At 33.9% G+C, this 143349-nt stretch overlaps 9 protein-coding genes and 1 long non-coding RNA gene across 18 annotated transcripts; 6 read left to right on the top strand and 4 right to left on the bottom strand.

The window, feature by feature from the left end:
• Positions 1–452: 452 nt before the first annotated feature.
• Positions 453–26506, bottom strand: LOC126830873 (uncharacterized). Its single transcript, XM_050561332.2, has 15 exons — positions 26187–26506; positions 21710–21838; positions 14462–14641; positions 12095–12247; positions 10647–11773; positions 6615–10360; positions 6413–6484; positions 6039–6244; positions 5577–5671; positions 4734–4917; positions 4528–4570; positions 3088–3203; positions 2706–2798; positions 2430–2465; positions 453–1750 (listed from the first exon to the last, which is right to left on the bottom strand). The coding sequence occupies exons 1-15, from the start codon at positions 26337–26339 to the stop codon at positions 1235–1237; spliced, it is 6849 nt and encodes a 2282-aa protein (XP_050417289.1). The 5' UTR covers positions 26340–26506; the 3' UTR covers positions 453–1234.
• Positions 26507–27356: 850 nt separating this feature from the next.
• On the top strand, positions 27357–36254 carry LOC126830875 (ras-related protein Rab-30). Of its 3 annotated transcripts, none has more exons than XM_050561337.2 (5): positions 27357–27648; positions 28742–28843; positions 29296–29379; positions 29724–29907; positions 30251–36254. In XM_050561337.2, exons 2-5 carry the CDS (start codon positions 28757–28759, stop codon positions 30496–30498), a joined length of 603 nt encoding a protein of 200 aa, XP_050417294.1. In that variant the 5' UTR covers positions 27357–27648; positions 28742–28756; the 3' UTR covers positions 30499–36254. The 3 variants fall into 3 exon arrangements, with proteins under 3 accessions (XP_050417294.1, XP_050417295.1, XP_050417296.1); XM_050561338.2 differs by having other exon boundaries at positions 27357–27671; XM_050561339.2 differs by having other exon boundaries at positions 27379–27416.
• Positions 36255–36923: 669 nt separating this feature from the next.
• On the bottom strand, positions 36924–68992 carry LOC126830874 (uncharacterized). Of its 4 annotated transcripts, none has more exons than XM_050561334.2 (3): positions 68865–68992; positions 45275–45392; positions 36924–41369 (listed from the first exon to the last, which is right to left on the bottom strand). In XM_050561334.2, exons 2-3 carry the CDS (start codon positions 45321–45323, stop codon positions 38965–38967), a joined length of 2454 nt encoding a protein of 817 aa, XP_050417291.1. In that variant the 5' UTR covers positions 45324–45392; positions 68865–68992; the 3' UTR covers positions 36924–38964. The 4 variants fall into 4 exon arrangements, with proteins under 4 accessions (XP_050417291.1, XP_050417290.1, XP_050417292.1 ...); XM_050561333.2 differs by lacking the exon at positions 68865–68992 and adding an exon at positions 59679–60074; XM_050561335.2 differs by lacking the exon at positions 68865–68992 and adding an exon at positions 55332–55616.
• A 9509-nt stretch (positions 68993–78501) lies between these two features.
• LOC126830017 (uncharacterized) lies at positions 78502–80452 on the bottom strand. Of its 2 annotated transcripts, XM_056103037.1 has the most exons (4): positions 80342–80452; positions 79952–80227; positions 79605–79784; positions 78502–79467 (listed from the first exon to the last, which is right to left on the bottom strand). In XM_056103037.1, the coding sequence occupies exons 2-4, from the start codon at positions 80093–80095 to the stop codon at positions 78964–78966; spliced, it is 828 nt and encodes a 275-aa protein (XP_055959012.1). In that variant the 5' UTR covers positions 80096–80227; positions 80342–80452; the 3' UTR covers positions 78502–78963. The 2 variants fall into 2 exon arrangements, with proteins under 2 accessions (XP_055959012.1, XP_055959013.1); XM_056103038.1 differs by lacking the exon at positions 80342–80452 and having other exon boundaries at positions 79605–80089.
• Positions 80453–82402: 1950 nt separating this feature from the next.
• Positions 82403–99282, top strand: LOC126830005 (Bardet-Biedl syndrome 7 protein homolog). Of its 2 annotated transcripts, none has more exons than XM_050560197.2 (19): positions 82403–82599; positions 83627–83686; positions 84311–84373; positions 84680–84855; positions 85072–85258; positions 85509–85581; positions 86319–86385; positions 86535–86584; positions 89075–89205; positions 89893–89977; positions 92361–92460; positions 93695–93887; positions 94208–94282; positions 94909–95111; positions 95832–95996; positions 96415–96524; positions 96695–96798; positions 97180–97303; positions 97869–99282. In XM_050560197.2, exons 1-19 carry the CDS (start codon positions 82561–82563, stop codon positions 98003–98005), a joined length of 2142 nt encoding a protein of 713 aa, XP_050416154.1. In that variant the 5' UTR covers positions 82403–82560; the 3' UTR covers positions 98006–99282. The 2 variants fall into 2 exon arrangements, with proteins under 2 accessions (XP_050416154.1, XP_050416155.1); XM_050560198.2 differs by lacking the exon at positions 92361–92460 and adding an exon at positions 90684–90783.
• Positions 99283–100494: 1212 nt separating this feature from the next.
• LOC126831175 (microsomal glutathione S-transferase 2) lies at positions 100495–104045 on the top strand. Its single transcript, XM_050561883.2, has 5 exons — positions 100495–100665; positions 101002–101101; positions 101703–101773; positions 102994–103075; positions 103491–104045. Exons 1-5 carry the CDS (start codon positions 100596–100598, stop codon positions 103642–103644), a joined length of 477 nt encoding a protein of 158 aa, XP_050417840.1. The 5' UTR covers positions 100495–100595; the 3' UTR covers positions 103645–104045.
• A 67-nt stretch (positions 104046–104112) lies between these two features.
• LOC126831176 (uncharacterized) lies at positions 104113–106492 on the top strand. The gene is made up of 3 exons (XR_007684161.2): positions 104113–104294; positions 105673–105772; positions 106422–106492. It is a non-coding gene; the product is annotated as an uncharacterized LOC126831176 (long non-coding RNA).
• A 5946-nt stretch (positions 106493–112438) lies between these two features.
• LOC126831177 (proton-coupled zinc antiporter SLC30A9, mitochondrial) lies at positions 112439–127450 on the top strand. 2 transcript variants are annotated; one of them, XM_050561884.2, is made up of 18 exons: positions 112439–112529; positions 113148–113281; positions 115473–115709; positions 117480–117579; positions 117870–117962; positions 118145–118227; positions 118564–118715; positions 119115–119167; positions 119701–119803; positions 120484–120539; positions 120822–120957; positions 121318–121357; positions 121626–121697; positions 122201–122411; positions 122854–122916; positions 123776–123902; positions 124637–124750; positions 125507–127450. In XM_050561884.2, the coding sequence occupies exons 2-18, from the start codon at positions 113164–113166 to the stop codon at positions 125549–125551; spliced, it is 1803 nt and encodes a 600-aa protein (XP_050417841.1). In that variant the 5' UTR covers positions 112439–112529; positions 113148–113163; the 3' UTR covers positions 125552–127450. The 2 variants fall into 2 exon arrangements, with proteins under 2 accessions (XP_050417841.1, XP_050417842.1); XM_050561885.2 differs by lacking the exon at positions 112439–112529 and adding an exon at positions 112782–112855.
• Positions 127451–130493: 3043 nt separating this feature from the next.
• On the top strand, positions 130494–134729 carry LOC126831179 (uncharacterized). The gene is made up of 4 exons (XM_050561887.2): positions 130494–130870; positions 131895–132070; positions 133103–133362; positions 134506–134729. The coding sequence occupies exons 1-4, from the start codon at positions 130516–130518 to the stop codon at positions 134672–134674; spliced, it is 960 nt and encodes a 319-aa protein (XP_050417844.2). The 5' UTR covers positions 130494–130515; the 3' UTR covers positions 134675–134729.
• Positions 134730–136164: 1435 nt separating this feature from the next.
• On the bottom strand, positions 136165–143113 carry LOC126831178 (probable serine/threonine-protein kinase clkA). The gene is made up of 6 exons (XM_050561886.2): positions 141250–143113; positions 139613–139636; positions 138524–138547; positions 137967–138133; positions 136668–136918; positions 136165–136482 (listed from the first exon to the last, which is right to left on the bottom strand). Exons 1-6 carry the CDS (start codon positions 143111–143113, stop codon positions 136305–136307), a joined length of 2508 nt encoding a protein of 835 aa, XP_050417843.2. The 3' UTR covers positions 136165–136304.
• Between the last annotated feature and the right edge of the window lie 236 nt (positions 143114–143349).

The raw sequence follows: 143349 nt of genomic DNA, 5'->3' as shown, positions 1-143349 counted from the left end.
AATATCTTAGAAGCTGAGGTAAGATAACAGATTTCAGGTTAAAAATAGACACTTTTACCGCAAATTCAAGCTTTGTAAATCTCCCCATCATGATGAAAATCAATAAATGATCTTGTTCATTCTTAGTGCAGACAAGATCGTATCGAGACTAACATGATACAATTTTATTTCACTAATTTGTCTGTAGCAAGTGGGAAGAAACCAGAGGACCCTTGAGACTGGGCAGGTGACCTTACTCCATGTAACATACCAGCTTGGTACCGAAACCATGCCAATTGATTAAATGTCAGCCCTTATGATGTAAAGTGCATGTGTTAAATCATGTGACAACCAAACCACTGTCAAGCTGACCAGACATTTAATTGCTCTCAACTGTGAATTGTAACTGATGCAAATAAAGTTGTTGGGATTCAGAAAACACAATACTAAAAGTAAAAGATGAAACTGGGTGCTATTTTTCAAATTTTATTTTTATTCAGTAATACTGAATTATCATCTAACATTTCAGTTAAATTTTCCAAGCAGATGTCATAATACAGTTTTGAACACAGGTAGAATAATATGAAATGCATTCATTATGCAATATAACAATCTTTAACAGAAATATTCAACTTTACAGCACTTCTTTCAAAACAGCGTAAAATAAATACCCTTTAATTCAAAATGGATGAGATGAAACTATCTCTGTATCAAAATTGTACAAAAATGAAATTTTATTAAAATTATTGCCACTACTATCCTTGACAAATTGAAATGAAATGCTAACTCATAAAATCTGATGTACAACGCTGATACAATCACATAAATAAAATTAAATTATTTTACATAATAATAATAGTAATTCTGTATTTACATGACATTCACACTCACTCACTTCTTGTTTATATCTACATAACTTAATGAACTTAATAATAAAAAATATACAATTCAACAAAAGGTCACTTTTTCTTAAATTTAATTACACAATATTATTTTATAATAGTGTAAGTATATACAGTACCTATATACACACTGACCGATTAAAATACAATTACAAGACGTAAATATATACATTCAAGCTTTAATTTACTCTGGTAAGTTGTCACCTTTAAAATTCTCACATATTTTGACTAGATCTTTTAATTACTTCACAAACAAAAAATAATACACTGATTTGTATTAAAATTTGAAAATACAGTCTTTTACTCCGGTCAGATTTAATATTATCAGTATCTTTTCAGGACTACTGGAATAATCAAGATGTCATTTCTGATGACTCTTTCTGATCATCAACTGATTTCATATCAGTATCTTCTGAAGACTCCATTTTAACAGGTTCGGTCTCAAGCATTGGTTCAGTTTTGATTTCTGCTTCCTCAGATTTGGCTTCTGCTTCCTCAGTTTTGACTTCTGCCTCCTCAGTTTTGACTTCTGCCTCCTCAGTTTTGACTTCTGCCTCCTCAGTTTTCAATCCTATTGTTGCAACAGCGGGTTCTTCTGGCATAGATGTGACGTCTGAATTTTCAGTGATAGGATCACCATTATTGCTGACAGTGGCCGACGATGTGTTGTGGATGGGTGATTTAGGCATTACCATGGGTTCCGATTTGATGATAAGATGAGTGATGGGAGCAGGATTGGTTGTAGGTATATATGTGGAGACTGAGGATTGAACATTACCATACACTTTGTTACCACTGTGCTGTCTATTAAAGAATGGATTCGTTTCTGGAGATTCAGTTGGAGTTGGAGTTGGTTCCAATACAGATTCCTGTAATAGAAAATCATTGATATAAATATTTTAGCTTTGCAAAGACTGGTTAATTCAGTGCTAGTAACTGTTGCATCATGAAATGAAGTTTAATGTCCTACTGTTCTGCTCCGACCTGTTGCATCTTGCAAAATGTCTAAAATTCATATACAATTAATATACATAGTTGTGACTATATATATAACTACATGTATATAGAGGGTTAATGAAGACAGGATACACCATGGCCATGCAGCATACTATGGGGGGAATTTGTCTGGACAGTGCTGCTCCGGCCTAGTCATATTTCAAGGGGCACTGTTATGTGCTCATCAACAAGTAAATCGGACCTCAATGTTTTCGTCCCATCCCAATGACTCAATCCTGTTCCTTGCAAGGACCTCGATCTGGCACCACTGACAAGGGGAATTCATGACAGTTATGTTTGAAAATCCCAGGAATTTTCTCTGCCAACATCGCGATCGAACCCAGCCAGCACTGTACCCACTGAGCCACAGTGACTCCCTGCTCAAAATATATGCGGAAGGGACAACTGCCGATTCCCCAAACTAAACACCTATCATTTAAGAAAAATGGGTTGAATTTTTGAGACTGAAGTATTGACACAGTGCATAGTTCAATATCTGACATTCTTAAATATCAGCCCAAAGAAATTAAAAATATTAATCCTTGTACTTACATCTCTAGCATCTTCAAAACATACCGGATGATAATACTGTAATAAATAAAATAAAAATATATTACAATCAATACAACACATTTAGTCTTTAGAATAACCTTTTAAGAAATCAGAATAGTCACACAAATTGAAATTTTGTTTGATACTTTCTTGTAAATAGACACAAGATTTTAAATGGACTTCTTGTCCTTTTTACCACTAATATAAACTCTGTATTCAATATGAAATTTTCTATTTTTAATTATTAGACGAACGGGATTAGCTTAGTTTATTTACCTTTCCATTAACCAATAAGGCATCACGTAAATGCCAGTCTTCCAATTCTTCATGCCAGAACTGTTCAAACTGATCACCACAAGTACAGCATACCTTAAATAAACAGATCATGATAATTAGAATTAGAATATATCTAACTATTTACCAAATAACAATCGGTGCCAAATCTTTTAAATTCAAAGATGTTATTTAGACAACCGAGTCAAGATCAATGTTTTATTCAAATCATCAAAGTGCATTTTCTGAATATTGGTAGAAATTGATTGCCATTATTTTTTGAGTGAAACATATCATAAACATCTCACAAAGGCCATACAATACATATTAATCATTATCTTTCGACAATCTATCTCTAGTAATATGAAATACAATAAACACTTACATTATCTGCATCTTGTTTTGCTGGAGGTTCATTAACAACATCAGCATTTTCAGGAATTCTGTAACTCAGAGCATTATCATTGGGATTCATCATATTCTCAAATACAGTGGAGCGAGCTGAAAAAACAATAACAGTTTATTATTATATTATTAAAAGAAAATATTTATATAGTAATTTGTCCATGATGTCTGTTTACAATCTATGTGAGCAGGATAATATCAACTAGTATGAATGTGATTTAACAAAATGAAATGGGGTTTAACGTTTTACTTTCTGCAGCAAGTCAGCGCTGTATTCACTGAGCCTATGATGGCACCCTGTTCAAAATATGTGGGGGAGGGATCATTTACCAAACTTATCCCTCAAACTAAACACACCTCTGGTTGCAAAATGACAGAATATTTGACAGAAAAATCTAATGAAATGAAATGAATGGGGTTTAACATCGTACTATTCTAATGGAGCTAATAAAGACAACAATACGCTATACAGTGTGCTATGAGGGAAATTTTGCCCGGACAGTGGTGCCAAGGCCTACTCTTATATCAAATTCTAACTGCCAAAGGATCTTTACGGGACCTGGGTTGTTGTTTTTTGTTCCATCTGGACGACTAAAAGAAAGATAGGTTGCCAGGCAACGAAACATATAAATTTCACAAAGATCGGATGTTAACTTTTGGCATTAGAGCGTTCACAAGGTTCAACAAAGAGAAACAAGGGCCATAACTCTAGACATAATAAACAGAAATTGCTGAAATTCAATAAGCTTCTTCGTTTCACTTATTTAAAAAATGCATATAAATTTCAGAAAGATCGGATGATAACTTTTGGCGTTAAAGCGTTCACAAGGTTAAACAAAGTGAAACAAGGGCCATAACTCTATTGCTGAAATTCAATAGGCCTCTTCGTTTCCTTAATTTAAATATTTCATATAAATTTCACAAAGATCGGATGTTAACTTTTGGCATTAGAGCGTTCACAAGGTTCAACAAAGAGAAACAAGGGCCATAACTCTAGACATTATAAACGGAAATTATTGAAATTAAATAGGCTTCTTCGTTTCACTAATTTAAATAATGCATATAAATTTCAGATAGATAGGATGATAACTTTTGGGGTTAGAGCGTTCACAAGGTTAAACAAAGTGAAACAAGGGCCATAACTCTAGAAGTAATAAATGGAAATTGCTGAAATTAAATAGGTTTCTTCATCTCACTAATGTAAACAACATATATCAATTTTAAAACAATTGGATGATAACTTTTGGCGTTAGAGCGTTCACAAGAAATTGTGGACGATGGACGGACGGACGAGGGCAACGGCAATATACGACCATATTTCCATGTGGGCGTATAAAAATCTATTGGATTATAACCAGAACGTTTTAAAATTAATGTCAGTAAGTTAGATATTAACTTGTAGAATAAAAATTAAACTTACATTTCTCTTCAGATTCTTCAATTAGTTCAAACAAAATCCAATCCTGTAAAATAAGCAAGATAAAAGAGATTATACTATGAAAATAAACTTTATCTAATGTCCTTTTAAAATTCAACATATTAAGCAACAATCTGAGTCAATAAAATGTCTTCTATTTGTACATATCATTTCTGTAAACTTTACATATATAAAATATAATTACTCACATTAATTTCATAATGCCACTGTCGATTCTTAGCCATGTTAAATTCATCCTTTCCTCGTTTATTCTGACGGAAATGCCAATCAAGATGTTCACGATATCTATCTGTATCATCCATAACAAATCTCGTACCACAAGTTGAACACTGGATACCACTATATAACCTCTGTATAGCACCTTTATAATATCTGTAACATAACAAAAAATTGTTTACATATATTTAATCAACAAAAATATAATAAATCAAGCAAGCTGAGGAAAGAGTCTCTAATAGAAGACACTCATGAAAGAATGATTTACCCTATTTCTACAAGGGTGTCAAATTTGAACTACATGTAGTACAGCCTTACAATGATATGATTTAATTAATAATAAAATGTCTGGAAATAGTTCATTGGATAATTTATATCGGTCAGGTTTTATTTTGAAAATATAAGGTGGGGCATAATCCATAAGCTTGCAGTGAATAATTTATATTTTCTTGACTCAATCTGTTAATCAATGACTGCTGCTGTATCCGAATATTAAATTAAATATGATGGGCTTTAAAATAAGATAAAATTACATGTAGGTACAGTTTAGATCCAACATATTGATTGAATACTATTAATGATGTGAAAAAACATGGCAAAACGCTAGTGATTTCTTGTTGTTTTAATCTGTCTTAATTCTATACAATTTTTTTCACTGGCTGAAGCAAAATGGTAATTACAACTGATAATAAATCTTACACAATCTAATTTGAATAGAATTGATGTTATTGGACAGTTAAATCACAGCGAAAATCTCTAAAAGTAGTAATGCTCTTTGAAATAACACATAAATCATTTTAGTTACAAGTACTTACTTTTTAAGACTTTTTGTGTTAAGGTCTGTTAAATCAGGAACTGGTTCTATATTTTCTTTCACTTCTTTAACTTCTTCTGGTTCCAACTTGAATGCCTATTAAAATATATTTTATTATAATAATCTAGGTCGTAATTATTATCAGATGTTATTTTTGTTCTGTCCATTTAAAGGCAAGATGTTCTGAGTGTAACAACAGCATGATTACATAACTATTTTCATGGCTTAAAAATCAAAGCCTTGATCTAATCCCAATCTGTACACTAGGGGTATTGATAGTATTTGCTTTTGCTTAAATAATTACCTGTGAGCTAGGTGCAGTATTGTTCTTATTGTAATAATCACCTGTAAGCTAGATGCAGTATTTTTCTTAATGTAATAATTACATAGGAACTAGGTGTAGTATTGTTTTCAACGTAATAATTACCCGTGATTTGTGGTAACAGTATGAATTAATAATTACCTGTGAACTAGGTGTGGTAATAGTAATTGTTTTGGTATTCATCACAGTGCTTGTAACAGGTGTAGAAGTAGCCGTTGGAGTCGGATTAGTTGTAGATGTTGTCTTATTCTGTTCAGATGTTGGCACAATTCCAGCAGCAACTAGTTTGCTAAACAATGAACTGATGTCCATAGTACCTGATGAAGTTTGACTTGGCTGGGAAGCATCTGAAATAAACATTATTCATTTTAGTTTTCCACACTCAATGAAGTTATGGGAGAACGAAATCGTGTAACAGAGAAATTCGAGAACCTGAACCTGTGCCCTGCCCCTTCTCAAACAAGTCGGGTACAATATTTAGACACTTCGCTAACACAGGAAATTTGAATACTTACTTGGCATGAGCATTGAGAGAACATTAACCACACTAGATGCTGGTTGTGTTACTGGTGGATTCCCTGGCATACCTACAATACATAAATGAGAAAAATAAGATAAGATACGTTAAATAATGACCAACAATATGAAAATGAAGTTATTGAATAAAACAATCTGAAAAAGATATTATAATTTATTATAAAGAGCTCATATATTTACCTCCAAATGGTTGTTGATTAAAGCCTGTGTTCATTGGTTGCATAACATTTCCTACTGGCATCTGGTTCATACCCATTGAACCTGGATTCTGCATGGGATTCATGAACATTCCCGGTCCCATTGGCATTGGTTGAGTCTGAACAGGACCCATCATTTGTTGAGGACCTGGCTGGAACATTCCTGGTCCACCCTGAGGACCAGGACCCATCATTCTCTGTCCAGGGCCAATCATTTGACCAGGAGGCATCATCTGACCAGGACCCATTTGACCTGGGGGTACCATCTGTCCCGGTCCCATCGGTCCTGGTCCCATCTGACCTGGAACCATTTGTCCTGGAGGACCAACCGGTCTGGGGCCCATAGGACCAGGAGGGCCACCAGGTACCATTTGTTGAGGTCCGGCAAAACGACCATCTGGATTGGGACTGTTTCGATCAGAATCAGGAGGTATTGGGTAAGTGTAATTTAGAGACAACCTGGTCTGGCTTAATAAAACTTCTTCAAAACCATCTGGCATAACATCTAATATCTTCAGCTGAGGTACAGGCCCTTCCAAACAGCATGTATGAATACAATCATTTACAGTAATTTCTTTAGGTATACCATCAAATTTTATCTCATGCCATTTTCCATTTATAATAAGCTCATGGCCAGGTCCACCAAGTGCAATGAAACAAGGACGGACTCCAATTCTTATTTTTGAAGGGAAGTCAACTTTGACCTCATATCTTTTATCATCTATACATACTATCCTAGGTGGTCCATCAAAACGCACCATACGTGGTTCACCATTTATAATCAATACCGGAACTCTGCGGTCCAATTTTAAATCACATGGTTGACCATCTACTAAAATCTGTCTTGGTTGAGGTTCAAATCGTAAATCATGTGGTATTCCATCAACAAGTATTTCTCTCGGTGGACCTCCAAAACTGCCTTTCTCTAATCGATCAATCAAGATCATCATATCACTGCCATCAATTTGTATCCCATAATCTTTGCCATTCAAACTAATCTTCTTTGGAGGAGAGTCAACACGAACTTCCTGGCGAGTTCCATCTATCCATAATTCCTTTTTACGACCCAGATAAAAAACATTTATAACTTCACCGCTTGGAAGTTTAACCTCCTTGGGAGGTTCACCAAAATTATACACCAGCTGGTCATCAACTGTTATACCCTTTAGTTTAGGGTCAGCATAGTAATAATGAGTATTTTTACTCATAGTGATCATCTTTGGTTCCGAACCCTTAAATAATTCAAATGGTTGATTATTAACAATGATTTCTTCTTTTTCACGCTTTCGATAAGCACCACATGTGGACCATCTTGGATCAAGTACTGCTGGGAAAGATTTGGTTCGAGGTTCTGGTGCTTCTCTACGACCCATTCTGTCATTTTCCATTTCATGCCTGTCTTTTATTCTTCTGTCTCTTCTATCCATATCCGGTCTGCCATCACCTCCGCGATCCATATGGTCAAAATTATTCCCTCTTCTGTCCATTCCTCTTCTATCTAAATCTTCACGATCAATGTCTCTATTGCCACCACGTCTATCACGAGCATCTCTAACACCTCTTCTACTACGATCACCTCTCCGATGTTCTCGCTCTGAAATCCTATTATCACTATCTCTGTCTATCATACCTCTTCTATCATTTTCACGATCCAATGGTCTTCTTTCATAATTGCGATCATTGACCCTTCTTTCATGATCTCTATCCATCATTCGGCGATCTTCTGAATCTGGTCTATTAAGCCTTCCAAAACCATCAGCTGGTCCATGGTGAGGTGGTCCTTGATGTCGATTTTGTGGCTCTTCATGTGGTCCATGATGAGGTCCTTCATGAGGATGCCCATGGTGCGGTGGTCCATCATGTGGTCCAAGGTGAGGTGGTCTGTCATGAGGTCCATGGTAAGGTGGTCCTTCACGAGGAGGTCCATGGTGTGGGGGCCCTTCACGAGGAGGTCCATGGTGTGGGGGCCCTTCACGAGGAGGTCCATGGTGTGGGGGACCTTCACGTGGAGATCCTCGATGTGGTGGCCCTTGAATGTGAGGCCCTTCACGTGGCAGTCCTTGGTGAGGGGATCCTTGATGAGGAGACTCTTCAATATGTCGACCTTCCTGTGGAGTTTCAAGTCTTTCCGCTATGTCCATTACATTCTTTGAAGGTTCTAGTTCTAGACTCAGCAGTGGAACGGGACCACATGGCTTCATTGGCAGATCATTTCTAGAATCATATTCTCCATGTGGGGATCGTCTATCAAAGTCCATGGAATGTGGATGATTTGGTCTTTCTTCAGGTGGATATCTGTCATGTTGGTTTACATATTCTGGACCATTCTGTGGATACCTTGGATGCCGGTCTTTTGAATCTCGCATTCTATCCATCTGTTCAAGTGGACTTCTTGCTCTATCCACTCTATCCTGAACAGGATCTCTTTCTCTTTCCATTCTGTCTCGTGGGTCCATTGGTATATTTCTTCTTTCCGGCAAATGTGCATCCCTCGGTCTGTCCATCATATTATGATTATGCCTCCTATCATCCAAATCAGTTTTTTCAAACTGATGTTCTCTCGGTTTGTCCATTCTACCAGAGAAGGATGGTTCTCTCATTATGTCATGTCTTTCTTGGTCATTTTGATCTCCAGGGTGATCTATCATGTCAATAGGATTAGAGTCTCGTCTATCTTTATGCGAAACATTCACTCGTTCATTAGCAAAAATTGGAGGGAAGGGGGGAGGTTTCATCTCAGGTGGAGCACCACTTCTTAGATCCTGATCAAGGGCATGTGGGGGAGAAGTGAAACTCTCTGACTGATGTGGACTACTTTTCCTTTTATCAACTTCAGGTTGATAAATCTGTGGAGGGGACATCCAAGATCCTTCATTCATTCTAAGGTCAAATTCAGTATCAAATGGATTATTTTGGGGCAAGTTACATTTCTCAATGTTTTTGTCCTGGCGTTCATCTTTATCACTTTGGGCAATATCTGGTATTTGAGCTATAAGGGGTTCCTTAAATATCTTAGGTGTTGAAGGAGCAGGATTTGGATCAACTAAATCGGGATCTTCTATTACTATACAATCATCATCATCATCTTCCTCCATATTAGTTTCCCTAGACTTCACTAGTTGGTCTATAACAATTGGCTGTGCTGTTGAGACATTTACTTCCGGTTGCACTTTATTTTCCAAACCTTTGTCAAGTTTTTCATGAGTTCGAGATTCCAGTTTGGATGCTTGAGGTTTTGATGTACACTCTGGCGAAACGGTCATCAATACTTCAAAAACATTTTTACGGGCAGGTTCATCCCGTTTCTGATTTTCTTCTTCGTTGTAAACCTTACTTTTCTGCTGTTGCATGCGTTGAGCATCATAGAGAATGGAAAGTTGTCGGAGAACATCTTGATGTTGTTGGTGAGTTATCGCTCCAGCTTTAAGTTGCTGTTCAGCTACTTTAAGAATAACTTCCTGATTATCTAATGTCAGTGCATCCGGTATTTGTGCCGACATGTCAACTGAAACTTGATGTCTAGCAGCAGGTGGTGGATGGGAAGGACGTCTTCTAAGATCTACATCATGGCCAGATTCTATTTCGTGAGATCGTCTGCGATCAATTTCTTGTTGGTAATTCTCTGGGTGATTTTCTTTAAACTTTGCCCATCCTTTCTGACCTGGACTTTTGAATGGGATTCCTATTGGTGCAGTTCTATAATCTATGTCTTCTGATCCAAATAAATCACTGAAAAATACAATAAAATTAATAAATCATAATGAATTTGGTACTAGTAAAAATTGTTTCTAAATTTAAAAAGGGGAAATATAATAACATTCAAAATTGAATTTTCACCACTTTATTCAAAAAATGTAATTTTTTCATGGAAAATAAGTGGGTCCATAGTGTAGAATGGTGTAGAGCAAGAGCTACCTGCCACAATTTGAACAAATTAATACAGAGCATGTTTTTGCCACCATTAAAGAAACTAAATATATGGCATCCGATAGACAACATGGTTTCTGTGTCATACCTTATATCTTTCTTGGAATCGGTATTGCCAGCACTAATGTCTAATCTGCGTTTTTTAACATCTGGGAAACCGTCTGGTTCGGCACCAGCTTCTATTTTGGGTGACATTCTTTTTCTCTCGTCATCCATTTTTATCAACGATTCCGTTTGTCGTTTCTCAGATTTATTCCACAATTCAGAAGATTTTAAGTTATTTGGATTCCTTTCTTGATCACCTCTAGGTGACAATTTACGTGCAGGTGATCGCGACCTTCTGCTTGATCTTTCACTGGAATCTCTTTTATTGCTTCTTCTACTACTGCTACTTGTGCTAGAACGACCCTTTTGGTCCTCTCTGCGATTTGAACGAGGACTATATCGTGATCGGTCATCCATCCCATGATCCCTTCTGTCAGCCGATCGTCTATCACTATTACGCGACCTATCTGATTCTCTACTACTACCTCTATCACGATCTTTGCTACTTCTATCATCAATACTGCGAATGTCACTACTTCGGTTATCACTTTTAGACACCGGTTTAGTTTCAGTTTTATTTTTATCTATCTTTGGCTTTTCTTTTACCACTTCAAGACTGAATTTGTCTTTTAATTCACTTTTCTTTTTAGGTGGGGTTTCGACTTTATTGCTCTTTATACTATTGATTTTTTTAGGTGATTCAACTTTTTGAGGAAGAACCTTCTTTGGACCATTATGTTTAATTTTATTTGAAATATTTGCATTGGATGTCTTTTTGGTTGGAATGTTTGTATCTTTTTTAATATGTGTCTGAGCAGGTGGATTCAGTGGTCCATTAAATCTGCCGGAAGTAGTTGGATATGTTTGTATGTGTGGTTGTTCCACTGAGTATCCTGGATTATACGTTTGATTATGAATGTGTTGACCCTTTGACATGGTGACTTCTGGTATAAATGGTGTGATGATAGGTGGAGCAGTCTGAACTGGAATGTTTGTTGGTTCAGCTTTTGAAGCAGTCAAGATGGCAGAAACAACATCAGACTCTGGAGCAGGTTTTCTGGGATCACGAGAACGCCTTGGATCTCTAGCAGCCACTCGAGGATCTTTAGGTTTAGTAACTGGCACCACCGAAGCAGTGGCTGGTGCAGTATTACTTTTCTTCATTTCAAGCTAAAAATTGAAAAATAATTACAAAATTTACTATTGGTATTAGAACTTTTCACATATTTTAACGACTTGCTTTAATATCTTTTTTTTTCATAATTTATAAAGGGAAAAGTATAGTTTAGAGGTAAATCTTAGATTTGGGAGGAAATAATCTAAAATTCTAGAATAATGGTACCTGTTTCCTCTGTTGTTCTAATTTAGCTGTTGTTTCTGCTAATTCTAATTCCAACTTAAGTTTCTGTAATTCTTGTTGTTTATAAAGGGAAAAGTATAGTTTAGAGGTAAATCTTAGATTTGGGAGGAAATAATCTAAAATAATGGTACCTGTTTCCTCTGTTGTTCTAATTTAGCTGTTGTTTCTGCTAATTCTAATTCCAACTTAAGTTTCTGTAATTCTTGTTGTTTTTCAAAAAGCTGTTGTCTCATTAAAGCCTCTGCACTTGTTGGTGGACTAGCAGCTGGAGTAGGTTTCTTCTCCTATAATAATAGTCAATATATATGTGATTAAATACATGCATGGATTACAGAGGTTAAGTGAAAATCTTGTTTTTGTACAAATTTCATTTAAAGGCTCAATACCACTCTTGTTGTAACTGAATAATGTGTCCCAATCTGTATTCTGGTCAACAAATTGTACTATTTTACAATATTCCAATTAATTAATGATACAAATTTCAGCTTAACACACCTTATTTAAAAATTTAGAAAAATTCAACATATGGTTTGAAACGTCTAACGTAAACCTTTTCAAATGAAACTTCGATTTAAAAATATTTCCGAACCCTCTGGATAAGTAAAATAGGATGTAATGGATAATTTACACAACAGGTAGGACACTTAAACATCTAGTACTTAGATAGAGATATTATTTATTTTCTGGAGCTTTCAAGCCAGCAAGAGTGTTATTGTCCCTTTAAGACAATTTAGAAGCAACCATTCATATTTATGAGCCAATCACAAACACAAATCTTTACAAACTCGGCAAGGACTGGACTTATCCAAAAGCATTTTCAATTTAGTCAAAAGACAAATTTGTTGCTGTCAACCGCCTCGTTCAATTTAAATTGTCTGGTTGTCTGTCATTCATGAGTGGGGCTGCAGTATTCCAGCTTTCAGGGTAATGAACTTTCATACAGTATGCGGTCATTTTGGGACTAAAAAATGGTACAATTTTTGCATAGGGGTATTTAGCAGTGAGGGAGCTACATTGGCTAATTGAAGGCCTGACAAGAACAGCTGTCTAGTTGTTCGGATGGTCAAAAAACTGAGGTCCTGTGTACACATTGATGTGCACGTAAAAAGATCTCTTAGCAGTTGGAATTTGAGAAGGCTGTAGCGCTGTTGTCTGGGCAGTTTCCCTCATAGCACACTGTATGGTGTATGCCCGTCCTTATTAGCCCAGTCAGAGCAGAACAGTAGGACAACAAACCCCATTTTATTTCTTTTGCAGTGAGAAGGTAAGAGAGAGAGAGAGAGAGAGAGAGAGAGAGAGGAAGGTAGGAGAGAGAGAGAGAGGTAGGAGAGAGAGAGAGAGAGAGAGAGAGAGGTAGGAGAGAGAGAGAGGAAGGTAAGAGAGAGAGAGAGGTAGGAGAGAGAGAGAGAGAGAGAGGTAGGAGAGAGAGAGAGAGGAAGGTAGGAGAGATAGAGCGAGCGAGCGAGAGAGAGAGAGAGAGAGAGAGGTAGGAGAGAGAGAGAGAGAGAGGAAGGTAGGAGAGAGAGAGTTTAACCTTCACTCCACGCAAACTAGGTCTTTTTGGGACTAAAATAGGGTTCAATTTTATTATTTGGGTTGTGCGCAGGTCTTTAGCAGTGGGACGAAACCAAAGAACCCTGAGAAACACACCGGGTTGGATAGGCCACCCTACTCCTTGTCACATACAAGCAAGGAATCGAAACCACACGACTTGACTTAATGACGGAGCTTATGATTCAATGCGCACATGTTAACCATTCGGCCACCCAACTCCCGACGAGAAGGACAGGTAAAAGAAACCCTTGCTGAAGACTGAAGACTTGGGTGGAGTTGGTGGAATGAGAATTTTCTCTCAACAGTCACTTTTACAAACCCATTTTTTTAAAATTAAGTACTTTTTCCTTGTACTGTAAAGTGAAATGAAATGGGGTTCAACGTCCTACTGTTCTGTTGCAGCTAGGCTAATGAAGACCTTGTACTGTATTAAAGTGTACAAGGACAAATCTCATTTTTAGCCCATCAAAAAAAAGAAAAATACACATACACAAACTTCCAATTTCTGCTCCGATGGGGTCAACCCTCTACAAGCAAAATCCCAGGATAAACGCACCTAAAGGTTCTTGTTCAAGTTATTGATTTGCTTTAAGCACAAACTTTAGAAAATTATGGAATATAAATACACTTAGGCAGGGCCGGATTAAGACCACTAGAGACACTAAGCACTTTAAAGACTTTTTTGCCCCCATATATATGTAATTAAAAATATAAACAATAATAAACCATAAACAACCGTCAAATTTGTAGTTCAAGTTTTCTGAGGTTTTATATCATACATAGCATTATTAATTGTGACAAAAACTGACAAAAACAATGAAAATGTTTGAAGCAAACATTCTGTGGTGTCCCCATTCCCATGATGCCCTAACCATGTGCTTATTTTGCTTAATGGATAATCCAGCCCTGTATGTAGAGATACCCTACCATTACAAAATAATTACCTGTACTAAAAATTTAGGATTTACATGAATGCTTCCTTGTTCTGGTGGAGTAGCTGTGATGGGCCATGCTGGGTCAGTCGTATTAACCCGGACATCAATGGCATATAATTTCTTATTGGGTATAACATTGGTCCAAGTTTGTCTGAGTTTAAACATTGCTTGTCTTGTTTTTTCATCAACCTAATTAAAAGACAAACTGTTCAGGTAAAAAAAGCTTTGGGAAAAGGCCATATAATGATTAATTCAAATTATTCAAGAAAGTGTATTTTCGAAAGGTTATTCCAAGATAGTTCCTTTTCTTGAACGGTACCGATAAAAAGTTTCTCACTTCAGGTATTTTGCAAAAAGTTTACAGGGTTAACAGTCTTGACACCATTACCACTATTTTGTTCAATCTTCTTTTTTTTGTAAGCAACAGGTAAATAGTGTTTAAGTGTTATATGTTGGGTAATGGACTATATATATATATATATATATATATATCAATAAACTAGGAATGTAGTAGAGTTCAATACTTTACTCAGGTCATTTTGAGATAAACTAAGGTTCATTTTATTAACTTGGACTGGGTTTTCAATGGGTCGAGGAATTTGGTTTGGACAATATACTCTCACTCTTTTTTCTTGAAATGTCGAAATAGTTTTGACTTTCATGCCAATGTGTGCCTGGGTTGCCCCTAGCAGTTGACACATCTGCACCAACCCCGGAGAGCAAGAACTGATAACCAGCTTTCAAAATTCAGATCCTTCACAAGTCAAGCTGTGACACCAACCTTGGATACTGAAATATATTAAGCTCAGTGTCTTTGGCTTGGCTACAAGCCAAATCAGGAATACAGGTCAATCCAGATCCTTCCCAGATCAAGCTGGACACCAACCTTGGATACTGAAACATATTATGCTTAGTGTCTTGGGCTTGGCTACCAGCCAAATCAGGAATACAGGTCAATCCAGATCCTTCACAGGTCAAGCTGGACACCAACCTTAGATACTGAAACATATTATGCTCAGTGTCTTGGGCATGGCTACCAGCCGAATCAGGAATACGGGCCATTGTCATCCATTCCCACAGCTTCCTACTTGTCAGTAAGAATACAGCAACAGTGACCAGTGGATATCAGATTCATTTTGCAAACAAATGACTCCATACCGAGTAATTCCTTTTGTCCGACAATTCGATCTTTAATTTTTCGGGGCATTGTGCACCAAAATTGTGGACAGGACTTCCCCTTATTTCATTTTTTACTACATGGGCTTAAACACAAACACACATATTCCACACAAGCAGCTTTGTCATCCAGGCCACCATATAAAGCCTGCCTCAGATTTTCAATAGGATTTTGTTTCAAACAAATTCAAATGATTTGGGAGTAGGGAGAACTTTGCTATAGATATTGAACTGCAAGAAAAAAATTACTTAACTAATGGGGAATATACATACGTCATGTGATTTCCTATGCCAAAATGTCACCCCACCAGAAATTATCTAATTTCTATCAAACTCATTTAGATAATGGTGCGATTATGTGGTCATGGTGGTGAAAGCGTATCTACCAACACATCCATTATTACACAACTGTGGTCATGTTTCACATTACCCACATCTCATTTTTCTAGCATGACAACAATTGTCCACATTGCCAGAGCTACACAGGGATGTCTACAGCTGCAGAACAGTGTTCTGTCCAGATTTAAACCCAATTAACTCACAAGCTGCAAACAAGTCTTGATCAAGTACTCGTAGGTAGAAGACTGACAACTCTCCAAGGGGTTATCATTCAAACGGTGAATGAAATCTGGCATGAGGTTATCAGTTTGAAATAAATAATTTCTACACTATGGGTTTTGATAGGATTTGAATATGGTAGTCATTTCCAATAAAAGTATTGCAATTTTGTTATAAATGGGAAGCAGAGTCACCTACTTTTACTTGAAAAATACTGAAAAACATCCATGGGAGCTCACAACAAAAATGTAAGTGTAGCACAAACAGGCAGACAATTGGCATGTTTTCTGTTCAAGTGGTGTAGCACCCGTAGGGATTGTTTTGTATGTGTTGATCAACTAGCTAGCGGTTTGGACAACATTCAGGGACTGATTAAATGGCTGATAATCCAAGAATTTAGTTAGGCTTTGATATTTATGATAATTGGACAGAGTAACAACAAATACAAGCCGGAAAATGGATCCTCCCTCAGCTATGCTAGTTGCCGTGACAGTCCACTCACATGACGAACAAGTCCAGATTTTTACAGCCTTGGAGAGTTCGGTTCCTTGTTATTAAAATGAGACATTATCAGTGACAATATAACCACAAAATGTTCAAGAGTGCAACTTAACACTAACAAATGTCCTAATCTTTTGATTAAATGTGAAATTTTTTTACACTTTTTTTTTTACATCATTAAAGATACATTATGTAAGATTTAGATAAAGAGCTGGTAGTTCAGAAATAAATAATGCATATTGTCAAAATTTCAGTTAAATTACTTATGCGATTATCAAGTACCAATGATACAATAATAATAAAATGTCTGATTAATTTAACTTTAAATTATTAAATGCTACAGATGTTCGAATCCTTCTGTGAATAAATGTATAATTAATAATTTATATGACATTTAAAGCCAAATAGAGACCTACAATAGGCAGATTTAGCTCTTACATAATGCATCCTTATATTCATCAAAAACCACCATTCCCATATTATTATGAATGTAAAGCATTAGTAATGTTCAGGACTTGCAATAAAAATATGGTATGTAAAGGAAAGCTGATCAAGTGGGATTTTAGTTGGCCTAAATATAAAAACTAATGGCGGTCTTAGTGGGAATACAAGGTTTCAAACAAGACGAGAAAGCGTTTGCAAATTAAATATTATCCTACTCTTTCGCTTGCACTGTCAGGTGATGCATCGCTTCCAAGGGGTTTCCGACATAAATCCACTCCATATGTATTTAAAACCAGTTTTGGGAAGCAGAAAAGCACTTATTTATTCAAACCACTTTCCCCAAGTCTTTCTCGGTAATGCTTTAAAACAGATTCAATCCTTATTTACATCCCACATAAATATAATTCATTATTGCATTTCAGTGGCATCATTTTTTCCCAGACATGGAGGAAACTAGATCCTTTTGGGATTAAACTAATGGTTCAATTTTATTTCAATAATTCACTTGGGCATAGGGGTCTTTAGAAGCAGTAGGAAACAGGAGAAAAACCCTGAGGTTGAACAAGCGATCCTACTTCTTGTCACATACAAGAAGGGAATTGAACGATGCCAGTTGACTCCATGTTTGACAATTCGGCCACCCACCCTATGGAGCAATAGATGGATGGACATGGGAACCACGCCACTTGACTCCATGAGACCGTATTATCTAAAGAAAAAGAGTTTGACAAATAGGTCACCCATACCTCACCCTTCGGAGTAACGGATAGATAATGGACATTGGGGAATAATATCCAATCCCAAAAGCTATACTTGGCAGAGTATGCAATATTCTAGTCTTCTGATAGGAAGTTGCTCTAGTTAATCTACTTGTGGATTTAATCAGCCATACTACAACTTCAATTAAATCAAGGTCTATGGCAACCAAGCAAAGGATGTCACTAAGTGTTAAAATTTACAATAAAGCATTGTACAACAATTTATAATTTTAAAATTGGAGGTTTGATCAAAGATCAGATGTTGCTGTCATCGCTATTGTTTCAGGGTTTTAGTTTACTCCACCACAAAGTCATTTCACAGCATCTTCAACATAGGCCGCATGTTGTTCGTAAAGCACAAATACAGCTCAACCAATAAGATTGGTATTGTTTCTTGTTGGTATCTTCTTCAGCACCATTTAACAGTAATCCCACTCAACAAAAGATCACACGTAATTGATGAACAGCTGTTCTGATATTAGCACTTTAAGAGTTAATGATTTATTTTCATAAGTGTTAACACAAATCTATTTTAAATATTCTCAATTTATCACACATAAATGGAGTCAAATCACAGCTGTTAATCACATCCTTTATGACAACACCATTTTAAGGTCCATTTCAATTAACACAATACACAAAGGAAAGTCTATAAAGCATGTAAACTTTACATATATGCATCTTCAAATTCAACAGTATTCTTCTTTCTCTTCATCACTGTTTTTATTACTAAAGGGGATGGTCTTGACAAGTCATTTCAAAACAGGTACGAAGGCTTGAAGTGAATTACAACTTTTGAAATAACTGGACTATGCAAGTGATACATTATTTGAAGGATACAGGCTATTTGTCTAATCACAATGATGCAAGTAGATTAGTAACTGTCTTGATGATGGTCAAAATATACTGATAAAGAACAAGGAGTTGCCATGCAAGAGATGGACAGAGAACAAGCTAAACAAGCGATTTACGTACGTAATATTAGATGTTACTGTCCAACATACGTCAATATCAAAAGAAACCAAGATCTTTTGGATGTTTCATCAAAATCGGATAAAAATTGTGACCTCTAGAGTGTCCACAACTTTGGTATTACTTTTATACAATTTGCATACAAGGAGTAACCATTTTGTCAGGTAGTTTTGGTCCGATTTTCACGAATTTCAAACTCAACCGTCATTAGGATGTAATGGCCATATATATGTCAGATAAATATTGTGACCTCTAGGGTGTCCACAGGCTAAAGACATGATTTTTCATACAACCAAGGCCCACAATCCAGAAAGTTACGGTCCGATATGCCGGATTATTGAGAGGAACCAAGATCTGTGGGATATAAACATAAATTTTAAGTTTCAATTTAAATTCGGATTAGTGCTACTATTACTATTGCGATTCAGGTGCTACTATTACTATTGCGATTCAGGTGCTACTATACAATTTGTATCACAATTCATTACCAGGTCAATATTTACCAAGAAAACAACATGATAAATGAATAATTGATATTTTTACTCCTATGTCAAGAAATAAAACTTTTATTTCACGATATTGATCAAAGTTAGGATCAAAACAATTTAAGAGTGTGTGTGTACCTACCTATGGATAGTGTGTGACATGGATAATTAAGAGCGACATGTTACATGCAGTTGCCAGGCAACAAAACATACGCCCACAGCAGCTAAGTTGTCCGGGCAGTCAACAAGGGTTGTCACATATTCTCTTTTTTTGTAAGTAATGGAAACATTTACAACACACTAAAATCTGATTAACCACCTTTACAGCATCCACAAGATTTATCTAAGTGATCAAAGGCCATAATTCGGGAGTAATTATCGTAACACTGTATAAATTTAAAGTCAATCCACATGATTTTTTAGTGATTAAGGGCCTAACTCTGGCAGTAATTATCGGAAATCGTTGAAAATGAATAGGATTCTTCGTCTCGCGATCTTAAACATTGTATATAAATTTTAAGTTTATCGGATATTAACTTTAGCCCAGAGAGCATTCACAAACAATTGTGGATACCAGACCAACTGACGGACAAACAGGTCGACGACAATATTTCAATGTGGACGTATAAAAATAAGTGAATGCATGGACTATTTCTATTTTTCATTTTCTCTTATCTAGTAACATTCAATTATTTTTTGGAATTCTCAGATATCCTCTCAGAGTCTCATGTAACAACTTTTCATCTTCTAAAGGAATTATCCATGAGCAGAAATTCGGCCATGTATCTGTTATTTTCTTTACTTCAGTCAGTTATACAGAAGGAAAACTCTTGTTTTCCATTTCTTTGCGTCACTTCTGTTTCTTCAGATCTTAGTTACGCATCTACGCATCTTTAGAGGATTCACAAGCTAAAAACATGGGTTTTTTTCGTACAATCAGGGTTATAACCCCAAAAGTTACAGTCTGATATGCGCAAAAATCAAAAGTAAGCCAGATTTTGGGGATATAAACATATTTAAAGTTTCATCAAAATCGGATACAAATTGTAACCTCTAGAGGCTCCACAACCTTGGTATTGCATACTTTTACACTATTTACTTACAGGGAACGACCATTTTGTGGACAATCACATTATGGTTTAACTACTATAACGGTGATATATTTGAACAATTATTAAAATCGGATAAAAATTGTGACCTGTATAGGTTTCACAAACTAAAAACGTGATAAAAATATGGGCATATGTGTGTTGGGATAGGCTACTTCTGCTTGGAGAAGAATACTGAAATGTCAAACTCTTACGAACTATGTGTGCATCCACATCCAAAGCGTAGCAGTGACCAACGACGGTATAATATGTGCATCAATCAGTATGTTAAGGGCTAACATTCACGTAGGATTTTCTAATGTTACCAATCATTTCACCGTGCATAATTATTAGTAGTGCACCATATTCCAGATAAAGTTCCAGTACAATGAGAAGACCCGTCTGTTGATTGATAAGTTCATTGACATTATTAAATTGCTTATAAATCCCTCATCTCAGGCAATTTAAAGAAGTGTGTGTGGGAGTCTGTTGGCCAAGCAATTAAGTTGGAACTAAGTGTTACTACATTAACAGTGAAAATTGGTATAGGATGTACCAATTATCAGTATGTCTGTGCACTTTACAAAACCTATAAAATAATAAACTCTTGATTTCCTTTCACTGCGCGCAAAAGACACCGACTGAGTGGTACACTATAATCCAACCTGAAGTAGTGTGTCCAATTTCCAAACAAGAAGATTGATTGCAGAAGGAAAAAACAAACCATTTCCATCTCCAAACCAGTACTTCTAAGCTTCATCAAAAAACAATATTTCTACAAATTTATATAAATTTTCAAAATAACTTTCCGAAAATACACTTATTTTTTCTATAAATTACAAATAAAAATACCATAAAAACCAGACTAAAACGAACATTAAAATGAACGCTTCACATCATGTGGCAATATTTGGGGAATATTTACTGATCCTTAAACTTGAAATACACTTTCATTTTTAGTGAAGGGATCCTCTGAGAATGGTACCTGAATACCGGTGTTAGATAGGTAATGGTAAAATTAAATTAAATCTGAGAAGACCTTTAATGATACGTGAAGTATATTTTTTTTTATATCTTATTTTATTTTTATCATTACCTAAAAGACACCCAATATACCATCCATTTGTTCACTCATGTACCCAACACACCATTTAATACAAAATAAAAACCTTGATTTTATATCGTTAAATGTACAATACATTAATAAATCAATCAATATTATTTCTTTCAAATTTAACATCTTTTCAGAGATTTTATAAACACAAGTTTGAGTACCTTTTCAAAAGTCTCACAAAACATTTTGACAAGTTTTGGAGGGAACATAGTTCTATATGTGGAAGTCTGCAAATTCTTTATTATGGAGTCAACTAGGTAGAGTACAGGCAATTTTAAAGATGGCTTCACCTGAAGTGTAAGGAATATATTATTGAATTTAACATTTCAAATTTATAAAATATTACTAATTTACATCACCCAACAATTTTTTCATTCAGTTTCTCTGCTTGTCGGCGCCATTCAATTCAAAACACTGTTTCATCATCACCAGCCTTCACTGAAAAACACCATTTAACTGCATACGGACTTTAACACAAAATGTTCATTTCCATTAAATCATAACATCTTGGCAAATGTTCCATACAATCTGTAGCTAAAATGCAAATCTGTTATATTCCCCCCAATCCCTCGTTCAAAACACCCTTTAACAAACTCAGACCCTGTGGCACCATTCTTATAAAAGGTCACTGCCAATCCAGTCTTTCAAAGTAAACTTGTTATCTGGAAGAAGTTCCATTAATGTTATTTAAGCATGAATATACATTTAACTAGTTTTCTTTGATAAACTGGAGGCAATGGCCTTAAAGCTTCCCCATCATAAAGCTAATATGGTAATCACAAATTCTACATATCAAGGGTGTACATGTACCTAGTATCAGAATCAGGAAACTGTATCAACAATATTTCTCAAGTTATCGGTTATTACACTATAAATCAACAAATCACGATACTAAGCATTGGAAATAAAATTAACATTTTACAAAAATACTGATAAATCGATAAATGATACAGTTCCCTCTCTTGTGATACCCACCCTAAAATATGTAAATATATTTTATCCATTTCTGCACATTCACTGCATCATTCAATTTGTTCAAATAGCATCAGAGTCAATTACGAAAAATTATCATATTTCGGCATCCATTCGGGCTTGGATGCAATGTCAAGACATTTGACAAGATTTTGACCGCTGAGCTCCTATTTCATCCATTCAGCACAAATTGTTTATAAGGTTCAAATAAAACAAAAAACACAGTTTCAATATCATTTATTTTTCACAGAATAAATGCACACAAGCCAACCCAAATTAATCTCATTAAAATTTAATAGTGATCATGTGGCCTTTGGAAAATTCCAACATTAAATAGGATGTACTGAACTAATCAGGGTATTACTTGTGTGCATTTAACAGAGCATCATGGATTTTCATGTTGGCATTTTAGAGCATAGAGTAGGGATGGGCAATATCTGCTATTTTTGTCTTTCCGGGATGACAAATAGATATACAAATCACTGCTCATTAACAGTTGATGGTTTCCACTTCCTGTTTACGGGTGTATTTCGTAGGGGGATGAATTTTGAGTTGTTGATAAAGGTTCATCGTACGGTATTCTCTCCTTTAGCCGTTTGCAAACAAAATTGACAGAGAATAAGTCTTCTGCTGTTCAGCGAGTACCCGAAATACAACCAAACATCGCTTGTAATATTTCTCTTTGGAACAAGTTGGTGCTGATTGAATCGAAACTGACATAATGTCACCAGGATCTTGACCTGTTTCTTGAACAATTTTTTTTGTTCATGTTAAGAAGTCATTGCATTTTCTGAAGAGCAACTACATGTAAAGCTTTACCGGTTATTGGATCACATATTACTAGTTTTCAAATCAGCTGGTAATTTCGAATAACAAAGTTTACTTTTGTGAACATGTACTCCTCAGAAAAGAAATTTGCATTTTATATATAGTAAGTTGCAGATTCGTAATTTCAAATCTGTGATAATTTACGAAGATGATATTATTGACGATAGTGTCGCTATCTCTTTTTTTTTTACATAATATATTCATTACTAGAATTTTCATACCAGTTACAAACTTACAACCAAAATATAGAAATATTGCCCATCCCTAATAGAGAGTAAGGTATTTGACCCAATATAGAAGGAAAATTTAGAAGTAAATGAGCTACATATAGAAAGATCCTTCATGTAACACTGCATCTAGTTTTATATTAAACTGTGTGAATTGGGTATTCAACATACAGACACAGTCAGCATATTTTACATCAGATATGATACTGTGGAAGATAACTGAATGATTCATGATAGTTAATCGTAAATGTGTGGCAATTATTGTATAGTTTCTGCAGTCAGGTATAGTTTTGAATGTCGATTCATTTTTAAACTCTTACCAGAGGGTCGGTTAAATGAGATAGTAGCCTAGGCGTATGTTGAATATAAGTACTGTTGTGTTTTAGCATTATATGGCTGGCCGGAGAATATTTTTGTGATTTTCAAACTGTTATGAATTTATTCCATTTCATAAAGTGGGAACAAGCTTCAACAGAGTAGAGAGACTTGTTTGCTTCTCATCTGTATTTGCTTGCAGTACTGGGAGGTTTTACAAATATTTTGTTTTAAAGTAAATATGTATAATGTCCAAGCGTTTCAAGGAAATAATCCTTTACTTTGGAACTATGCATAAAATAATTTCGATCTGATAAAAATCATATCTTACTCGTTTCATTACATATTTGCTGGTGAGTGAGGTGAATGTTCTGATGGCTGCGCACAAACATTTTGAGTATATAACTGTCTGTAATGGTACAAATGGTTGTATGTTGTGGTAAAATATAGAAAAATAAGCAAATCTTGAGTAGATTAGTTACTATAAAAGTTTGGAATATATTATCGGATATAAATGTTACTCTTCCAGGCAGAGCATAGAAATGCCAATTATACAAAGTTAATTACAATGCAGTGTCTTCTCTAAATTAGACTGGCATTTTCTCAGCTATAAATATATGTCTTTGATATTCAGAGCGATATAGATTTTTGGAGTAAACATAACACGTATAGGGGACAATTGGACATTCGCTGACAAATAGGAGCCAATGTATATGTTAACAGCCAATACAAAAACAATGTATGCTTTACAATATGGAACATCTTAGATTATGCAAATTCTGTTCTGCGATATGAACTTCAATTTAGAAGCAAGGGTATTTATAACTAGTAAGTTACAAATTTTGGTAAATGGGTACGCACATATGCCATTATGATTGTTATTTCGAGCAGTAAACCCAATAGCCATTCTAAATAATTACACCCTACACTCTGGTAAAATGGTCTGTCTTTTACTCCAAGGGATAGCCACCATTTATATGGATCATAATAGATGCTTCTTCACAAAATGAAATTTTGTTTTGACACCCACCTCCGCTTTACACGATTACATTACAGTGGGAATGAGGATATTATGCAAAGTATGTTGAAGATTACTTCCCACTTCCAAAACAAATGCTTAGAAGACTCATAATATCTAATACCATACCCAAATACAGTTAACATAGACAAAGTTCATCTCAATGTAAGGTGGACATTAGTTCTAAATATTTCTGAACAAGAATCTTTGTTAAAGCCTGTCTCATAAAGAGAAATGCGTACACACCATTCGAAATATGACCATTACTGTTGGCTAGTTACTAAGTGTCAGCACTGTGACTGAGACTTTTACCGTTATGGCTTCGCACCTGTTCAGCCAAATAAGTTGGACAATATTTTCAAATGTCACAGATATGCAGATGGGGTGTTAGTTGGGACTATTACTATAAAGTTTCAGGGTCCAGGACCATTGTCATGGCTTTCCACACCACCCATTAAGCCAAAGAAAGTTGAAGCCCATTCTCAAAAGTCACAGATTGCCAATTGACAAAGCGGAGGTGTAATGTTGCAGGGGTACCGATGCGTTTGAAGCCAAATATGTAGAACAATAATCACATGTCTGCACAGATGGGTTTCAGGACCTTAAAACAAAGATCTAGTTCAAAAATATCAAGAAATCTGAACAATGTGTATACATGGCATCGTACTGCTATACGATAAAACAACAAATAGTCAAAAAAAATTTAATTAAGTATTCTTAATAAGCGTTCAGGTTCATAAAGAATTTTTATTAATGTTACAAAAGGTTCCATCTTTTTTGGTTATGTTTGCCACCTTACATGCAGAAATGTACTTTTGTAGGTAGAAATATGCAATACACAAATGAGACATACAGTAAAAAGTTTTTTATTTCACATGATACTGAAAATATGAAATTATTAGGAAAGAAAACATTTTTAACATTGCCATTGGATCTCTTCAATAAAATAAATATTGCAATACCGCCGTAACTTAGATTATAACCCGTATTCAATATTAGTAATATTTTCTGTATGTAAAAATAGCTTTTTACGTATGGGTCTATAAAAAAAACCTGCTCGATAAAGTACATGATAAAAGCAATGCGTCATACCGTTACTTTACTGGGGATAGTCACGTGGCCAGAGATACGATAATCAACAAGACGGCACACTACAAAAGACGCCATATTGCATTTCTCATGAAAATGGAGTATGATGAAGCTAGCATATTGTGAACTTATGAAGGCATAATTTATCTAATAGAATGATGAAAATTAAAACAAAATCTAAACAAAAACCTTCTGGATGTGGTCTTCGATAACATCGATAATAAGAGCCGCATGCTGTTCGTGGTCGTCGGCTAACATCGTCAACATGTTGATCAACGGTTTGCTGTTTTGGGATAGGTCTTTCAGGGACGACCTGTACGCCTCTGCTACTTCTGATTCCATCGCTAAGATATTCTTCTTTCGGTGACAATATTAATATTTACCAAGCCATGGATAAAACTAAAATGTTTTTTTGTTCCAAAGGTAAAACTACTGCAGCAATATTGTCCGCCGTCCTGGGCAGTATTCGAAGTGCCTCCGTCCACCTCTCCGGGTGTTGAGCTTCTAGATGACCTACTTTAACGTGATTCGCTGAAAGCAGAAAATGATCCTCTTTTCAACCAATAGCAATGAAATCCGTATAATCTCGAATGTCCGGACGCTTTTGGAATGAACAAAGATAATGATATCAATCCCAGGTCCAGTGACAGTGTGCAAAACACGTTGATAATATCCGCCCGAAAATATATTAAGTCATATTACGATTTTCAGGAATTACCTGCACCAAACTCTGCTCTTTTGAATTATAATAATGACATCAATAAAATTAAATCCAAATACCGATAATTTATTTGTCCTACTATTATTCTTTTGTTTATTTATATTTTAGTTTTTTGTTGTTGTTGTTTATCTAAGGTAAAGGAGACTCATCAATATTCAGGATTGACTGTGGTATATAGTTCGTTGGCAATCTTTTGCTTTTATATTGTTAGTTATACGTGTAGTGGGTCACGGCCGTGCCTAAGTGGGTAAGACGCTGGCTGCTAGCCTGGAGGTCAGGTGTTTGTAATAATAATTATTGATCCCTGCATTGGCGGGGAAAGTTCATCCAGATTTTCCGGCGTGGTTCCCCCTTGTCAGTGATGCAGAACGGAGGATCTGACAAGACAGACCCTGTGTCTAAGTCGTTCGGATTGTACGAAAAACCGAGGTCCTACACATTGGCGTACACGTAAAAGATCCCTTAACAGTTGGAATTCGATATACGAGTAGGCTGTAGTGCCGCTGTCCGGGCAAACATTCCCTCATAGCACACTTAGTAGACCCGATTTTATTTCATTTCTTACATACATGTAGCTAACTGCCCTTATAATGCAAGAGACAAAATAATCGAGACTACGAGACACTCTCGGTAATGACGTCATGTTTTGACTGATTTTCAGCAACATCCGGTACAAGCTGTTTTCTATCACGTCGTTGGTAATTTCGTGTATTTTTACACATAACTTAACAAGTGGCTCAATTAGTAATATGAATTCATTTACAATCTGATGATCTGGGATTATCACTATAAATGAAGCGTTTTTGACTTAATATTTTATTGTTGAACGCGATAGCTTGACTTGGATATTTTTGTTAATAACTGTTAATAACTTAATCCATAGATAGATAGTGTGAGACGTTAGTGAGCGCAAACTTTGGAGTCGAAGAGGCAAGTGCTGCTGTTCAAAAAATGTAATTTTGACAGTGTAAATAATATAATGTGATTTGAATTCTTTTTGCCGATATAAATACAAATTGTTTAACACTTTTTTAAATTGATTTTCTTGTCAAATTAGATATGCCATACATGATACACATGTACCCCAGTAGTTGTTCTTGCACAATGTATGTAGGATAACAAGAAAGACTGATAACAGTGTTTACTTTAATTCTTGTGAATCAGTTGTAGGCCCGAATCATTCTTGAAGTGTGTATGGTGTATCATGCAGCATTTATTTTTTTATAACCTGTTTATGAGCTAAGAATAACACGACTCCAAGAGTATATTTTCTTAATGGTGACAAAAACCAGGACGCAGATCAAACATTTTGTGAGAACAACAATTTAACAGGAACAGGCCTTGACATTTAATATAGTTTGAACTTTGACACATGCCCTATAATGTAAATGTTAAATACTTGACATAAAGTTCTCAGCATGTTGTCCAAAATGTTAATCAAGATAAAGATTATGGTTTCTTTACTAATTCACTAAGCAAACTTACTGAATATCTATATACCGTACATGTTATATTTTATTAAAATTAAAGGAACTAAAATTAACTGTAGAATTAGTTTTGATATATTGTTTTAATACTGATTGACAGGTTTCTCAAATCAAGATAAAAAAAGGTCAGCAAATACCTTTTACTACAGCACATGTTTAAAAACTAAAGCCTTAATGCACTATAAGGCTAATAGTCATTTTCCTTATATACTATAAGGCTAATAATAGTCATTTTCGTTATTATATAGATTTAACAAAAATAAATTAATTCAAAAGTTAAATATATATACCATCTTGATAGAAAATGTTATTATTCATGAGTAGCTGACTAAATGTAATGTTCTGGGGACTTTGACTTTATTAAGGAATATTCAATTTTAATGATGTTTGGTACATGTATACTGTACCCTGGAAGAATTAATTAGAGAAATATGAATTAATTATATTGTTTTCAGAGGTTTACATGGTACAAGCTTACATAGATTTATGAATATGAAAAGTTTGACTTGAAATTGATGATAAATCTTATTTTACAGAAAAGAGGCTAATTGATGGAAGACTATAAATATTTGTTTAAAGTTGTACTTATTGGAAATGCTGGTGTTGGTAAAACATGTTTAGTAAGAAGATTTACAGAGGTAGGTTCTAGTTTGTGAAAATCCCAGTTAATGCCAAAATAAAGTCAAAAGTATGCTTTCATAACAGAGTATTGTAGCTAATTACTTTAATAAAATGATTGTGGCTTTATTTTTTTATTGTGTATTATAAGCCTGCACATTCTTTTTACACCATGAAAGAGTAGGACGTTAAACCCCATATATTCATTTACACCATGAAAGAGGCTGGCCATATTGTCTGTTCGTGTATTAAATACTTAAGCGCAATATACTTAGCCTAATTTAATTTATAGTGCTCTGATTAATTGGAACTATTGTTATTTTAACACAATGTTATTAATTAAAATCCAATTAATTACATACCAGTTTATCTTTTATCTAGATATACTTGACACTTAAACAGTAATCAATTCTTGTAATTCATATACTTATTTATATAAGACAATTAATGAAAATTATTAAATACATTTTAGGGATTATTTCCTCCTGGTCAAGGAGCAACAATTGGTGTTGATTTCATGATTAAAACAGTTGATGTCGATGGAGAAAAAGTAAAGGTATTATATTTTAGTTTTATATATCCGATGATTGCAGTAAACAATGGAGAAATGTGTTTGACGTCCACTCAAGAGAAATGGGTTTAAGCTGCTCTTGACACAAACTATGTCCTTGGTTGAATCAATTACTATGAACATTCATTAATGATAGGTAGAAAAGGCATAATTTTGTCTTATTTAATCCCAAAACTATAAGCCAATAATTTGGATAGTTCACATCTTTTATTCTTGTTCTTTCTTCAAGACAATCCCATTTAAATCCAGGTGTTGATGAGACGTTAATTCAGTCTGTTCTAATTTCATTTCATAAAAGCTATGTTTTGTTATAATATTTTGTATTATAGCTTCAGATATGGGATACAGCAGGTCAAGAAAGATTCCGTTCTATAACCCAAGCCTATTACAGATCAGCAAATGCTTTAATTCTAGTCTATGATGTATGTTGCCAAAATTCCTTTGATAGTCTTCCACAGTGGTTGAATGAAATAGAATTATACGCCGGAAGCAAAGTTCTTACATTTTTAGTTGGTTAGTAGAATATATTGAATCTTTAGGGAACATCGTAAAATATCAACACTTGTGTCCAAATGAAGAACTGGGTGGGTGGGTTGAACAAAACTGTGGATAGAAAAGTACTGTAATGGCACACGGATAGGCAGTTGGGTTGGTGGGTAGAGATCTATCCGTGATTATTTGTTTGAATGCAGTATTGAAATTTTGCAACTGTCCCTTATGATACAAATAAAATTACTACACAATGTTGGTGCCATTTGTAATCAACATAGAAAACATATATTACATTAATGTATGCTTTTAGACCCATTTTCGTCTGTTTTAAGGTTACTTATGTAATATTTTAAAATATTTTTAGGTAACAAGGTAGATAAAATGTCTAAAGAAATTCCAACTCAAATTGGTCAGCAATTTGCTCAGAGATATGATATGGCATTCATAGAAACATCAGCTAAGGAGTGTGAAAATGTTGAAAGACTCTTTATGGATATTGCAAGAGGATTGACAAAAAGAGCCAGGGATCTGAATCTGCAGCCAGAAGAAAATAATGAATTCCCATCGGGAGGTTCGACCCCTATATCTACGTTTAGTTGTTGTAAGATCTGATTGTTACTTTACAATTGTACAACAAGATTATTATCGATAATATATTTATATACAAATATCGCCTAAGATCAAATGGGTTACAGTATGCTTAGAAAATGTTGTAAGTTTTTCATTCCAATGATGACACGCTTTGAATTTAACCAGTCACTGATGACTTACATTCAAGGAGCAAATTAAGAAGGAAATATTATGGAACTATACTATAAATAGTTATAATTACTATGAATTTCAAAATTATCCCCTGAAAGATATCTGAAACCCATGTTTGATCAAATACGATACATGTACATATATAAAGAAAAGATCAAAATATATAATGAACAATTCTGCATTTACACATTGCTTCCAGATTGAAAAAAATACCGGTAATTATCTATTCTGCATGTTTTGGAATATTATATATTTTGTCTACTTTAATTTGGGAAATCATTAAATTTCTTTTCTATGTTCTAAATAGAATCTTCGGATCACAATTTGACTTTTAGAAATTAAAGTAATAACAAATAAACAATTTTTGAAAATGACTTAAAACTATCATATATCTGATTTCTTTTGGTCGTTCATTTCATTAAAGTTTTTCACTGCAACAACACACAACATAACAACTTTAATATCTTGGGACCTCTTTTATTTTTAATCTGAAACATCTATTGGCTATAATATCTGAGATATTAGTCTTAATGGAGAAGTCCCAGATTTCTCAGGTTATCCTTTCATACAGGTATATTTAATTATGCGCACAATTATCATTTCTTAATTTCTCCAATAAAATTATTGAGCTGTTTGGATATAATTGCTGGATTTGCCTAACAGGGTAATGTAACTTATTTAATTAGGGTATTTCAGAGTTCAGTTCTATGTCTTGATAATCATGACAATCACTTTCTGCAACAACTTCTGCATATATATAAATATGGTTATCCAGACACACATATAATGTATTCGGATGAAGGTTTCCAAGAGGCTTTCACTCAAAATTGAAATTTTATAAAGTAAAATACAACTTGGACAAGATTTTAATTTTTTTTTAACAATTCAAGAGGTCCTAACCTTTTAAATTGATTGTTGTGCCTTGGTTTCGCCAGGTACAGAATTTGATGAGTTGACAACGAAGATGTTTGTTTATATATTGAGATAGATAACATGTAGATAAGTAGTATATGAAAGTATCCAACTTGTGTTCGAGATTTGGTATCACATACCACATTTTTTGAGTCCATCAGTAAATTGAGATGTAACACCAAAGAATAATCTCATATATGTAAAGCAAATATTTATTGTATTTTGTTTATGAATTCCAATTTGTGATGAATTATTTTTATTACTGAGATTAAATCTTAAAAAAATATAGAACAAATATCCATAGAATAGATAGAATTATACTAGAATATAGATGTCCATTTTCCATGACCCACGATCACTCGTCATTGTGACGTTGAACATCTGAGAACCCAAACTTTGATTTATATAGTTATACAATAATAGTGTATAATCAAGAGATTCTGGTATTTTTTACACACTGAAATTAGTGAGTGATGGCATTATGCATTTGCTTTATGAACTCAAATATTACTCCAAAAGTGAATGACAAGCAAACAGCATTTGAATCCCAAATTTCCAGAATCAGCATTGTTAACAGTGATGCTGGGTAAAGTAAAGAGAATGACAAATATTATATTATATTTAATAGTCCACTGATTTATGTATGGTATACCAGTTATTTTATATCACATTTAATCAAACTACTACCAGTGGAAAATATATACAGTTTTAAAATTCTTCACTCAATTTATATGTTTATTGGCATTTAACACATATTAGCTAAGGTGCTAATTACTACTATCTATTGCCATGGTTATAATGAAATTTTAAATGTATACAGTTAGATGTATTAAGGCTGGGGCTACATATATCATAATGATTGCATCCTTAGGAATATTAAATGTCTGGAATAAAAAAAACTACGTTACTCCTGGATAATCAAGCCATTTTATAACTGACAGATTAACAAAGGTCTGAATGAATCTATTTTACAATTCATGCCTTGTGACTTACTTATTGACCACTCTCACTTAAGCTAAAGTCTCACTAGTGATTGACAGTTTTCAAATTTTAATGGTTCACGATTGTCTGTAAAAAGTAACATTTTAGTGTTTGAGTCTGTAAAATGAATCTAAGTAAGAGACAAGTATGATAGGATTTGTAAGTTTTACTTATCGTTGAGACCAGTCTGCTTTACAGAGTATAATCTTAGATTATATTTTAATGTTGAGCAGTAGGTATATATGTTTCTTTATTTGATTCATTGATAATCATTACAATGAAAGCTATAATTCCTTCGGATGGGACACAAAATTGAGATCCACATTTGCATGCAGGTAAAAGAACCCTTGATGGCTGGAATTCGAAGAAGACTAGTCTTTGCCCCTCACATTGGATAAGTAAACATAGAAATGATCAGAGTACGGTAATGTGTTGATAAGATGTTAAATTCTACTCGATTCCATTTTAAAAAAGCCCACCGATTTAGAATGCTTTCCTTGTATATCCAGCCTTAATACATAATTTTATTATATTGTTTATTGCATAATAATGATGTCACAACAATAAAATCAAAAGTCAATGTTATTATAATAAGTACAGATCTTTATTTCATTGTTAAAATACATTATATTTGTTTGTAAAATATATACGATGTATATTTATAATTATATGTAAAAATATATTTTCTTTTTTTTTATTATATGATATAGATCTATCTGAATGTAGTGCTCTTTTGTTTCCATGTTGTAAACATGCATGTAGTATTATTTTCTTCTTTTTCATGTTAAATTTTATTTTTGGTCCCAAATTCATAGTGACTTAAATTTATATAATTTTTTATGATAAATGTTTTGATGAGCAATTTCTTTAATTATAAATATAATTAAAAGGCTTTTCTAAATATGCCATTTATAAATATGATTAAAAGGCTTTTCTAAATATGCCATTTATAAATAATAAGGATTTCAAGCTTCAAATACATGTCTATGACAGTCTGTAGACTTAATAAATGATTTTTGAAAAAAAAATGACTTGAAAGTTGACAATGATATGAGACATGTAAATTTTCCTAGCCTACTTTTGTCTGAAAATTTATCACAAGCTGCCCAAGTTTTTATAGATGTTTATAATGATAAGAAATTGTTTGTCATTTCATTAATCAATGTTTACACATATATATGTCTATTTTTGTTGTTGTTTTTTCTTGTTTGCTTTTTTTTTTCTTTCTGGACATCGCTCATCTAGGCAAGTGCAATTTAAATATTACATTTATATGCTCACATCCTACTTTACTTCCATATATAAATATATAATATAAGGTATGTTATATTGTTTCAGTATTATTATTTGTTAAGCCTTTTGAGTTTTTTGTCTTTATATCTTAGAAGCAGAAATATGTATATGTAATTTAGTCAATCCTGAAATGAAACTGGTCAGCAGTTACTTTCATGTCACAGTTATGACAGTGGAAAAAAAACCAAAGTCCCAAAATAGTCTTCCATTAGGTTAATATATAGGTTAAGTGGAATTTAGTAGATTAGATCATTTTATATGTATGTCGATATCTAAGGTCATTCATTAAACATGCATTATGCAAGAGTTAAATCTGCCTATTGCAGGTCTTTCTTTATCCCTTAAAGGTTATATAAGTTATTAATTAGACATTAATTAACTTACCAAACCCATAATCAACTATCGATGCCATCAGATAGTCTAGATTTTCAATAGATTTAAATATGATTTCTGGTTTATATTTAACGTAAAAATGAATAATGAAGACTTTGTTTATTATCGTAACAACGGTAACAATGACAGTGGAGGCTATCCAAGATAACTTGGCTCAGAGTGAAGTAATTTGACTGAAATTTTCAACATATTCCTTTTTCATTATCTATTTTTTAACTGAGAACTGTCAGCTCTTTATCTAGTCTTACATAATGCTCCTTTAAGGTTTTCTCTCAACAAATTCCAAAACACAAATTTTGGTATTATTTTCTAGAACCTTACTCAGTTAAGCTAGAATGCGAGGAAATAGATAATACAAATTATTAAACCCCACAAAAAATAATGAAAAAGATAAAAGATTTTCTGACTGACTGACCCTATTTTGAGGGGTCAAGTAACCGTAAACACAGGTATTTTTTTCCTGGGCCTTATAGGGAATGTGATGGACAGTATTTGTCATAGATACAGCATGAAAGATGAATGAACTGACTGTATTGTAACCCGAAAAATTCATATGTGCAAGATACAGTTTTTTTTGCTAGGTAATGTTTGTTTATATTGAAACAAGCTAATAGCTTTTAAAAAATGAGTCATATGTCTTTTATTGAACTTTAGGGTGGGCAAATTCATAGTGACCACTGAGCTCTTGCTGAAGTATCATCACATTCTGATATCACTAGGAATTATAAATAAACACTGTGTAGCACTCTCTGTCTCTAAGTTATTTTTCAAATTATTTTACATAGATATTGAGATATTGAAATTTGTCAGGACTGCATACCTTAAAAAGTATCAAAATAAGGAGAGATAAATATGTTGTCAGGAGAGGTATATGCTTAAGAATTTTTGTACCTGTTATAGTTAAATAACTAGAGAATCGTCATTGAATGTCATTTCCATATAAACAATTGTGCTAGTCTGATCTGACAGTATTACTTGTGGTATCTATCATGGATGTTTTTTTCTCAACTATTTTTATATATTTACAGCATTTATAAAATATATAAATATCATGTAAGATGTGTTTTACATAAAGGGGGTTTAGAACTGATGAATCATAGAACCTAGTAAATAAGCTCTAAAGAAAAGTCTCTGGGAATATTTGCAGTGTTGCTGTAGTGGCTATCATCACTCTAAAATGTGAGCTACAAGTCCCTACCCAGTGAAGCCAAAATCTTTACAAGGCTCCTGGACATGTACAATAATTTGCAGAGTGATTTGAATTGGGTGTTGATGTCCAGGGGACCATTTCGCAGAGCACACAAAAAAGTCAATAGCATTGTATAGTAAAATAAATAATGTTTGTGTACGTAATTCTTATAGACCCCCATACACTAGAGATCATTTTCATTTATAACAGCTTCATTAGATTTTATATTAAAGAGGACTTTTTGAGAAATACTGCCCATCTATTATTTTATATTTTATTATATGTATATGCAGGACAACAATTCTGATGAATTTAAAGTTGCATTATGTAAGAGCTAAACCTCTCTTTTTTCTGGCTTCAAATGTTGTATAAATTATTTTTTAGACATTTATTCACATAAGTCCATAATCAACTCTCTTGACTATTGGATGGCTAAGATATAAATTGAATTAGAAAATGTCTTCCATATCTTCATAAAAATGGAAAATCAAGAGGTTTACTATAGTAGCAATGGTACTCGACAATCAGGACTTTTTATGCTATTTCTTGTCAAAACTTCAAACATTCATAACTTTGCTCAGAATAAATTAATTTGAGTAAAATTTCAATATATTCCTTATCTATACTTGAACTTTCATAGCAAGAACAGCTAACTTTTTTTTATCTAAATATTACATAATGCATCTTTAATAATATTTTGGCTCCTAATTTATACCTTTTTTGCCCCTCACACTTTTTTTTTAAAATTTTCTTTATACATAAATTTGTGCATGCTTTGTTTTTTGTTATATTATGAAATATGTAAAGTGAGAATATTAAATATAATGTTATAGCTTTATGTAATATGAGTGTATGTTTTTTCTATAAAGATGATATTAATCAAGGAACAGTCATTTGAAAGAATAAGCTCCCTGGCATTCCTGAACATTTCAACTAAAATATTCATATATAGAAACAATGGAGAGAGATAGGCCTGGTTCTCTCTTGTCAAGAGTGGGGCTAACACGGAAACTGTGCATAGTCTTCCGTATGATACGAGAAATCCTTGTACACCCAAAAGCATGTAAAAAAATGTGTGGAATTTAATGAAGAGTTGGTAAAAATATCTCTATCTCTCATTGCATATGTAACCAACTATCCATTGACATAACAAATGACCACAGTATTGTGTTGACTTACAGAGACATATCCATAGAACACTTGGCCAGTGAACATGCTCTGGTGACAAAAGCTGAGACTCATTCTGTGGAATAATAAATAAATTAGATAGAAAATCTGTACATTAGGAACTGTCACATTATGGAAATGATGACAATATTTTATTGTACATGTCTGACAAAAAAAAATTGTCTATGAGACTTCAAAAGAGGGAGAATCCTGTGGTTTTGTCAATAAAGGAGCCAAGAGAAGAATGGTCCCATGAATTAGTAGATCATATATATATATATAACCTGGACTGAGAAGTATATTACAGATATATTTTATCTATGACACACTATGACAGATACAACAAATAAACAACCATTTTATTATACAAATTGAAAGAACTTATCTTATATACATATAAATTCTGAAAATAAAATGTGACTTCACATAAATAATGATTAACTTTCTTGGGATTAGATCAGGCTACCATTGATCATACATTGAGGACCACATTACATAGTCCTTACAAATTTCCTTCTTTTGAACATTTCTATTAATCTCCTCTACTGCCATCAAAATGTTGTTTTTTATATAATCACCAAAAATGGTACTTTGTATACTTAGGGGGAAAAGAGTGAAACTTTGCCAAAAGAGGATATCGTTAATCATAATCCATGTGAAATAAGTCAAATTATACACACACATACTTTATTATTAGTCTGTTATTTTCAAATGTTTGCCATTATGTGGTGTATTTGATAATAGTGATAGTAGTCTATCACAAAGCATAAAATATAATTTTACTCTAATCTTTGGTGAATGTCTAAGGTCCACAATTATAATTCCCACAGGAAGCTTTTATTCCATAATCTTTGGATTTCTAATGTAAATGTATGTACAAGTGTAGATAATTCATTTGGCAAGATAAGGTATATATATATATATAATATGTATATAAAGTTGGAGTATAAGATGATATGAGTATTAAAATATCTTTAAATAACATTATACAAAACACTGAGTAGCATGTTTTACCCAAATCCACCATAGCTATCACTACTGATCTAAATGAATTCTCAACAAATGTTTTTATTTAACTATTCCTGATTCCTGAGTTTTGGGACCGAAAAAAAAATAAATGTCCCAAAACACTACCTCTATACAATTCCCAACCTAATAAAGCTACATGTATGTCTATTAAAGTCACATAGCCTTCTTTTCTTATAGAAAATATCTAACTTATTTTAACTTTCCTAGATATATTTTACCCTTGTAGATTATTTAGTGATTAGCATGCAAGTAGACCACAACACCAGATGATTATCCAGTCCTAGAATGGGGAAATAACCTTTCCTACTGTCTGGGTTAACCCTCTACTAACATGATGTCCAAGGAAAAATTCAGAATATGCCGGAAATGAGCAGAATTTATTGAGGTATACATATTGGTATCAATAATAAGCCTAATTAGAAGCTAAGATGGATTTGGGTAGAATTACATGATAATCACAATAACAACACCAAAGTGTCCAAGGTACATTGATTTTAACTATTTAATATATACATAATTTTCTTTTTTTAATAAATGATAAACTGTAGATCACCTTATAAAAACCTCATTTCAACTGTCACTGACTATCAATTAGGCATAAACAGTCCATTCATTGCCATAAAACATACAAGCAATAGGCACAGTTCCATTCATTGTCATAAAACATACAAGCAATAGGCACATTCTATATCACTAAGCATGATACATACATGTAGTTTATGTCAAGACACTCGTTCTATGTCACTTCTTTTTTTCTCTTTTTTTTTATGAGGTCAATTGCAAAACAGCCAATAAACAAACAAAACCACACCATAATTTATTGTATTAATATTGCCTTCATTTTCACCCATTAGCACTTAAAGCGCCTCAAACCACCCTAACTGGGGCTCTTTAGGCCCGCCCGTCACATGAACAGCTGTGGTGCCCAAGAACTAGCAAATGGTTCTATAATATGGAACGCTGTTCACACATCTCGGTGGTTTGAGGGGTCTAAGGAACAACAGTTTTGGATTGTGTCCTGGTATTAATATATCACTTTTGTTTACTTTTCTTCAAAGAACTTGGGTTCATATACCAAATGTGACCGGGTTAATAATGAATTATCCTCAACAGACACAATCAGTTTAGTACATATTCTTGTTTTGTGGGGAAAAGTTTCATTGCCATTCCTTCATATATCACCCAAACTAACGGTCAGAGAATGACCATTATTCAGACGCTTCATAAAACTACTGAAGAATAAAAAAAACACTATGCAGAGAAAAATGTTTTTTGTAGAATGCAGCAGACACAATCTGCTGGAATATTCTATGACATAATTGTCGTGAATACAGTATATGAAACTTTAATGTTTAATTATCACTTAAACCTGTTTGAGCTTGTGAAATATCCAGTGTAGAAGTTGACCCTTGATCATCATCATCAACAAAAATAGGATTTAGAGCCCCTATACTTGTAAAATGGCCGTCTGGTACTAAATTTTCTGTTGATGGATCTCCAAGTGTATCTGATTGCGAGAAATTGGAAGAGGCAGACGGAGCATGCTTTTTCTTCTTTGATGTACCATTTGGAGTGACGTAACCTGTCACCCCAACAACAATGCCATCGCTTAAAGGCTGCATTCTGACATGAACATCATTCAAATTTATATGGTTGCCATTGTTTACTTGGTGTCCATTTTCTTTATTCACTGGTTGACTATATCTTTCTGGATATGAATGTGTATTGGTGGTGTTTTCATTAGTGTATGTCGTTTTAGGTCTGGGTATTCTAGTCAGAGTAAAGTCTTCCAGTTTTAAATTGACATGTGGCATATCTAGCAAATCAAACGACTGTGCATATTTTCTCCGATAACATTCTTTTATGCAGACAGTTATTCCGATCACAAGTAATACTCCACAAATACAGCATGCGACAATAATAACGATAATATCAATTTTATCAATACCATGTCCTGGTAAATCTAGACTATTTATGTCCGAATCTTGTAATGCCACTTCCAACACTGACTGAGCTGTAAATGTAACAACTTTATTTTCTATAAATGTAGGGACAACAAGATTTTCGCTTGCCACGACTGTCTTGAGAGAACGGTCCATTTCTGGACACGAAACATTTTTGAAAGTTACATAGATTTTAATAGATCCACATGATATATCGTGAGGTTTGATTCGATCATTTGATATGTCCAGTTTTTCAACCAGTGTTTCTCTTAATCCTTCAATAAATTCAGCTAAATACAAAGTGTTATTAGTTACAAGCTGACAATCTCCAGCAAATGTGAACAAGAATCGACAATCTTTGAAAACATTTTTCATGTCTGCTTCTGTTGTTTTTGTCATCACCGGTGTTATAATTTCACTGGAGATGGTAGATTGCATCTGTGTTGAAGATATGAAGTTGAAAGATTCTGTAGAGTGGTGGTGGTCTATTGTAGTGTGTTCTTCTCTTGTAGTGGGCTGAACAATTCGAGAAAATGATGAGCTCAAATTCAGAGTTATCCCCCTTGATGTGCTTTGAAGGGAACTGACTTCAATGGAAGACTGACTAAGATAAGCTTTAGAAGGCAAGATTTTCACAGTTGATGTTTCTGGAAGCTGCGAACTACTACTACTACTAATTAATTCCTGAGTAGTTGTTGGCATTTTGGTTGTTAATTGTGAGCTAACTGTTGATTGTCGTTTGGCATAAACACTTGGTAAAACAGGAGTATGCCACATTATTGTTGAGGTTGCGTCTGAAGGATTTGGATAATATAAAGAAGACGTAGAGTCAATAGTCGCAACTGTGGGTGAACTTTTGTAATAATTTGATAATGGAGTTATCGTTGGAGAGGAATGTAGTGAAGAATATATGAATTTAGTTTCGTATCTGGAAGACATTGGCGATACAGGGTGTCTATTGGATGATATTCCACGAAAAGTGTCAGCGCTATCCACATCATAAAATATTTCAAAACTATTAGAGAATTCGGAAAACATTGGCTGAGTGTAGGCTACAGTCGGATATAAATCCTCGTGCCATTCACTCGGTTCTATGTCAACTGAACTAAATGAATTACTTACATGTGAAAATGTCGGTTTGACATCAGTGTGTGTAAAAACATGAGAATTATCCAAGACATAATCCCTGCTAGATTGTGTTGTACGTGTTAAAATATGTTGAACGTCGCTAGATGATAAAATACTATTTACTTTTGGTGTAGCATTTATTCTCATTGTATCACTATACCCTGTACTCGCATCTTCGATCAACACAGACCGATCGTCTGCTGATTTTGAAGGCTTAAATTGATCAATTGTTAAACTAGACTGCAACATATAATCTTGTATTGTTTCGTACCGAGAGTGACTATAATCCGTTCGCGGGTTTTCTAAAATTCCGCTACGTGTTTCGAGTGTTGCACTATTCTTCGACTGTTTATACAAATGATTTGCACTGACTGTTGACTGCGGATACCCATCACTTCTGATAAAGCTTTCAGCTGACTTTTTGTCCTCAGTTATCTCTTTGTAAGCAGACGACATTGTTGGCATCACCAAAGGGAGATAATCCATGGAGCTCTGTCTTCCGGCCATGAAATTGTATGAAGTGGTTGTCAAGGAGGAAGCTAATCTATGAACTAATGTAGGATTAGGACTGCTTCTTTGCTCCGGTGTGTTAAGCTGAGCACTACTGAAGAACAGAGGCTGTCGTTCAACATTGTTAGGGGATATAGAACTGTCTGTAGCAACACTACTTTCACCATTACAGTTACCTGAAAAAAAAGATGAAAAAAAATCTATTATATAAAAATGCAGAAGCAATCATCATATACATCAATAAATGTCAAAATGCTGCAATCATTCAGACAAGATATTGATTATTTAAAATGTCAACTATGCAATAAAACTACAACATCCTGTTATTTCCTCATCACTTAATTTGTGATTTCATAAAAAACATAAGCAACTGGCAACATCCATTTTATCCTTCTCTTTTATCATTTGTTAACACATTCAAAGAGTTGTAGTGGATATTATGTACAGTGGGGTGGTTGGGGGGGGGGGCAGATATAGAGGAAGCAAATCATCAAGGCAGTTACCAAGTTGGATCACATCATGACACTTCTACCAAAGAGCGCTTGTAGACAGATTTTATTTAAGACACATTGAAAGTTCTAGTGTATTTTATGGTACAGAAAAACAGTATTAAAAACAATGGTTTTCAGGCATTTAGTAATTGGATAGTTCAATTAACTATAACTTGTACTTATTGAAGAAAAAATTACTAATTTGTTGGCCGACGGTTTTAAGCAAATGCAATACTCTTAGAAATGTCGCCCAAATAAATTAGCATATATTCTTCCACTGGTATAGCATATATATAGTATTTAAAACCCTAGTCTGTAGTTTTTGAAGGTTCAGTTGAAGAGGAGAGAATAACATCTCTATAGACAAAGCCTAATAACAATCACTGTAAATATGGTAAATCTAATTTCCGCTCTCAATCGTTTTGGTTTAAAATACTGCCTAGAGGCATTAAACACTTTACTCAGCAAACTTTCACATTGATTTCAAGTCAAAAACACAACAAATTCTATTATCACATGTACAATGTCTTGAATTGTAAATAAGCTAGGTGAATAAAACTGTTGGCAAAAAGAAGGGGAGGAAATTATCTTATTCTCCGTAAGAAATTAATTAAAGGAAAGGGAGGAAATGGGATGACTGACATTTTTATGACAAGATATAAAATTTTCCCAGTCAAAATCATTTAAGACCATCTAAATCTATGTCGATTACAGCTCTTTAATAATATACAAGTCTCGGATATCTAACATAAGTAATAGCACCCTTGATACCATTTAGACTGTTGACGTATTTACTAAATTTGTCTAGGTTATGTTTGTGTGTAATAAACTTGTCTGGGTTAATCGTCAACAAATTGATTTCTTAAAGGAGTTGTCTCAGACATATTCCAGAAAAACAAGCCAACTGTGAGGCTGATGTCCCCCGCCGAAATCCCAAAATAAATAGATGACACATATTAATTAATCGCACATTTATTTGTTTCAAAAGCATCGAGCAATCAAACTATACACTAAGTTTAATCACTCTCTATTAGATAGAATCAAGATTAACTTGTCCCAAAGCATCGACCAATGAAATTGATTAGCTCTGCTTAGCTTTAGCTCGAAATGTTAATCATTGAACTCAGTCAAGACATTCACCTAATGAACACCTACATCAAGTTAAGTTTAAACATTCTACCTCAATTAAAAGGGTGTTTTCCGGTATTTAGTGTGTTTTCCGGTATTTAGTGTTTTTCGGTATTCAGTATAACATGGTGTTTTCCGGTATATAGTATAACCCTCCAATGTCTTGACCAATCAAATTGCTTATCGCTTCTTAGCCTAAGCAGAAAATTAGAAGGAGATGGACGGATGGGCGGACAGACAGACAGACAGACAGACGAACCCATTATAATAGTCCCCTGCTTTCTTCGAAAGGCGGGGGACAATAAAACTAATTAATTCTATGTGCAAGATCTAATCAACAGAAACTCCTGTGCATCGATCCAAAGCATTGAAAATCTTTCAGAGAAATACAAATGGTCAGTTCCATTGGTAACACATTTCCAAACTAACAACACCAGTAAATGGTGTTCAGATAACCAGATTGATAGGCATGACATTTTACATATCAGTTATTTATCTAAGTTACAAAATCCTGTCTAGATATTTTTGTGATAATTTCCAAATTGCTCAATAGGCTATTTCATCCTACTGGGTGTCCGAAATACATAATTAACCTACTTTTCGGAAGAAAATGGGGTTTGACCTCCAACTATTCTGCACCAACTGGGCTAATGATGACGGGCATACGACATACAGTATGCTATGAGGGAAATGTTGCTTGGACATCAGCACTACAGACTGTCTACAGCCTACTCTTACTTAGAATTCCAACTGTCAAGTGTTCTTTTACGTGCACACCAATGTGTGTACACGGGATTTATCTTTTTGTACTATCCGAACAACTAGACACTGTTTCTAGTCATGCACTGAGGAACTTTATCGGCCAACACCTGGAGCGAACCCAAATCTCCTGGTTAGCGAGCCTGTGTTTTATTCTCTGATCTGTGAATTGATAATATTAACCTTGGTGTTCTAATCCATAAACTTTAATCCACAGTTTCTAAATATGGAACATATCACCAAAGGTCATTCTGTTCAAATTTCGGGTCATGGAAAGAAGGAGAATAATTCTAATGCGTTTATTGATTTCATTGCTATGGTAAATGAAGGTTGAATTCTACTTGATAAACATAATTGATTACATGATGCATGGATTGGTGATTAATTTGAAAATTGATTAATTTTGGGGAAAACAAATTATTCTAAGAATAGATTGTCATTAAGTGAATGTGAAATTTTAAAGGAATATGGAACACAGCAGCTAATAACAACTTCCCCCTTTTGCCTTAATTCTATCTATCTAGTGAAGGGAGTAGAGGCTCCTACATAATCCTTTAAATTTCTTCTTCTCCTTTGAAAGCTGTTTAGATTTCACAAGGGTGTATCTTTAAAGATAAAACCCCACGAAATTATTTATTGGGTAGTTATTTCCAATGAAATTATGGCAATTTTGGTATATGGAAAGTTGAGACACCCAATCTTACAAGAAAAATACTAGATTCGCTGAAAAACACCCATGTGGCACGCACAAGACAAAAATGTGAGGGTGTCCTCGAGTGGCGTAAGGAGCGCTTCCTATGAGCTGATCTAACGGCAAACGGTTGTGAGAACATTGAGAGAATTAAACGTCCAGTAAACGGCGGAAAAAGAATGTGACAGAGGATTATCCAGGAATTTAGTTAGGTTTCGATATTCACGGTAAATGGACAGAGATTAATGACAAATACAAGCTAAAAATGAATTTCTCCCTCAATCAAGTCACATGATAAACAAAGCTGATAAGAATGGATTCTCATGGCATGGGCTAGTTTTTTCCTATTGAGCGGGATTTGAAGCAAACTTTTGATAGATAAACTACTTTGAATATGTTTTTAGTCCGTCTATATCATAAAATCACACACTTTATATACAGGAAGGCATCTTTAAACCAAATGTTTATAATCATAAAATGACATTTTGGTATTTTAAGACTGGAAATAAAATGTATATGAATACCGGTACCTTAATATTTACATGTAGCAATTTGTGCTCTACTGTCCCTGCTCTCCATACAATATACTAACTAATATGGATTGGTATCACGTCATTCAATATTTAATTATCTATATGACATTGCCTTTTTTTTAAATTGGGTTATGCCGTTACGATTTGGAAACCAATACAGTTGCCTTCTGAAGCCAATAGACCATCCTAATTCTAATCAGAAATTCTACCCCCTTTATTTATATTCCTAGGGGCATCTTACAATTGAATCTATTGATTGTCCATATAAAAAATAGCACCACATAAATTCTGAAAACTTCATCCTTTTGAATTAAAGGAATTTCATTAACTTATTTCAAGTTACTGTCACAGTCATAAAGTCGGAGAAACTTGTCCTCTTCGAAGGTCACTGAATAATCAATAGTTTCTCTCTTCAATTCAGTGGCCATGGAGTTTTTAAGCCAGTGAAAGAAGACATTCCATTAAGAAATCCAACTAACCTATAATAAACAACCATATTATTGCAAAAATGCAATTTCTAGAAACCATTTTGTTGGAAATGAATGGCTGACTTTCCGTGACGTCTGCTCCTGGTTATGTCAAATTCTCATCAATAGTCTGAAAAACAGCAAGAGAAAAATAGTAAATAACACATTAGAATTGCGACAGAATTTCTTAATTTTAAAAGAATTTTTTTAAGACCCTGTTTCAGAGGTTCATTAATTTTCAAAGATTTCAATAAATGGGACCATTCCTGAGTATTTTTTCAATTTGGTGCTAGGAGCACATGATTAATCTAAATGATTATAAGTTGCTCTTCATAACTCTGAGTTTATCCGATAAACATGAAGGAACCAATTAAGACAAAGATCTAAATATTTTGGCCATTTTTTACAATTCAGATTCGATATTATCAATAGTTTGAATAAAAATGGATTTTTGATATTAAGATTTTGTAGGGCTCAAAAGACGTCATCCAGAATACATATAACCATTGCTTCGAAAACATATCCAACCTACAATTACCAAATACATTACATCTTTTAAAATACTTCCAAGGAAACAATTTTAACAATCTTCAAATCTTAATGTTGCCAACATCATGAATGGTCAAATGTTGGAATCAGAGTCTATAATTAGATTTTTCCCAGTCATTACAAATATCAAACTTTCACATAAAGGAATTGTAGAGGACTGAGCAGTATCAGGGATTTCATACAGAATAAGCATATACTGATTTGTGCATGACACCCACAATTACTATAATAATATTGATAGTATTTTAACTAAATTCAAAATATGACCCAATCCTGGAATATTTCATGCGTAGTAATAGATTTAACATTTTATGAGACACCTAAATCTTTCTTGTCAGTTTAATAATTTGAACTTTTAATAGTTTTTTTTTTGCCATCTTTAAAGTCCAAATATAGAATACCACATAGAAGCTTGAATACCTCTGAGAATAGATCAATTTTTTAGTCTATCATCACATCACTAACCAGAGGCAAACTCAGCTGGTGAGCCTGTGTGCTATCAAATAGAATTCTTAATTGAACTACCAACCTATATGACATTGAACATATAAGGGCTGACGATTCTTATAAATAGAGTGACTGACATTCATGTTAGAGAAGACGAAAATTGAAAAAATCCTCTGAGATATTTTCTTGACATATCAGTCTATTGTTAAAAATGAAATGAGTTGAAATGGGCTTTATTGTTTTAATAATTTGGCACCAACAGGGGTAATGAAGACAGGCCTTTACCATGTAGTTTGCTATCAGGGAAATTTTGCCCAGGCTATGAATTCCAAGTACCAACAATTCTTTTCCGTGCACGCTAACAAGTACATTGGTAGAATTTGATTTTTCAAATGGCTGGAAGCTCTTATCTAGTCAAGCCTCCGGAACCCTAGTTTAGCTAACTACAGTATGCTGACAGCCCCCCTCCCTCCAAAAGGATGAGTTCTATTCTGAAGAGGGTGGAGGAGGACAATAACTCAGCCAATAATCATGTCAGGAATGTCCAATAAATAGCAAGTATGTGTTCATTTGTTTACGAATTGTCCCCAGAACCCTGTTATACTATGTTGGTTTTTCTTCTGAACAAAGGAGACCAATTACTTGGCCAATGATCATGTCACGCAAATTCTTAACCATTTTATGTGGAAAATAATAAAAAGATCAACCTCTGCTTTACGGAAGATTTTGCACATCATGGGCTTCTAATATCTTAGTAAATTATATAAAAAAAAATTGAAAAGATTTGACAAAAGATTAACTTTTTTAAAATAAATTTTCCAAAAGTTGCATTAAAACTTGCCTGTAAAAGGATTAGATATGTTAATTAAGGTCCATCACATTTTTAAGTGGTTATATAAATATATCTGAATTCAACTTATAGCAGAAAAACAATAGTTCATCTAAATAACGTTTCTCTTTTTGTTAAAAAAAAAAACATTAAAAAAAGCCAACTTGTAAATAGATCCAATTGACACAGCATCATCTTCAGTATACATAAAACATGGCTGACTAAAAGTCAAACAACGAGACAGTTTTTGACAAGAGGTAAATAAAACATCACTTTTTTCACCAAACCAATAAGAGAAAATAATAGCTATTACAGATTAAACTAAATAAAGTATCAGTAACATACTATTGTTTTAATGTCACCAATCAAAGATATCTAAGTTATGAAATTTCTTTTATTAGGGATTGAGATTAAACACTGCTTATAAGAATCCATGTCGGGGGGGGGGGGGTATTGTGTAAAAATAGTCTCTGGATCTCTAAAAGTTGCATTGAGCAATTTCAAGAAAAATCATTGAACACAATTATTCTTATTCGACTGGGTACCAAGTATCGTTACTGGCCTTTTATGAGTATGCTGCTGGCAGGCGTTTTCTTTTATGAATTATAAAACCAGCGCACAAAAACTCATATATCACTGAATGAATGAAATGGAATTGAACATCCTACTTTACTGGAACCAACTGGGCAAACAAAGACAGGCAGGAAGCATAACATGGCAGATACAATAGTTATTTTGTTGCTTGTAAATTGTTAAATTAAAGTACTCATAAAGTTTGTTGAAACAACTCCCAACTAATCAATGTCATCCAAGACAAATACTACTCTTTCATTATATAACAACAAATGTGTTAGGTTTAAAAACAGCCAATGTTTACATATTTGTGTTTCACCATCAAAGAAAAGCTCTTAGTACAACAATTGACAATATCGATACAAGGTCAACTAATCAAAGAATTCAATACAAAAGTCTTTGACACCTTAATGCGCTACTCTTAACACCGTCTACTTTTCAGAAGTTTCAATTCTGGTCATAGCATTCCTCCTAGTCCACAAAAAACGAAAGTATTAACATTTAGATTTACCCCTAATCCTATTCGCTGGATTGTCAGCATTTTATAGGATTTTCTTGTTGTGTTTTTTCGTTAAGAGAATCAATACAAGATAAAACAACATAACAGTTTCTGTAGAAATTCTTTCAATTATTCAAGGTATGCTTGGTATTTGTTATTTGTGAGAAAAAACTCAGGTGATTGTACGTAAAAAGGTAAGATTTTAAGAAACCAACTGGTAACTTTATTCAAAGCAGCAGTCTCAATTATGGTAAAGCAATTGATCGATAGATGAATAATTTTCAATTTCCATAAATTCTTTCAATTACCCAGAGCATATATGGCGGTACTTGTAAGTAAAAATTAACTTATTTCTATGATAAAGCTGCAGATGGCTACATAAATAATTTTTGAGTTGATCATTCAATTATACGATTTGATCAGATTAGATCTTTGGAAAATTTCCGATCACGCTGTTAATAAACCCAATATATCGTGAAATTCGTTAAAGATGAATGGCCGAGTAGAATCATCTGAATACATTTTATATTATTTCTAATCCATGGGGAGAACTCTGCCTTATTTCTATAAAGTTGACTTAAAGATACATTATGAGACATTTAAAGAAAGTACTGACAGTTCTTACTATAATAGTTCAGAAATAGTTAATGAAAAATGAATATATTGAAAATTTCAGTCAAATTACTTTATTCTGAGTGAAGTTTTGACAATTGTCTCCAAGAATTACCGATAACTTGCAGACGGAAACTCTGCCCCCAGTTCATATTCTCGATTGTCAAGTACGATTACCATAATTATAAATGAAGTTTCAATTGTCAGGTATTTTATGCATTACTGGAAAATTTGGACTTGACTGACCATATTAGTGTTTAACACAGATATGGCAGGCATTGTCTAATCCACTCAATATCTTAGCTATCCGATGGTCTAGAGAATTGATTATTTATCATGTGAATAAATGTCTAAATAATAATTTATATAACATTTGAAGCCAGAAAAATTCCCCGGCAATCGACAAATTTAACTCTCACAGGTAACTGTTAAGTAGTGTTAAGAGATTTTGTATGTACAGCTTTGCAATATTTATGTACCTGTTGCCAAATTCTAAAAAGAAACGATAATTGTACGTCTGTGTTACAAATCTACTTCCAGACATCAGAATGAACAAAAGAACACTATTAATACAATGTTAATCTGTAAACAAAGAAAGATTCTCGTTTTTTTTGTTGGTACATTAATAGAGTTAATACCATGTTGATTTGTAAACAAATGAAGATTTTTTTTCTTTTTTGGTACATTAATAGAGTTTGTGGGTACTAACATCAAGTGGAGATAAAGTAGACATAAGCCGTATTAGCTAATACACTATACAGTTTGTGGTTACTTGCTTGGTATTTAGATAAACGGTTCAACTTTGATGTCTTAAGTACACTGGACCGCCAGAATAGGCAAACATCAAAGACCTGGGGGTCAACCATGTTTGTATTTTTAGACAGTTTAGTAAAATTTTAAAATTCAACATTCTTTACACTTTTGTTTTATTGGGAAATTTTGAGGGGTTTTATTATTATTGGTACAATTTTCAAAAATTTCACATCTAAAACAATGGCCATTGTCAACCTTTGGTTTAATATTAAATTTTAAGACATTAAATAGAATACTAGGCCTACTGCTGAGAGATGTACAATTTCATAATGAAAATACTGAATTTTTTATGGATAGTGCAATGAAATGGAGAGAGAGAGAAATGGGGTTTAATGTCCACTCGACACAAACTAGGTCATTTTGGGACTAACATATTGTTTAATTTTATTTCAATAATTCGCTTGCGCATAGGGGTCTTTAGCAGTGGGAGGAAACTGGAGGACTCGGAGAAAACCCACGAGGTTGGACAGGCGACCCTACTCCTTGTCACGTACAACCGGGGATTCGAAACCACGCCAGTTGACTCAATGACAGGTCTTATGATATAGTGTGCACATGCTAACCATTCGGCCATCCACCCCCCCCCCCACTGACAAAGGACATTTTCCGTAAATGTGCATCATAATATACAGTAACATGTTTTTTTTTGTACCAACCAACCAAAAAACAAGGCACAAAACACATATTCTTGTCAGTCCTGCAGGTGTCGCCCGCATCAAGTCCATGATGGGATTCGAACCCACCATCTTCAGGTTGTCTGTTCACGACTCTTATTTTCATCAATAATAGGAGATTTAAATACCATTATATATCTATAGTAATAATACTAAAAAGAAAAATTATTTTACAAGAAGTTCTGTGATATATCATGTCTTAATATTCCATTGAAAACAAATATCATAATAAAAGGCCTTTTTTTCTCTATGTAAAAATAATTTTTACTTACCATCAAACTTTTAAATCCATAGCTTATGAAACCAGTAATGCTATAGTGTTTTTTAAATTAATCTAACAATTCAAATAATTGGTATTGATCTGCTTGACAAAAGTTAGAAAAAAAACCCAGAAACAATAAACAATATTTTTACCTTTAAATGATAAAAATTCAATTACATCATCTAGTGTTTGTAGACTTTTTTTAAAAGCTCTTCTAATGTTTTTTAAGTCACCAAATAAACATATTTTACATCCATTTAATAGCCGTAAACAAAATTGTTAAATTAAGAAGCGCGAGAAAGCCTTTTTTCCTCTATGAGATTTTTCATGTTGCCATACAAATCCTAAACTTGTCGTATTGACACTGCGTGACAGTAGTCCAATGTTCACTAACACATCACACATGTTCCGGTAAATAATCGAGCTGATATTGTGCGTGTTACGACCCTCAATTTAAACATGTCTACCCCCACTGTATACAGTCGCATTCGCTCGTTAAAATTCACTTTTGCTTCTGCCGAAGGACTCTCATCGGTAAAGCTTTGATATTTAGATGGTATTAAGGATTTTCTACTAACAGTCTTTCACACTATAAAGAGGATTGGGCTGAATTATTCCAAAGGTAATTCAATAACTACACACTGTACTGAAGTCAGAAAACAAGATATGAACCCAGTCAAAGTTTCTCACATCAAAACAAAGAAGAAAAAAACCCCCAAAACAACTGATATGTTTATAAGGAACAAATGAATGAATTAGTTTAGAATTTCTACTGATATTTATTCTAAAGCATCTTTTATTTATTAATGAAAGATTCAGCATTAACAAATCCCCCTGTGTATCAAATGAGCTCTCACAGAATACAAAGTGTACATTAACAATGGTGTTAAAATGCTAGTCTGAGAGGCGAATGGGAGAAGATGAGCACCTCAATGACTATAATTTTAATTGAAACTCAAGTCTTATTTAGCTGTCTTCAAGTTTAATTCCTCCCAAATCAATATTTTGTCTTCAACCATTCTTTTGAAGAAATTACACGTTGAATCTGTCTCGTTGAAGAATGGGTCACATTGTTCTGACATTAGCCTCTAAACAACAAGCTTGTGTCTGCTTTTCTTTAAATTGAGAAACCTATTTGCATAATTAGCAATGGTGACAAGAAATGGTGAAACTTGTTCAATTAATAGGGATGAAAAAAACTTGTATATTTTATGTTAATCATGACACTAGATATTTGTCTTCAAACACTTGAATTAAAAGTCAGTGTTTTAGAAATACATAGCAATTCTTTTAAAAATTTCATGTAAATATTACTCCTTGTTATACACACACTCACATTCTGTTATTCTATTCCCCCATAGCTAGATCAGAGTTTTTAACATTTGCTTAGTTAATATGGGATGATTAGTAATAAAGTTTTTGCCCTTGTCATGTAATACCTTGTTAAGGCTGTACAGGCCAGCGTTTTCAAGTTTTGTTAAGTTTATATAGGATGATTATATATAGTGATAAAGTTTTGGCCCTTGCCATTTAAAGCTTGTGCAGGCTCTACAGTTCAGAGTTTTCAACATCTGTTTAAGTACTATGGGACAATTTGTAAAAGAGTTTAGGCCCTTATCATGTAAACCTTGTGCAGGGTCTACAGGTTTGGGATTAAGAGTTTTCAAGTTTCGTTTATAGGACGATTAGTTATAAAGTTTTTGCCTGTCATGAAAACCTTGTGCATGCTCCTCAGAGGCCAAAGATGATAAAATGACAATTGATGGAATTCAAAGTAAACCATCATTCCAGTTAAAGTAACATCCTACTTTTCTGCACAGATTGAGCTAATGAAGACAGTCATACATAATGCAGTGTGCTATGAGAGAAATTTTGCCCGTACAGTGGCGCTACAGGCTCCTCTTATATCGAATTCCAATTGTTAAAGATTATTTTATGGGTATGCCAATGTGTACACGGGGGCTCAGTTTTTCGTCCCATCTGAACGGCTAGGCAGCTGTCCTTGTCAAGTCCTCTGTCCTGCACCCCTGACAAAGGAAAACCACGCTTGAAATTCCAGAGGAAGTTTCTCTCGGCCAACACCGGGATTGAACACAGGACCTTCAGGTTAGCAAGCCAATGTCTTATTCACTTAGCCACCTCGGTCCCAAATTCTGATTAGATTGGAGCAAGCAGTTCACACTGATCTGATAAAAATGTCTAATTCATGCTTTTTTTTTCCACTTGGAAGAAATACCTTACTTGTAGACATGCAAAACAAAGCCACAGTTAATGTTTAAATTTCATTTGTGAACATTAGATTAAATAAATATCATTTTTTCCCTCATTTTATATATGTTTCATTCAATTTTTTCTCGATTAAATGAATGAATGAATGAAGAAATGGGGTATAACATCCTGCTTTTCTACACCAACCGGGCTAATGATAACTGTCATACAACGTGCAGTATGCTATGACGGCAACTGAATTCCGACCTTCAAGGGTTCTTTTATGTGAATGCCAACGTATACACAGGACCTTGGTTTCTCATCACATCTGAATGTCTAGCCACTGTTCTTGCCAGAGGAACATTAGGAACAATCTTGGGACCTCCAGGTTAGTGAGCCAGCGCCTTACTCACTAGACCAACGCAGCTCCAAATTTCTTCCAGAAATAAGTTCTTATCTTTCTTCTGGAAGACACTGCACCATCTGCATATTCAATAATAACTATGTGAAACAATGATTTAATCTTTAATAAACTTTAAGAGAGAGAGAGAGAAATGGGGTGTAACGTCCACTTGGCACAAACTGGGTAAATTCGGGACTAACATATGGTTCAATTTTATTTCGATAAGTCGCTTACACATAGTGGTCTTTAGCATTGGGAACAAACCGGAGGACCCAGTTGACTCAATGACAGACCTTAAGATACAACATGCACACGCTAACCATTCGGCCATCCAACCCCCCTAATAAACTTTAAAGTCTATTTACTAAAATGTTGGCATATAAAAATGAATGATAATTGAAAATGATGAGGAGTACATGAAAGCTATTTACATGCAAGTACGTCACATTGAATCTGTAGATAATTCTCCACACCAGATCGACTGCAAATAGTTCCTAGCACCATTATCAATTTAGCTTGTTTTGTTGGTTATAGTGTCATGTCATTAAATCAATTATCTGTTTGATAATGATCACCATAGGATGCTAATATTCCTTAATGGCTGCCTAAGGGGACACATTAAAGTGATAATCACATCAACATCGGTAAACGATTTAAAAACATCTCAATTGTTCAGAATTGAAGACTACTCTCATAGTCCCGATTGTAGCTTTTTAAATATTTCCAATTAGCTATAATTAAAGACATATGTAATTTACTTCCTAAAACACCTGATACCACTTCTCATTTGACATAATTTCTCCCATATTTTTAACTAATTTTTCTTCAGATCTACCAAGACTAGGCCCCGAGTTCACAAAGCATTCTCAGACTTAAGTTAAGAATTTACTCAAAATTGTTCCCCTTATTTTATCCAAAATATAGCCCATTATAAAACTTTGTTGTTTTAATGTATCAAAATCATCAATAAGATACTATGTGCAAAGTTTTGTGTTTCTGGATCAAAGATATTTCTCATAAACAGTGATTGAAAGTTGAGTAAATTCTTAACTTAAGTCTGAGAATGCTTTGTGAACTCGGGGCCATATTCCTGTAGCAATGGTTACAATGGTTACAATCAACTGGTAATTTCTCTGCTACTGCTGCTCATATTGAAATGAACTATACATATCCAAAATAACTCATGACTTAATGAAAACAAAGATTCTATAATTTCTATCTTATTGCAGCAATGGTTAAGTATATGATAGTGCTTGTTAACATAGCTTCGCGAACATGGGATCAAATCAGTATGCTTATTTTCTATAACCATCTGATACAACTTAACATTTATTTGTGATGAGTAGGCAGCAAGGGCACTGAACTCTTAACTAGAATCTCCCATGTTACAGATTCTCATCATGGGCTGATGACCAATTTACACTTGTCTGGGGTAGTGCCTATAGCATTGACAAAGAAATAGTTGCCTGCTGCCTAGTTCTATGGATGGGGTAAAAAAACTGTGGTTCACCTATGTACACACTGGAGTGGATGTGAAAGAACTCTTGAGAGTTTGAATTCAATGAAAAGGAGATGGGAATGCTGCTGTCTGGTCATAATTCATCCCTCTAACTATTATGTTATTCTCATATTTAACAAAGTATGGTTTTGGGTCATTTGACTATTTCATTGTTCGTGGGATTTCCACGGAACAAATTCCCTATGACTATGATAAAATTTGCTGCTCAGCAATCATCATGTCACCAGAAATTTAAAAAAAGGTGAATTTAAAGGCAATAAGTCTTGAAAAAGATGCCAATACATCAGGACTTCAATTAAATAGCTGACAGATTCTTGAAACTTTGAAGAAAATAGTCGCAGTAATCAATCAAACCAGTGATGCTTTGATAACACCTCTCAGGATATTTCTTTGATCGTTTTCTCCGCAAACAAATAGAAAATCAAGATAAAAGCTACTACATCTCTTAAGAGAATAAATTCTGTCAACAAGAGTGTAATTTAATAGAAACTTCAGTTCTCTAATCTAAATTCGTTTTCACTCAAATTCAGTCAAATTATCTTCTGAAAATATCTGAAATGATTACTAAATGTATAAAGAAATCTATTTTAAAGGTGCAGGTAATTTAAAATGTATCCACACACAAGAGCAATATCAGTATTCATTACATCCATTTCTATGTAGTTGAACACAAAAATATACCTTTTTGTTTGGAATCCATATTCGTATCTGTTCTGTACAAATGAAGATCCTCACAATAAACTGATGGTCGAGTAACAGACGTCTGCTTCTAAATCTGTTTCTCAATGAAAGATTACAGACACAAAATAATGACCATATAGGACTTCAAGTTTCCATCAGTTGTGTAGGCTACTTTTCTCAACTCTTGGACTTATCCTCCCTGTTTATAGCTAGCCTTTCATACTAGCTTTTAGATTTGTTTCCTTTTTCAAAGTAATTATTGTTCTTTAAGAGTAGCTGGAGGATTTCCTGTATTATGCACGTAAAACTTCCTGTATTGTGGTATATAAAAGACATCCAGCAAATGAAAATGGCCACTTAAATAACGACGTCTGATCTTTTTCCTGTCGCCATCTCTAAAGATATACTATAAATTTACATGGGCATGGTCGCAATCAAAGCAAGTATCGTAATACAGACAACAAGCAGTGGTTTACTTCATTACCATTTCTGGTGATAGTATCATTACAATTTTACCTATCAACTTGTCCCTGTCTGGCAAATTTGGGCTCGACTGGCTAAATATAATCTTTGTCATAGCAAATCACAAAAATCAAAAAAAAAAAATTCCTACTAAAATCAATGAAAATTAGTTAAATCACAAAGTGAATCAATTGAAAATATAAATTTTTTTACAGCAATCTAAAAGAGTTGCCATCATTTTTTCACCCAAAATTTTAGATTTATGCAAATAACTATCCTCGTTTTTAAATATTAGACTGATACTAAAATAACATCTTTTAACCGCCATATATATCTCACAAAAGATTTCGTCATTCAAATTATAAGTAGAAGTTTTAATGTGAAACTACCTACAAATTATAATGATTCTCAGAAACTGTTAAAAGAATTTGTAACCCCTCATATTACCATAAATTACAAGAGTCAAGACCACTCCTTCATGGTGACAGGACTTTGGTCAAAAGGTTAAATTCAGTGTCATCAGCTAAAGAAAACATCAAATAACCCACTCAAACATAGTCACACATATTAAGTTCTTAATATAATTTACTTATCTTCAACTGACTTTTAATTAGAGCCAATTAACAAGTACAATAACAACAACTCTCTTACATTTTCATTAATTCCACTGAGTACAGCCACAGCCTACACATTTTATATTCATGGCAAACCCAACATGACGGGAATCAATAGTACATGCAAAATAAAATTATCTTTTACACATTATAATAATCCTGGATGATATTAAACTTTTAAAGGCATACATACATCCCTCCAAAAGAGGAAATGAAATGAAATGGGGTTTATCGTCCTACTGTTCTGCTCTGACTGTACAAATGAAGACGGGAATATGCCATACAGTGTGCTATGAGGGAAATTTAGCCCGGGTAGTGGCACTACGGCCTGCTCTTATATCGAAATCCAACTGCCAAGGGATCTTTTTACGTGCATGCCAATGTATACACCGGCCCTCATTTTTTGTCCCATCCGAATGACTAAACACCTGTCCTTGTCAGGCCCTCCATCCTACACCACTGACAAGGGGAAACCACGTTGAAAATCCCGATGAACTATCTCGGCCAATACAGGGATCGAACATGCGACCTCCAGACTAGCGAGCCAGCGTCTTACCCACCTAGTTACAGAGGCTCCCTATCCAAATAGGAATTTTTCAAGACATTTTAGGACAACAAAAGCACCAAATTCTTATAATCTTAATTTGAAGATATAATAAAATTCAAGACTAGGACAAATTAACTCCTTACTAGAAGTACAGCCAATGCATGGAGGAATCCTTGTACAGTGCAGGCAAGATCGGGTCTCAGTGATACAGTTGGGGACCCAAAGAATATAATATAACTAAATGATGGGTAATATTACCCAAGAAATGAACTTGACAAGACTGGATTAGAAGAAGAGATATTTTATTCCACAGGTAGATAAAGGGCTTGCACCAGAAATGCGTCCTGAAATACAAATACTCTTCTTGTCGAGTCTGTTGCTTAAGGTATTTTTCCTGTGCTTTAAATTTATATAGATTAGTGAAATTTGCCAGTTATAATTTGAAAAAAGAGTAGTCTGTAGTGCCGATGTTCAGATAAAATGTCCCACATAGCACTGTAAACAGTATGATATTTGACAGAGATCATGTACAGTAACATTTAAATTGTAGGAACTATGGCACTAAATAGTCCCTAAATCAACCTTTCACAATTATGATACGTTTACAAGCGGTGTGGTGAGTGGTCTAACACATGCAACTTTAAATCAAGTGGCATGGTTTCAATCTCAAGGAGCAGTGTCACTTGCCCAACCTCATGTGGTTTCCTTCCACTGCTAAAGACCCATGAATAATTTGCATTAAGTGGATGTTAAACCCCATCTCTCTCTCTCTCTCTCTCTCTCCCACAATTTACCTAAGATACACTAAATACCGGAAAACACCGGAAAAACCTAACCCTAAACCTAACCCTAGCCTGGTCCTCTGGAAAACACTGGAAAAACCTAACCCTAACCCCCCGCACACAGAGGACCAGGCTCCGGGTTACCTATTTAGGGTGTTTTCCGGTATTTAGTGTATTTACCGGTATTTAGTGTTTTTCCTGTGTTTTCCAGCATTCAGTATAACATGGTGTTTTCCGGGAGTGTTTGCCGGTGTTGTCTGGTATATAGTATTGCCGGTGTTGTCTGGTATATAGTATTGCCGAGAAAAATGAATTGAAAATTTCATTTGAATTACTTTTTTCTGAGCCAAGTTATCACGGTTTGTAGTTTTGACAAGATTGCTTGTTAATTATTGAAACCAAGGTAGAGGTATATTCAAGGCTTAGTCTCGCTTCTCCATTATTAAATTAAATCATTAAATGGCTGAACCGTTCTAACCTATAGTTAAAATCTCCTGCATCTGATGGCATCGAGAGTTTATTATGGTCTGGTCATGTCAATAAATGTCTAATTAATAATTCATATAATAACTATATAAGGCATAAAGAAAGACCAGCAATAGGCAAATTTAGCTCTTGAATTCTTTAACTACAGTTGAGAAAGCTAGACACTGCTTTAAATTTGAGACCAACTTTACAGGACTGGAAGCGGTCTCCTGATCATTACGTGAAAAGAGATAAATAACATCCAGACAAATCTTGATTAATGAGCTTAGAAATAATGGAGGGACTTATAACTGCTTATATCATTTATGTAATGATTTATTAGACAATAACATTATAGACAGCAGTGATTAATGTTACACTGACATGCAAGTCATGGATACTTTTGGTGGGGGAGGGGGGGATTTTCTATAGGTAACGCTGACATTCTCCAAAGATAGGATTGATTATATAATGGTAATGATAAACACAAATGGTTTTATGCAAGACTATTACTGTATAAAACAGAGGTAATTCTTATACTCATCCAATTCAATGGTTACGTACTGTGATTTCACTATAACACTGTTATTGGGGTTCACTGATATAACCCATGTTATAGCAGGGCCGGATTAAAACCTAAAGAGGCCCTTAATACTTAAAAGCTTTTGGTGCCCTCATATATATGTAATTCAAAATATAAACTATAATAAACCATAAACAACCACCAAGCACATGATTAGAGTTTTTCAGGGATTTTATAAACATCATCATTAATTGCGACAAACAAAATAACAGTATGAAGAGACAAAAACAATGAAAAACTAATTGAAAGTTCTTAACTAATTTTTAAATTAAATATTTAAAATTTTGCATCTAACCATGCAGACATTCTGTGGTGCCCCCATTCCCATTATACCCTAAGCATATACTTATTTTGCTTAATGGTTAAACCAGCACTTTGTTAAAGCTAGCCTCCTACAAGCAATGCCAAATCCCACCTAACAGCAATCGGCGTAATAGTGCAGCCTCAGTATAATTTAGTTTTCAATTTGATTTCAAATACAGAGTCTGGTTGGGCACATAATTATAATTAACAGCAAAACAAGTCACATCATTCACATAAATCTTAAAATTCAAAAATATGTACAAAGACAATTGTTATTATGTTCCTGATATTAAAAATACCTCTGTGAAGAATAGTGTGGCTTGTATGAAAAAAAAAAAATATTTGATTGATTTGTCTAAGACACATAAAGTTGGCAGTGTGAAATCAAATCTAAACTTTAAATAACCAAAACTTAAATCAGAAATGATCAAATTGAATAATTTCAGGACCAAAATCTTTTTAAATAAAAATGTCTTTGATCGTCTATGATCTTATATTAAGAGTCAATATTTAACCGGAATTCCGGCATATTAGGACTTCAGTTATTAATATTATATGATACAAGATTGTGAAAATTGATTATCAACTTACCAACACCTGAGACCAATCATAACAAATTATCACACAAACAGAAGATTCGAAAAAATCCTATATTCACGATTCATATTTCACTTCTGCTCCAATAATCCTGTTTACTATAGCGTAAAGTAAATTACCGTAAATCAAGTGTATAAAATCACTCGGACTAGATACCAGATGAACAAAATTAGCAGATAACACATAGAATGTATTGACTCAAAGTAGACGATCCAACTCTACGCTCTCTTCCAACAAACATCACTTACTGACAGGGGACTGGAATTGGGACCATCTCGACAACGTTTGCAGAACAAATCCAAATATTTGTCTGCTAGTCCTCGGTGGTTAGTTATGCAATTTTCTTAAAACAGGGTCAAATCTTCTGTAAATACTCCAACAGATTTGAAGATTTGTCCTTCTTTAACTTTCCAAGTTTGGATTTGATTTTTGAAATTGCTGATGGCACATTTAAATGAGGGACTAAATCCTTCGTTCCGTGACACAGATGACAATTAGAGATGATCTTGTTAGCGTTGTGTAAAGAACCGTGTTCTACTTATTTTGCTTTGTGGGTTTCTTTGTTTTAAAGAAGGGGATAAGATGAGTGGTACAGTGCTTTAACATGCAGTTTAAAAGGCATTTATTGACAGACCAGACGGCCTGTATTTGCTCATGATATTAGTATTTTGACATAGTTGGTGGAGATGACCCATTGCACTTTACAATTCTAAACAAAAATACACCAACCAGTCGATTTTAACAAAATCAAAATCACCTATTCAATGAAAGATAGGTTGCCAGGCATTCCACAAATATGGTAAAACTTAAATGGAAGTTATTATCAGAAATTCAATAAGATTCCTTGATACACAAACAGAGCTGATGATAACACTTTTGTTAGAGCATTTAGAAGTTTATACAAAGTAATCATTGGCATTAACTCTGGAAGTTTTTATCAGGTATTCAATAGGCTTCCTCACTGCACTAACAGCTTATATCAGATTATAAATGTAGTCTGCAGACTATTCACAAGAAATCAAAGTAAATTGTTGACCGTCGAATTAAGTGAAGAAACAACTAAAAATTCACTTTGTTAAGAATTTTAGATTTGTTTATGGCCTAAGCTTTCGAACACAAAATCAGTTATACATAGGCCCCCTAAGCTTATTTAAGCATTGGCTCTATCTGTAAATCTTAAATTTAAAATGTGGACAGATATCCATCCACTGAGCAAACAAATAAATACATTTAAGTGGTTAATTAGTCATTTCAAGTAAGCAAGCAATTTCTAAAAATACATTACTAAAGTGATTAACAGAGAGAAAATACATTACCATAAAACTGAATATCCAACCTAAACATAATTTTATAAAGCATAATTGTTTTTGAAAATTTTCAGTTCCATCTACTGAAAACAGATCTATGAAATGCTATGAAATGCTTCTACCTTTTTACCAAATCTATTCATTGAAAACAGAACTATATTGGTTCAAGAAGCTTCATTCTTGATTATCACAGACTGTCAGCAGAGTACGGGCAAACCAACTCACTTGATAATTTGAAGTGTAGTCACATTTCATTTCATCGCATATTTATCACCTTCATGGAGGTCAATACTTGGAATCTCATACTTGGAATAAATTTCAGTCTTGCCTCAAACATCAGTTAATATAACCACACAAAGTATTACAATATCTCAGACGATGCACCAAGAATGCGTCTGCCAGATCTAAGACCAATATCAAACAAAGTACAAAATGAAATTAAACATGTTGTATAACCATAAAGCAATCAAAAGAAAAACCACGACAAATTACACAGTTGGCATATCAGTGTATTATAATCTAGTTACCCTACAGACAATTAATGTTCCCATACTAATACATTTCAAGTTCCAAACACATAAAAAGAGATTATTGCATTAATAAATACGACTCCTGGCAAATTATTTAGATTGGCAAAAAAAAATATCATTTATTCAGTGTCATAGTAAACTTTACACTGCACACTTTGGATAAACTGTACTTTATCTTGGGAATAAGACCAGTTTTTAAGAAAATCTGATCATTCTTATGGAAGTGATAAGCACTGTACCATAAATAAGCATCTTTTTAAAACAAAGCTTCAAAATATAGGATATTCTCAAACAATTAATCTTAGCATTGGCCTTAGTTTGTAGGGTAAGAAGATATTCCTTATGATCTATTAATCAATATCTACAGCACCAGTACTTTATTTACAGGGTTCACAAAATAAGTAGAACTCCTCTTAGTATAAATCTTTTGAGCCCAATATACTTAAACATGCATTATGTGAGATTTAGATAAAGAGTTGGCCTTTCTTGCTATAACAATTCAAATATAGATGAATATATCGAATATTTTATTCATATTACTTTATTCTGAGCAAAGTTATGAGTGCTTGAAGATGTAGCATAGATTGTTTATTATCATAGCAACAGTACTTGACAATCAAGTCTAAGTCTTAATTATCCATTTTATCATTAAATTATTAAATCTTGTGGGTGTCCGATGATCTAGAGAGTTGAAAATAGCTTTTCATGTGAATAAACGTCTAAATAATAGTTCAAGTAACTTTTGGAGCCAAAATAAAGACTTGCAATAGGCAGATTTAGTTCTAACATAATGCATAAAGAAATTATTTTATTTAAAACATCGGCAATACTATATACCGGAAAACACTGGAAAACACCAGAAAACAACCGGAAAACACCATTTTATACTGAATACCGGAAAACACCGGAAAAACATTAAATACCGGAAAACACTGGAAAACACCTGAAAACAACCGGAAAACAATGGAAAAACACTAAATACCGGAAAACACACTAAATACCGGAAAATACCCTAAATGGGTAACCCGGACTGGCACCCTAAATAGGTAACTGGGAGCCTGGTCCTCTGTGTACCTGGGTTAGGTTTAAGAATTTAAGTGTGTAAAGCACTATCTCACTAACCAGGAGGTCCGGGATTCAATCCTGGTGTTGTCCAAGAAAACTCCCCCGGATTTTCCAGTATGGTTTCCCCTTGTCAGTTGAGCAGGACTAAGGGCCAGGCAGGAACAGTGTCTAGTCATTTGGATGTCTGGGCAGAATTTCCCATATAGCACATTTTAAACCCCATTTCAGTCACTCATTCTGTAAGTGAAAGTCACACCTCTGGGATTGTCCGTCTTGCTAAACTGGACAATAAACATATTATTTTTAAAAAAGAAAAAGTCTGATGCTAAAAATAACATCCTCGAACACCATGTTAGAATCAGAACAAAACCTTGTAAAAATGGCTGGATGCTAATCCGCTATCAGTGTTGTGTTATTTTCAGAACAAACTGTTATAGGGTCAGTTGTTGATATAGTCCAGGTAAAAATAGTAAAAACAATTCATTGTCCCATCATCCCTGCCCAGCTTAAAGTCCTATGGTGTCATGATCCCACTCATTAAATGTTATTTAAAGAAGACAAGAGTCAATAAATTAACTATTAGCTAAAACATTCTCACACTGTTTGTTAAATACACTTTAAATCCTACGTTTTATTCCCACGAGTCAATTAAATATATTCATACCATTTTTTATTTCACCAGTCAAATTTGTAACATGGATGGGAAATCTTTCTTTGTTCTTTTCGTTGAATAAGCAGATTATTTTCCCTCATAATGTGGATCTTAACTGTGCAATAACTAAACATTTTCAATGTTATTGCACACTTATGCTGGTTTATGCCAGTTTTAGTAGAAATCATATAGAGAAGTGGGGTGGGTTTTCTTTGCAATAACAATGAGCATGTTGAGCAGGTGTACATGTTACAGGTCATTCGTTGACATGTATAACATCTATAGGCTTAAGGCCTCTGTGGTTAAACCTGTTAACTCATGAAAGCTGTGTTATAAATATAACATATCAAAATGTATATTTAATAAAATTTACAGATTTATTGTCTTAAATTCCAGATGTTACAAATGTGTATTAACTGAACAAAATCCTCAAAGTTGAAGTGGTGTCAGATATTCTAGAAATATTAAGCATATATTGCCTAGTGCACCCATCACTATTTAAATAGTGCAATAGTTTGTAGTTGATTTTATACATTTACTAAAACTAATAATACAAATGTTCACAATTATCTTTACCCCAATATTAACTCTTCAGCAAACTTTGTGAAAACTCTTTCTAAACACCTGATACCACTTCCCATATGAAGATATCTCATCATCTAACAAAATTTGTTGTACTTTTGTATAGTGCATGAAATATTTTTTCCTCTTTACTTACTGGGACAGGACACCATAAATAAAAGTGGCTTGAAGTATGAAAATCAATTGCCAGAATGAGATGATATAACCTCTTTGTCAGAAATTTTCAAATCAAAATATGGTGGTTAGTGACTTTTTTAAGGAATTTCATTTCTCAATTGCATGAGTGACACTTACCACTATAACTCTGGTAATTACAGAGTGGAACTTTTGGGGACCAAATCTACATGTACAGGACACAGAATAAAGAATTGAAACTGTCTTTCACCCTGAAGACTGAACTCACCAGTTTTAATCACTACATGATGGGCTTTTCCTTTAATAAAGAACCCTAAACAAATTTCAACAATATTCCTCTCATATATGGCAACTTTTAACCCTGCTCTTAATATAGACTAGAAAGCATGATAAAATGATATTTCTATGATCATTAGACCTTTCTGTTCAGACATAAAAGATAATTTACGATACCACGCAAAATTTATTCTTTGGACAATAATTAATGGATTTTACTTGCAAAATCATTAATCACATAATTCTGGTACAGAAACGTCAAGTTAAACTATAATCATCCCAGCCTTTGGGTATAGTTTGTTAAACTGATGTAAAAATATCAGGATAATTACAAGGACCATGCACATACATGTTAACAACATTGATCTTTATTACACGCAAAAAAACAAAATGACACAGAGATTTTATTCCCTTGGAAGTCTTGATCAAAATACAGTAATCTTCATGAATTCAATATATGTATGTTTAAAGATTGAGAGTGAGAGTGAGAGATTAAAGTAGCTAAGTCTCTAAATCAATATCATCCAAAGTCTTACACGTTGAAAACACGAATTATTTGTCAATTTAAATCAACATTGATGTTGTGATCTTACCGGGAAAAGGTAGGCTTCTGATATCCAATATTTAAGACAAAATAAACATTTTAGCATTGGTACACGAATCGTGTACCATAGTGCGTTTCAGCGTCATTTGTAATAAGTGACCAGAAAGAACAAGGCTAGACATATTGCACAACTCATGTCAAACAGTGACGCCATATCTTATCTGGAGAGCATGTGCAATAGACTGGAATAACCAGACGCTAGAAATTGCCATTCGGTTGAGACTCATGCCGTATTTCGCTGGACATAACTGATTTGAAATTAGAGTAAAAACAGAAACAATTGAATCATGAATGTAAATCAGTTTATATACAATAGGATTACATTATTATATCCGTTGCGACTCATTTGGTCAATTTCTAGGTACCAAATTTAGCGATTTAGCTCCTTTAAGTAATATATAGATACCGCACAAGGGCATGAGAGTGTTATATGTATCTAATATATTACGCAATGTCTTGCTCTAGACCTTTAAACAACTTAAAATACACTATCCTGCATGTATCACACATCTACAATATCTTGCCAATACATTATTTGAAATAAGGATACCCACAACATCAAAAGATGACAGCACATTTGTATTTTGAGTAGTGGAAAATTGTTACAAAATAATTTAATCCACTACCTTGTGAACAAAACTTTCAACCACAATTGACAAACAATTCTGTTTTAAAGACAAACAGTAACCTATCCCTATCACAATCATTATGTTCTACTAATCCAAGGGGTACCATCAAATTATCTTAAAACATTTTTATTTTTGGGTGAATAAAATTATCTTATTGTTTTAACAAAAATAGCTGCTTTATATAAAAAAAATTCTGCTTTATAAAAATGCAAAATATAATTACTAGAATTTGCATTCAAATACCAGGTTTAGATGTCAGTTAATAGAATTCTCATCATTATTGATACAACAAATGACAGTTTATTTCATATAAATCATTAAAAACTGTTCTAAAATACCAGTTACAGTGGTCAGACAAAATAAAAGTATAATTCTAAAATCAAACTTTTGGAAATAATTCATAACAATCCTGAAAAAATATAAATTCACAAAAACATGATAGTCTAATGAATAAAAAGTCAACAACAACAATATTACCATTCATATAAAGAAATCATAATATATTTGTCCAAATTTCATCAATTAACGCTCAAACAAACCAGCAATTAATATCATTCTATCCAAATTATAATACTTGAACTGAACTGTAAGAATATATTCTTAATTACAAAAAGTTGCTAACCTCACGTAGGAATCAACCAACAACTGAATAGGATTCAACTTTGTGATTCAATATTTTATCTGATTCATTAAACAAAATAATCATCCATACTGGCTTCAAGTACTAATCTGAAATATATGACTGGTCACCTTTTATTAACCTGAAGAACATAACAAAGAGAATCTGCCATCTTTTGTTCTGGATAATTCGACCCACCTGAAATGCTGTCAATCATTCAACCATGGTGGACAGTTGGAATAAGACAACAGAAATCAATAAGAGTAATGAACATTTATCATTCATAATTCTAATGTCATTTGCTGCCATCATGAAACTCATCTATTTCTGGCGTCTGTTTCATAAGATAAGAGTTTAGACACGTAACTTATACGACTTGTATATTGTATTTCATATGACGCAGTTGTAGACATTATCACTTTATCACAGAAGATAAAAAATTAATTAAAACTATCAATAAATTAATATTTTGAACCATCGTAAAAATTATGTAATCCCCACACATATGAGAAGTGGTAACGGGTGTTCTAAAACAAACAAGCTTAATATGCATCTCTATTTATGAGTCATTGAAGCAATGGTTTCAATTCCCAAAACAACCCTGCAAAAAAAAAAACCCAAAACTTGTAAATATTATTCTAAGTAACAAAGATCTAGAATATTTCTAGATAACATAAATACCTTTAAGTTCACCAAACTTTTGCTTCCAAAGTAGTTGCAATTACACGAGAAATGTCTCTGTTGAAGCTAACATTGTATTTTGTAATTTGAACATGTTGTTTCTCACATTCCAGCCTCTATCACTATGTAGGCGACTTAATTTGTCAGACTATTCCTGTAAGAAACTATGATAGGCATGCAAATACCACTTACGATGTGTAAGTTAAACTGTCAACTATAATTATAAAGATAAGTGGTGATTGAAGTTGATTTGTCATGCGGAGACAAAATCAATAGTGACTAATAAACTCAATGAAATGAGGCATAAATTCTGGTAGACTTCTAGCACTAAAAGGCAACATTTTCTAGACTAACTGGACAACTACTGTTTATACCCATGTTTACTGTAATAATAATGGGGTAAATTTGTTTAGCATAAATTTCCATTTATACTGAAAGCTGTGGTTTTAGTATTCTGACAATAGCAAAGCAATGAATATAGGTCTCTTGGGAACATTTGTAACATTGGATGAGAAAAGATATTTTAGTCTTTAAGTCTTTAATTAGAGTGAAAAACCCACAGTTAACTTTAAGTTCAAATCAATTATAAGATAGTCACCCCGAGCATGGAAATACGCCCACAGAGCATCTTTGTCTCGCAAAAAAGATAGCCATAAACAGCAGCTTATCCAAATATAAAGCTTGGTTGTTCAACAAATGTGATAAGGATCCTTTACACTTTTAAGAAATCTAATCTATTTCTTGTTCACAGGCTTGGACAAAATCCATTAAAAATTAGTCTCTATCGCATTCACAAGCAACTCTGGAACAGAAGGTTACAGAGCGTTAAATTAAAAAAAAAATTTTTCTTTTGTACAGACTCTCTCATTCAAAGGCAAAAACAATGACTCCTTAATGCACTTGATACAAATAGTGTATGATATGAGCGCTGGTCAGATTTGTAATCATGGATGAGACCATACTAAACATAGGCTGCCTGTCTGCAGTTAGCTCCATTTGTGAACAGACACTAAGCGAGTTGACCAACATTTTATGTCCTAAATCAATGATTTTAGTCGAAAACACTAAGTATACTTCAATAATTTTGTTAAGTATTTATTCGGCTTCCATTGAACGTAATTGAGAAGTTTATTTAACCTTTGTGTGTATGACAGGTGTGAAACAGAGTAGAACAGCATTACAAAACAGTACACTAATTATTGGATATGGCGACCATTTAGGGCAGAGATCTATTCTCGAAGTATGAAGTAGATGGGATGAGACCCGTTTCCAAAAATAGAAATAGAACTAGCTGGTTGTAATTTTCCTAGGACGGTAACGATGATGTCATGTCAGCTTTGAACAACTTTTTTAGGGTGGCTGAAGAAAATTTCTTCCTGCCTCTGTCTGACATCCAGCCCTTTCAACGTATGTATACCTCGAAGGGGACTATCTAGCAAAATAAATGGAAACCATCGCCTTTGTAGAGGTCTTTCACATATAGACTTAGAACTTTTCAGCCAACTCTCATGTACTTTTTTCTTAGCTGTTTTCTAGCTGGCTACAATTCTTTAGGAGGTCCGTAAAGTGGCCTAAGGAGTCCCATATGTGCTTTCATACATTAGTAAAAGACTGCAATTATAATTAGATGCCTTATATGTAGTCCTCATGATGGTTCAATGAGTATGACACCAACTTATAAACCAGATGTCCAGGTGTTGATTGAGAAAGTTCCTCAGGATTTCCCTGCCTGGTTTTCCTTTACCAGGAACCATGTCTAGCCTGGCTAGGGACAACAAACTGAGGTCCTGTGTAAATGTTGGCATACACGTATAAAAACCCATGCCAAATGGAATTCAACAATTTATCATCAAATTTAAAGTCATTATCTTGACATTCCTCACTATTAATAAACTTCAAATGGTACCAATGCCACTCCATACAAATGGATCAGAAATCTTTTTTAAGAACACTTTCATTTGATACTAATTATGACATATATGACTGTTCCTGATAATGCCTGTAGTACCTGTAGAAAATTAGATACAGGCTTGATATAAATAAAATCAATGTAAAAAAAAAATTAATTTTTCAAATCATAGAAAATGTCATTTACAATACCTTTTTTCTCTATTCTCTACAGGTTCGGATACAGATCTCCAAGATATCTTCTGAATTCTTATTAATCCATTCTTCTTACTTGTTCACCCAAGCAGACACACAAAATATCTAATTTGTATCTGGTCACATGTAACTATATCCTTCATCTCATGCTTCTTATCTTCTCTATTGTTCTCTGCACAATGATAAATTTACATTTCTTATTGGTAAAGAGATAAGACAACTCATTAGTTAATCAAATTCCCCATCCCACTGGACACACTTAAATTATTTAATTGCTATGACGAACAATTCAGATAAACCTACCTAGCTGAGGCCAGTACTTGTTTTTGTATTTGTAATATACACTGCAGGATCACTGCCCAACAAAATCCAGACACTACAAACATGGACGTAGCTGAGATAGACTGGATACACATTCTTAGAGAAGACAATATAATCTTGAGAAAGAGAAAAAACCCAGACCTTTTTCTCAGATAAAACATTCGATAAAATGGTTAATGTGACAAAGTTTGAGAATTTAATTTGAAATTAATCTGTCTGAATCTGGAAATGGCATCCTAGGAGAATTGATATGTAGACATAATATATCTAAAATGATATCAAAAAACTTAGAAAAAAAAATACTTGATGCATGGCATTATTATATAACCATAATCTTTTGTATTCAACTGATTACATCTTTCAAAAAACAAATTGTGAAAACTTGACGTCTTAAAATTAATGGTAGTATATGGTATTGGATATTGCCAGCTTCCAGCTGAAGATAATATCATTTGGTAGCTAAAAGACTGATTCTTACAGCCGAAAAACATATTGTGAAATATTTTTGAATATCGTGTAAATTGTATAATGTGCATTTTATTTGTCCAAAAAAAAATTCAGAAATGAATAAAAACCATGGGAATTTACAACTGTTTTTTTTATCTTATTTAAAACTGGAAATAAATTGAATATGTTATTGGTGTGATTCTTCTGGAAGGTCTGCTCTGCTAACCAACAATAATTGAATAATACACAAAACATTGTAGTAATTACTGATTTTAATAGAAGCAACAAAATGTATGTTTAAACAATAAGTTTCTTGTTTTTATCAAGACTGTTTACTGTCTACAGTAGCCACATTGACAATTAAAGAATGAAAAATTTGCAGAAATAACAAAATCGTTCATTAAAATATTGTGATATACAGACTTACATGAGCAATCGTTATCCATTTTGAAAATGTCAATCGAGTTATCTCACTTGTGTTTAAAATGGGTATTTATCACCACGAATCTTCCAATTTGAATTTCTGACTGCAGAAGAATTATTTTTTTACCAAAGATATGGCTTCCAATATGTTTGTTCAAGATACACTCTAAAACTCTTGTCGTATAACTTAAAAGTTTTACAGAAGTCTACATATACTATAAGATATAATTTTCTCAAGGGGGTCAATCACTGACAACCACTGGTTCTAATTTAAGATCCATTAGTTTTGATGAAATGCACTTAATTTATCACTGAGAATTGAATCTTGCCTGCATTGTTCAGGGATTCTGTAAGGACATGGACTCTAGGTAAATGGTAAAGACATGGACTCGAGGTAAATGGTAAGGAGTTATTCATCACAATCTTGGATTTTATCAATGCATTTTCAGGTGCAGTGTTTAGGTTAAGTGCTTACCATATCTTATGTACTGTCATTTTATATCTTTTACAAAGAGACAAAATGAATAATTTCAATGTTTTAACTTGATATAATAAATATCAAGACGGTTAAATACATACAAAATGTTGTTTTTGTTGTTTTTTTTAAATAATGGATTAGCTTGTCAGAGATTAGCAATTTAATTGGCCAAGACTTTGGGAAGCAATAACTCTAATTGAGGTAGAATTTTCATATGGTGAATTTCTAAATTGGGTTCTGTGAAAACCTTTTTCTGATAATTTAGCCAAGTCCATTTTGTTCTTTCTGTTGGTTCGGGTAATATAGCTAATGAAATTGAATGTTATATTCGAGACCAGATATGCACCACAAATAACTATTGACATGTTGATTTTTCTCAATTTTCTTGCAGAAGGACCCCTAACCTGCTCACCAATTATCCAGTGTCCACCACTGACCCACTTCAAAAGGTAGGGGACATATCACCAACGGTTCGGGGCTATTCTTCATTTGAATATGCACCCAGGTGATACATATGTAATATTTCATACATATGGATGTGCTATGATTGGGGTGTATATAGCTCATTCATGGAGAAGTATTCTGGTGAAGGTGGTCACTGTGCATTAAAAGTCCAAGTCAAAATCTGTTTCAGTATTCCTTTATATACAGTTAAATATAATACATTATATACAAGATCATATCAAGGGCTAATAAATGCCTTAACCCTATCTCCTATCCCATCTGATCTTCCTGTATCTTGTGTGTCCCTCTGTCTGTGTAGGGGTCTTTTAAACAAGCTAATTTGCATACAGACAAAAGGACAATCATTTCAACAAATCAGATTAAAGATAAATTTAGAGATAAAAATATATTGTAAAGAATCAAATGATATTAAATTAATATATAAATTTCATTGGGTAAAAGTTTCATTGGGTAAAAGTTTCATAGTGAAATATAATTTATAGAATCAGTTAATAAGCTTTAAGCCATAAAAAAAGTAAAAGTGTTGACACTTGATTGGCACAGATCTGACTGCATTGTTAACTGTATAAATCTTTATTTCGAGGTTTCCTTGGCACCCCAAAGATTATAATAGTACAGTCAAGACCATTCTTGCTTAAAGCAATCACTTTAGGAGGTTTAAATCAAAATATTAAAATCTAAATCAATGAAATGAAATGGGGTTTAACGTCCTACTGTTCTGCTCCTATACTGGGCTAATGAAGACGGGCATACACCATACAGTGTACTATGAGGGAAATTTTGCCCGGGCAGTGGCACTATCGCCTACTCTTATATCAAATTCCAACTGCCGGGGGGTCTTTTACATGCATTCCAATATATACACGGGACCTCGGTTTTTCGTGTCATCTGAAGGACTAGACAGCTGTCCTTGTCAGGCCCTCCGTCCTGCATCACTGACAGGTGGGAACAATACCGGAAAATCTAAATCAATGACAGACAGGCTGATAATATAGTCAGCCATATTGATGAAAAAAAATTATGCATTCTTTAAAAAAAATTTTGATCAGAAATTAAAATAAATATCACTATTCGGTGATAGACATAAAAAGAAAAAAAAACATCCATCATAATCAGAATATCTGCTAACAGTGATTATTGAATTAATAGAGAAATAGAGTATGTCACCTGATTTCATGTTCACAATTCCTGCCAATATTCAGCCAAAATAAGAACTAATGAGATCTGGCCTAATTTTGGATTAGTAACAAGATTAATGAAGATAAAGATGGTTTGATATGCAGCAATGCAACCACAAGCTATGCCTATTACCTCTTTGTTATTTATTAAGAAAATGATTTATGTTGAAAGAATTGACGTTATTCCCAATTCATAAGCTAAATTGATAAAAATCATGTAATTTGTTTTTTGCTGTCATTATTGGGACATAATAATTGATAATTTCTTTGAAGTATAAATTACGTAAATTGGTTCAGCAATTGCCAAGAAAACTACATTTATATACAAAGGTGTCCTACCATTAGGCTAGATTATTTGAAAGTGCAACTAAAACAACACAAATTTTGAGGTCACTGCAGATGGCAAGCTTCCAAAAGTGCAAAACTTATTAGGTCGCCCCTCTTCTTTTATTAATTACTCAATCATGTGCTAGTCATACAGACAAATATTTTTACAGATCATATGATTTAGGGCTTGACAATGTACTATAAATAATAACATATGTTTCAAAGAATTAGAAACAATCATAGATGGCCGAATGGTTAGCATGTGCGTTGTATCATAAGGTCTGTTATTGAGTCAACTGGCGTGGTTTTGATTCCCCAGTTGTACATGATAAGGAGTAGGGTCGCCTGTCCAACCTCGTGGGTTTTCTCTTGGTCCTCTGTTTTCCTCCCACTGCTAAAGACCCCTATGTGCAAACAAATTATTGAAATAAAATTAAACTATGTGTTAGTCCCGAAATTACCTCTTATACTTCATCTTACTTTATACATCTCTCTTTTTAGACTCTCTTGGAAGCTGATTACACAAGAACTCTGTCGTCAACACTAAGAATTCAAGCACTTGTTCCAATGTTCTTGCACAACAGAATAACAGATATTAATGATTGTAAAATAGTTTAATATGCATGCTTCAACTTCATTTAAACCATTTCACAACAGCTCTCTATCAGACGGTCATTTCCTAATTCCGACAAAATAGCAAAAATTGATCTCCCATTACATGTTATATTCCTGGAGCTTTATCTTATTTAACTGCCTACCGGGTACTTTATCTATCAAATATTCTGAAATATTGTGGCATGAGTTCTTGTCTATCACAGATCTATATTAGGAAAAGTTTTTCTTCCTGGTTCCACTAAGATGATGAACTAGCCATTAGCGTCTCATTATTGAGAAATTAAATTGATAATTGGAACATAGAGGAAAAGAAAATCAATAAAGACCATCTGAATTTGGGAAAAGTGTCAAACTTTGTTAAATATTTCGAGTCCCTAGTGATTTCTTTCTATTAAAGGAGATAACTATTTTTTTTATGCTGAATTAGTATAAATTGTCATATTGTTTTTTCTAAAAAGTTTACATGGAAATATCAGCTCCTCAAAGTGACTTTGATTGGGGAACAAACCCACCTTATGATTTATTTATAAAGGTGTCCCGGCCACATACTTTTCATATTGAATTGACGTTAATATAAAATTTATTTGTTACTAAACTTCAAAGAGTTGTGTATTGAAAATCTTCATAGATTCTATAATTCTGTTTGAAAAGTTGTCTATTAGAAATTTCCAAAGAGTTTATAACAGTGTTTGAACAGCTGGGTTTTAAAAATAGTTTAGTTTATAGTTGTGAATAGTTGTCTATACATTTATAACAGTGTTTAATAGTTGTTTACAAAAAATCTTCAGTGTTTTTAATTTTGAATAGATGCCTATACATAATTTATAACTGTGTTTGAATAGTTGTCTATTAAAAATCATCACAGTGTCTATATGTGTATGAATAGTTGTCTATACATAATTTATAACTGTGTTTTAATAGTTGTCTATTAAAAATCTTCCAGTGTTAATTTTGAATAGATGTCTGTACATAATTTATAATGTTTGAATAATTGTCTATTACAAATCTTCATGGTGTTTATTTTGTGAAAAGTTGTCTATATAGAGTTTATCTGTGTATGAATAGTTGTCTATTAAAAAACGAGTTTATAAACTGTGAATAGTTGTGTATTACAAATCTTCAAATAATTTATTTACTCAGTGAATTGTTGGCTATTAAGAATCTTCATGAGAGTTTATAACTGTGTTTGAAATAGTTTGAATAATTAACCATTAAGAACCTTCATAGAACTGATAACTAATATTATACATTATGATTTGTCATACAAAACTTCAATCATTTATTATTGCCATCGAACAGTAAGAAATAAAACCTAAAAAGCCAATAGGTATTATATATTCTGCCTGCTACGGTAACTAAGATCATTAACTTTGAACATTAGAAGGATTATCTTTGATTACTGGCAATTTGTTTTATAAAATTTGGGATAACCAATACAGTTTTCACTTTGACATATGATAACTTGATAAATCTTTGGTGTAATATAATGTAATTACTTACCTACTTTTAAAAAGTGTTCAATCCATTCTCTCTCTGGTATGGTGTATGCCATTTCTTCCAAGACAGTTTAAAAGTAATTTTAAACAAGTACGATCAAACTATGGACCAGGGACCGACCATGTTTTTGGATGAAATTCAAAAATCTAATTCACCAAATCGATGCAGAATTGTTCAAAGAAAAAGCATGCCAATTTTCATGAAATGAAATGGGGTTTAACGTCCTACTGTTCTGCTCCGACTGGGCTAATGAAGATGGTCATACGCCATACAGTATGCTATCACCGAATAGTGATACTAATTTTAATTTCTTTTCCAAATTTTATTTAAAGAATGCATAATTTATTTCTTAATTCTATATCCACATATACAGACAATATGGCTGACTTTAAGATTATCAGTCTGTCTGTCATTGATTTAATATGTTAATATTTTGATTTAATATGCTGAAGATTTCAGGCAAATTGCTCCACTCTGAACCGAGATATTAGCCTTTGAACTTTAGGTTAGCCTCGACCATCATTACTAAAGCCGTTATCCATTTTTACTTTTAATTATTTCTCAAAAAATGTATTCCAATCCGTTAAATATCGCAGGCTAGCAATGGCATCGAGAGTTGATTATATAGTCTGGATATGTTAATTAATGTCTAATTAATAATTTAGATAACAAAGAAAGACCTGAAATAGGCAGATTTAGCTCTTGCGTAATGTATGTTTAAGAAAGAATGGTCTTGACTGTGTTATAATCTTTGGATGCCAATAGGCTTATACACAAGAGACATCAAGAGCAAGTGTTATAAAATTAACAATACAGTCAGACCAGTGCCAATCAAGTGTCAAAGCTTTTAGTACTTTATATATGGTTAAAATCTTATTACGGTAACTGATTCTATTAATTATATGTTACTATGAAACTTTAACCAAGAAGTTTAACTTCTTCGATTTGATTCGTTACAATATATTTTCATTCATTGGCTAATCTCTTACTTCAGCCAGAACACCGGTAATATACCACTCTGCCAGATCCTAGAGTAGTAAAGACAAGTAAAATTTTGAACTATAAAAAATGAAACGAAATAGGACCTGTGTTTTAATCAGATTGGGATCACATTAGATCAAATCAGATGAGAGATCTTTATGAGATAGGAGATTGGGTTAAGATCTTTATTAACACTTTCATATGATTTGTATATAATGTATGTTTAACTGTATATAAAGTAATATTGAAATCAATTTGGAATTTGACTTTTTAATGAACAGTGACCACCTTTTCTAGAATACTACTCACCAGTAAAGAGCAACACCTACCCCTACTCCATATGCATCATCTGGGTGCTTATTTAAAAGAGAGAGAGAGAGATGGGGTTGAACGTCCAATCGACACAAACCAGGTCATTTCGGGACTAACACATGGTTCAATATTATTTCAATAATTCGCTTGCGCATTGGGTTTTTTTAGCAGTGGGAGGAACCAGAGAAAACTCACAATGGACAGGCGACCTTACTCCTTGTCACATACAACTGGGGAATCAAAACCATGCCAGTTAACTCAATGACAGACCTTATGATACAATGTGCATGCGCTAACCACCCCCTGCTTATTCAAAAGAATAGCCCCGAAACACGTTGGTGATAGTGCTATGGGGGAACTTTTGCACTACGGCTTACTCTTATATCGAATTCCAACACCGCCAAGGGATCTTTTACGTGCACGTCAATGTGTACACAGGACCTCAGTTTTGCATACCATCTGAATGACTAGACAGCTGTTCTTGTCAGGCCCTCCATCCTGCACCACTGACAAGGATAACCACGCCGGAAAATCGAGATGAACTGTCTTGGCCAATACAGGGATAGAAGCCACGACCTCCTGACTTGCGAGCCAGTGTCCTACCCAGTTAGCCACCGGACTTGAATTGACGGACCTTCAGGCTTTTTCGAACAGCGTTACCTCAAGAAGAAGAAGTAGACGAACAAGATGAGTATAAGCGACCAGTTCCTGATCCAAAAATGACCTATACAGTGCAGGTAATAGACCATCTCATGTCATCATTATATCTGTGGATTAAAAAAGGTCAAAACTTTCCAATTGTTGTTTTTTCATTTTTGAAAAATATTTATACAGGCAAATGCTGTTAGATTCTCTGGGGAACTCCAAATGCATTATACAAAATATTACGGGGGTTTGTTTAACTATCCAGCCAAGGAGTCAATGGTCAAATATTTGAAAAGGAATCTCAACAGGTGTAGATGCCTGGACCTAGTTATTTTTAATCTTTCCATTGATAGCTATAGGATTTATACAGATCAATGAGAGGGCAAGGAAGCACTGGGTCTCAGTATAGCAAGTCCCAAACTTCCTTCATAAAAATATAGGCCTTTCATAAGTATAAAATCATATCATTAGTTTTAGGCCTATAATTATTATCATATGCTTTGTTTTCTGCACCTGGTGGTGCTGCAAGATTATCAGGGACGGATCCAGAATTTTCAGCAGGGGGATGTCAGTGACATGCCCATAACCACAGAAAATTTAAAAAAATGGAACCATAGATACCATTTCCAATCCAAACTTCCCAAAATTGAGCCAGAGCTCATATTACATACTCTGCCTCAAAGAAAAGATTACATATGGTGGAGTGTTTATTTGGCATATTTTATTTTTTTTATGTTGACCCCCCCCCTCCATCCTTTAATATTAAGGAAGATGTATTTAATTATAATTTTCTTTATAAAGGTTTGATAACTCATGAAATCATTTTACATCTTTTAGCCCGTCTCATAGGCGTACGGGCTCGATGACAGTTAGGGGGGCAGAACCCCGAATGCCCGAAAAAATTTGGGGTTTACAGACAGCGACGCCGGTCTTCCTCGAGAGGCGAAGAAGCGGAGCTTACCTTGTATGGCCCCCCCCCCCCAAGACAATTTTGGAATATTTCACGGCTGCAAACACGTTTTCCTCTATTTAAGCCGGCGAACAAAGCAACTTCAAAGTGGTCTAATATAGCCTAATTAAGATGGCTGACTCAAATTCCAATCCACGGAGACGGGACTGTTGGGAGAAAATTTTGAAAATTTAACTGCCGCAAATGCGTTTTCCTGCTATTCCAGCCCGTGAATACAGCAACTTCAATTTGGTTCAATATAGCCTACCTGGCTGACCCGAATTCCAAACAACCAATCAATCATCGCGGGGTATGGGGGCCTCACCCTCCCGGAGAAAATTTTGAAAATTTAACCAACACAAATGTGTTTTCTGCTATTTTAGCCTGTGTAAGCAACTCCAAAAGTATCCAATGGTTTTGTAACCGAAATCCCATTCTGAATTCCAACCATCCAATCAGATTGTTGCAGCTGCATTCACAAATAATAATCGATGCCCGAAAAATGTTGAGAGCGGCTCCAGACAAAATGTTTTAATCCATAGTCAACTCAGTACAAATTCGTGGTATTCAATTAAAAGAAAAGTAAAATTAGTGTTTTATTAGGGCTGTCATCAGGGAAGCAAAACTAGAAATGCCCGAAAAAATTTCAGGTTTACAAACAGCGGCGCCGGTTTACTTCGAGAGGTGAAGAAGCGGAGCTGACCTTGTATGGAACCCCCAAGAAAATTTTGGAATATTTCACGGCCGCAAACGCGTTTTACTGCTATTCAAGCCCGTAAAATTAGTGTTTTATAGATTTCGGGCACTTTATTAAAATTTTGCCAAGTAGATGAAATAATTTTTTTTTTCACTTTACCCGTCTGCCCGAAAAGTCAGCTTGCCCGAAAAGGGGGGCAGCTGCCCCCCCCCCCCCCCTGCCCCCCTGGCTAGTACGCCTATAGCCCGTCTAAATTTTCCCGCCAAAACGGTGTTTCGATTACTCAGTTTGTATTTTATAAAGATTACATGTCATTTCGGTCCCGCGTCATTTCGGACTTACGTCATTTCGGACTCCAAAAAATATGTCCCCGACATTTCGGACTCGGGTAGGTGACATTTCGGACTCGGGTAGGTGACGTTTCGGACTCGGGTAGGTGACGTTTCGGACTCGGGTAGGTAAGATAGAATTATACAACACACTGACGCCAATTTACTTTATAAACTATTTTATTTATCAACATAGCATAAAATGATAACATCGATTTATAACAACGGGCATATTATTTTATTTTTAAACATACCATATAGCGATAACAACGGTCATATAAAACATTCATTTATTGTATAAATACATACACATTCATACATTAACGCAACATTTATAACAACACGTGTATTTATTTGATGAAAAAATAGCTTTAGTCGGCTATTCATTTTTTTTTTTTTTTTTTTTCATTTTTTTAATTATGTAATTGTTTTTCACTGAGCGGGTGGACCATACAAATGACTTATTTTTTTTAATAGTCTACTAGTGCTCATCTGTTTTTCATTGTATGAATCCCATATATTAAAAAGTTGGCCTTCTACATGTCGATACCGACGTCTTTGGTGTCGTCTCAATGAACCTTCCGACATCATTGTGAGGTCCAGTGGTATCTTTGTAGCTTCTGAAAAAAGTGCGCAAATCAATAGATAAAATGGCACAGGACCTCTGGCGTTGACACGGGAATTTAGTCTGTTGTGCCAGCCCTCCACGTCGTTATTGGTTCTCACTGGCAACATAAACACGCACCAATCTTCTATTGGAAACAGACGAGATGAAATCCATTGATCTTCTATGTATGTACATATCGGCTCTAACTGTTCTGGGCACCTGTCTTTCAAATGGGCAAACATGCCCGCCACGTGTTCTTCGGGCAGGAAAGGGAGAGCCATCAATCGCCTCAAATAATTAAACACGTCCCCCTTTTCGTTGTACGCTGTCTGAAATAATAAAATATTAGAAATATATTAATACTGAAAATCTATTTGTGCACTTGTACTTTAAAAGAAGATATTATAATAAGAATTTTTTTATTTTACTATAAGAAGATTTATTATAAGAAGAACGCACAACATACCTGGAATCCCTTTTCTTGAATTTTCCGGAAAACGGCCTGGGTCCAATGAAACACGCATCCTTGAATTCTTATATCTACAAAACGGCGTCTAAGGGCCTGCCATAACCCCGCCTCAAAATCCACCACAAATCCCTCCAAGGCAATCTGGCTTGGTAGCATCTTGTCCACTGCCCGGAGAACCTGTAAAATAAATAAACCAAACGTTCATTTATCTGATTATATTTATTCATTTATCCGATTGTAATCATTTCTCCGATTATATTCATTTCTCCGGTTATTCATTTCTCCATTTTTTCCGATTATATTTATATCATTTTTTTATTCCGAGTTTATAGATCACATCTTACCTTGTAGTAATCGTCCTGACTCTTCCCGGACATTACACAAAAGACAAGTGGTACCTGCTTCGTGGTTTCCCCGGCTTTTACGAAAGCGTGGATAGAAAATAATTGAGAATATGGTTTGTTGATAACTCGGAAGGTGGCGTCCATGTACCACGTTTTAGCCTTTGCCAAAAGTCGCAGTTGATCTTCAGTGGCAAAGATGTGATGTCGCCTTTCCCCTACTTTAACCCGCTTCTGGTAGAAGCCGGGAGCGTTGCTGTCAATAAAGTCTTCATCCAGCTGAAACGACAAACAATATAATCTTCATCAGCTGGAGGAATGAATATCTGTTCTTTCAATCTTTTAATATATGTACATATCGTTACTTTAATATTTGTATTTTTATATACATACCGTTACTTTAATTTTAGCAGCAGTCAATATACCAGGTTCTGCTGGGTGAATATGCTCTTTCAAACCTTTCTTGAAGTCGGTACCATCCTGAATCACCGTTGCAGGACAAGTCAGGGAACCATTTCTCTTGCAGCACCTCCATACGGTTGTCAAACAGCTTCTTTTTCCCACGTGTTGTTGCTGCCTCTTCTATAGTGTATGCTAATTCAGGTTCTTCTTCAGCAAATACGCTAATATCTTGCTCATCTTCAGACATTGAAGACTCGATAACCGGATCAGGTAGCTGGTATGGTCGTTCAATGGTGAATGATTCTTCGATGTCCATTTCTTCTTCTGTAGGGGGGAGCGGGGCAACACATCTACAGCATTTCCATTCAAAAGCAGTTCTATGTCGGTTTAAACTCCTGTACTCATCCCGAGTGATGCCTGAAATAGTGATAAATAAAATAATAATATTCCCGGATTGCGGGTACGTGTCAATAAATAACAATAACGACAAATTTATAACGTTTCAATAAATAACAATAACTTACAAGCTGAAACGACAAATTTATAACGTTTCAATAAATAACAATAACTTACAAGAAACGACAAATTTAAAACGTTTTAATAAATAACAATAACTTACAAGAAACGACAAATTTAAAACGTTTTAATAAATAACAATAACTTACAAGAAACGACAAATTTAAAACGTTTTAATAAATAACAATAAAGAAAATTTCATTACGTACCGGAATCGCAGGTTCGATGTTGCCATAAAAGACAAGAATCGCACTGGAGGCCTTCTTGTCGAGGACGGACAGGATTGGTACACTTTACGCAATTTCCACTAGCCATGATAGATTCGTGTAAAAATTGAGAATGATTTGAATTGAAATATGGCACATATATATAATACATTTGAGCTTGGGCTCAATCATTTCTTAACGGCTTCATTAATCTCAGCTTGCTTTCATTAATCAACACCAGATTAAATACGAGTTGCAGTGTTTTTATTTCTCAATCATTTCTTAGCGGCTATTAGAAACGCCGATCAGTGTTTTTATTTCTCAATCATTTCTTAGCGGCTATTAGAAACGCCGATCAATTATCGCTATTAATCTTAAATACAACAATGGGATGGTTTCACTAATCGCTGGATTCACTAATCGCTAGATTAAAACAACAATCGCGGATCGATTATCGTCAACAATCTAAACTAATTCATCGTCAACAATCAAAATTTACTCATCAAAATACAATAATATCCGATCAAGTAAATAAACAAATACAAAAAAGGCAAGTAGCATAGGTTTTACTTCAAGTTCAAGTTCAAAGGCGTGTTGTCAAGTAATGGCCTGTATGGGATAAATAAAACAAGACTAACAATGTTTAAATCTTTATTAATGTGAATGGTCTGTCTTGAGCCTCACCTACAACGAAAGAAAAACAGCTATTACTAATATATACACACATAATTTTAAGTTTTATTTGAGTCCGAGTCCGAGTCCGAAATGTCGCCGGTCCGAGTCCTAAATGTCGTTTGACTGAGTCCGAAATGACACCGAGTAAGTCCGAAAAGTCGCCATACTGAGTCCGAAACGACGTTTGTGCTGAGTCCGAAATGACGCGGGACCGAAATGACGTGCTACCTTTATAAAGTAGTCATTTCTATTATTACAAACGAAATCATTATTAAGTAAAGATCGACAAACACTTTAAACGTAGTCATCATTAACACGGAGAACAAGCAGGCAATAAAAGAATATACGGTACGAAATTCACGATAAAAATTTCCCGCCACAATGGCACACACATTCTAAGGGAAACAACTCCTTTAGGAATTATTTTAATGAACGACCCTTTCTTTGTATGACAATGAAGACTATCCATCTGCGAGCCTAAAATATTAGGATTAAATACAAACCAAATTAAAATTTATAATAATTTGATAATATACATGTATCAAAAGAAGCTATTAGCTATAATTAGGATAAATAAAAACTAAAAATATTTAAAACCTGTCTTGATATCAATTTGCTGCTGATTTTGTTTACATTTTTGTCAAGGAAGGATAGAACTAATAGAAGGAAGAAGCGCAGTCGGCAAAAAATAAATGAGAATGTTCATACTAAACAAAAATTAAAATTGTCTTGAATGTTTCGGTGAAAAAAAAAATCGTCTAGACCTCATTATTTAAAGACTTATATTTGTTTCATTTCCCACCAGCTTTCACTATGATGCAATTAAACCTAACTCGTGTTGATTACTTGCAGGTAAACCTAAAAATTACCATGGCATTGGCATATTCCATATCCACCTAGAAATTATGGTATTGATTGATACCACACATTTTTCTTGACTGATGTGGTTATTTATTCAATTCCTCAAACACCTAAAAATACAATTGAGCATATAGCCCTACCAGAATGCTCTCATAATTATGCTAGTTTTCATTCTTAGCCATCATCATAGTTTCAAATTGAAAACTGAATAAACAGCAAGCCTCAATATGTAGCTGGGGCTAAATGACAGCTATTGCAATAATACTTGATTAAGACATCAGTAGGTAATATAATTCAGCAAATGATATAATTCATCAGTTTGCAAAAGTTTTATCGCTTATTGAGCTGGGTTGTTGCATACCCGGCCCAATGTAGTGACACGACTTTCGTTTATCTGCAAATATTGTCAGTAAAGTTACTCAAGCAGTGTGTTTAACAAAGAGATGATCTATACCTGTGTCGGGTAGGATTATATGCTTAATTGTAGTTGGATGTGGCAGAAATGTAATAAATAGCAATAAACAATCGTAGTTTGGAACAAAACAAAATGACAGTTTTGCTCATTGAAGTACTATGTGAATCACATCTGCACTTGCCAGAAAGAACTATAGTAATTTAGTAATTGAACTGGAGTATACAGGTCACAATTCTATGGAATACAATTACTGCTTATTACTGAGCGACGTTTCAACTAGGCTTCTCTAGTCGTTATCAAGCAATGATAAAATATAAAATTATAACAAGACAGAGTAGATGAGAGTAGTTGATCTGTACACGTACCTTCATCTAAACCTTGCATGTTAATGAACCAGTTATTTCATGTACCTGTATAGTTTTATAGTGTGAGAGTTGGAATTATAATTTTAGTGTACTTCCTGAAAATGGTGAAAATTTATTTGGGCTTTTTAATGTGTAACAAACAAAAGGCATCATTTCATTAAATCCAAGTATAAAAATTTGAATTTATTAAATTTGCCAATATTACAGTGTCTAAAGATATAAATTTGTTGTATTTCAGGTGGGGATTACTTCTCCTAAGTCTATGAGATTATTACCTACAACTGGTAAAGTTCAGAGGGTGAGTTTTTTGTTCATAACATTAAAGAAGCTGTCCCAAATTTTTTGCAATATATGCATTGATAAAAGTGGATTCAAGTAGGCAATCCAATCTTTTTCACAGAGGATTATGAAAGTCTTCTAATATCTTTGTAAAAGATAACTACATTCAACAATGGGCATGCATTGTTTACTTAAGACATTACTGGTTCGGGCGGAATGGAGCCTTTTACTCATTTTAATACCTATTTACACTAAATAGGAAATAATTTTTACCTACAAATACGTCAAACGTCTTTATTTATTTTTCTAATACATAAAAAAAAATGTTTTAGAATTTAATTTGTTGTAGGAAAAAAGTTAATATTTGTGGCTCATGAAGTTGCATCGATGTCATCCTTATCAGTGATTGTCGCGGCCTAGGGAATATTCACTGCTGATCAGTGTGTAGGCAGTCATGTACCAAAATGTGAAGAACTAGTTTAATAAGATATACCTTGTCTGAAGGGTTTAAATCCTAATTATTGCTAGATATAATCAACAGGATTACATAGCTAATATTCAGAATTCAATTTTTGTAATGTATATATATATAGGCATGTATATAGATATGGTTATCCAGACATTTATGTTTGTTTTATTATAGATAGCAGTAGGTGATAATAATGGTTTATTACAATGTTTTGGTGTCAAGAAAGGAGAAACACAGGTGATATATTCTGGATAAATATTGTATACACTATTGTATGTGCTACGATGATGGGTTGGTAGTATATGAAATCTGTAGAATATATTATTAATTGGTGGATTGAGACAACAATTTGCAGTCCATTCTGCTGTAGGCCCTATGTTATAACAACAACATTTAGCTTGCTTTTCCCCATGGATTGATTTACTAATGTAATCTTTCATGAACAACAGTCTTAGATTTTCATAACATGTTGTTAACAGGTCCAAAATCAGACAGATTAAAGTATGCCCATAGTAACATCATATTCATTCTTCATATTTTCAGCAAACATTCCAGACCAATCTTTCGCAGAAAATAAGTCGCTTGGAGTTGGGCGGACCTGTAGGTGGCGTTAAAGATCGTATATTCATCGCTACAGGACCAGAAATAAAAGGTTTCACAAAGAAAGGAAAAAATTTCCTTACATTTGACACCAATATGTCTGAACCTGTTCAATCATTGTAAATATTTTGTTCTTCTACATTTTCTTTACTTCTGCAATTGTTTGATCAGTACTAACAAAAACTGAAAATCACAAATTCCTTGCTCAGCAAAGGCTAATTTTATTGCATGGAGTTCTCGATAGAATTATTGTTATTGCTGCAACTCCTAATCCCTGTGTCATTATTTGATGGTTACTTTGCCCTATCAACTTATATTTGAAAACTACTTTTCAGCCATGTTCAAGGATCTGATTTATTTGTTTGTGGTAAATTTATCTACAATCATTATCGAGATTGTAAAGACGTCAATGATTTTCTGTGTGGAGATGAAATCAATGATGTTTTATGTTTACCATTGGACCGAGTCCCTGAAGCAACCCCTGTTTTAGCATGTCAAGATCGTGTATTGAGAGTTTTACAAGTAAGGACAATAGACTATTTTTCCATATTCTGTTACTTCAAAATTAATTTTGTACGAATAAGTTTAAAAGATGAAAATCATGTCATTCAAGAACACAATGATCCATTTATTAAATATTATTATTATTATTATTTTGTTGTTATCATAGATTTATTATATAGTGCCCTTTTCATAAAATGTTCAAAAGTGCTTTACAATAAAATAAATATGATTTATTCAGCTATAAATTATGTGTATAAATTATATGCAGGGTTCATCTTTATTATATGAAGTAGAAGTACCAGGTCCACCAGTTACTTTACAAATATATGATGTTAATGGAGGTAAGCTGACAGTTTTGTCTTTAAGTGGTACACAGTCAGAAAGATAGTCAATTATTTTTATTGATCTACCTTGTTCACTTGGGGGGTTGGATGGCTGAATGGTGAGCGTGCGCGCGCTATATCATAAAGTCTGTCATTGGGTCGACTGGCGTGGTTTCGAATCCCCGGTTGTACGTGACAAGGAGTAGGGTCGCCTGTCCAACCTCGTGGGTTTTCTCTGGGTCCTCCGGTTTCCTCCCACTGCTAAAGACCCCTACGCGCAAGCGAATTATTGAAATAAAATTAAAAACCATATGTTAGTCCCGAAATGACCTAGTTTGTGTCGAGTGGACGTTAAACCCCATTTCTCTCTCTCTCTCACCTTGTTCACTTGCTGATTTATAAAAAACCAAGAAGACAAGAGAAGTCTTGTCTCATGGTATAATTGGTTGGCAAGTGTAACAGGTAGGACAATAAAAACATCCATAATTACTGTAGCTGTGCTTAATGAGTTGGTAATGTTTGTAAACAAAGAGAGTATAGTATAGTAGTTGAAAATACCACTGTCAGTGCAAAATTATCCACCGAAAGTGACTTAGGTCGAGTAGAGTATTGAAGATATCTAAAAAAAAAAAAAGAAATGAAATGGGGTTTAACGTCCTACTGTTTTGCTCCAAACTGGGCTAATGAAGACGGTTGAAGATATCTGAAATCCTGTGTAATATGAATAAATTTACCTTGAATTATGTTCTTTATAGGTGAAGAAGGAAATGAAGTATTATATGGTACATCAGATGGTAGAATTGGTCTTGTTTCTCTAGGATTGTAAGTACGATATATAACAAGGTATTTACCAATATATATTAAATATTAGTTTAAAGATAAGTCCAGCCATTGCAAATTCTTTATATTTTGTGCATTTCCTTGTATGTAACAGATCTTGTTATGAAATACATTATTTGTGTTTATTTCAGATTATCACCATCTCACAGGTGGGAATTACCAAATGAAAAAAGAAATGGAGGTAAGGAAAAATGAATCAAACAGTGTGCTGTGAGGGAAATTGCCCAGACTAAGCGCTACGGCTTATTCTAATTTCGAAATTCAATTGTCAAGAGATCTATTATGTATACGCCAATGTGTACATATGACCTATTTTTTGTCCCATCCCGACCGACTATACGTTGTCCCTTGCCAGCTCCTATGTCCTGCAACATTTAAGGGATTTATATTACAGTAGAATCTGCATTAAGCAGCCACCCAAGGGAATTTTCACGACTGACGGCTTATAGGGAGTGGCCTCTTAATAAATTCTTGGTGCTTTTTGTGCTGACATAAATTAAATATTACGCTTGGATGCATTGGAAGCGAACATCAATACTTGCATCGGTAAATTTGACCGTCGCTGAATCTTGCGCCGAATGAAAATTCTTTACTCAAGTCTCGGACATAACTTCTGTAAACTTGTCATTTTGTACCAACCTTTGATACTACTGTCTACCATTGTGATGCATTTGATAATATTTATCCATTTTTGTGAAGACAATCGATGAATAAATTTTATTTTATCAAAAAAGCACATGAACCAAAAAAACATTGCTGATTTTATCACCTATTTACAGGGGGTGTAACTCTGTATGTAATATTATAGGAGGCCCTAAAACATCTGTTAAACAACAAAGTGGCAATGGAAAAGAGATACTAGATGATCGTGACAAAACTCGGTACTTTTATTTTATTCAATCAGTATCAAATAATGTGTCGTTACGCGTGAAATCAATGATCAGGGTAGTTGTTTAATAAAACAAAAGATTAATTAACAGATAATCCCAGGTTGATTGTTATTTTTACATTTCTTTTTACCTGATCAGTGGGGGTCCAGATAGAGGTCGCAGTGGATCAATTTCGAGTTGTGTAAAAATATGCAGACATTCCAAAATTTTGCGTTTTTGCCCTCTACATCTGCGTGACTTAGTTAGAGCCTTTCAAAATACTCAATATAGAAGCATGTAAAGTCGTTTTGTGAACAACCCTATTTTAAGCGTCCTTATTTCATTGATATGCCTTCTGTATTTAGTCTAATGACTACTGGAGGTTGACGGCACAGTCATTTCAATCTTTCACTTCGACAGGACTTAAAGAGAAAACTATCGCTATGAAAGCCAACATTTGATTGGCTGAATGTAAACAGTATATCGTGTTCTAGCCAATCCCAATTCTTGTATGAAATGCGCTTTATTGCTTCCAATAGGATAGTTACGTAGGCTTACTGCCATGAACTTATGAATGAAATAAGAGGAAATATAAAAAACTACAGAGACTACGTGCAGTAGAGGTGTGTGTAAATGCCGGGTGAAGCACATAAATTGTACAAACTACGACATAGAATAATCTAATTATTCTCACGTCGGGGAAATTTTCTGCGTGTAAATTACGCAGCGTCCGCCAATATTTGCGTTTATTTTGAAAAAAATGCGTGAGATATGCGGATTTTTGCGTGACTGCGACCTCTGGGTCCAGTTAATTAACTACTACTCATGGGATTAGCGGGGGTCTTTCAAAGAACGACAAGATGGTATCATTCAACAATGGCCGTTGAATGGGTGATGTTTTGTCGAATTTATTAGTAAAATACTGACCGCTGGCCGCGTTAGAGGAGTGACTGTTGAATAAAGAGATGAAACAATAGAATTTTTACGGGGGGAATTTATCGTGACCGCTTACAAGGAGATGTCGCTGAATAGGAGTGGCTGCTCATACAGATTCTACTGTATATGTTTTTCATTCCATTCAAACAACTATATGGTGTTGTCCCTTGCCAGCCCCTTCTACCTGCACCACTGACAGGGATCAAACACAGATCCTCCTGGTTAGCGAGCCATTGTCTTACTTACTCAGCCACCATGGCTCCCATTATGTTATATATGAGATTACGTGTGTTATGTTTGTTTTAGATGTGATGAGGTGTGCTATTTTAATATTATAGGTGTGCTATGTTAATGTTTTAGATGTGTTTAAGTGTGTTATGTATGTTTATATTGTAGGTGTGCAGTGTTTATGTTATAAATGTGTTTATGTTATAGATGTTTTTAGGTGTGCTATGTTTATATTATATGTGTTTTTAGGTGTGCCATGTTTATGTTATAGGTGTGCCATGGTTATGTTATAGATGTGTTTAGGTGTTCTATGTTTATAATATATAGGTGTGCTATGTTTTAGATGTGTTTAGGTGGACTATGTTTATATTATATGTGTTTTTAGGTGTGCCATGTTTATGTTATAGATGTGTTTAGGTGTGCTATGTTTATAATATATAGGTGTGCTATGTTTTAGATGTGTTTAGGTGGACTATGTTTATATTATAGGTGTGTTATGTTTCAGATGTGTTAAGTGTATGTTAAATTTTGTCTGCCATATTGTTTTGTTTTTGTATTTATGTTCTTTCTGTTACTATAATAAATTAGAAATAACCAATAGATTTGAGGGATATATTATATTTGTGTTTATATTTTAGGTGTGTTATGTTTAGAGAATTATGATATAACAGCGGATGGTGTGTTAGATCTGTTAGTTGGTAGAGATGATGGACAGATAGAAGTTTATAGTTACGATGAATCAGATGAACCAATACACAGATACAGTCATGTAAGATTATATACCTGTCTCAACTTACAATTTTGTTTTACAGTGATGCAAGATGAATTTGAAGAAATCTTCAGAATATATTAATAAATTCTTGAATTCAAATTAATTTTAGACAAGTGGCATCATTAATAAACTTATGTGCACTCAGGGGAAAAGTCATCATTCTAACAGATGCAGGACAGTAAAGCCAGGAGAGGTTGTGGTTTTATTTGGGTATTTCAAGGTCAGGAATGATAGTATGTAATTGACTTGACAGGAAGAGAGTAGTGATGTGCCAATGTGACTACTATTGGTTTTACAGATATCAGGTGTAAAACCATCTATCTTGTATTATGTTTAATAGTCACAGCGACACAGTATCTGCAAAATGGCTGTGTATTGGCATATACCGATTTTTACCAATAGACCACTTATCGGCTAATTACCGATGGTAGAACTGATAATCGGAACGTCACTAGTCTTATAGGCTAATTACCGATGGTGGAACTGATAATCGGAACATCACTAGAAGAGAGCAAATTCACTTGTCAGTTGATAAAACCATGTTGTGTGATCATTACATTTAGTTATTATATTCAGTCTAAAAGGATGTGTAAAATGATAATAGCTTACCATTATCAACTGTATATTTATCATTGAATTCTTCATGTTATTGTGAGTTAATGATATTTGATGTGTATTTTACAGACATGTAGTGAAAGTGTTAGATCTATACAAGGTGGTATAGTTAATACACCAGGTTATGATGAGATAGTCTGTTCTACATATGCAGGTACATTAATTATTCACAGTTAATTAGTAATTAAAAAAAACTTTAAAGGTGTAATTCTTTAGATGTCGGGTTCGTTCCCATTGTTGGCAGAGAAAGCTCCTTAGGATTTTCCAGGGTTGTTTCCCCTTGTCAGTAGTTCAGGATGGAGGGTCTAGCTAGGAACTGCATCTAGTCTGTCAGATGATATGAAAAACCATGGTCCTGTCGACACAATTTTGGCATGCAGGAAGGATGACAGTTGGATATGTAGGATTATTTGTGAAGATTTTTGTTTTCGGTAAGAATAATTGGCACAATACAGATGCTTTGTTATTGTCAAATTCACTTGAATAAGGAGTAGGCTGGTCAGACTGAAATTTCACTGAAAACACCCTGCACAGGGTCTGCCCATCTTCATTAGGCTGGTTGGTTCGGAGAATTAGAACGTTAAACAAATTTTCATTTCCATTATGTCCAAGGTCCTTATTATATACCATATCAGTTCAAGAATTTTTATTTGTAAAGTCTCTAGCTTTATTTTTATAGGTTAAGAAATCTGTTTTAGGTTGCTGTAGACAGTTTAATTAGTTCTGGAAGGAACAAACCTTCATTTGATAGATAGGATTAGGACTAATAGGAGTGAAGATTTTTGTCTTCGGTAATGTCTTCAGAAAGAATAATTAGCACAATATATAGCTTCTATTGTAAAATTACTTACACTTTTCAGGAAGTTTGTTTGGGTTAGCACATAAACCTAAACCTAAAGGGGTCATTATTGATAATAATACTTTGACCCATGAAGGTCGAGAAAAAATAAGATTGTTGAGGTAAAAATATGGAACTATTATCGTGACTTCTGCTTGGAAATTAGACATTCTATAATATACTGCATGGTGGAAGTGGTTTATTTAATGGATTTATCTTAGCTTGAAGTTTAAACAATGAATATGAATGAATGAATGAAGTTCTTGTTGATGGTTTATCTATATATAGCATTGTATTTTCAGACTGTATGTTTGTGCTTTGCGACTTAGGCCCATATTGGTGAATTCAATGACAATAACTATAATTTTAAGTTAATTGAAAACAGTCTAATTGATGGTTTGATATATCAACTGTATCTATATTGTGTGTTGTACTTTAAAGAGTTAATGTAAAGATTATACACTTTTAGTTTCTATTTCTGTTGATTATGCTGAAATAAAAATTTAATTGTGTAGAACTTGCCTGATTAGCAATCAAAAAAAACCCAAACAACCCAGATCCGCCAAATTCAACACACTTTTCAGTTTAAGTTTGGACATCCTGCTACTTTAAAAAGGTATTATCACTCTCAAGTCTCTCATCAGAAAAGTAAATACTGTTCAATTTGAATATCATATTTAGATAATCTATTAATCAATAAACCATACACTGATTTCATTTCTTGAAAATGACTGAAAAATATTTGCGACACATATATTGAAATGTGTGCATCTGAGCTATGGTTTGCATACAAACTAATATGAAACATGTCATGCCTCTTTAATCAGCTAAACAAAATGTCAAAAGATTACTTCTGGCTTGTCTTACTCCATTCGTTACTCCTCAAAAGACACTCATGATATTCAAATAGTGTTTAGTTGTAATACAGACAATTCCAATTCTACGCATTAATCATTGACACCTAATCAAATGTATCGATAATTAAAAACTTTTGAAAGCTTTTGTAGAATTGTTTGTATAGCAGAATATGATTGGTAGATTGATCTGGATTCACCTGATCATAATCTGCCATTTTGGAATGCACACAAAAAATGAGATGAACTTAATGAAGTGGAGTAAACAACCCCAACATTATTGTATAACTTCCTGATATGTCAATTTTCTACATGATTAAAATAGAATACATATTTAAACCACTAATAGTAATATATCCTGCTACTTTCACTTTTTATTATATTTAAAGTCCTAACTTCAAACTAAAGACGCATTATATATGTAAGAGCTAAAAATCCTTTTTCTGGTGTCAATTGAATAGATTAAAACACCCTTGCCATATCAAATGGATAATTGAGACTTTGTTTATTATCGTAGCAACTTATTATTAAATCAACAATCTAGACTATTTAAGCTATATGTTATCAAAACATGAAACACTCATAATTTCGCACTGAATAAAGTATTTGGTTGGACTGAAGTTTTCAATATATGTGTTTTTAATTATCTAATTTGAACTATTATAGCAAGAACGGTCTGCTCTTTATCTAAATCTTGTATAATGCATCTTTAAGAAACAAGTTTAAATAAGATTAAAAAGTTTTATAGATAACAAATTTAGCAGGATAGATTATTCATGATGTATATACTTATATTATATCTAGATAGAATTTAATCATTAATATTGCATGTTGCATGGTTATAGGTTGGGTATTTGGGCTTACGTCAGAACATCAAACTAAGGAATTTGGTCCAGAGGAAGTATTGGTAGAATCAGGAACGGCTAATAAATTAATGGGCCTTAAGTAGGTACACATAGTGTGTGTTTTAGTGTGTAGCACTTAGTTTATTATTTAAGCATGTAGCAAGTTTTGTAATATTTAAACTCAACTTCTATAAAAGAACCTTCTTATATTCTCAGAACTTATACTTTATTTTTTCGATTTTTTTCAAGCGTGACTAGCTGTCTTTCATCTTTCTTTAACTTTCATTGTAATTTTCTTTCTATCATATTATTTGAAGAAAGACCTTTTTTGTACACTTTTTATGAACCTTTCCCATTTTTATATGCCCACATTTAACGTGCTAATAGTCTTGTCACTCAAGATTTTTGTTCTTTGTTTGCTTTCTTGTATTTTAATATTTTAATATTAAGTGCATTGTTTTTACATATCTTTTGATTTCTTTATATGTAGCATATGTGTATATGAGCATATTTTGTTCTGTCACACAACAGAAAACCTTAAAATAATTTTTACCTATTCATAATTGTTGTCTGACTTCACTTTGTTTTTATACATCCTCAATATATATTTAGTATTTCATACATTCACATCAGTCATCAGTCTTGCCCGTCCTCCTGTCAAACTTTTTAATCTCTGTGTTTTCTAAACTTTAAAACCTTCAAACACTCTAGATATTATAAACATCAGACGCCTTAAACGACTGGTGGGTGCAGATTCAATCTGATTAAAAAACAGATCCTATTTCGTTTTTTATAGTTCAAAATTTCCTTTTACTTGTCTTTACCACACTAGAATCTGGAAGACTTGTTATATAACTCGCATTCTGGATGATGTCTTTGATTGGCCAATGAAACGATCTGTTATGGCAAGGTGCACGGAACTTTGGTTAAACCACTAGAAATGCTCTTATGATACCTGACACGGCCTTCCACTACATCCGGTCAGATCTTCGTGTAATGTAGGCCATTGAAAGTATAAGAAAATGAAACGAAATATAGATCTGTACTTTAATCAGATTGGTGCGGACTTGGTTGTCTGGCAACTATAGTTAGAACTCGATATAGTTTATTCTGTAAATTAATTATCTTATGAATTGTTCGTAAGTGATAGAATCATAGAAATGTTAAATATGAATAATAGAAATGAAAAAAACCTTCATTATCAAGAAAAATTTTAAATGATAATTATGATTCGATTCAAGTTCAGCAACCAGAAATAATTAGATTTCAATACCATTTGTAATATAGTATATTTTAATCATGTATGTGATATTTTGAATTCTGTGTTAATATAGAGAGGATTTAGAGGAGTTACAACAGAAAGTGATGAAAGAGCGGGAGAAATATCAACAGACGGCTTATTCTGATACAGCAGTATCAGCTGTACCCATGTTTAAAATTAACGATAAGTTTGTTCTGAATAGAGAAGATGCCAGTTATACATTGAGTCTAGAATTACAAATGCCAATAGACAATATACTTTTACAGGTAAATTATACTAATACATTATTGCAGTATGTCAGGTAAAACAATTTCTCGTCATTGATTTCTAGTCAATTTAGAGTAATGGTATGGACTAGTGTTGCGGCTAAAGCTGGGAACCCAAATTTTTCAAGATAGATGCCGACAAATAATCCTACACACAAGTGAATTATTAAAATAAAGATATGACCTACTTTGTGTATAGTAGATGTTAAACCCCATTTCTCTCACTATCTGAATCTCTCCATTTACTTATCTTTTAATATAAGTAATAAAAATTATTTTCAAGGTTAACTGAAATTAATTAAAATTCTATTGTTTGATAGAGTGATGTACCAGTTGATTTATTAGATGTAGAGAAAAATTCAGCTGTTGTTAGTCATAGTTCCTGTAATCCTGAGGTAAATATATTATCATACCTTATTTCATTTAAATTTAAATTAGACCATAGTTTTATTTATTTTTATGTTTTATTTATACATTTACACCACACCATGATTACGGTATGATCTAACAAAATCAATCTGTGAAACAAGCTGATTAAAATACAGATCTATATTTCGTTTTTTTTTTTTTTATAATTTCGGTGGCCTCTACTACATGAAGATCTGACCAGTTCTAGTGGGAGGTCGCGTCAGGGGTCATACGAGCGGCTTCTGACCCTATGCGTTGGACATTTGATTATCCAATCAGCGTTGATGTTTCTAGGGGATTACCCACATTTCTGTACAACTCGCGCCAAAACCTCGGTGTTTCATTGGCTAATCCCTCACATCATCCACAACATGGGTTATATAACATCTCTTCCAGATCCTAGTGTAGTAAAGACGAAATTTTGAACTATAAAAATCAAATCGAAATAGGATCTATGTTTTAATCAGATTGTCTGTAAAAGAACACAATTGCATGTTACTCATAACTTAAAATGGAAAATATAAAGAAAGGTTTTATATTAGGAATACATGTTGCTAAACCTGTACATGTATAAGAAATTTATTAAATTAATTGAATGTATTTGTGGTTTCAGGAAGGTAATTTTGTGTTGGCTACTTATCGTTGTCAGGCTAATACAACACGTTTAGAGTTAAAGATACGATCTATAGAAGGTCAATATGGTACAATACAAGTTTATATTACACCTAGAATACAACCAAAAACATGTCAAGTTAAACAATATCCAATTAAACCATTATCTTTACATCAACGTACTCATGTCTTTGATAATAAAAGGTAAGTTTCTTCCTCTTCAACGGTAGTTAACTACAACTAATATATCTGAAGAAGACTTGTTCCAGTTCAAAATTCCAGAAATATATGCATATATATTCAACAGTTTCAAACTTTTTCTTACCTACCTGTCTGATCGGGCAAGTTGGAAAACAAAACAGTTTTGATATCCAATATTATTTTCGTCAATGAAGAGTAAACAATTAACAAAATTGGTGAAAAGTTATCGAGAATGGAATGACTGTGATAGAAAGGATCGTTCTGATCTAATCCAAACATGAGGAAGTTTGAATTCTGTCGATGTCATCTAGTGTCTACTTCTATAGCCAATGTGTTGCTTAAGTGAAAGGATGGCTGAATGGTTAGCGCGCTGAATCATAAGATCTGTCATTGACTCAACTGGCGTGGCTTCAATTCCCTGGCTGTGTGTGACAAGGAGTAGGGTCGCCTGTCCAACCTCGTGGGTTTTCTCCTGGTCCTCCAGTTTCCTCCCACTGATAAAGACCCCTACGCGCAAACAAATTATTGAAATAAAATTGAACCATATGTTAGTCCCAAAGTGACCTAGTTTTTGTTGAGTTGTTAAACCCCATTTCTCTCTCTCTCTCTCTTAAGTGGAAGCTTAACAGTGTCGAGCATCCCCTGTGAGCATCCCCTGTGAATAAAATTGTTTTAAAATCACAGGGAAATTCTGAAACATTTTTTGATGTGCTTTTTTTACAGACCATGTAATACACTAAAGTTAACAGGACAGTTTAGTTTAGCTGAGGTACATAATTGGGTTTGTTTTTGTTTACCTGAGTTACCTGATAGAACTCCAGCTGGTGATACAATGGTATTCCATTTTACATCTACATTCCTTGATACACAGTTAGAATGTTCTTATAGGTATGTTTCCTTAATATTAATCACGTAGAAAACAAGGTGATAAAAATTCTAAAATTGCCAACATAGTCCGCTGAATGTCAAATGAGTAGTATCATCTTCAGATTGTAGTTTGAATTCTTCTTTATATAGTAATAAATCCATAGAATTCAGCATGCTAGACCTCAATCTTTAGTACAAAGAAATTTGGTCTCTCAACATCAGTAGCTTGATAATTAGCCCAGCATGATCTATGTGTTTTGTTTTTTTAATTTAGTAAGTTTTCCTAAAGAACTAAATATCAGGTTGGTGTGGTCATCTGATTGTAAGCCAAGAATATTTAACTTCTTTTATTGTTTCCTAAAATTAGTCAAGTCCCTTTCAAACAATACTTGTTATGAACTTATAAGTATTTTCAATTTTCTGTTTTTTTAATTTGTAGGAAAGGAGAAGCCACATTTAAATCTGATAATATTTCAACAATATCCATATTAAAAGATGTTTTATCTAAAGAAGCTACCAAGAAAAAAATTAGATTAGATATCAATTATGGTAAGATAGATATTATTTATTATGAAATATTTGACTGTCGTCCATTTATAAAAGTGGTGCATTTTCATTGCATGTCAGTATATTTGTATTGTCAAACATGTAAATCAAATAGTGATTTAGGAAACTTATATAACCGTTGATATTTAGTTTGATTATGTTATATCTTTCAGATATCAATGAAAATTCTATTCCACATACTCTTGGATTAATTCATCCTAAACTAGAATATCAGTTATTACTAGCAAAAAAGGTTCAACTTATAGATGCTTTAAAGGTGAGTTCAAGTGAGACCATACAATAAAAATATTGTGATTATCAGACGATCATTCTCACAATCTGATGTCAATAACATTTATCATGGACATTTTTGATAGGTTTTCACGGTTAAACATTGGGAATATAAAATTATAAAGGCTAGAAAATTAAAATATGTAAAAAAAAAAAATTTCAACATGTCTCTCAGTGAGAAGTATACCGTAAACCTTTACAACTAGAAGCCGGTTATAAAATTTTGGGAAACTAAACCAGTTGGTTTGACTGGTTCATTACTATCAACATGGGCAGATTAATTAAGGAAACAGTCTTAACAATGGTGCACAAGCAATTTTATAAAATACAAAGTCTGTATAGTCTTCAATTTTCCATGATTTTGTAGGAATTACAAGTTCATGAGGCTGATAACAATTTCTTGTCACCTGAATATCAACAGATTTTAGAGGAAGCAGACTCACTTCAAATAGAATTCAAGAAACAGCCATGTCATTTAGAAAGACTTTATGGTAAATGTGGAGTTGTTTATGTTCAGTAGTTTGTATACAACCATACTGATGACTAGTTCATTTTTTACTGAAATCAAATGAAATGGGCTTTTCTGCTCTGACTAGGCTAACAAAGACGGGCATTGGCCATGCAGTGTGCTATGAGGCAAATTTTGTGCAGCCTACTGTTATTATTATTATTATTATTATTGTTCGATTTATATAGCGCTTCATTACACATGAGTATTTCTAAGCGCATTCACAACAAAACAGTTCAAAATGTGTACACAGGACATTTTTCATCTGGGTCTGAATGACTAAACACTTTCCCTGTCAGAATGTCTGTCCTGCACCATTGACAACGGGCAGCCACACTGGAATTTCCTGAAGAACTTTCTTGGTCAACATTAGGAGGGAACCTGAGAACTGCTGGTCTTGCTCACTGTACCAGCTGTTTATTAACATCAATCTCAACTGAAATTGAAGATTGTGTATCAAACAATTTGTAGGCTTTTTGCATAATTTTGTAATTATTTACCCACATCAGTTAACGTATAGTTCATGAATTGAAATTTTCTTTTTTCAGGAATGATTACTGATCTATTTATAGATAAAAATAAGTTCAAAGGTCAGAATGTGAAAACTAAAGTACCTGCATTGTTGGAAGTATTGGATAACTATGAATTAAAAACACTGGTGGATTTTTTCGAAAATTCAGTCTAAATTAAATATTCATCAAAAGTGGAAATTTATGTGCAACAAATAATAATCATGAATGGTCAGATTAATCAAACTTTAAAAAGCACCAATAATATATGACAAAAAATATTCACAGGTCATAAAAACAAACATTTTCTTTGTAGTAGTTTAATAACATTTGCTCAATATGCCTATATTTTCATGGCTTGTGTTTAGCTATCACAGATGTCAGTTATGTTTTGTTTTATATTTTACTGTTTTACTACATTTACATCTAACATATTAAAGAAAGTGTTCAGATCTTATTGAGCAATCAAATTGTCTATATTGGAATTCAAGGATATAATGGGTTCAGGGGTTGTCTGTGATATCACTACCATGGATGCAGATGTTATACCTGGCCAAACAAATGCAAATGTTATACCTGGCCAAACAAAGATTGTTATTGAGACATAGTTAATATGAATAACATTATTGGTATTGTGCAACGATTCAATTCACTAGTACAGAGTGCTCTAGACTCAAGAAAATGTTCAATCTTAGATTGTTAACGATGGTTGCTAGATAACCAAGTGTCACTTGAGGTTTAAAAATTGACCCCGAAAGACAGCGTTTGATAGATTCTCAAAGTGTATTCTAAACAGATGATGCACTATATTGAAGATTTCTGGATCCAAATGTTTTCATGTTATAGGTAGGTCCATCCAATAATGATTTGCCTTCTTATCTTAATGAACTTTTGGAGATATAATGACACTAGATTTTGAAGATAACATGAAGCAGATCTGTTAATAGATCAGATTTTAAAGTGAATGCAATTTTGAAAACGGTAACAAATCTTTACTGAAGATGTAACATTCTTAACTGCAGATATGTGATAGTTGTTTTATCTTTTTTGAATAGTAGTGCTTACAAAATTTTGGAACTTTTTATCCAATGGATTAGAATCTTTAAAGTCGAATTCTACTTTGTTTTTTTGTTGTGTTTTTGTAAATAAATCAATACATGTAATTGTATATCAGTTTTACATACCCAAGGCTATGTTTGTGATATGATATATCCGTCCTTCACTAATATTGTAATGTGTTATTTTATAACATTCATCATCTAGATGCATGTTTATAAGGCCAAATGAATTTGATCTTTAGTTATTCGGTATCTTAATTCTTGATTAAAGTAGCACCACATGAGCTATGTTAAATTTAGGAAGCAAAACTAAAAATCAAATAAGTGTGACTAAACTGTATTTATTTTCAGGAATAAACAATGATTGTTTTGTATATTAGTGAATTTCATTGTTTTCTCTGTATTTTTTGTAAATTATTGATTTTATGAATAAAAAAAATGTAATTTATTTTATCAGAAAATAGTACCGTACTTCCACACTTTAACCACAATATATTCATAAGATACTAAAGGATAGATAATGAGCTAAAAAAGGTTCAACACAAAATACATGGTATATGAACCTGGTAATATATATTATAGAATAAAGGCATACCCTGCCTTGAGCACAGCTGCTTATTCCTAGCAATGTGATAGTTTGGAGTTGGATTTTAGAAGCTGAATCTTATTGGTAGATGGCAATGGCTTCTAACATTGTTATCCCCTGTTTTGCAAATACAAGAGTTAAACAAAAATTGTTTAGCAAAGTGAACTATCCAGATCAATGAGAATTGGTATAAAGTGGGCAGGAGTTTTAAACTAAGAAAATACACCAATGTCAATTTAGCTCAATTATTCTGGTAAAATGCAGAAAAATATTCACCCATGAAATAAATTTAATAACATTTTATATGTTACAATTTTTAAAAAATGTATATACCAAATATGTTTAATTTTCAACATTCATGTACATGTATATTCAAATTAACCCCACACTCACTACACCTTATTATCAAAAATTAAAAGCATGGACCATGTTAAAAAAAAAAATGGTATTTTACCCATGTGTTCGCGGAACTTCCAGAAAATTAAATCTGAAATCCTTTGTATTTGAGCTGCAGATTAATGGATTGTCTCAAATTTGGTTGACCCTAAAGTATATTAATGATCAACGAGAAACGACAACTTTAGGATGCCTTTGGCCAGGAGGAGATTGGCTACTGAGTTGACGAAGGGCTAATAGGAAGTGCAGGTGGACTGCACTACTGCACAACAATTATACGGACAAGACAAACTGCATAGATATTACAAGAAATAAATAACAAATCATATATTTTTTTTGCCTTGACACGGGTTAACAGGTGTGAGGGATGCTCATAAATGCCGAAGCTTTTGAAAAAAATAAAGAACTATAATATTTCCAGGAATAAAGGTTTATATATCAGATAGAACAATTTTGCTATAAGATTTTCGCGGTCCTACAAAAAAGGGTACAATCTAAGATGATGCTGGATATTTCTGATCATATCTCTCCTTGAATAAAGTTAAAGAGTAATATTTTTTTTTTCCAAAAAAACAAAGTTGTACTCTGAGATTATCCCCGTCCTACAAATTAACCCTGCCTATCTTTACGAGAGCGTTCAGAGTACAGCCCGCTACAATAAACGTGTACTAACCAAAAACTATTTCAAGCAAAAGGGTCAGATTTATTTTTCAAGGATCAGAGAAGATGACATCTCTATCAGTTGAAGATCTGGTGTATCCAGGAGCCGTTTCTTTGTTGGCATCATTTCAATTAAGTATGAAACTAGTTTATTTACTTTAATTTGTGGACCTGTATTGATCCATGGTTGTATAACAATTTTATGTCCACTCAAGTGCGATACTTGTGGCGATGTTTAAGATTATGTTAACGGTCGTTAAGATTATGTTAACTTGGCTACTGGACTGTTTTTGATAGATTGTTAAGTACAATGAATTTAATGAATGAATTAATGAATGGATTTGAAAACAGATTTAATCAATTTCATATTCGGGTGAGTTTTAACTGAAAATAAAGTTTTTGTTTTAAAGTTAATAAGATACAATAAATGAAATAATAAAGGCATCACTATAATTCGTCTGTTTTTTCACAGCAAGATTTGCTAGAAGTGTTGGAGCTATGAGAATGAAGCTAAAGGTACCCTATCCAGGAACTACTGGAGATCCTGCATTTAATAGAGCATTTAGAGCACAGTAAGTCTCTATGTATCACAAGTATTTAAATAAGTAGTCGAGTAGTGGACAGTGGAGTTGGTGGGGACACAAGATTTATAAGTTTATTGGAGGGGAGGGGGATGCACTCAATTAACCTCAAAACAGCATTATTTTGATGGATAAAAGTAAGTTATGTGTTGTGTTGGGTAAAGAGGAATTTACGGCCTTGTTTCTCCTTGTTAGTGGTGCAGGATATAGGACCTGACAAGGACAGTGTCGAGGATGGTATGAAAATCCCCTGTAAACATTGGTGTGCACATATAAGAACCTTTGACAATTCGAAACAAGAGTAGGCCGTAGCACCGTTGTCCAGGTAAAATATTCCCTCATGGCACACTGCATGATGTATTGTCTTCATTAGCCCAGTCAGTGCACAAAAGTAGGACGTTAAACCCCAAGTTTCAGTGTGGCAGTGCCAGAGGTTAATTATAACATAACAATAACCAAGAGGAAGAGTTTATCTCATTAATTGTGATTAAATCATTGCAAATTTTAATTTGAAAATATTGATTAGATTTTATCTTTATTTTTTTTTAAGTTTAGGATTTGAAATAAGAAATTTTACTTTCTTATATTTCAGACAGAACACATTAGAGTTTACACCAATATTTTTTCCATGTTTATGGATGTCTGGAATATTTTTCCATCCAGGTAAGAAATCAATCTGATTTAAATATAGATCTATATTTCGTTCCGTTTTTTGTATACTTTCGATGGCCTACATTACATGAAGATCTGACCAGTTGTAGTGGAAGGTCGCGTGAGGTGTCATGCGAGCAGTTTTTGACCTTATGATGTCAGACATTGATTAATCAATCAGCGTTGATGTTTCTAGTGGTTTACCCAAAGTTCCGTGCACTTCGCGCAAAAAAATCACTGTAACAGACCGTTTCATTAGCTAATCCCGCACATTATCCAGAAAGTGGGTTATATAACAATTCTTCCAGATCCTAGTAAAACGAAATTTTGAACTATAAAAAACGAAACGAAATAGGATCTGTGTTTTAATCAGATTGGTAAGAAATAAACTCTATTGGTGTGTATCAGAGAAATAGAATGAATGAAGTAGAAACTTTTTCATATTATCGATTTCTCCTTCAAAGGCCATTTTATGCCCTGGTTGTGGTCTCTAAATGCCTATATTATTAAACCCCTTCAAGAAAATGGTTACAGGGGCGGATCCAGGAATGTTTGCAGGAGGAGTTTGCCAGGTTCCTGAGACAATGTATCTCCCCTCCCCCCCTCCCGCATGGTCTCTATCGTCATTTTGGCGTATATACATACACATTGAGCTTTTTAAACAGAGAAATTCAACACCTCGTTTGACGTCAATTTTTATTATGAATTAATACAATGACATTGTGATTCAATTTCATGGATGCAAAGCATTAATTGTGATATCACATAATGTCTATATCATTATCTCGTGTTTTGAGTGCCCATCCTGTCCCACATCTGACGATAAAGGATAAAGCACACGGCTGAGAAACTTTTCACATAAACAAAAAAAATTATGTAGCTAAGCAGGGGGGGAGTTTCGACCCCCCCCCCCTCTGGATCCGCCCCTGGGTTATCAACATAAAATAACACATTAAACATTTTCTGATTGGCAATAAAATACAGATTTGTCTAATGTCTAATGAAAATATTAATTGACATCCTCAATTCTTCAATATTGCAATTTGTGCTGAATTGCCAACAAACCTGAAGTATTTATTTTCAAAAGAGACTATGATAGTTTTGCTTTAACTGGATCATATATCACAAAATAACAAAAGGGGGCTTACAGTATTCAAAAATCCGCTCCCCCATTAAGTCCCCCAAAATATGCAATGATTGAAGGGTTTATTTTCAAATGATTTTATTTTCAGTTCCTGCATCATTGGTGGGTTTAGTATACCTTTATTCTAGACAAATGTACTTTAGTGGTTATATGGAGAGTGTTGAGGGCAGGTAATTATTTTATATCACAATTTGTTAATGCTATCATTCAAGTCATTCAAATTGAGATTTAATATTTGATATTTAACAAGCTGGGGAGTTATTTGGTTGCATTAGAAACTGTGTTTTGTATTACAACGTTAGTTAAATAATGGAAAGGAGAGGAATGGAGTTTAATACTAAAGTGCTGTGGTCATTTTGAGACTAACATAATGGAATTTTTATACATCTTATAAATACTTGAGTCATACAACAATTCTTTACATAATTACTCTCCCTTTATACAGATCCTTGTGCAACCAATTTTATGCAGTCTAAATTTATTCTATAGGTGAATTACAGTTTTACTGATATGATAATTTTGACAAGGTAATGTTTTCTATCCTGTTGATATGTACTATCAAAATATATCATATTTATATTTCAGACTGCCTGGTTTTAAACTTGGAGTGAAATGTTTGATGGCCTTTTTATTTATGGGATTTTCTGGAATATCCACAGTTATACTAAGAAAATACACTGATGTTGATTTAGCTCAAATATTCTGGCAGAATGCTGAAAAATATTTACCTTTGAAATAAATTTTGTATGTTACTTTTTAAAAAATATATAAATTTGAACGAAATCTTTAATTTTGTGTTGTGTTTGTTAGAGATGTCAGAATGTTTTTAAAAGTTGATTCTGTAGCAGACTATTGTTGGAATATAAAAATAGGTTGATCATATATATCCTATAAGAAATTGTCATTTGAAATATTTATTGAAGGACCAAATTTATAATTATTTTTATTATATTGTATTGTATGATGACACAGCAAATTTAATATTAACTATGCATTTTTGGGTATCTATGTATCTCAGGTTTATTTTTGATATATCGTGGTGAATACTGTTAGATATGTAGATGGCTGGGTTCATTACAGGCTTATATATAACATTCTTTATGATTATTGTTGAATTGACTAATAAAACACGTTATCCTATCCAAATTGTTTGATTTGTTACAATTTAGGGCTGTAACCGTTATTTTGAAACGCCCCCTTATTGATACTACCTCATTATTAAAGTAGGTTGACGGCCATAGTTCAGAAACGAAGGGCCGAATAATTTAATTTTTGTGCGCTGTCACGGGCCAATCGCAATGAGTGACAATTTATCCAAGATGGATATGCTGAGGCTTGGAGATCTAGTATTTCCAGGAATGATTTCCATTTTGGCCTCGTATCAACTCGGTAAGGAAACTAAAACATTGCGTTGCACGTACTATATACGCAGCTGACATTTTTTGATGCTTTGTTTACCAATTGTTTTTGAGTATATGCTGATCTGCAGAATTGTTCGTTCCAATTGGTGCCCATGTTTTGTTTTATTGCAATATTGCATTATTGCATTGCTATACAAAATAAGCATATTTAGTACCTTTAGAAGATATACTGACTGACAAACAAAGCAAGGAACAAGATAAATATGTAATTATTGCTGATGCACTGCAACCAAATTACATATGTTGTGAGTGACAACAATTTGATTCAATATTCGTAACGTTGCAAGAACAGAGTCAAAGACTTCACGAAACAGCTCTACTTTAGCCCGAGATTAAATCACCGTTATAAAACATTACCTGATTAATATATAGTTAGTTATTTCCGGATAAGATCCCGAAGTATTGATCCGGTGAGCTTGTTTGTATGCGATGGGGGTCGCTTCTGAATTCATCCCGAACCCCAATAACGGTACGTTACCCCCCCCCCCCCCCTCCCCCACCGCACGCCCTTTAATTACACATGATATGTAATCCTGAAACCAGTGATATCATTCATGAAATATTCAGCAGAATCTTGCCTTTGCTGGCAAACTGTGACCTTTCAAGGCTATCATGCAAAACAAATTCCTGCAACATAATTCAAATTAAAGTAGCTAAGTCCGTAACTCAATATCATCCAAAATCTTCGACATTGAAAACACGATTTTTTTTGCAATTTAAATCAGCATTGGTGTTGTGATCTTACCTGGAAAGGATGGGCTTCTGATATCCAATATTTAAGACAAAATAAACATTTTACCATTGGTACACGAATCGTGTACCACATTGCGTTTCAGCGCCATTTGTAACAAGGTGCTCAAAGAATGAGGCTAGACATATTCCACAAGTCATGTCAAACGGTGATATATTCTTATTTGGAGAGCATGCGCAATAAATAAAATCGGTGTTGACTGCATGGAATAACCAGACGCTAGAATCTGACTTGAGGTTGAGACTTCTGGCGTATTTCGCCGAATATAACTGATGACAATTCACAGTAAAACGGACACGATTGAATGTAAAACAGTTTTTATAAATTCATATTACATTATTATATGTGTTGCGACTCATTTGTGCCAATTTCTAGGTCCCAAATATTAGCGATTTAGCTCCTTTTTAAGATGAGGTGTAGAAATGAAATAAGCTCAAACCTTTGTTTATGTGACCATTAGTGCTTCCTTGCACCCACACACTCATTTCCAGGATTTCCTATGAATTACTTGACCTGTGCACTATAACTGAGATTGTTACATATTAATGGCCACCCATGTTGTCAAATATCTCTCCAAGTATTTATATAATTTCAGTTATTTTTGCAATGAGAGTTTTCCGAATCCGAGAAAAGGTGAAGATCCCTTTCCCCCAAACCACTGGAAACCCAGCATTTGAAAGAGCATTCAGAGCACAGTAAGTATATAGTTTACAGTTAGTCTGAGATTGACATCAAAAGACCAAATACAAGTTGCACCAGATGTTCCAGCTGTAAGCAAACTTTTAAATAGGACTAACACTTCAACACATATGATATTATAAGGTCTTTACGGCTAAGTGGGTCTCTAAATATGCAATCATATGATATAATAGTATGTATCTTGATGCAGAGCTGTTAGATGTATATTGACTGAGTTATTGTTGGATAATACCATGTAATACACAGTAGATTGTATTGGTCTCTGTGATTACCACTTATACATGTACACTGTGAATTATGGAGTATGAGTTATTATGTATATCAAGTTGTTGATACTTGTAATTACTAATAGGCATTGGTCTTTATTAATATTATTGGGGAACCTATAAGTGAGACTGGTGTATATTAAATCCCATATTCCTGAAGCAATGGCCACAGTATTAAAACTTTGTATATTCTTTGATGTGGATTAGGTATATTATATTATATTATGTGTACTGTTATATTGAACTAAATACTTACTAAACTGGGAAGGTGGCCTATGAGATGTAACATAGGTATCATTTTTTTACTTATTTATTTATTAATATCATTTCTTATCTGTGTTAGTTAATTTAAGTAATAAAACAATTGATTTCTTTTCAGGCAAAACACGTTAGAATTTATGCCAGTTTTTATGCCAAGTCTGTGGGTATCTTCTATATTTTTCCACCCAAGTAAGTTGAGATCTGTTTATGATAGACCATGCCAAAACATGAACTAAATAATTAATGCCTCCCCCCACCCCTTCGTTCCCCCACCAATAAAGGCATACAGGCTCGATGACTGTTGAGGCAGCAGAACCCGAAATGCCCGAAAAAATTGCGGGTTACAGTTTTCTTTGAGGGACAAAGGAGCGGAGCTTACCCCTCACATAATTTTGAAAATTTGACAGCCGCAAACACTTTTCCTGCTATTCCAGCCAAGCATCTTCAATGTGGTCCAATATAGTCTGCATTAGGTGTCTGACCTGAATCCCAAACAACCAATCAATTGTCGCGGGTTATAGGGGTCTCTCCCTCCGGAAAAAACTTTGAAAAATTAACCTCCGCAAATGTGTTTTACTGCTATTCTAGCCCTGGAGTTAAAGGAGCTAAATCGCTAACATTTGGGACCTAGAAATTGACAAAAGTGGGTCGCAACGCATATAATACTGTAATATGAATGTATATAAACTGATTTACATTCAATGGTTTCCGTTTTTACTCCAATTTCAAATCAGTTATGTTCGGCGAAATAAGCCAGCAGTCTCAAGCGAGTGCAAATTTCTAGCGTCTGGTTATTCCAGTCTACATCCGCCGTTTGATTTGGTGCAATGTGTCTAGCCTCGTCCCGCGAGTCTCTTGATACAACTGGGGCTGAAGCGCATTATGGTACACGATTCGTGTACCAATGGTAAAATGTTTATTTTGTCTTAAATATTGGATATCAAAAGCCCATCTTTTTCCGGTAAGATCACAACATGAATGTTGATTTAATTTGACAAATAAATCGTGTTTTCAATGTTGAAGATTTTGGATGATATTGAGTTAGAGACTTAGCTACTTTAAGCAGTTTCAAAGTTTCCAATGGTTTTGTAACTGAAATCCCACTCTATGGCGACCTGAATTCCAACCATTCAATCAGACTGTTGCAGCTGCATTCACAAATAATAATCGATGCACAAAAAATGTCACACAACGTAGAGTGGCTCCAGACAAAATTTTTAATCCATAGTGGCTAAGTGGGTAAGACGCTGGCTTTGCTAGCCTGGAGGTCGGGTGTTCGATCCCTGCATTGGTCGAGAAAGTTCATCCAGTGATGCAGGACGGAGGGCCTGACAAGGACAGCTGTCTAGGTGTTAGGATGATACGAAAAACCGAGGATCCGTGTACACATTGGCAAGCACGTAAAACATCCCTTGACAGTTGGAATTCGTTTTAAGTGTAGGCTGTACTGCCACTGTCCGGGCAAAATTTCCCTCATATCACACTGTATGCCCGTCTCCATTAGCCCAGTTCGGAGCAGAACAATAGGACTTTAAACCCCATTTCATTTCATTTCCATAGTCAATTCAGTAGAAATTTGTGGTATTCAATTAAAGGAAAAGAAAAATTAGTGCTTTATAAGATGGAATAATATTTTTTTTTTTTTCATTTTACCCATCTGCCTGAAAAGTCAGATTGCCCGAAAGTTAGGCTGCCCCCATGGCTCATACGCCTATGCTCACCCACCACCTCCACATTTAAAAGCGGCCAATATTACATTATAAAACTGATCCATTTTTATCTCTCACACTTAAAAATATATGAGATTTGAGTTTGTATCAATATGTTATTTTATCACTCTATTTTTCAGTTCCATCCTCACTAGTGGGTTTACTATACCTTCATTCTAGACTAAGATATTTTAATGGCTATTGTAGAAGTGTGGAAGAAAGGTATGTCATGAGTTTTAATTATGCAAAACTTTGCCTTTAATATTAAAATAGTGTCTGTTTTTGGCTTATTTTCGTAAAGTAATTGTCTTTTTTTCCTTTTTGATATCATTTTAATCACACTTTTAATCAATACTGCAAAAAGAGCTGTCTGTCTGTTTTTTCCCAAAATTCTATAAATACTCTTAGACAATTTATAAGACATCATATTTTGGTAAACAAGACAATTTTCTGCAAGAAAAGTTTGTATTTGTACATTTACTAATAAACTTTCTTCAGGTACCTGTGAGATTATACTTAAATTAGAAAATCAATCAAATGTCTGGATAATCAAAGGCTTTCTAAAGATTTCACAGAACGTTTGATATTTTGATTAGAAGTCGACCAGTCACAATGTTTACATAACGTCTTTATATCAAATGAAGTGGAGAAAACAACCATAAAATAAAATGTAATGAAATGTTGGTATGGCATTTTAGTGAAGTTCAAATATTTTTAGCATAAAATGAAAACTTTAATCTTTTATCTATTTTTTTTTTAATCTTTCAGAATACCAGGATTTCATCTAGGAATAAAATGTATCATTGCTCTTTATGGTATGAGTGCTATCGGCATGACAACCACATTATTAAGAACATATGTAAACATAGATCTAGCCCAGTTAGCCCTTTCCTTTGCTGAAAAATATCTTCATTTAAAATAAATCCATAAGTATTGAGATATTTAGTATTAATTTTTTCTAACAGATATTAAAGGAGCTAAACGTCTATTCTTGGGAACCTTAAAAAGGATGAAAATGGTTTGAAAAGCACATATTAATGTAATATGAATATATACATTGATTTGCATTCAATTTTTAGAATATTTTTGTGTAATATCTAATCAGTTATGTTTGCTGAAATATGTAAGTAGTCCATATTGAATTGCAGTCAATTGCTCCTGCTTAACTGCATCAAGAGTAGGGTTGACCTCTCACTTCTGGCATATGTTGATCCTGGTTCATCAAGGTGCCTCATTCTGTCTTAAATATTGGATACTAGAAGAATGCCCGGCTTCGCTCGGGGGTCATAACCCCAAAACCGGAAGTGGTAGACTAACGCCACCTGTTACTCCCCGGTTCGAGCTACCCCTATACCCCAAATTTCAGACTCGGGGCAGACCTAGTGTAGCCGCCAACCCCGAACAGACAGACAAACAAACAGACAGACAAACGACAGTCACAAATATTAGTATAGATCAGGAGCAGTAAGATAACATTGATATTGATTGAAATGGACCAATATTAAATTCTAATTCAAGTTTTAACGTTGTAAGATTATGGATTATATAAAGAGGTTTAGCTCCTTTAATCTGGTAAATGATGAATGTGTATAGTTGTATGGAATCTACAGCCAAAATAAATAAGCTTATAATGAAATACGACATAGTACTTCATTGGTCACCAGAAACGTGGTTACTTTGCTGCCCATGAGAAAATATATGTTATATTGGACAGAGTACAGTATAAAATGAGTTTTGGTATACCATATACATTCAATATTTATTTAACCTCAAATTTTAGCATAGTTGTTTGATTTTATTATGGTGCTTGGTACAGTTAATAAATGTATTACTTTTGTTGTGAATAATGAAATGTATGTATGATAATATTTGTATATATTCACGGTGAATATGTATAAATTTTGTGTATTTGATGAATTTGTTGTATATGAAGTGTATAAGAATGTCTCTCACTGACACTTTATTTAGTTGTTTTTATGTAGATTTGTGGTTTTAAAGGAAAAAATATCATTTGTTATACCAAAAAATTTATTTATAGTATTTGGACTACTCTGTCTCTGTAATAAAGTTTTGGATTTTAATGTTAATATATGTAATCCTGTTTATTTGGCATGATGGATTATGTTCAAAATATAATTCAAAATAATGTTTGTATCAGCTCATGATTTACTTTTTGTATGAATGTGCATTTATAATAGAATGCTATTGTATTTAGAGTTGTACAAATGGCTGTATATTATGTAACTTGTACATATATAGCTTGCTCAATATCTAGTCTTTCTTTTCAGTGATTGTTATTAAGAATAAATATAGTTATATAAATTAATTCAGTAACTGAAGTCAATTAGGCTATAACCTAGTGTAATACAAGAATTCAGTGCATTAAATGTGATATATCACCAGCAGGTACTGTCTTAGAAGCGGGGTTGGGTCCAAAAATCATTAAAACACTTGGTGACCCAGATCAATCTAATAAATTAATTAAACCCCCTCTCTTCCGACGGACATCGAAAAGGAATGTATGTACTTTTCATTTGAATCTAGCCATGAGCCAATATCCCCTCCTTTAGATCAATGCTAAGATGCAATTATTCTGTTGAATGTGTTCCTTATCCACGACACACTCCAAATCGCATATTTTTATAAAGTTTCTGGGATGCCCCAGTACTTCCCCTACTCCCAGAAGTGTTTATATTAAAGGAGAATTATGGGAGATTAGATAAAGAGTAGACAGTTCTCGCTGTAATAGTTAATAAATAGATAACGTAAATAGATTATGCTGAACCAAGATATTAGCTTTTGAATTTTAGGCTAGCCTCGATCATCGTTACTAAAGTCGGTACAATAAAAAACAATGTCTTGATTATCCATTTTGACATTTAATTTTTTTTTCACAAAATGTATTCCAATCTGCTAAATATTGCAGGCTAGCGATGGCATCTAGAGTTGATTATGGTCTGGATAAGTTAATTAATGTCTAATCAATAATTTAGATAACATTTTTCTCTAATAAATATTTATAGGAACTAGTCATTTATTTTAAAACCACTACAAGATTTTATGGTTGAAGACTTGTTGTAAGTGTGCTAATTGCCGCTAATGATATATTGTTAGCTAATTTTAGAAATAAATTTTTTCATTAACAAGTTTCTGTATTATTTTGATACATGACCAAACAGTAAAGCAGGTTATATGTCTGCAAGGACTTCCAAACACAGTTTCATGTTTCTATTAAGATTCTTCCGAGGAAGAGACGGAAGGGTTGTTAATATCTACTTTACACTAACCATACGGTTATCCTTCTCCTTAATTAGTCATGTACAAACCTGGGATTTATAACAGACAGTAGAATTATTTTATTTGCATCAAATATCCATTACAACAAATCATATATTGGAATTATTTTGTGCCTAGTTTATCTACACAAAACAAATAGAAAGATATTCCACTTATATATCGTATAGGGATGCTAATATTTACGTCAAACAAACTGAAGATTATTATATGACAAAACAGATGACAGCAAGAAAAAACAAAATAAATTTCATATTTAATTTTTGAACTTAATATTTTAAAATATGGTATGTAACAAACCATATAGTAGCTGTTTTCCATAAGTATGTGTTTTGTTGCTACTCTATCCAGTTACTAAATGCCATTTAAAGACCATATATTCTGTTGTGCCCCCATTCCTATGATGACCTAAGCACATGGGCTTATTAATTCAGCCCAGTTTATGGGTTATAGGCCTATTCCAGATGAAAGAATTGGCCCAACAGTTAGTTAGTCATTTAATCAAAACCACTATTATTATTTTTCATTTATACCAGCTACTCATAATCTTTGAAATAAAAATAAAAAAAATAATGTCCCGATTATTAAGGTTTTTAAAATTTAATGCCCCGCTGATAATAGTGATAAAGGTTTCACTGGAGGCAGTTCGTCTATTTATAGCAATTCTCTCTCTCTCTCTTTTCTCCCATTTTGCATGCCCATTTGTGTTGATTTTTTGGTCTAGAATGGACGAAGAGGGTTTGAATTAACATTTTCTGCCAGATTTTGGTAAATATTCATGATTTTGAGGCGGAAGGATAAGAGGGTTATCAGGTTAGCTACGGCGATATGTACGGCAACTAGTTACATGTTTTTAGTATGCTTCTTCAAGTTTGTGTATCTCAAAATTTTGGTGGTCAACCTCATACAAATTTTAGTGCAAAGACATGACCATTTGTTCCTCAGTCTGTAGTGAAAAGCATTCAGCCCAACGAAAATTTGGGGAAAAGTTGGAGGTGGGCAAAGAGGCCAGAATTAACATTGAAGTCAATGGGGAATTTAATGGTGGTCTGCCTCCCACTGTGTTTCGCGGAATTGCTTCCCTTTGACCATAACGTTGAAGTTATTTTGCATCCAATCAAAATATAGAAAACGGAAATAAACAAAAATGGCAGACTTTCATCTTCTTATCTCTGAGTAGATATTTTTTCTTTGTAAAGCGTCCCCAATTCCTAAATAAAAAGGTAATTATTGGGCACCTGACTAGAAAGATAATCTTTCAGTGATTATTTATCGGCGACTGACATTATGAGTTTACTTGTCAGGCTTACAGAAAATCAAAAACCGCGTACGAATACGATATAATCGGAGACAGAATTCGTGTTTCTAAAAATAGAAAATAAAAACACAGTGACATTTCAGTTTCATTGCTATTTATACGGTATATTAATTATAATTAATTTGTTACGGAAGACAAATTAAAGGGAATGTAACAACAAGTTAGCACATACTTACCGATTATGATTTTGCTCCTGTAATTTAAAAGGCCTAGTAGTAGTATGCTTATACTGTTAGTGTTACATCTGTATACTTTAATCAGTAGGAAAACTGAACAACAAATCTATTAGAAAATCTGATATTTATATACTAACTAGTCAGTAGATGAGGAGTAGTATTAGATTAGTAATTGGGTGGTATTTTATTAGAAAATTTAAGAATTGATTTGATTTAGAGAAAGATTTTCAATAAAGTTCTTACCAAAGGGTTCTGGCCTGTCCTTTCAATCTATTGAATGCATATTATATTTATCTGCATGATATGATGAAATATTTATGAGTGATATGCAACTATGTTTTTTGCAGTTCAAATTAAATACTAATGATGTTTCGTCCTAGTTGTCAGAGTGTTCAAGTCTTTTTGCAGCAGAATTATAAAATCAATTCGAAAGTGTTACATGTACTTCAGATTTGGAGGAGGCCATTTACATTTTGTCCAGGTATTATTATGTATTAATATTATCAATATATCAGACCATGAAGACAGCCTAATAAGGGTGAATCTATTGTCTCTATTATTTCTAGACCTTGTTGTTGATTTATCTACAGTCGTACATAATGTACTACTTATTTTGGATCAGTATTACTTGTAAATGTGGATCACAGCGTTACATAGTTTTTAGGATACCAATAAAATATTTTTTTTTTTTTTTTTTTTTTTTTTAATCATTTATTGTTGTGTCAGAAGAATTATACACTACAAAGTATACTATACTATACTATACAGTAACCCCGCCCCCAAACAAACTACACGGATACCAGTGTCTAAAAGCGTACATACTAATTAAGTGAATACTAATTAAGTGAGGAAGGTTGACACAGGGAAAAGCTCAGCTGAAAAGACCCTCAAAATGTTTCCATCTATCATGAACTTTGTCACCAAGTATAATTTGTTCTTTTTCAAAATAGCATGATAATTCTTTTTTAAATACCTTCAAAATTGGTTTATTTTCTCCAAGCCGTTGTTTATATATATGTAACTTAGCTAAACTATATATCAAATTTGGAATTTTGTTATCATCAGTATCAATGCCAAATAAACATTTTATCAAGGTGATATCAAAATCATTGTTTGCCTTTAGTTTAATCCAGCTTCCTAATTCTTTCCAATATACCTGTACATGTTCACAGCTGTAATAAAGATGTATTAATGATTCAGTTTCTTTTTTGCAAAAGGTACATAAATCTGATTTAAAAATTCCAATTTTAGCTAAAAATTTATTTGTACCAATTATTCTACTATTGAGTCGAAATTGAAACCATTTCAGCCTAGTATCGACGGTGAAATCAAATGTGTGCTTGTAAATACGAGCCCATTCTTCTAAAGTTAATTTCATTCCTAGATCTAATTCCCATGAGTTTTCGGATTTAGTTTTTTGAATTTTTTTATCTAAGAAATGTGTGTAGAAATATTTTGCCCCAGTATCAAACATAGAGATGAATTCAATAATTTGAGGGTAAATGGATAATATTAACCTGACATCTACTGTTTTAGCATTTATGTTGTTTAAAGTAGTCCATTTAGCAAGAAGTGATTGTTTTAATCCATACAGGTCTGTAAAGTGTGGAGAGAAATTATAGATAGATTTGAACGTGTCGTATGTCATAAAAACACCTTTATCGAAAAGATCATAAACATACTTTATTCCTTTTTGATGCCAAACATCAAAATATATTGTTTTATTGTTTATTTTTATATTTGAATTGTACCACAATGGCTGACGTAGAATATTATGTATTTCGTTATCTTTCGGTTTTAACTTAATTAGCGCAATACTTATATAATTAAAAACCTCTTGCCAGAAAGACAATTTTGTACGCTTTGATAGTTTATAGAAATAATCATCCCCGAAAGAGCCAACCAACAACTGTTTATCTGGTAAAGAATTAACTAACAATTTTGCCCAGGCAGTGTTTTGATGTTTTAATAATCTTCTAAACCAAGTAATTTTTAACAACTTTGAGTATGCTATTATATCAATCATTTTACATCCACCATTTTCAAAATTTTGAACCATAGTTTTTCTGGACACTCTTTCAGCTTTATTACCCCAAACAAATTTATATAACGATTTCTCTATATTTTTTAAGTAAGATATATCCGGTGAAGGTAGACTTGTTAGTAAATGATTTAATTTTGGTACTAATATTGACTTTAGAAATTAATCAAGGGCGTTTTCCCTGGTGATCTTAGATATTCAATTCTAGTTTCAACTTTTGACATGAACATTGTACTGTATAAGAGCTTATATTAGTCAAACCATAGATTTACCTTTGTTATCATAATTCTAGATGCATTATATATAGGAGAATAAATATGAGGGAAGAAACAGAATCTGTGACTGAGGTTGTTTCTTTCACAGGTTTATCATTCCAAATCAAAGCTTTCTCATACATATAGGGTTTACTTTCAGTTTCATCGTACATTATAAAGTGTAGAATTCCCAACTAACCTGTGTCTCAAAATACATTCATGAACAGATTATTATTGCACACTTAGAATTGACTTTGAGAAACAAAATAAATTGTTGTCATAGATATATTTCTCATTTGAATAATAAAGAGATTGAGATGCTATCATTTTGACAATCTTCATAGCTTGTTTTTTCCTTATGAATATTTGTTTTACAGGTTGTAGAAAATCACAGTTAACTCCTGGAAAATTAGTCAAGAAATTGAAATCATCTGGATTTTTTCCAGTTTTAAATATAACCCGGGTTGTGAGCTCTGGTTCTCAGGATGGCTCAGGAAGTAATGAACCAGTTAGTGGTAAAGTAGAAGCTAGTGCTGCAAGTAAAACTACAGGTAGTAAATCACAGACAGGTGATGGTGTTTCTGCGGACGAGAAGAAAACCAAGTTATTAAAAGGTTAGCTTTTACTTTTAGAATAATACACATTAATAATATAAGTTACTAACCTTGTGAACTTTTTAGATATATACTATTCAAAAAAAGTAGGGGATATTTGATTTTTAAGTGTTATTAAAGTCACCTAATGAAACTGACGAAGAAACAAATGACAAAATGAAATGAAGTTCACATTCATCGATTTATTCCAAATGATCGTTAGACTAAGTAAGGCACAGACTGACCATTATAAGGGTAAAATGATACCCGGGGTCAAACAGCAAAGTTACCACAGCATCACAACCAAGTCAGTAACGGGTAAATCCTCCTCTGTTTGCCAAACAAGCATTGATCCGACGTGGCATACTCCTAATGAGACGTCTAAGGTCATTTTGGTCCAGATTGTCCCATTCCTGTTGCAACGCAGCAGCAAGTTCTTGGACATTGGCAGGACGTTGTTGACGTTGACGTAACCTCTGTCCAAGCATGTCCCAGACATGCTCGATGGGGGAGAGGTCGGGGCTCAGTGCTGGCCAAGGTAATGTGGTGATGTTCTGTTGTTGGAGGTAACCTGTAACGATCCTGGCCCTGTGACATCTTGCGTTGTCATCCTGGAAGATGAAACGGCGGCCATGACGTCGTGCGAACGGCACAACATGGACTGCCAAGATGTTGTCCCGGTAGTACTGGCCTGTAACACGCCCTGCAACAACATGTAAAGCCGTTCTTTCAGCAACAGTGATGCCTCCCCACACCATAACAGAACCACCCCCATATCGATCATGTCTGATGACGTTAACGTCTTGGAAGCGCTCGTTTCGACGACGCCACACCCTCCTACGTCTGTCCATGAAATCAACAGTGAACCTTGACTCATCTGAAAACATCACATTGCTCCAGCGTCGATTATCCCAGTGTTGACGATCCCTACACCAACGACGTCTTGCCTGAATGTGATGATCTCTCAAACAAGGGATCACGCGAGGACGTCGGGCGCGAAGGTGACCCCTATGCAGTCGATTCCGAATCGTCTGGCCACTCACTCTCACACCAGTGTCTGTTTGAAGACGAGCGCTGATCTGATTTGCTGTGATGACACGATTTCTCAAGGCCAAGGTACGGATAAATCGATCCTGGGCTTGAGTTGTCGCCCTTGGTCGACCTGAGCGTGGTCTGTCCTGTACAGATTGTGAACCACGGTATCTGGACCATAGCCTGCTTATGACAGACTGAGAAAAATTCATCGTCCGCGCCACAACCGCCTGTGTTGTGCCGATCTGTAGCATGCCAAGGGCACGTAACCTTTCATTTTGGGTAAGCCGACGCATATCAAAATTTGTTTTCTGGTCACTAAAACAATCAAACTGATGTTTCCACCCTAGAATTCAATGCCACAATGACTGTAACATTCAAAGTCAGAGTCGTGCAAATCTTGGGTTGGACCCCCATGATGATCCCAAGCATCACCTGCATTCCATGCGGTAGCTATTGGTGCGTTTGGGCGTCACATGTAACTGGAAATGTTTCTTCTGTTAGGTTCTATAGTGACTTTTTTCGTAGTCATTTGCATAATTTAGTATTATGCCCCCAAAATCAAATATCCCCTACTTTTTTTGAATAGTATATAAAAGTGGTATCAGGTGTTCTGGAATAAAGAAACATATCAAACCATCTGCCATTATTTGGAGCCTCCTAGGTGCAAATTGTATAGTCTTTCTAACTAGATTTCCGCTGGAGATTTTTAAACTTGGGATTAACAAATGTGTGTTTATATTTTTATTTTATTTTTAGTTTCTAGAAAATCTAGAAAAACTGCACTTGACTACAGTTATACCGATAATATATATATTTTACCATACAGAGCTTTGAGTGACTACATGTTAAAACCCAGGTAAGTCAAAATATATTATGATATTTTACTTAAAATAAAAATTACAGGATGTTCCCCTTTGTTGCGTAGTCTGGTGAAATGGACAGCTTGGTTCCGAAACTCTATAACACCCTGTCAAATTTTGGTTTGAAAAGGTAGTTTACTATGAAAATAGTGAAGACAAACTGACTAAATCATATATCAGTGTTTGTTTGTGTTTTACAGTCTAGTTGTTGAGAAAAGAAAAATACTTTTGAAAAAAGGGGAATGCGTGTATCTATGGAAAAAGTTTTTCTTTTTATGTTTTAAAGTGATTTAGAAGCCTTACCAAAATACAGTAGAAGAAGTCCTTACGATACTGGTCGTAAAATCACCCTTTATCTACGATCAGATGTTGAAGAGTTGTAAGTTTCATTTGAATATTTACATATTTCTCAAACACAAATTCCTTACTCTTTTTCTACCATGTTAAATAAAAACATCATCAGAGATTCATTTTCCTTAAAGGAATTTCAAACAGAAATCATCACTGATACAAAATGAAATGATGCAAATACCATAACTTATTACTTATTACATTTTTTAGAGGGAAAAAAGTTTGGGGAAGTCTAGAAAGTTTGAATGCAGAGAAAGCAAAACGAAGAAATGAAGAATTTACTCCAGGAAGATGTGAGTACATGATAGATGATGATGATGTTAAGTAAGGGTTTGACAAAATACTCTCTCCCAACAGAGATCTTCTCTCTTGTATTGCAGACCTAACCAGACCACATTTTACACAGAAAATAAGTTTGTTATTCCCTGGGTGCTCCACCATTTATCAAAGTGTGTATTCCACATTTGTAGTATAGTACCCTAACCTTGTGACTTTTATTCAGTTAAATATCTGAATTTGGATTGGTGAACAGGCTATGCCTATGTGTAACCCCTTTCTCCAGGCTCTCCTTCTCTTCTTTTCAAAATTGTACTAGGTAAATTATAAAAGATTATTTTCTTTTTTTACAGATGATATATTTCATGTACGATCTATAATAGAAGAACATAAACGCAATATGGCAGGTGATGGAGTTAATAGTGATGAAAAACCATATTTATTTATAACAGAACATGATGATAAAAAATCCAATACAGATACTAATAAAGATACAGGCAAAACAGTAAGACTGTGTCTGTTATAAGATTTAAAGAAAAATTTAATAGTTTTGAATACATATTATATTAATTTTGAATAAAGTCATTCAAAACAACCTTAGAGTCAAATAATTAGCATTAGATATTAAAGTATGTTAAAGATTGTTTTCTCAAGGTTAAATAGGTCACCTAGTGCAACTGAAAACTTATTTTAGCTACAAATATGATATTTCTTAAAGGCTTCGCGTATCGTTTAGCGCTATGGATATCCCTATCAAACAACAATATTTGAAAGATGCACCTCTATTAGAAATATCAGTCCATTTATATCATATTTTACAATCTGTATGTATTATGGCTCTCATCAGTCGAAGGACTTCTAGTCAAACATGCAGATAAACTTTCTGTCATATTTATTATTTTAGGAAACATTTTTACAGACTGGTTCAGGGAAAGTAGTCATCTCTGCTATAGCAATGTAAGTTTTATTTCTATATGTCTAAAAGTAATACCTTGTTTAGTTGTAATTATTTTAGTATTTTATATTGAAAATAGAGTTTGTTAATGGATCAGAATATAGGCATAATGGGGATTATACTCAATTAGTCTTGATTTGTTTGCTTACCAAATTCCTTGAAACCATTTCATTATGTAAAAACCAGCATGATTATTTATAGTTATAGTGGGCTTTCTTGATATTTATATTTGTGGCTATACCATAATGTTTCTTGTGTCTTGTTGTTTTAATAGGTGATTGGGATAAGTTAGTGTTTTTGATATTTAGTAGGACATTAAACCTCATTTCATTTCATTTGAGATACTTTAAGATGTTTCAATGAATTATGAATGGATATGAATGAAATTGGTGTAAAGGGCATATTGCTACAATGCTATAACAATCTGTATTGCATAGCTTAATTTTAAAACTATAATGGATTTATCAGCCTGTTTAGTATTAATTATATGTATAATTTGATACAATGTGTGCAATATGTTAATTTTCTTTTTCAGTAATGGTTTTAACTGTCTTATTAAATTTATAGCATGGGTATACACAGGCTCTCACAGTATGTTTTCAGAATTTATTCATTCAGGGGCAGACACAGTTAATCAGGTGGGTTGATTGATTGTGTAACATGTTAATCCAATGGGTTTCTTTGTAAACTGCTTAACTCTCAAGACAATCTTATTAAAACACAGATCCTGTTTCCTTTCGTTTCGTTTTTTATAGTTGAAAATTTCATTTTATTTGTCTTTACTACACTAGGATCTGGAAGAGTTGTTATATAACCCTTGTTCTGGTTGATGTGAGGGATTAGTCAGTGAAATGGTCTGTTACAGCGAGTTATTGGCATGCGATGCAAGGAACTGTCAGTATCCTACTAGAAACATTAACACTGATTGGTTAATCAAATATCTGACATCATAGGGTCAAAAGCAGCTTGTATGTCCCCTGATGCAACTTCCCACTACAACTAGTCAGATCTTCATGTAGTAGAGGCCATCGAAAATATAAAAAAACCGAAATGAAATATAGATCTGTATTTTACTTAGATTGCTCTCAAGAATATATACAGTGACATTTTGTGTGTATATAAATAAAATAGTTTTGTCAAATAAACTTAAACAATGGTGATGTCATATATTAATTTGTTAACAATGATTTGAGATTCAGCATGGACATCTGTGCTGCTAGGAGATCTATATGAAGACTGACAAGCCCCTATCTTTGTTTATTTTCCTGTTCATTAAAGTAGTATTACAGAATTCACCTTTAATTTTGTTATATTTCAGATAATATTAGCTTTAGGTTTATATCATTCTATAAAGAAACCAGATTCAGATCATCCGTAAGTACAAGTTAATTAACAAGATATAATTTACGTTACATTGATACAGTGATTTATGAAGGATTTCCGAGGGGGCAGAATTACTTGTTTTGTTTATTTCATTCGATTATTTTGCGTGTCAAGTTAAAATAGTAAATTGAACATGACTTTTCATAATGATCTAATTTGGCAGGTTCCATGGTCGCAAGCTGAATGCATTGTATATACAGTACTCGGGTTAATGTTATAGTGTTAATGTTAACAAATAAAGAGTTGATTATATTGTATAGTATTATATTACAGATATGGTTATACAAGTTTAAGACATATATCATCATTAATTAGTGGTGTTGGTATATTTTGTTTTGGTACAGGATTATCTATATATCATGGTTATCAAGGTTTAATGCATCCAGTACCATTTGATTCATTAGTATGGGTAAATAGTTCTTCTTTATTTTTATATGTTCACAAATTCTTTTATTTATTGTGCATAATTTTATGTACATAAGTTTAATACAATTGAATAGTAAAATGTTTGATTTATGTGTAAGTTTTATGTGTGCTTGCTTTGGTTGTTTTGCTACCCATAAGAAAAGCACTTAAAAAATTGAGCTGCTGACGTTAGTCGAGTTGCCTGAAAGCCATATTTAGTAATTAGTGAAAATGTACTTAAAAATCTTTAGCAATCTATATTCATGGCACTTCGGTGCACGTAATTTACGTAGGCCTTCATTGACTTTCTGTAAATTTGTAAATTGATTTTGAACAAAGACATTTGTTGTTTTTTTCTTTTCAGGGTATTGCAACACTTCTTGGTTCTTTATTATCAGAAGGAGGTAAGCATCTCTTTAACTATTAATAGCAATCATTAGTGTATCATCTTATTCACATAGTGAGCTCTTATAAAATGAGGGAAATGTTGAGTCACGTCCATATTTTTGCAGAGCAGATCCATTATTATTATTCTGGATATTCCAGATTACTAATATCAGTATTATTCTGACTTGACAGCTGAAGACTTGGTTGATCGTGACTAGATGTAGTTTGGAAAGGAAATTTTCTAACCACAGGGATATACAATCCTGTTCTTTGTCTTTATTTCAGCCACACTGGTAGTAGCTGTGAACCAAGTACGTAAAAGCTCTAAAGCTCTAGATATGAGATTTTGGGAATATGGTAAATGACTTAAATTACAAATATATATATATAAGAAATAGCAATGTTTGATGAAATTAAAGCAACTTGAACGTTTAAATTAATGTTAACACAAATGTAATTTAAATCTGACCAATTTGATGTAGTTATTAAACCAGTTAGCTAAACAAGTTGTAGTTCATGTAGTACAAATGCTACAATTTGTCTTGGTGGCAAGTTTGGCTTGGTACTTTATTTTTTTCAAATAATATTCTAGCCCCACATAATCTACTATAAAGTACTCAGCAGAATTAAAAAGTAAAAAAAGAAAAGTCTGTAAATAAACAGGAAAATATAATCAAATCTTGCATTTGAAGGACACTCTGTGGCTTAAAGTTAGATTAAGGAAATAAAGTAATGATATAAAACAATTCTTCTCGGGTATAAATTAGGCTCTGATTCATTTTCACCAAGTCACATGCACAAGGAAGAAGTGGAAAGTACAACTGTTTTAAACTTATATGTGGTATGAATTATGTTTTCAGTATTACGAGGAAATGATCCTAATGTATCTGTAGTATTATTAGAAGATGTTGCCGCTGTAAGTGGTGTTATAGTAGCAGCTTCTTGTATGGCTATAACTCACTATACACATAATCCAATAGCTGATTCTATAGGTTCTTTACTTATTGGTGGTATATTAGCTATAGTAGCTGGTTTTATTATTAAAACTAATACAGAAGTATTAGTAGGAAGGTAGGTATTTTAATTTCCACCTATGTTAATTTGTTGTTAGATTTCCTAGCATTACTGGACATTGAATGACAAAAATTGGCTGGGTTTACACTTTTTATCAGAAAGTTTGAAATCTGTTTGAGTTTTTCTAATTTGATATGAGGTATATCGTTTACTTTTAAGACTGCCAACATAGCATTTAGACTATCAATTTAATTTTTGTCAGAGATTGAACTTAAAGATAACCATATACTGCTAAAACATTAACTTACCAGTACCCATTCACTTTGACTTGGTGTGATAATTTGTAGGTCAAAAGTCAGATATAACTTCCAATAATTTGTATTTTATATAAATTTAGAATATGATTTAGTTATGAAATGTTATTACCACAGCGTAATATAAGTATATTGTATATTAGAGTAATATTAAATACATTGTATATTAATATATATTATTATAGATCTATACCAATGTATGTAAGGCAGGATATCAGTCGAGATTTAGAAACAGATAGAATGATAAGGTAAGTTTATTGGTTTTTCTACACTTACTAATAGTAACAGAGGGCATTGTCTGTTGTGAGTCTTGAAAGTTTCAAATTGACAGATATGCAACTGAATAACACAGAATTTGAAACCTGTCAAAGTTCTGCAAGTCAGGGGCCTTTTTCATGAAATTTTAACTAAGATAAAATCCAAATTTTAGTAATTTGATTGAATAATATTAGATTGATTTTAGTGCTTAGCCTATCAATATTGAAGTATCTACTAAATTTTGGATTTCATCTTTAGTTAAGATTTCGAGAAACAGGCCCCTGGTTGATTTGGTGTGAGAAGTATTGTCATATTGAAAAACTGGAAACTTATTTCAACTACACTGATTGTTCAAAATAAGATTGTATTCTATTAGTGTATATACCTTGTCACTTAAAATTCAAGTGCTGAATGTGCCTAATTGTATTGATGGATATGAAAGCAGAGATTGACATACTCTTAATGATGCATTACTTAAGACCTTAATCTGCCTATTGTAGGTCTCTTCTTTTTGGCTTCAAATGTTTTAAATAATTATTAATTAGGTATTTATTCACATCCCAGGCCCCGAATCTAGACAATCAGATGGCTGTGATGTTAAATGGATTAGAAAACATTCACCATTAAATAATTTAACGTTAAAGTTGATAATCAAGACTTTGTTTAAGACTATATTGTCAAAACTTCAGTCTCTCATAACTTTGTCAGAATAAAGTAATTTGACTGGAATTTTCAATATATTCTATTTTAAAACTATTATTGCAAGAACTATTAGCTCTTTATCTAAATCTTATATAATGCATCTTTAACATAACTTTAAGATATGAAAAAAAATGTATTTTATTGTAGATCTTTACATGATATTAAAGCTACAGAAGTAGGAGGTGAAGTTAGATTTAAAGCTGAAGTAGATTTTGATGGTAGAGAAATAACTCGAGCTTATTTATATAAACTAGATCTAGAACAATTACTATCTGTAAGTAGGATCGATTCTAGCAGAGTTGTCCTCCCTTTTAATCCAAACTATCCTCTACAAATGACTCACCCTACTATACAGCAAGATTCTTGTTATGATAAAACAAATCGATGAAATTCAAATGAAATATTGTAATTTTCATTTCTGGAAATATATTCTTGTAATTAAAATACTAAGGTGTCATAATGATAAATTTGTATTGGTGAAGTGTGCAGATTGTCATTTTTAACAATACACATTTTATTCTCACCTGTTTTATTATTATTATGACAATCCCTTATAATTTGATACCCTTAAGCAAAATTTAAACATTTGAGTGGAATGTAGAAATATTTCAGATATCCATTGAATAAAGTTTGTGTTTACATTTCCATGGTTGCATATAAAAACCACATGAATTATGCCCCCCACCCACAAATTAAGTGTTCAAGTCGAAACCAGAGGCAGATGTTGGATAGGGAGAATATTCCTGTTTACTAATATCTGTTTAGTATTTTACTGAATGAAAAAATATGGTTTAAAATAAAATCTTTACACAGCTAATAAATAATGTATTTTAAATAACTATTTCATCATACAAGACTTGTATGGTTCAATATAATGATTCAAGAGAAATGGAAGAATCAATAATTGTATAAATATTAAAATATTTTGAAGGTGACAAAGTGAACAATATATAATAAATATTAAATATTGAATTTTGTAGAGTAATTAATTGATATGATTTGCTTTAGGAAATGCATGAATTACATAAAGTAGAAGATGTAGAGAAATTTATGTTAAATCATGGTGAAAAGATTGTAGATATGTTAGGTGAAGAAGTTGATAGAATAGAGAAAAAACTCAAGGTTAGAATGGTTAAAGCATTAGTTCAATCTCTGTACCAAATAAATGGAGCCAAATAAGTGAAATGAAATGAAATTGTGTTTAATGAAGCATGTGTACACTATGTAGTGTGTTATTAGGGATATTTTGCCTGGTCATAGGCACTACAACCTACTCCATCCTGCCCGTCTGACAAGGGGAAAATTCTCAACCAACACCAACATAGATCCCTGTTAATAAGCCACCACAGTTCCTAATAAGGATTCTTTTAAATGAATCATTCCAGATTCAGAATCAAAGCTCTTTTTTCCAAATCCAGGCACATGAAGCTGCTGATTTCTGTGAATTTGCTTAAATTCCATATAATGGTCATTTTCAAATAAACAAGTGTCTGTCTTCCGTGAAATTGAATTGTAAAACTATTTGTTTGTGACTAGTATCTGGAAAGAGAATCAAGATTTGAATTCTTGGCAGTGAAGCATACTCTTAGTATGTTCTTGTTGTGTTTCAATTTTTTTTTATCGCAAGTAATAATAGAGTTGTCTCCCAAATTGGAGTCACTATAATGATGTAATTGTGAACACTTTGCAAGAGTTATTTAAAACAAGTCGGGAATGTAAACTATGAACACATTTTAACCTGTAAAACTTGATGAAATATTCTAAAATGTGATCTCAGATTTTAGAGACGTTAGTATAATATAAGAATTTGATCTACGGTATCTTTAAAGATGTCAATATTTATAGTTATAATGCTCCTATTATTTATTTCTGTTTCAGACTAAACATCCTGAACTACGCCATGTTGATTTAGAAGCCTTATGATGTGACTGGTTAATAAATTATTGTGATAATTCCAGCAGAACCAAAGCACAAATATTGATGTCTGAAATTAAAGGATATGTTTTTGTTGTTTACAATATCTACAGAATTATTGTCCTTAAATATACTTTCCATCATACTATATTGAAAATGAACTCTACACCTTTATTTCCATTTTATTTATTCATTCTTTGAATATGGCAGTCTATCTAGACATTTGATTTGTTGATGTTGTATAGGGCTCCAAAAGCATTTTAGTATGGCTTTTAAATATCAACATCAGACTTATATAATGAGATGCACTGAAAACATCACTTTTATGAATAGATGGTTGTATATCTCATTTGAGAGACACATTTGTGATTCTGAATGTAAGACATCAGATCACAACATAGCACATGAGAATGATGTTTTTACGATTGCATAATTAAACCATAGATCAGTTCTTTCAAGCACATACAATTGAATGTTGCAAATTATATATTTATGATGTGTTATAAAATGATGCTTTGAAAAAGAAGGGATCAGTACAACTCCTACAGTTATGTGGAAGACACAACAAAATTCCAGGTTTTAAAATTAACGCATTTGTCTTCAAAAATAACTTTATTTATATTCCCCCATTATTTAAGATAAATGTGTATGTTACATACCAATTTAAAGGTCGTTGGATACAAAAGTTAAATTTCTCCAGGGCTTGTCACATACATTACTAGATATTTGTGAATTGTAATTGTTTATCCTTCAAAGGACTTATTTATCCGGTTGACAGAAAAACTATGATATAGATGATCTATGGGATGAAAAATCTCCTGTTCGTTCTTCTGAAACTAGTGTTATAAGTTAATAATACTAAAATTTACCATATAAATCAATTCGTCGAAAGTAAATTATTGCTATATTTGTATGTCTTTAATAATACAGGTATCTATATTGTGACATTATATTATATTACCATAAATAATAAATTTGCATTCTAAATGCAATAATACTGGTATCCATACTGTGACAGTATATTACCATGAATAATAAATTAGCATTTTAAATGCAACTTGTAGTGGAAATTGTATAATATTATTTCTTGTTTTATTATGAAAGAGTATGGTTGTAGTTTTTGTATATTAATTATTGTATTGTTTTGTAGATAATTATAATGAATAATTCTTTCTTTGTACACATGGTATATAAAAGAAATATTTATTTCCTGAAAGTCAGAGCAAAACAGTTTGCAGATTTCATTATCCGTTCAAGAAATCTTTTTGAAACTTTGTACAAACATCAACCTGTTATAGTATTTTATTTTCTGATGTATAAGCTTAATGTTTAACATACAGCAGCTGATTGAACTAGGCAAAGGTTGTTGTGCAAACGTTACAGGGAATAGCGACCCTGCCTTGCCGAGCTATTGATATCATAGTATGATCTTCTGATAAGTCCCATTGATATTCCAAGAAGTTGTTTTTTCTTGTGCCTGCCAAACAAATGCAAGGGCGTGAGGTGGTGATTACTAGTCATCTTGTTTCATTTATCTCCTAAAAGAAAATACAGGGAAATTTGTTTTGTGAATGTTTATTCTGAAGAAAAAAAAAGTGTACAATTTAAGTTAGACAACATCAGGTGCGACCATTATTATGCCCTATAATTGGTTGTTTTTTTTTGGGTTTTTTTAATATGCCAATTTGTCATCTAAGTTATTTATTTTCAATTGCCATGCACATATTTAAGAAATGATAATGATATTAGTATTGGCCATCAGATTTTTACTTGCTTTACAGTATTTTAATCTATTAGGGTATAAACTTTTATATCTTTATAACAAATTTTAAGGCTAACATATTTCGTTTGTTAATGCTGTACACTTAAAATATTATAAATACATAAAGTAAAATCCCACAACTCTGAGATTGTGTCACATATTTTAATAAAAATTTCTCTAAAACTCCATCAAGGAAATGGGAGAGATGTCCCAACTATTAAAACCTCCCCAAATTGACTTTAATGTTAATTCTTTGCCATTCCTTGACCTATTACATTTGTTTGCCCTTTTGTTCCTCTCATGATCCCAATGCTTCACGCCAAATTTGAAATAAATTTGTTAAAAACTGTATCGCGTACAGGAAGGTTTTAGCCTTGGCAAACAGAGTTGAATCTAGAAAGGAAGGTTGCAGAACACTGATTATCAAATTTGAAATAAATTTGTTAAAGACTGTAGCCTCTATCGCTTACAGAAGGTTTTCTGCTAACCCAGAGTTAACTTGTGGAAGTTTGCTGAAGGCTAAATGTTGGTCCTCGCGAACCCAATGCTTCGCATCAAATTTGAAAAAAAAGAGTTAAAAACAATAGCCTCTATTATCGCTTTTACAAGCTTATCTGCAAAGGGGAGTGTGTGTGTGTGTGGGGGGGGGGGGCTATATTGTGAAAGGTCGCGGAATTCCTATTATTGATAATCCGGATGGGAAGTCATGGGAGATGAGACGACAAAATACATTCACATCAGCATGTGTAGTATAAAAATTATGAAGTATATTTATTCTGATGAAACTTAAAGATGCATTATGGGAAATTAGAGTTTACTATTCTTGCTATAATGGTTTAAAAAAATATATAACGAAAACAGAATATGGTGAAAATTTCAGACAAATTGCTCCAGTCTGAACCGATCTATCAGCTTTTGAATTTTGGGCTAGCCTCGATCATCATTATGATAAAAAACAAAGTCTCGATTATCCATTTATTGATTTAATTATTTTCCAAAAAATGTATTCCAATCCACTAAATATTGCATTCTAGCGATGGCATCAAGAGTTGAATATGATCTGGATAAGTTAATTAATGTCTAATTATTATTTAGATAACATTTCAGGCCTAAAGAAAGATCTGCAATAGGCAAATTGGCTCTTGCATAACCACAGTAGCTTTTTAACCAGGACGAGCGGGGTGGGGGGGCAAAGAAAAGGGTTTAGTCGTTCGGGTGGGACAAAAACCTGAGGTTCTGTGTACACCTGGATGTGAATGTAAAGAATCCTTGGGGTGTCGAATTCAATTACTGCCCTGGCCAATGCAAATTTTCCTTCATAGCACACTGTACAATCTGATTAAAACACAGATTAGTTTTTTATAGTTCAAAATTTCGTTTTACTTTCATCAATTTTAAGATAACATATTTTTATAACATCAGAATGGCACTTATATTTGTTGGAATGAGTTGTCTTATATCTTGGGATGAGTTGTCTTGGGATGATTTTTCTTTGGGACGAGTTGTCTGTATACCATTATCACATTGATCAGCAGTGATTCGCTACGCTACAATCACTGATAAGGATGACATCGATGCGACTTAATGAGCCACAAATATTAACCTTTTTTCCTCCGACAAATTAAATTCTAAAACATTTTTGTTATGTATTAGAAAAACAAATAAAGACGTTTGAAATATTTGTAGGTAAAAATTATTTCCGATTTATGCTATAGGCTGCATTCCATGGGCACAAATTCTCGTTGCAAAAATATTTTCTTTCCAACAAATCCGGTCAAGAAGAAATTTTATCAGTGTTTAGTTAATATTGTGATAATTGTTTGCTGTAATGTTCTTCAAAAAATGTAATAGTTCTTTGATGTTATTCTTCTTTGAAATCCGGATTATTTATTGATAGTAAAATTCATAGTGCGCGAGCGTACGTAACTAATGTACGAAAATTAAATGGTAGCGTGTCTGTGATATTCAGAATGATCTTCATGTAGTGTAGGCCATCGAAAGTATAAAAAAACGAAACGAAATATAGATCTGTATTGTAATCAGATTGCACACTGCATGATAGCCCGGATGGAGACGATAAGTAGGATTTTCAACTCCATGTCTTTCTTCCTTTCATTCAATCATCATTAAACTACACCGAGAAACAACTATGGAAAAGTCCTTATGTATTTGATTGATTCTAGAAATATAAAGTCGAGCGAATCTAGGCTAAAATGTTTGGGTAATGTATATACCTTTCACAAAACACCTTGACTGCATCAGTGCTCTCTGCCCTGGTGAAAATATTTTTAAGATGTTTTCATCATTCGTCAGAGATACACAAAAAGGACGGCCAACCTAACATAATTTTGCAAACTTGAGAAAGCACAGAATGTAATGCTTCTTGTCTCGTTTCTTTTTAGGGCCTTCATGATGGTCAAGACTCTAGAACTTGAATTTTGTCAATATCCACAGACATCCGGTTTATTCACCAACAAAAGTGGATTTGACCCCAAAGATCATTAAAAAATTATGATGTAATCTGAAATTAACCATCTTCCGGGTACATTCGGAGCAGTGAATTTGAATTGAAAACAGTTCCGCAAGTGCCGTCTTATTCTGGGTCTGTTTGAGCTTTATCCCGGTAAAATGGGCCCATAACCTCAAACCATTCTGTAAGTGGGTTCCACCATTGTTATTTGCCACCAAAATTATTTCATTGCCGACGATAAGCAAAATTTCTATATAACAACTATTTTCTCGTTAAGCTATTTGTCTCAAGCCAAAACTAGCAACGTTATTTGGCCACAAAAAAATACGGATTTGCAAGGTAAACAGTTTGGTGTAGGATTGGTGTAAATGATTAGATTATTCATCCACTCCACCATTAGGAATACTGATATCTTTTTTCGGCGAATCAGATGTCTATTAGTATTCAAACACCATAACAGCTAGCTGTACTAATCTTTGACCTTTGAATATCTGACCTTGAATATATAATTTTTTTAGAACTTGACGTTTGTTATGACGTGAAATAAATCTGTTTGCGTGGTTCCCCGGTGTCAAATTTTGATTCGGTTGTTGGCAAAGCAAACGTAACACATAGCTGCTATTTAATCTGAAGTCATCAGATGCATTTTAACGAATCGATCTTGGACTATTTTTGTTTTATCAACAAATCCTATGACAACAAAACACCTCCAAGTTAATTCACGATCTGATATTAATTATAATGATTGTGTTCCGTCCAATTCATATAAAAGACAAGTTGTTAGAGTGCTTCGACCTCTCCGGTTACAACTCCGATCTGAGCATCATGAAGTTTGCCGTAGTTTCAACTCTTCTCTGTGTCGCTATATACCTGCCCCGACCAGGTATGGGTTGGGGAGGTTATGGAGGTGGCGTAGCCCCATCAAACCCTGGATTTCCATCCAATCCTGGATTTCCATCCAATCCTGGATTTCCATCCAATCCTGTACAAGATTATGGAAATCCTTTCCTTCCTGAAGCTCCTACATTTCCTGTAAACCCAGTTGGCAAGCCATCTACACCAACTAGACCCAAGCGACCAAAAAAGCCAAGCCGTGGTAAGATAACTAAATTATTTTTGAAACTATATGAATCATTCATTTTAGCATGGTCTCCAGTCTATGGATTATATCTGTTCTTGTTTGTCGTTCAACAACTTGCAATTAACAACGGCTACTGGTGTAGGCCTACTCTCAGTCATGTTACAAATCAACTAACGGAATGATTCCGACCACATCTCGACGTTAAAACCAATTATTGCGCAAATGATACAGGTTTATGTGAGGTTTATATGCAGTCTATTTACTTATTTTGCTGCTGGAAAATTTTATGTTTGTTTATATATTTTGTCCATTGGTTGAACTGTGCTAGTCTTTCATTTACTCCAATATAGACTTGAAACGTCAGATGTTATTTTTACAAATAATCTGTCGAATATCACTCAAGACTGATTAAATTACGGATAATTTCAGTTCCGCAGAACCGATTTGCGTTGGAGGTCACGTTGGTGAACTCGACTGGATTGTGCGTGTAGACTACTGTTTTGTTCTGCTCTTTTCCACCATGTTGGTGTCCCCGGACATCTGTGCGAAGATCGACTTCGGCTAATCCCCGATACCAAGCAGAATGCGGTTTATTTCAAAACCCTTCTTGGCCCATGTGTAGCGAAGACAAATAAATCGAAATCTGACCTGTAGAAAACGAAACGAAATAGGGCCTGTGTTTGTCGATGTTTATATAAATTGATCTATTGAACATCCGGAAAATTTTTATAATGATGCATTGATAGATATGGCAGTCCGGTGGGCTACTACAAAAGTTATTTCGACGAGGGGATGATGACTGTGTTTGTGTTAAATGACGTAGATAGCCGAAGATTAGATGTGTTAATAGTAAAAAAAAAGAATTGTTGTAGCTATAGGAGAGTCGGTGCTCGGAAAGTTGACCCGAGTCTTTAACCTTATTTTAATATTCTGGTAAACTCGAATGTGACTTTTTGTCTAATCAATTGCTGGTATCTAAAATATCTGTTTTAATTATTTACATACACGTGTCAAAGAAATACATATTTGTAATTTGTAGGTGGAAGAGCTAACCAATGTAAGACGTACGCTAACAGAGGAAGTTGTCGATTCTATAAATGTTTCAACAAGATTGAATCTGACTGCCTGGCCAAGGGCGAATTCTTAATCGACGATTTAGAAACTTTCTGCCTGAACACCAAACCCTTGATCAAACGAAACAGATTCACTGCATGGGTAAGCAAGATATATGTAAGACCTGATATCCGGATATATTCCCAGTGTCAAGGACGGAACTGGGGTGATGTGTTCATGGACGTAACAAGAATCCTCAACGCACTTTTGCCATGGGAATTCAATCAATTCATACTTTGTTTTTTAAATTCTAAGAAAAAAACAAAAAAATATGTTTATCAAATATGTACCAAAGTAACATTATAACAGTTTTATTATTGACACTTATATCTGAGCAGGAACTAGCAGATATACATAGAGAATGGCTTTGTTTTATGGAAAAGTTTTAGAGTCGCACCGATTCAGACATTGTCAAATCAGTGCATTTTCTTGATATTTTCAATTGTTTTTTTTTAAAGAGTTAGTTTATTCGCTATAAATTAATGGGTGACCGGGAACAAGCAAAATGCCTATGTCAGACCCCTATCCCTATTTACAATACAAACTATATATATATGCTAATAATGAAAAGCAGTAGATACTGTGTATACAACTCGTACTTTGCTGAATACACCTGAAGTATTATGGTTTGTTATAATAATAATAATAATAATAATTTAAAATCCTTTAGTTAAATTGAAATATGAGTGAACTGTTGTAACGATAAGATTATTAATTACGTTGTCGAGTGTTATACTCATCAGGTAATGTAGAAATTGGTTCTCGTCGAAAAGTATTGAAATTTGGACAGTGTAAAAGATAGTATTCGCTATCCCCGAAAGGGTGACCACGATTGCAAGGTGGTTTTTCAGAAATATGTCTAAAAAACATGTGACCATTTAAGTTACTGCACGAAATCGACCTCAATGTGTAGAGCACTCATTCACATCGCATTTCTAATTATTAGTTTATATAACATTTGAAGCCAAAATAAAGACCTGCAATACAGGCAGCTCTAACTTTTACATAATACACCATTAAATATTTCTTTCATTATTTATTCCATCATGATTTGACCTATTGTAGAAAAGGGAATTCATGACTCGATGACAATGTGCTATCCTTTGAAATTTATCTTTATTTTTTTCATTTCAGGGGAAGAAATACATCAACAGTGTTCGACGTTGCCAGAACGCTCTATTGGTTAATTTTGTCTCCAACAAGAACTGTGGCGCTATCAACGGTCAAGCTACTGTGGCCCTACTTGGATTAGAAACTGGTGCCGTCGATCAATCGGATTGCTACTGGCAGAAGGAACAATTCTGTGAAATAATTGGTAACGCCCGGGACAATGCCGCTTTGGTAGAAGCAGTCTTTGGAGATGATGATGGTGGCTTTGACGATAATCAAATTGCGTAAGTTGCTTTTCGATATTTTTTCAATTAATACATGCGTAAGCTGCTTTTCAATATTATTTTTAATTAATACATAATATCTTTTACTTCGAAACGTTATCGAATTTCCGGTATCTTCCATGTTGACGTTCTCCTTGGTTTCGTTGCCGTTGACGACCTTTGGTAATTGCAAAATATCCCTAATGGTACTGAGGTGAAATAAAGATACCATTTCATTTCATACTATCGTATTAGTGTATGACCGTGAAGATCCAGAATAAAACACCGATATCATTATCCTGTAGCACGTCCGTTTAGAAGTCAAACGTCGATTTTGGCCACGCTTTCAATAATATTAAAGTAGTCAACGCCATAGCGGATCGAAGAGAAGAGGAAGATGGGTATCGTCTATTTAAAAGTTAACCGTAGGTTCTTTAGATGAATCCAAATCAGATTGATCAAAAATATAGTATAAAAACTCAGTACCGGTATATGGAGTACTTCCGTCATTTTGAACCAAACATACGGCTTCATTTCTCTATGGCAGTGGTTCTCAACCTTTTATTGCCAACGGCACACCTTGGAACACATGACAAAATAGCGGCACACCTGGCTAAATATATATGAAAAATATTTGGATTTTGCAAAATAAAAACATGGCAAGTCATAGACGGCATACAACCGTATAGAATGACTCACACTAAATAAAGAAAAACACAGCTATGAACTTACTTTATTGCAGTGTTTCGAATTTCATCAGTCAAATAGCTATAGCATCATTAGTAAGAAATTTTCTTAGTGCGTCGTTCAAAATATCGCAGCATACCTGTGTGCCATGGCACACTGGTTGAGAATCACTGCTCTATGGTTATGTGTGTAATGCTAGATCGGAGAATTTTACCTGGATAGCGGCGTATCCACCTACGCTTTACCGAATTCCAACTGTCAATGGTTTTATTACGTCCACGCCATCCGAAAAACTAGACACTACTCCTAACTTGAGATTCTCCTCTGTCCTCCCCGGAATTTCCAAACCAGAACGTATAGACAAATACAAACAAATTATTATCTACCAAAACAGTCAAATAATGATTGTTTTTATCATTTAGTCATAAGATATTAATTTATACTCATAAACATTATAACCATTGATTCTCTTTTCAGACAAGCTGAACATTTCCAATATTTGGCTACTTTCTGTCCACAAGATGCCCAAAATGTGTTTCAACAGAACTTTGTCAACAACTGTCCACCCGGAACTATTCAGGGCCAAAATGATGAACCACCAACTACACCAATGATGATGATGATGGGTGGTGGTGGTGCTGACTAATCGTTGTGATTAGACAAACTTTTACTGCTTTTGCTTACCCTAAATAAATTGCCAAATTGCCAGATAATAAAACTAATGAAACTAATTGTATTATTTATCTTTATTGTTTAAAAAACCCCAGGAGATTTATAGAAACTAGTTGTCACCCCGGGTTATACAATCTAATTAACCACATGTTATCCTTTTCTTTCGTTCGAAGGAGCCACAGTGGGCCGGTGACTCAGTGAGTAAGACGTTGGCTCGCTAACCTGAAGTCCCGTGTTCGATCCCTGTGTTGACCGAGAAAGTTCATTGGGATTTTCCAGCGTGGTTCCTCCTCGTCAGTGGTAAAGGACCGAGGGCCTGCCAAGGGACAACGTACATTCGTTCGAATGGGGCAAAAAACTGTCTCCGTTTACACACAGGTGTGCACATAAAAGATCCCCTGGCAGTTGGAATTCGATATAAGAGTATGCCGTAGCGCCTCTGTCCGGACCCTCCCCCCCCCACCCCGTATGGCGTATGCCCGACTTTATTAGCAGAAAAGTAGGACGTTAAACCCTATTTCATTTCATTTCGTTCGTTCGGGAGCCTTAACATCCGGTTCCACATATCCTATTTCGATCCGTATTTTATAGTTCCAAATTTAGCAATCGAACTTTAAATTTAGTGGGATATATTCTAACCAATAAGTAGTCAAATACAAAATCAATGTATGTTTTGTTTCCTCGAATACCGACAGCACTAATTCGATCACCACGTACAGGAGTAAAACGAGTACCCATTCAGGTGATCTTCTAAACATATTTCCTCTTACCAACCTTGAACACTGAAAGATACGAAAGGGTCCCCTTTGGGTAGAAGTGAATACAGCGGGGTGGCACATAATGTACATCATCGTCATTTTTAGAAGGTAGTTAACCAGTGGGCAGGGGCAAGGGAATCCAAAATATTGTTTGGTATTATTAAAATTTTCATTTTCATATATGCCAAGCCGATTTGACTTTAATCTTTAAACTTTTGAGAAGTGAAAATCCCACCCTCACTGAAACAACGAAGCAAGACTTTAATAGATGTTCACGGATAATTAACATTCAAATGGGCCTTACAGGTATAATCTGGCGGGTTCTTTTTTAGTCAGCTTCCATCCATTTAACAGATACATTCTTAATTCCCCACATCTTAACGATGAATATCTTGTTGTAAAGCTAATAAGGTAAAGATCATAATTTATTACACATTTTTGAAACAAAAGCGGAAACCATGAACACCTTTGTACAGGCCTTGAAGGTTATCAAAACATCTAAGAATTAAGAATATGTCTTGGTTTTGCTCAAAGATTTAAGATAATCGCACGGGTTTACGTATGCATCTATTAATCAATGACGCCGCGGACCACAAACATCGATAAAAAAAAAGACAATTTTATCGACCACGACAATAGCATAAGCATCCAATTTTAAATGTTCCTTACCATCCATTATAAACGTTTCGTACCAAATACTAAATCATAAAGTGGGACACGAATTTTTATTTCTTAACTTCTATATAAGGACTTGACATACAAACAAGACATGAGTATAGTATTATAGTTTATGTAACAATCTATTCTGAAAACATACTTTCGATACTTAAAAGAAAAGGTTTAAAGTTAATCAGCGCCTGCGCCTGACATCATCATGGTGGTAGTCTGATAGTACTGTTGTTGAACTTGTTGGTTTTGACTGTTCTCCAGAACAAGGAAGAATTTTTTGTTAAAATTATCCTTGAACACCTCTCGGACGGTGTCATCACATTTGACTAAAAGGTTGTTAAAATGGATGAAGATTCTGAAAGGTAAAAATAAACCAATAAAGTTTGAGTTGGTGAATTAACTAACCTGAAGCTTACTTTTACCAAATCTCTTTATCCAATCCCATCATGAGATCTATTGGAAACTACGTTCTAGAACGAAATGTATGCGTTAGATGTTCTCAACGCCCTTTTTTTAAAAAAAATGTTAAACTGTACTTACTGATACTGGGTACTACCTAGTCCACCATAAATATGGAAAAGAGCAGCACAGTTTTGTTCGTTACTGACGATATCACAGAACTGTCCGGATTGGTAGAAACAATCGTCTTGAGTAACACCTCCTCCTGGTAATGGTTGACTAACCAGACTGTCATTCACACCAATATTGATGAGGTCACATATAACTTCGTTGGTGAAATTCAGAAGAATACCGGTCTGACATTTTCTCACAGACTGCATGTACTGAGTTCCCTGGAAGTAATATTGTTCAATTTTACACCTCGAATATCACTGGTTAGAATTTTGCGCTTGACTGACTACTCGGGGGTAACTCAACATAGTAATCTCCAAGGGTATTTTTTTTTTATTATACTAGCTATTGTGCTGAGACGCGCCACTTCACTCACAGAATTATACAATAAATACTTATTAGCTATGTGGTCTCATTAAATGAGAAGTGGTAGGCTATGAACTGTTAAAAAAAAGACACTACAACGAGGCTAATGGTTTAGACAAACTTGGTTCGCTGTGGATTTTACTAAGGTCACTGGAAGGCATGACCACATACAGAAGCTTCTTGAATTAGTAGGGTGATGTGTACATATCTATATTCATTGTTGAGTCAACTTTTGGCGATAGATTGTCTTATATTCATAACAGTATCTGCCAAACTAGCTTCAAATGCAGTGACTGGTCAAATGCAAACTATGCGAATACATAAGTTACTAAAGCAGGTCAAAAGTGAGTCGGACAAATTGTAGGAGTTTGGATTTGGGTCTTGAAACCGAAGTTAACTTAAAGTTGCAATTGCAAATTTTCAAGTTATATTTTTAAAATGTATTAAAATAAAGCCTTAAAATAGATGGTATCCATAAACAGTCCTACCTTGTTCAAGAATAATCCTATTAATCTTATAATTCGCTATTGCCAGCTGAGAAATTGGCAAAAATATCATTTTTAACTTCAAATTCCAACGTTGGAAAATGGCTGCCCCATGTTGTCAATAGCAAAACAGGGGAGGTAATTGTGTTGTAATTTCCTGTGTCATATATTTTTAAGGGTGGGAAATAATGCCCATGATCGTATAATAGTGATTTGATAACCTATTGAGCAAAAGACATAGAAATAATTATGTTTTGACTTTCTTAGAAAATTTGAAATTCTCGCTTTAAGATAATACCGACCACCATGAGAGCCACCAGCTACTACCTTGGTTATTTAACCTCTACTCCAGCAAAAGTGATACCGCAGACAACGGTTTCATTTGAATTGATAACTCTTGGTTCAAATGGCGACATACCTGGAAGTTAAACTCATTACGTTGTTGAATAGTAAAAGATTTTGTGCAGAATTCCTTGGCTTCAGGAACAAGGAAAGGAGATGAACATTGTTGAGCTGTTTGAGGCAAGCAGTTATACACATCGCAAGAATCAGGATTATTGGCAGCAGCACAAGTATTACCATTTCCTGCAAGTACAATAACAGACTACTGGTCCGTGCTGGATCTGGCTCTTAAGATATGAATAACTGTGACAATGAGGATGAGTTTAATACAAAAAAAAAGAGATAAGCCTGATTTCATTGATACTAGCAAAATAACTATATGTAAATAAAAAAACCACTATTTCTTGGCACCGTCAACATCATGCTGGCAGTAGTTCAAGAAGGTTAAGCATATGTATATATACAAATGATACATGTAGTCATGTTTCTAACGGTTAAAAGGAAAGATAACGTTAAGACTTCGTTTTCAGATACCAAATTCAACTTTGTGAGACACATGGGTTGTACATCCATTTTTTAAAATGAAAGTATAGACTACTCCTTATCTGAATAACATTTAATTGCAAAACTTACTATTCTGTGTATCGGTACCATATCCTGCAACAAAAACGTGTACATTGTATATAAAATACAATTACTGGTATGTTATACGTATAGCGCAACGTTTCGACAACTGTTGTTATGTTTAAATGATTTGGGTGGCATTTTGTACAATAACAATAAATAATTGGACAAAAGATCATGTCTAAAAACTCAAGATATTTTTCTCGCACGACCTCACGGTGGAGCGGTAGTGTATGGCACTGGCTCGCAAAAAAGGAGTTACCAGCTCCGCTCCATCGGAATTTCCAGTCACGTTAAAGGCATTTGGAACTCGAAATCAGAGTTTCTCCATAGCAGACTGCATGGCGTATGACCCGTCTTCATTAACCTGGTGTTTGCAAAATACCGTGATTTCACAAATTCCGGTACCGGTACCGTTACTGACTGACACTAACCGAGAGAAGAAAAAATCGGGAAAACGCTCACACCAACAACGAACACGGATCGTCACCGACTTGGTGTATTGTATACTGGGAATTTCAAAAAAAAAGTTTTCACCGGAAGCCGGCTAGTTACTTTCGTTTTCAACTCCACGTGAACGCCGGACGGTCACCTGTCATTAGGTAAAACACTGCCGAGAACGTAGTCTCGGTCACCCAGAACCTCCTAGTCTTCAACATAATATTCGTAGAATATTTTTCTGGATGATAGAGACTACCGAAAACGGGGAGGAAACTGGGGATATCCAGAACATGGACGAGAGCGCATATTTTTGGTCCATATTTCTGTCAGGAGGGAGATTAGAGAGTAGCAGAATGATATGCCAAATACAAAAATTTATTTGTAACCCCATATACCGGCACCGGTACCATAGATCGTGTTCACACGGTTTTCGGCAATGAGCAGCTAACTAAAGAATGGGCTTTCGTCCTCTCATGACCACAATTAGTCATTCCAAATTTGAAAAAAAATCCGTTAAAACGGTAGCATCTATCGTATTCACAAGACAGTTGTTGGCGAACCGACCGACCGACCGACGGAGAGGGGGACTACATAATACGCGTATACGGTATACAGTAGGCATATATATATATATAAAAAATAAAAATAAAAACTTACCATTTTGTGTGTTGGTGCCATATCCTGTAAAAAATGAGTTTGAAATTTCATTAGTCTTAGATATGATATTTTATTTATCTGTTAACTATTTTTACAACCTGATTCAAACATAGATCCTATTTCGTTTTTTATTGTTCAAAATTTTGTTTTATTTGTCTGTACTACACTAGGATCTCAAAGAGTTATTATATAACCTGCATTCTGGATAGCGCGAGGGATTAGCCAATGAAACCATCTGTTACGGCGACTTCTTGGCGTGCGATGCACGGAACTGTGGGTAAACCTCTAGAAACGTCAACGCTGATTGATTAATCAATGTCTGACGTCATAAGGTCAAAAGCCTCGCCTACGACCCCTGACATGACCTTCCAGTACAACTGGTTAGATCTTCATGTAGTGTAGGCCATCGAAAGTATAAAAATAAAAACGAAACGAAATATAGATATGTGTTTTAATCAGATTGCTATTTTTAAATCACTCTTTAAAAAGTTGAAAAACTTTTGTGTTGGTGCCATATCCCATCAAGAAAGAAAGGGTTAGAACTTTCATTAATCTTAGAAGCTCTGATATTTAATTTATCAGTTAACTAAAAGATGGCCATGTAAAGTGCGGAATACGCCCACACAGCAGCGTTGTCTCAACTGCAGCTTATGTGAAAGGAAAGCTTGGATGTTGAGCAAAATTGGTAAGGGGAGATAACACAAGATGGGGAAGCTGTGGGTTATGAAGATCGATAGGGATCGATGACGCCAATGCATCATGACAAATGTGGAAAAACGAATCTATTACAAACTATAGCCATTATCGTTTTCACAGGTTGTTTTGGAAAAGGGGACATAGCCCTGGAACTGAAAGTCGTGGAACGCTAAATTATAACTTCTGTTGTGTTCACAAAGGGTGTGGGGTGATCCCAGAACAGTTAATATCGATAGGAATCATTATCTCATGACCCCAATGATTCCTACTAAATTTGGAAGAAGTCCGTTAAGAAAGATATATTAAAACTTATAGCCTATATCGCGTTCACAATGTTTTCGGAAATGACAGAAAACTGAATATGCATATTGTTCATCCTTCCATTGCCCCAATGCTTCATACCAAATTTTACAAAAAATCTCTATCGTGTTTACAAGTGGGGATGACTCGATAGGGGTCATCCTCTCATCACCCCAATGCTTCCCACCAAATATGAAATAAATCCGTTAAATATCGATAAGGTTTGCCCTCTCATGACTACAACGCTTCACGTCAAATTTGAAAAAAAAATCCACCGAAATCTGTCCCTGTCTTTTGTTAGTCAATTATTGCGATGGTTCATATATATTCTGACAGCGCACACATAATATGTTATATACACTTTGACTTTTCATATATCTCCAATCGGGTTCAATCAAAGCTGAGATAAACACTTGAAAAGGTAATTAATTCAGTCGATGTAAAATATAGGCCATGACAAAGCCCAGACATTCGGTGGTTTCGAATACTGACAAAAACGTGACGCTGCTTTCAAGTGGATAGCAATGCAAGACGGAGCATTTTCTTTCCGCTCAGCAAGCGTAAAGGTTTATGGGATTAAACAGCATAATTTGATTGAATTACATGACATAAATTTATTCTCTTAATTGTGATTGACTTACCGTTATCAACCCGCCATTGGTCGTTGTTATTGTTAACCCATCCGTTGTTATTCCATGGGTCGGCTGTTGTTGCAACACGTGCATTATTGTTGTTATTCCAAGGGTCGTTGTTGTTATTAACACGTGCATTATTGTTGTTTGGCCATGGGTCGTTGTTGTTGGTAACACGAGCATTATTGTTGTTGTTGTTTGGCCATGGGTCGTTGTTGTTGTTAACACGTGCATTATTGTTGTTGTTATTGGGCCATGGATCGTTGTTGTTGTTGTTGTTAACACGTGCATTATTGTTGTTATTCCATGGGTCGGCTGTTGTTGCAACACGTGCATTATTGTTGTTATTCCATGGGTCGTTGTTGTTGTTAACACGTGCATTATTGTTGTTGTTATTTGGCCATGGGTCGTTGTTGTTGTTAACACGTGCATTGTTATTGTTGTTGTTTGGCCATGGGTCGTTGTTGTTGTTAACACGAGCATTATTGTTGTTGTTGTTTGGCCATGGGTCGTTGTTGTTGTTAACTCGTCCATTGTTGTTGTTGTTGTTTGGCCATGGGTCGTTGTTGTTGGTGACGCGTGCATTATTGTTGTTATTTGGCCATGGGTCGTTGTTGTTGTTAACTCGTCCATTGTTGTTGTTGTTGTTTGGCCATGGGTCGTTGTTGTTGTTAACTCGTCCATTGTTGTTGTTGTTGTTTGGCCATGGGTCGTTGTTGTTGGTGACGCGTGCATTATTGTTGTTGTTTGGCCATGGGTCGTTGTTGTTGTTAACACGTGCATTATTGTTGTTGTTGTTTGGCCATGGGTCGTTGTTGTTGTTAACACGTGCATTGTTATTGTTGTTATTGGGCCATGGATCGTTGTTGTTGTTGACACGAGCATTATTGTTGTTATTCCATGGGTCGGCTGTTGTTGCAACACGTGCATTATTGTTATTATTCCATGGGTCGTTGTTGTTGTTAACACGTGCATTGTTATTGTTGTTGTTATTGGGCCATGGATCGTTGTTGTTAACACGTGCATTATTGTTGTTATTCCATGGGTCGGCTGTTGTTGCTACACGTGCATTATTGTTGTTATTCCATGGGTCGTTGTTGTTGTTGTTAACACGTGCATTATTGTTGTTATTCCATGGGTCGGCTGTTGTTGCATCACGTGCATTATTGTTGTTATTCCATGGGTCGTTGTTGTTATTGACACGTGCATCGTTATTGTTGTTGTTTGGCCATGGGTCGTTGGTGTTAACACGTGCATTATTGTTGTTGTTTGGCCATGGGTCGTTGTTGTTGTTAACACGTGCATTGTTGTTATTTGGCCATGGGTCATTGTTGTTGTTGTTAACACGTGCATTATTGTTGTTATTCCATGGGTCGGCAGTTGTTGCAACACGTCCGCCAGTTTGGGTGTTAGCTCCCCATGGATCACCATTGTTTGTGTTGGTACGACCGTTGTTATTATTTGGCCATGGATCATTGTTGTTAACGCGGCCGTTGTTGCTATTGCTTGCACCTCCGGTTTGAGTGTTAGTTCCCCATGGATTACCGTTGTTTGTGTTGGTACGTCCGTTATTATTTGGCCATGGATCATTGTTGTTAACGCGGTCGTTGTTGTTATTGCTTACACTTCCGGTTTGAGAGTTTGCTCTCCATGGATCACCGTTGTTTGTGTTGGATGCGAATGGGTCGGCCGTGAACCAGCTTGCAAACGGATCGGTACTAAACGTGTTCTTCTGTCTTCTTGATGATGATACGGCCCACAAAGGATCATTCTGTAATCGTCTAACGGACCTTCGTCTTCTTTCAACTGTAAGACCACATATAGTTTGAACTGCGAGCCCAAGTACAAGCAGGGCACAGCACTGCGACCTCATGTTTGAAAAATTATTGTGTAAGATTCTATAAACTAGACTGGCCTTCTTATTTATAGATTTTTCGTCAACTCCGTTTTACTTAACGGGATTGAAGTAAGGAATATGATTGGTTAATTCTAATGACTTTCCCTAATTGTTTTGTAGCGAGAAAGATATTATGTCGAGCCCTTATGTAAAATTGACTTACCATTAGAATTAGGTGATTGACACGTCCGCGAGCGCACAAAAACAATTCC

Source organism: Patella vulgata, chromosome 8 (assembly GCF_932274485.2).
Source record: "Patella vulgata chromosome 8, xgPatVulg1.2, whole genome shotgun sequence".
In the NCBI taxonomy this organism is placed as follows: Eukaryota; Metazoa; Mollusca; class Gastropoda; family Patellidae; genus Patella; species Patella vulgata.
Note: the sequence above shows the minus strand (reverse complement) of the source record. Positions and strands in the feature narration are given on the sequence as shown.

Bases quoted from the DNA above. Each gene is read 5' to 3' on its own strand.
- LOC126831179 (XM_050561887.2), top strand. From the start codon at position 130,516: ATGATTGTGTTCCGTCCAATTCATATAAAAGACAAGTTGTTAGAGTGC. The intron at 132,071-133,102 runs GTAAGCAAGATA...TTTTCATTTCAG, and splicing joins GAAACAGATTCACTGCATGG to GGGAAGAAATACATCAACAG. The intron at 133,363-134,505 runs GTAAGTTGCTTT...TTCTCTTTTCAG, and splicing joins TTTGACGATAATCAAATTGC to ACAAGCTGAACATTTCCAAT.
- LOC126830873 (XM_050561332.2), bottom strand. From the start codon at position 26,339: ATGGAATCAGAAGTAGCAGAGGCGTACAGGTCGTCCCTGAAAGACCTA. The intron at 6,485-6,614 runs GTAAATATATGA...TATGTATTGTAG, and splicing joins TAATCAACAACCATTTGGAG to GTATGCCAGGGAATCCACCA. The intron at 3,204-4,527 runs GTAAGTTTAATT...TTGTTTTTTCAG, and splicing joins TGAAGAATCTGAAGAGAAAT to CTCGCTCCACTGTATTTGAG.
- LOC126830874 (XM_050561334.2), bottom strand. From the start codon at position 45,323: ATGGTTTCTAGAAATTGCATTTTTGCAATAATATGGTTGTTTATTATA. The intron at 41,370-45,274 runs GTTAGTTGGATT...CTTTTTTTTCAG, and splicing joins AATATGGTTGTTTATTATAG to GTAACTGTAATGGTGAAAGT.
- LOC126831178 (XM_050561886.2), bottom strand. From the start codon at position 143,113: ATGAGGTCGCAGTGCTGTGCCCTGCTTGTACTTGGGCTCGCAGTTCAA. The intron at 138,548-139,612 runs GTAAGTTTTTAT...TTTTTGTTGCAG, and splicing joins TGGCACCAACACACAAAATG to GATATGGTACCGATACACAG. The intron at 136,483-136,667 runs GTAAGTACAGTT...TTTACCTTTCAG, and splicing joins CTAGGTAGTACCCAGTATCA to AATCTTCATCCATTTTAACA.
- LOC126830017 (XM_056103037.1), bottom strand. From the start codon at position 80,095: ATGGACGCCACCTTCCGAGTTATCAACAAACCATATTCTCAATTATTT. The intron at 79,785-79,951 runs GTAAGATGTGAT...TTTATTTTACAG, and splicing joins GTCAGGACGATTACTACAAG to GTTCTCCGGGCAGTGGACAA. The intron at 79,468-79,604 runs GTATGTTGTGCG...TTATTATTTCAG, and splicing joins TTCAAGAAAAGGGATTCCAG to ACAGCGTACAACGAAAAGGG.
- LOC126831177 (XM_050561884.2), top strand. From the start codon at position 113,164: ATGATGTTTCGTCCTAGTTGTCAGAGTGTTCAAGTCTTTTTGCAGCAG. The intron at 119,804-120,483 runs GTGGGTTGATTG...GTTATATTTCAG, and splicing joins GGGCAGACACAGTTAATCAG to ATAATATTAGCTTTAGGTTT. The intron at 123,903-124,636 runs GTAAGTAGGATC...GATTTGCTTTAG, and splicing joins ATCTAGAACAATTACTATCT to GAAATGCATGAATTACATAA.
- LOC126830005 (XM_050560197.2), top strand. From the start codon at position 82,561: ATGATGCAATTAAACCTAACTCGTGTTGATTACTTGCAG. The intron at 96,525-96,694 runs GTAAGATAGATA...TATATCTTTCAG, and splicing joins TAGATTAGATATCAATTATG to ATATCAATGAAAATTCTATT. The intron at 96,799-97,179 runs GTGAGTTCAAGT...ATGATTTTGTAG, and splicing joins AACTTATAGATGCTTTAAAG to GAATTACAAGTTCATGAGGC.
- LOC126830875 (XM_050561337.2), top strand. From the start codon at position 28,757: ATGGAAGACTATAAATATTTGTTTAAAGTTGTACTTATTGGAAATGCT. The intron at 28,844-29,295 runs GTAGGTTCTAGT...AATACATTTTAG, and splicing joins TAGTAAGAAGATTTACAGAG to GGATTATTTCCTCCTGGTCA. The intron at 29,908-30,250 runs GTTAGTAGAATA...AAATATTTTTAG, and splicing joins AGTTCTTACATTTTTAGTTG to GTAACAAGGTAGATAAAATG.
- LOC126831175 (XM_050561883.2), top strand. From the start codon at position 100,596: ATGACATCTCTATCAGTTGAAGATCTGGTGTATCCAGGAGCCGTTTCT. The intron at 100,666-101,001 runs GTATGAAACTAG...GTTTTTTCACAG, and splicing joins GTTGGCATCATTTCAATTAA to CAAGATTTGCTAGAAGTGTT. The intron at 101,774-102,993 runs GTAAGAAATCAA...TTTTATTTTCAG, and splicing joins TGGAATATTTTTCCATCCAG to TTCCTGCATCATTGGTGGGT.